A 120577-nucleotide genomic window follows, 5' to 3' on the forward strand; every position below is an offset into this window, starting at 1 on the left:
AAAGTTAAAAAATTAACTGAGCCATGTACTTTAGGTAAGTAAGTCACACCTCAATAAAAAACAAAACAAAACAAAAAAAGAAATATGCTATAATGAATGAATGGACAAAACAGTGGCATGAGAGATAATAATGGGGGTGGGATGGCACACCTTAGCCAGGGTGGTCAGGGAGGGCCCTGCTGAAGAGCTGACATCCAAGGTCAAACCTCAAGCATGAGAAGGACCCAGTCATGGTTGGATCCCAAGGAAGAGAATCAAAAGCAGAGGGAACAGCAGGTGCAAAGGCCCTGAGGAAGGAAAGAACCTGACATATTGGAGGAAAGGGAGAAGGTCACTGTCGTTGGGGGCATTGTGAAATTACAGTGGTGGAAGGCAGCCAGACCATGAGGAGCTTGCAGGCCTTGGAGCAGAGTCTGGATTTTAGTCTAAGACTAGTGGGGATCTACGGGACAGTTTTAAGCACTGGTGTGATGGGAGTTCATTTATGTTTTTAAAACATTCTTCTGACTGCTAGGTGGAGGACTGTCTATATTGAGGGCCGAGATGGAAGTAGGAATTGCACTGTGGGGGAGGCTGAGGACAAAAGAGCTCTAACTGCAGCCCTTAAATTCCCCAGCCGTGTGTGTAATTATAGCTCAGAGTGACATATGCTATGTGGAACAGAGGTCACACAAGATCTTGTGAGCGTCCAAAAGAAGCAAGTGAAAGCCTCATGGGCCAGAGTGGAACCTGACACCGGTGGCATCTGACACCAGTGCAACTGGCAAAGGTGAAGAACTGGGAGGCCTGATGTGAGCTTAAGGGGCTCTGGGTGATTCCGTCTGGCTGAGTGGAGCAGATGGAGAGATGTGAGGCTGAGGAGAGAGACAGAGGCCATGCCACGTGGGGTCTCAATGCCCGGCTGAGGGGCCTGAGCTGTGTCCCGAGGGCTCTAGGAGCCACAGGAGGGCCGCGTGCAGGAGAGGGGCAGGGGCAGCTTGGGATGGACAAAGACCCTCTGGGACATGACTGCAGGAAAGCGGGGTAGACTGGAAGCCTGGAGGCTGGGGAGGAGAGGCTGGGGAAGAGGATGAGGCCTCGGGGCGGGGCAGGGCTGTGGGGAGGAAGGGGTCCGTGGGCGTCAGGACTCCCAGCGGGGTCGCTCACCCTTCCACTCCAGGTTGCCTCGGCCCCTCTCCAGATGCCCCAGCAGCCGGTGGGGGCAGGAGTAGAGCAGGAAGGTCTTCTCCTTGTTGACTGCCTCGGGCTGCTGCGTCCACTTGATACCGATGGTCTGGGACTCAGGCCAGTCCCCATCCCAGGTGCCCATCTTGGGGTCAAATATCATGAACTCCTCGCCATTCAGGGCAAACTTGGCCACAGGCACCGAGACATTGTCAGGGCCCAACTCGCAGCCCAACAGGCCCTGCAGGGTGTAGGGACCTGGGATGCCCAAACACAGATGAGCAGGGCCCAGGAGCAGGGGCCTTGGTCCCCTCCTCCCTCAGACCCAGGATCCAGGCCCCCAGCCCCTCCTCCCTCAAACCCGGGATCCAGGCCCCAGCACCATCCATCCTCAGACTCAGGAGTTCCAGTCTCACCTCCTTCCCCTAAAACTTGGAGAGCTTCGAGGAAGAGCTTCTCCTTGTTCCTCAGGTCTGTGGTCTCTTTCTCCCAATACCAGGACACCTGGCTTTCCCAGACCCAAGCGCCGTAGGGCTCAGCCTCAGCCCGCAGGTTATTGTAGCTCAGGTACTGCTGTGGACCCAGCCAGCCCGATACCCAGAAGGCAGGAGTCCCCGAGGCAGGGGCGGACACGGCGGTGAAGTGGTACAGGAGGGAGCGATGGCTCTCTGCCGGAGACACAGGTGAAGAGAGCAGATGGGCCGGGGTACCTAGATGGGAGCAGGACAGACACCCCGAGAGAGAAAAGACCCCACCGCAGATAGAGGGGCCGGAACCTGAGAGGGGGGCCAGACCCAGAGAGAGGGACAGAGACCCCGTAAGAAGGGGACAGGTGTTTCCCAGACACACCGCCAGAGGGAGGAGATCGTGAGAAACGAAGTGAAATGAGGCAAAGAAGGAAGTGCCCGGCTCGAGTGGGACCTCGGATTTCGCTTCCTTTGCTCTTTTCCCGGCGGGCGGCACCTCCCTCGTCCGCGGCAGCCCCGGCGCCCCCCGGAGCCCCCTCACCTGCACTCAACGTCCCAGGCAGGAGGACGAGCAGCAGACCGAGCCCCCAGGGCTGAGGCCGGCGGACCCGCATCCTGAATGGGAGACCTGGGGCGGGAGGGGGCGCGTGACTCCTCCGGACCCCCGCCCCGCCCTCCCTCCCTGCCCCAGCTCCCGCTCGGCTCCCCTCGGCCACCCCGCGCGCCTGCGACTGCGGGTGGAGGGGTTCGATCCCGGAGGATGACAACAAGGCCCTCCTCCTCGATGAACTTTCATCCCTTACTTGGCTCCGAGCTGGTTAATTAGTTACAGAGCCTGGATAGGCTGAGATTCCTTGCTCGGAGTTCGGCCCCGCCTCCTCCTCCTCCTCCCTCAGACCCGCGGGTCCCGGCCCCCCCCACCCTCCGCGCCCCTCCTCCCTCAAACCCCAAAGTCCAGATCCCCGGCTCCCTCCTCCCTGAGACTCTGGAGTCCGGGCGCCCGGCCCTCTCCACCCTCGGTCTTGGGCCCCAGCTCTGCTCACGGCAGCCACGATCCCTTCCCTCCTGCGGCCCCAGCTGGCTCCCGTGACTAGAGACCCCAGTTCCTCTCTCACATCCTGTCCGGAGATGGCTCCTCGACTCCAGGAATATCCAACCCCGCCCCCCAGCTGCAGGGCACACCCCGGGCCCTGGGCCCAGCCTGTCTGAGTGTTGGTCTCTGCCTCTCTCTAGAAACTTTTGTCTTTTTTTTTTTTTTTCCTCTCTGTTGCTCCCTTATTTCCTTATCTTGAGGGTGTCAGCCACCCAGCAAATTCATGACAAAGTTGGGAATCAACATTATCGGAGTCCCAAACTGGGAGGTCTGTGTGCGTCCCCTTCTTACGTCGTTGTCTGTCCCCACCACCCCCAACGCCCGTCACTAGCTCCTGCTGTGATAAAAGTCCTCCAGATACTTCCACACTTCCTCCTTCCAAACCCTCCCCCAAGGGCCCCTTAAAGTGCGCCTGCAGTTCTTTAGTATCTTCTGATATGACCTTAATAACGCACACACCCAGTATACTGTGTCAAGCTTCGGGGCACCCTCCAACCACCCACCGGCAGCCCACACTCCTGCTATAATGCTCCCATTCATTTGTTTTACTGTGGTAAAGTGCACAAAACAAAGGAGTTACTATTGGTTACATTTAGTGCATTCACAATGTTGTGCAACCATCACCACTATCTAGTTCCAGAACTTTTTCATCACCCCAAAGGGGACCCCAGAGACGTTGAGGGGCCCCTGCTCCCCTCAGCCCCTGGCAACCACGAATTTACTTTCTCTCTCTATGGATTTTGCCTATTCTGGACGTTTCAGATTAATGGAATCCTATAATATTGTGGCATTTTGTGTCTGGCTTCTTTCATTTAGCATACTGTTTTTGTTTGTTTGTTTGTTTTTGGTCACGCTGCATGGCTTGTGGAAGATCTCAGTGAAAGCACGGAGCCCTAACCACTGGACAGCCAGTGAATTCCCCAGCATATTGTTTTCAAGATTTATCCATATGGTAGCCTGTATCAGGACTTCGTTCCTTCTTATGGGTGGATAGTATTCTTTTTTTTTTTAATTTAATTTAATTTATTTTTTATACAGCAGGTTATTAGTTATCTATTTTATATATATTAGTGTATATATGTCAATCCCAATCTCCCAGTTCATCAGGTGGATAGTATTCTATTGTAGGGACTGACCACATTTCATTTATTCATTCATCAACTGATGGGCATTTAGGTTGTTTCCACTTTTTGGCTATTGTGAATAATGCTGCTGTGAACATTTGTGTACAAGTTTTTTGTTTTGTTTTGTTTTTGCATAGCTGTATTCAATTCTTTTGGGTATATACCCAGGAGTGGACTTGCTAGGTCATATGATGTATTAGTCAGGGTTTTCTGGAGGAACAGAATCAACAGGATATATATATATATATATATATATATATATATATATATATATATATATAGAAAGAGACTTGGTATAAGGAATTGGCGCACGTGATTGTGGAGACTTGGTAAGTTCAAAATCTGATGGGGATGGCCGGCAGGCTGGGGACTCTGGAAAGAGTTACATTTCAAGTCTAAAGGCAGGCATTCTGGAAAACCAAGAAGAGTTCATCTTGCAGATGAAATCCAAAGGCAGTCTGCTCTCAGAGTTCCCCTTTGCTTGGCGGGTGGGGGAGGTGAGTTTTCCACCTTCAACTGATTGGATGAGGCCCACCCACATTTTGAAGGGTGGTCGGCTTTACTCAGAGTCCGCTGATTTCTTTGTAAATCTCATCCCCAAACACCCTCACAGAAACATCCAGAGTAATGTTGGACCAAACATTCGGGCACTGTGGCCCAGCCAAGTTGACACATGTGTTTAACGATGACAGATGGTAAATCTATGTTCAACTAAGTGAGGGACCTCTGTTCATTTTCATTACTCTCCCTGGGTCCTGCTAGAATATCCACTAAGATCCATCCTGATGCCGCCCGGAAGGATCCCACTTTCATGTCCCATGAGTCCTAAAATACCTTGGGGAATTTGCCATGCCCAGCCGTCCCCTCTACGTCCCTTGGGATCCAGCTATGTCTCCGGAGCACCATTCCAGCCCCTGTGCTCTCATTTTAAAGGCCCTCAGGACCCTACTCTGATGTTCCTTGGACCCTGATAAAAAGTGGTCAGTGTCTGTGACAATGTCCCCCAGGACCCTGGTATACTTTTCCTTGAAGCTTAAAAACCATCACACTGGGGTCCCACTTATGTCCTACCTTAAGATGCCCCAGGGACTTCCCTGGCGGTCCAGTGGTCAAGACTCTGAGCTTCCAATGCAGGGGGCGCGGGTTTGATCCCTGTTCGGGTAACTAGTATCCCACATGCTGCGGGGCGTGGCCAAAAAAAAACCCAAAACCCAAAACAAACGAACAAAAAAAGATGCCCCAGAACTCATCTAAATGCTCTCTGAGCCCTAATGTGATGTTCCTCTAGCCCCACTCTGAGGCCTGTTGGCCCATTAATGGCCTCACGATCCCACAGCTATGCCAGCACGCTGCTCCACTGCCCATCACACCTGGCACAGCTCTGCTGTAATAACTAGTTGTTTTTGGTTTTGTTTTGTTTAGCTTTGTGATTTGATTTCTAACTTTTATTTTATGTATTTATTTATATTTATTTAGGCTGCACTGGGTCTTGGTTGAGGCAGGTGGGATCTAGTTCCCCGACCAGGGATCGAACCCTGGCCCCCTGCATTGGGAGCGCCGAGTCTTACCCACTGGACCACCAGGGAAGTCCCTAGCTTTTTATTTTATATTGAAGTATAGTTGATTAACAATGTTGTGGTAGTTTCAGGTGTACAGCAAAATGATTCAGTTATACATATACGTGTCTATTCTTTTTCAAATTCTTTTCCCATTTAGGTTGTTACATAATATTGAGCAGAGTTCCCTGTGTTATACAGTAGGTCCTTGTTGGTTATCCATTTTATTTATTTTTATTTATTTATTTATTTATTTATTTATTTATGGCTGCTTTGGTTCTTTGTTGCTGTACACAGGCTTTCTCTAGTTGTTTCGAGTGGGAGCTACTCTTACTTGTGGTGCGCGGGCTTCTCACTTCAGTGGCTTCTCTTGTTACGGAGCATGGGCTCTAGGTGCACGGGCTTCAGTAGTTGCGGCACATGGGCTTAGTTGCTCCGCGGCATGTGGGATCTTCCTGGACCAGGGATTGAACCCGTGTCTCCTGTATTGGCAGGCAGATTCTTAACCACTTCGCCACCAGGGAAGTCCCTGGTTATCCATTTTAAATAAAGCAGTGTGTACATTTCAATCCCACACTCCCTAACTGTCCCTTCCCCCCTGGTAACCTAAGTCTGTGAGTCTGTTTCTGTTTTGTAAATAAGTTCACTTGCATCATTTCTCTTTAGATTCTGCCTGTAAGAGATATCATACCATATTTCTCTTTCTCTGTCTCACTTACTTCACTCAGTATGACAATCTCTAGGTCCATCCATGTTGCTGCATTTGGCATTATTTCATTCTTTTTAATGGCTGTGTAATATTCCATTGTATATATGTACCACATCTTCTTTAACCATTCCTCTGTTGATGGACATAACTAGTTTTAACGCTGGTGTCCCTGGAGTTCTCCTGGACCATCACCAGAGGCCACTACCATGCCCCTGGGTCTCTGAAAATCTCAGGTTCCCACCCCCAAGCTCCTTGGGTCCCAGATAGTATCCTGAGACCCAGTGATGGAGTCTTCAGGAGGCTACACCAACATCCCACGGAGCTGGCCATGCCATCCCTGAATCCTGCTAAATCAGTCCTGAGCCCTCGCAGAACAACTACTGTGACCCACTCTGAAATTGCCACAAAGTGCCCTCAGCCCCAAGCTCACTCCCCGCTGCCGAGCCTGAGTGAATCCTTCAGGTTCTGTCGGAAAGCTAAGCGGGGCTCCCCAGGCCCACTCCTGGGTTCTCTCTATTACTGTCTCTCACCAGGCCCTGCCCTATCCAGAACCTCCCCATGAAAGATAGATAGACAGACAGACACAGAGAGATGGATAGATAGGTAGGTAGGTAAGTAGGTAGATAGATGATAGATAGAAAAATAGGCAGATAAGTTGGTAGGCAGGCAGTCAGGCAGACAGACAGACCGACGGACAGATGAATGATAGAAAAACAGAGACAGACGGACAAAACAGATGGACAAATAGGTAGGTAGGCAGGTAGACAGATAGACAGACAGATAGAAAAATAGAAACAGGGACTTCCCTGGTGGCACAGTGGTTAAGAATCCGCCTGCAGGGCTTCCCTGGTGGCGCAGTGGTTGAGAATCTGCCTGCTAATGTGGGGGACACAGGTTCGAGCCCTGGTCTGGGAAGATCTCACATGCTGCGGAGCGGCTAGGCCCGTGAGCCACAACTGCTGAGCCTGCGCGTCTGGAGCCTGTGCTCCGCAACAAGAGAGGCCGCGATGGTGAGAGGCCCACGCACCGCGATGAAGAGTGGCCCCCGCTTGCCACAACTAGCGAAAGCCCTCGCGCAGAAGCGAGGACCCAACACAGCCAGAAATAAATTAATTAATTAATTAATTAAAAAAAAAAAAAAGAATCCGCCTGCCAATGCAGGGGACATGGGTTCCGTCCCTGGTCTGGGAAGATCCCACATGCCGTGGAGCAACTAAGCCCGTGGGCCACAACTACTGAGCCCACGTGCCACAACTACTGAAGCCCGCACACATAGAGCCCGTGCTCCACAACAAGAGAAGCCACCACAATGAGAAGCTTGTGCACCTCAACGAAGAGTAGCCCCCCTCTCCGCAACTAGAGAAAGTCCACGCACAGCAACAAAGACCCAATGCAGCCAAAAAAAAGAAAAAGAAAAATAGAAACAATTAGACAGACTCTCTAGAACATTCTATAACATCCCTACCAGGCAAGAAACTTTCCGCATTTCCCAGGAACTTGCTGTCGTGGTCCCTCATACAGCTAGATTGCTGCTCCCTCATCCTGAGACCCCACTAAAAAAAGGACCCTCAGGGAATTCCCTGGTGGTCCAGTGGTTAGGACTCTGCGCTTTCACTGCCATGGGCCCGGGGTGGATCCCTGGTTGGGGAATCCCGCAAGCTGCCTGGTGCGACCTAAAAATAAAAAAATAGGGGCTTCCCTGGTGGCGCAGTGGTTAAGAATCTGTCTACTAATGCAAGGGACACGGGTTCGAGCCCTAGGCCGGGAAGATCCCACATGCCGCGGAACAACTAAGCCCGTTCACCACAGCTACTGAGCCTGTGCTCTAGAGCCCGTGAGCCACAACTACTGAAGCCCGCGTGCCACAACTACTGAAGCCCACGCGCCTATAGCCTGTGCTCCGCAACAAGAGAAGCCACCGCAATGAGAAGCCTGTGCACCATAACAAGGAGTAGCCCCTGCTCACCACAACTAGAGAAAGCCTGTGTGCAGCAATGAAGACCCAATGCAGCCAAAAATAAATAAATAAATAAATAAGTTTAAAAAATAAAATAAAATAGCACAGCTACGCCTGTGCCTTTAAAAAAAAAAAAATAGGACTTCCCTGGTGGCGCAGTGGTTAAGAATCTGCCTGCCGATGCAGGCGACACGGGTTCGAGCCCTGGTCCGGGAAGATCCTACATGCCGCGGAGCAACTAAGCCCGTGCGCCACAGCTACTGAGCCTGCGCTATAGAGCCCGCAAGCCACAATTACTGAGCCCGTGCTCTGCAACAAGAGAAGCCACCGCAGTGAGAGTAGCCCCCGCTCACCACAACTAGAGAAAGCCTGTGCGCAGCAACGAAGACCCAACGCAGCCAAAAGTAAATAAATAAATAAATAAAATTTAAAATAAAATAAAAAGTTAAAAATAGTTTAAAAGAAAAAAAAAGGGCCCTCAGGTCCTGCTACACGCTGTGTGTATCCCCTTTTGATACCCTGAGTCCTACTCTAATGGTTCACACAGCCCGCAGGATTCTCCTCTATTGCCTAGGACCCTAAAATAATGCCACCAGAGCCCTGATGACAAGCCCTTGGGTTCCTGCCACTATGCTCCCAGGACCCAAGTACATTGCCCCTCGGGGCCTTCCCAGTGGTCCTAGGTCCATCTATAATGCTCACATCCCTCTGCAGCTCCTGCTTTACCCATCCCTGGGTAGCTCCTCTAGGTGTCCTCAGTCCTACTACAATGTCCCATTGGTGTCACTTCAACACTTCTCAGGACCCCTAATCTACCCGTCCTGCCAAAAAGTCCTTTGGTTCCTGTTAACATGTCCCCAGGATCCTGCAGTACTCCCCCTGCGTGCTCAGAAGTTTCCCTGGATCCTGCTAAAATACGTCCAGTCTTCCCTCATGTGGCCTTGAGGGTCACCAAAATGAACTTGGGGTGTCCTCTCTAAGCCCTAGGGGCCCTGCCAGGACCCTATTAGAATGCCTCTAGCCTTACCATGAAGTGTGTTTTTTGGGGCCACGCTGCGCGGCACGCGAGATCTTAGTTCCCCGACCAGGGATTGAACCCATGCCCCCTGCAGTGGAAGCTTGGAGTCCTAACCACTGGACCGCCAGGGAATTCCCACCAGGAAGTCTTTAGGGTCCTGCTAAAACATACCAAGGGCCTGCTATTCTGTGTTCTATGGAGCTCTGGGAAAATTCCCACAGGCTTTTATCCATGCGCCCTGGGATCCTGCATCAGCGGCCGTCCACAATGGGTCTAGAATGCTGCATTAGTGTCCTATGGCTGCTGTAACCAATCACCACAGACTTAGTGGCTTAAAATAACACAAACATATTCTTACAGTTCTGGAGGTCAGACATCTAAAATGGGTCCACAAGACTATTCCTTCTGGAGGCTCCAGGGAAGAATCCATTTCTTTGCCTTTTCCAGCTGCTAGAGGCTGCCTGCATTCCTTGGCTTATGGCTCCTTCCTCTATTTTCAAAGCCAGCACCTTCTCTCCTCTCTGACTTCGGTGTTCCTCCTTACATCTCTCTGACTCTGATCCTCCGCCTCCCTCTTATAAGGACCCTTGTGATGACATTGGTCCCACCTGGATAATCCAAGATCATCTCCGCATCCTGAATTTAATCACATCTGCAAAGTCCCTTTTATTATACAAGGTCACATAATCACAGGTTTTGGAGGATTAGGGCACAGACATCTTTGAGGGATCATTATCCAGCCTACCACGGTCAACGTCATGGAAGGTGCCCTCCCGTGACCCTGCTGTAAAGTCCCCATTCTGATCTTCTCTCCCTCTTGTTAGAATGGCCTCAGGGTTTAGCCAAGAGGCCTCTCAGAGGTCGGCCTGAACATTCCCCATAATGTCCCTCTTTCCTGCTACAAAAGAAAAAGCCCTCAAGGTCCCTTAATACCCACTGGGAATCCCTGCTAAGTATCCTGGGGTCCTGCTATGTCTTCAGGGACCATTTATAGCATCTGTTGGCTGTCTCCTGTCTTATCCCCAGGGTCCTATGCTCTAATGATCCCTGCCTATGCCCCCCCCTTTTTCTTTTGGGGGGTGTGGCGCGCACCGTGCAGCTTGAAGGATCTTAGTTCCCTGACCAGGGGTTGAACCCGGGCCACGGCAGTGAAAGCGCCGAGTCCTAACCACTGGACCACCAGGGAAGTCCCTCTGCCTATGCCCTTTAGATCCCCTGGGGGCCTACTATCATGTCCTCAGGGGCCCATCACAAAGCAATAGAAAGCCCCAGCAGGACAATTACTAATGTGCAGGGCCCAATGCTAAATGAAAACGTGGGGCCCTTTGTTCCAACTTCAAAACGAACCAAGTGCGGGTCCCTTCGGAACAACTGCTTGGACAGCGTGGAGCGCTCACCCATGAAGCCGCCTTGGTCCCTGGGGACTGCCCCTGGCAGCTCCGAGCTTTCTCCCTGAATCACCACCTTAACATCCGCCCCTCCTCTCTGCACCTGCACTGTAGTGCCCCCTACTGACCCCAGGAAGCAATCACACCTGAGTTCAAAACCAAATCCTGCCTCTTCCAGGTGGGCCTCTCTGAGCCTCGTTTTCTTTATCTGTGAACTGGGATAATAATCATACCTACTTCGGTAGAGAAGCTTTAATGACTCAAAGGTTTGGCACAAGGCACATAGTAGAGCATAGTAATAACCTGTTCCCCATACTGCTCCCCCACCTCAGGATGCTGTTAATGTCCCCAGGGGTGCACTAGATGGTAGGCTCGCAGACACCAGGCCCTGGATCTGTCTTGCTCACTCTTGCATCTCCAGGGGCCAGCACAGGAAACATTAGCAGAATGAATGAAGCCAATAATGAATGACCCTGGGCTGGCTTAATGTGTCCCTAAAACTTTTCTAGAACGGCCTTGGTATCCTGTTAGAATGTTCTAGCAGAATCTATACTCACCCCTGAAACAATCCGTGGGTTTGGGAGCTGGGACTTCCTATAATGTGAGACCCCAGGGTTTTCCCATGATGGGCTCAGGGCAGTGTTAAAATATAGCAGGAGGGCTGCTCAAACATACGCACCTGCTCTGATCCCCTTTCCCTAGACTCCACTCACAGACCTCAGGGCCCGTTAAATGAATCCTGGTGCCCGCTGCACACATAATACCCACGCGCCGGCTCTCATATAACCTGGGTATCGCAACCACCAACAGAACCTGCTACAAGACCCTGAGGCCCCACTATAATCCATTATTACTACATCCTGCTGTAATACCGCAGGGGGCTGCAATGACGCTCGCCAGTCTGGCTACAGTAGAACATTCCTGCAGTCTGCTGTGACAGATGTGAGGCCATGATACATTATGATATAACCAATATCTGCCCTGTTTTCATGTAACAGGCCTGACACCCGCTGTCATCATAAGCCAGGACCCTGCTATGAAACTGTGCTTGGAGCTAATTTCCCTGCAAAATGGCCACTGGGGCCTCCTATAAGAGGCATGCGATAGAATATTCCAGAAGCATGCTAAAATAATCTCAAGATCCCATGACAAACCACTAGGATTTGCTATAGTAGACCCAGGGTTCCACAACCATTTAATACCTCTGGGGCCACCTGCCAAAGACTCTTGTCTTTGGGCCTGCCCAAGGGGACTCAGGGCCTGCTACACCAAAACATCACTGGGCTTTGTTCTAACAACAGGCTCAGGAATGCGACATAATCAGTTCCCTAAGAAGTATCACTTACTGGAACTAGTTCTACCGCCAACAACACAGGTGAGCATATTTCATCCTCCCAATGGGGCAGGAAGGCAAGATTTTACAGATTAGGAAACTGAAGCTCTGTGGTTCCTGGGGGGAGTCACGCCCAAGGTCCCAAGGTCACGCAGCTAATGACAGCAGGGCTAGAATCTGGAACAGAGCCTGCAGGCTTAATGCTTACATTTGGAGGTTTCTGAGCATGTTCACTGCTTCCGGTTACTCCATGCCTTGAGACCTAGTGTAAACAGATAGGTTAGGGGGTCCCCGGAGAAAAAGAACCAGGAATGGCTTTCTTGACATAAGAGAAGCCATTTTGGCTTAAGCCGTTTTGTGATCTAAGCCTGGCTGCAGTGCTTGCCCTTGAACAGGTCTCAGTAATCCTTGATCTTAAGGGAAGTTAGCGAACAAAGGGAAAAGGAAAAGCAGTCAAGAAACAATAGTTCAACAATAAAATAGAGTCCTAATTCCTCCTCAAGGGATGTACAGAACAATCTGATACAGTTTTTGAGCTCTTCAGGAACTAAGGCCCCCAGCCAGGTGAAGGACAGAAAAATGTTGACCCTCCTGACTTCAATCAACTAAAGCTTGGACTCTGGCGACCTTTGCCCCAATTCTGTGCTGAATTCTCTGCTCCAGCCCCCTCATGAATATGCATGTCCCCTTAGCTTAAAACTTCCCCAGTTTTGCTGTTGGGGAGACACTGCTTTGGGAAAGATCCCCGGTGTTCTCCTTACTTGCTGCAGGTAATAAATCCTTTGTTCTCCTGATGTTTGGCTTGGTTGTGTCTTTTGGCTCGACACCCACCCAGAGGTGAACCCAGTTTTCGGGTAACACTAGGGGTCAAGCCTGGCCTGTGAGAATGTGAGGATTTAACTTTAAATGGACTCACTCAGGGAATTCCCTGGCGGTCCAGTGGCTAGAACTCCGCGCTCTCACTGTCAAGGGCCTGGGTTTGATCCCTGGTCAAGGAATGGTGCAGCCAAAAATACACAAACAAATAAATAAATTCACTCAACTAAACATGTTTGGAGCACCTACAATTTGTTCCAGGCGCTGAGGCTGCAGAGATTCCGTGTCTTCTTGGGAGTTTGTATTCCAGGGGTCAACAGGTAAACAAATAAACGTGCAGTATCTTACAGGATTTGTACAACAAATATGCCATAAACGCGTTTTCCTGTCTATGTAAGACATTCAAGCAGGGAAGGGAGATTGGGAGGGTTGGAGGTTCTCCCAAGTGGAAAGAGGTCGGTGAGAATTAGAGATTAAGGGATGAGGGAGGGAGCCAGGTGGAAGCCTGGGGTTAGAGGTTCCGAGGGGCAGAGGGCACAGAGCCAGTGCAAAGGCTCAGAGGGAGCAAGTCAGGGGTGCAGGCAGTGAGGATGGGGGCAGGCAGGTAGGCAGAGGGGAAGCTCTGAGGCTGTGACCTGGGCCTAGGAGTCGAATCTCTAGCTGTCACAGGTCTCTAAGAAAGGCAGGTAAAGCGCTCTCCCACTCATCAGGCCAGAGTACTGGTTCAGCCCTGGGAGGCTTCTCCTGGGAGCTTGTGAGCTGACCCACGAGGAGGCCTGTCGGGTGTGCCCCCAGGCACACGGGCTGCACCCGACACTAGGTAGCCTGAGATGGGGTGCGGAGGAGACGCCCAGGAACCCACCGCGCAGGGAGGAAGCAGGGGAGCCGGGTTGTTGTTTTTGTAAACACAGCGGCCCCACCCCAAACGGAAACACCTGTGGGTGGGGGCTCCTTGAGTGGCCTCAGATCCCCCGCTGGGTCTCTGCTCCCGCCCCCCGGGTCCCAGTCCCCCTCCTCAGGGTCTCCATCCCTCCAGCACTGGGTGGGGCAGGCGTGCAGGCTGAACCTCAGGGCGGTGCCCCCCTCTGACCCGTCCCTGCCCCTTCCTGCCCTCTTTGACGCGGCCCCGCTTCCTCTGGCAGGAACCCCCGCCCTTGCCAGGCCTGGGTAAAAAGGAGCCCCTGGGCCGGTCCACAGGCCAAGTCCTGGGAGGCAGCAGCGGCGGCTCCTCTCTCCTCACGGCCCTGTCTCCCAACCCTTGTACCAGTGTGTGCCTCAGTCCCTGGTACAGGCATGGGGGGCAGGGACCTGGGGACCCCAGCAGCGCCAGGCCCCGAGGGGTGAAGGCAGCGGGGCGACTCCGGCACCTCCCTTCTGTCTGTGCCTCCGTCTCTGCCCGGCTGTGGCTCTGGTGAGGGTCTCTGCTTCAGATCCCCAAGTCCCTGGGTCCCTCTCTGTGGTGTTTCTCATTCCGTCCGCACCTGCCACCCACCCCACGCGTGCCTCTTTGTCTTGTTCTCCAGGCCCATCTGTCTCTGGAATCTGAGTCTGTCCCTGGGCTGTGGTCTCCGTCCCTGTTCGGTGTTCAGCTGAGGGCTCTGTCTCAAATCTCTCTCCTGATCTCTGTATCTGACACTCAAGTTCCCTCTTCCTTTCCCCATTTTTCTCTGCTTCTAACAGAAAGCCCTCCTGCCATTACCAACTGTTAAGCTCTCTCCATCTCCCAGGTTTTTTCCCTGACAGTCAAGGTCACCATGTCCGGCCCTGTCAGCAATCTCTTCCCCTTCATTTGCCTGGCTCTGTCCCCTTTCTCCTCATCTCCAATTTCTCTCCTCACCCAAGGCCACCCCACTTGGTCTGTCACAGATCAGTCCCACCTCTACGGACTTCCTATCCATTTCTGAGCAGCCTGCAGCCCCCCCGCACTGCTGGCTGTCCTTACTAAGCGACTTAACTTCAAGGCCAATTTCCTTACTTGCATTCTTAGGCAAAGAAAGTGTCCATCATCTGACACGTGGAGCTCAGCTACTCCTTGGGACCCCAGGCAGAGAACTTGCCCCCTCAGATGAGTTTGCTCATCTGCAAATGGGCATGGTGTCCACTTAGGAGGCGACGGTGCAGCATGCAGGGGGAAGGTGGGTGCCTTGCTTCCCTGCCCCACTCCTTCCGTCAGGGTACACAGTCCCAGGTTGAAGTCAAGGCCCTCATAGTTCCGAACCACGCAGCTGCGTACTCCTCAAGCCCACCCAACACATGCCGACCCCCAGCAAAGCCCAGAGGGCCACTACTTCTTCCTTACCCTCCCCTCGGAGGCCAGAAAGGGCCCAGAGTCTAGAGAACCCAGGAACCTCCACCCTCCCTCACTTCCTCCCCAGAGACTTGCAGGGGGAGCTCAACACCAAGTAGAAGGCATTGTGTACTCCGACACCAAAAGCTGACGAGGACCAAAAGACCAGAGAGGGGCAGCATCGTGGTACAGGTTGTCTTCACCCAGAGACGAGAGGGCAGGAGGCAGGATTTGGTCCCCATCCTTACGCCCCCAGAGGATGAAAAACAGCCCCCCCTTTCACATCAACCCCACTTAATTCCCAGGGACACCCCCTCCCTCTGATAAGGGCATGGATACGGAACCTGGCCCGTGACTGGGGAAATAACTTTTATTTTGTTTGGGGCAGTGGGCAGGGGTCTGGTCTCAGAACTTCTGGAACTGCTTCTTGGTGCCGGCAGCCTTGGTGACCTTGAGCACGTTGAAGCGCACCGTCTTGCTCAGGGGCCGGCACTCGCCCACTGTGACAATGTCACCAATCTGGACGTCCCTGTGGGGGTGAGCAGCGCCACATCAGAGGGACTCTGCCCCAAGCAGGCCCTAATGGCACCTTTCTCACTGTCTCCAGGCGGAGGCCTGTCACCTCTGGCTCCTCCAAACCCCAACCAAGCCGCTATTTCCAGGTCCATCTGCACTGCATGCCGCCCTGTCGTTATTTATTGAGCGCTAACTATGAAAGGCGCCAAGCTCAATACCATGCAGAGGATGCTCCGACCCTTCCAGGACAGAAGACCTCCAACTAGCATCTCCATTTTGCAGAGAACGGGAGGCTCCCAAAGATGGTGATACAGGGTCCCCTCACAAACCGTCCCCGCCCCCAACAGGTGACTACCTTCACCCGGCAGCCAGGGCGTCCTGTTAACGGCCAAGGCACGTCCCAAGTCACCCAGGCTCTTGTGCAGCCCACCCCCTCCTCTCTGCCTGGGAGGGCGGCTCACCGGGGCTACCTGGGGCCACCGTGCTCACCTGAAGCAGGGGGAAAGGTGCACAGACATGTTCTTGTGGCGCTTCTCGAAGCGGTTGTACTTTCGGATGTAGTGCAGGTAGTCTCGGCGGATGACAATGGTCCTCTGCATCTTCATTTTGGTCACCACACCTGCGGGAGGAGGGGCAGATCCCGGGTCAGGCCCCATAGGGAAGGGAGCCATGGGCAGCCCAGGGCATGCTGGGAATCAGGGGCCGCTGAGCAGGGTTCCCAAGAAGCCCTGCTCCTGGCATCAGCTGTGCCAACTGCTTTCTCAGCAGTGCCCGGGGTGGGCATCTGAAGACCATCGTGAAAATAACAAACATCATCTGCCAGTGCCCCCCATAACCAGGAGTCTGCCAACCCCTTCCTCACCCAGGACCCTGGGGTCTCAGTGTCCCCAGCCCCTCCTCCCTCAGACCCGGGAATTTGAACCCAAGCCCCCAGAGGTCCTCACTTACCAGACAGGATTCGCCCTCGGATGGAGACATTACCAGTAAAAGGGCATTTCTTGTCAATGTAGGTGCCCTCGATGGCCTGAAGGAATAAGGAGGATTAGCAAGCCCCGAATGGTAGTTCCTGAAAACAACAAGGGGTGTGGCCTCCCTGTAGACACAAAACTGCAACTCCCAGCAGCCCCAGTAACAGCCACTCAGATGTGGATAGGGCAACTCAGTTTGGGCACACGTGCAGGGAAACAGGGATCTCCTTCTTTCTTCTGAGGATCCCCATACCTCCTTCGGTGTCTTGAAGCCCAGACCAATGTTCTTGTAGTATCGCGGGAGCTTCTCCTTGCCAGTTTCTCCAAGCAGGACCCTCTTCTTATTTTGGAAGATAGTCGGTTGCTTTTGGTACGCACGCTCAGTCTACAGGGATGAGATGAAAGCTGGTAAGCTTGCAGCAGGCAGCAACCTGGTCTGGAAAGCTTCACAAACCCCCCAGATCCCATCCTCTGCAGTATTTAACTCCCCAAACGCTGCACTCACCCAAATTTACCTCTAACCCAGACTCAACTCTAAACCCGGGGTTACGTCGGTATTTACGGTCTAAAGCACCTTCCACCGCCTGCACAATTCACCCCTTAAAACCCAGATACAGAATCATCCCTCTAACACCCTGGACACCCTTCAGCAAGAATTATTCTCCAAGACACAAAGATACCCACCCAGGAGTCACTCCTTATTAGTTACATATGGCTCCAAAATTAAATACCAAAACGATGGGTTCCCTGGAGTAGCCCTTAGGACTCAGTTCTCACAGGATTAACCCTACAGCCTAAGGCCTCCAGAAAAACACTCTGTAAACCTTGGGTTTTAAAAAGATAACTCCTAAAAAGCTTGAGCCTTAATTACACCCTAAATGCGGAGCTCCTAAGATTTAGGAGGCGCCAATCGAGATTAACGCCAGGACACGCGCCCTCTGCCCGAATTTCCCTGGGAAATCGAGGACGCCCAGAATTAACCCCCAAACTGGGGCGCAGAGTCCCGCTCTCCAGGACACGCCCCTGAAGCCCGGGCCCCGCTAGGTCTGCGTCAGTCCCGAGCCCGAACCTGAATGTCAGCCATCTTCCCGGCCGCCTGAAAAAAGGAAAGCCGCGGCGGCGTCCGGGTTTCCTTATCGATTGCACAGAAACTAGAGAGGAAGTGACGAAAGAGGGGCAGGGTAACACGGTTTGAGGCGGAGCCTTGGCGAGACTCTGATTGACGGACTGCCCTACCCAAGTACGCGATTCGGAGACCGCACGGACGCTGCCATGACGTTCATGGCAGAGGGGCGGGAAGAGACAGACACTGTCTCGCGAGACTCTTAGGCCATCATTGCGCGCCAGCGCGCTAGGTCACGTTGGGAAAGAGTGGCCAGCCTTGTTATCGCGAGAGTTGTCGGGAGGCGGTCTTGTTTCTGCGGGGAGTGGGACCACGTGGGGTTTGGGGACAGCGTGGCTGTGTCCGCGCAGGGCTTAAACGGGTTGTGGCGGCGGCCATCTTTTTGCAGGACTGGAGACCGGAAAGTCTTAGGAGCATGCATGCTCTGCGGTGCCGCCATCTTTGTGAGGGGCGGGCACTACCCATGAGTTTGGTGCAGTTTAATGAAGGTTGTTTTCCTCTATGGGCCATTTCATCCCCAAAGGTTTCGTGAAAAAATAAAATTAAAAAAAAAAAAAAAAAAAAGGCGTTCTTCTTATTGTCTGTAACAGCGCTGTCCAATAGTAGTTTCCGCTGTGATGGAAATGTTCTGTATCTGCGCTGTCCAACACAGTGGCCACTGGCACTGGAAGTGGGGTGCCTGCGACTGAGGACCTGAATTTTTAACTTTTTTTCTTTTTTTTTTTTAGGTAAGAAGTGGATTTATTTAGAGAGAAACATACTCCACAGACAGAGTGTGGACCATCCCAGAAGGTGAGAAAGGCCCTAACTTTAATTTTATTCGATTTAAATATAAATAGCCACATGGGGCTAATATCTACTGCGTTGGTCAGTGCACGTCTATAACTGAATACTAATTTATTGTTTTATAAATTCTTGTAAAGCAAAATCTAACAGCAATTGCCATGTGCCTGGCATTGTGCTAACACTCTAAGTATGGTTCGGTTACTATTCCCATTTTGCAGATGGGGAAACTGAGGCATTAGTTGCTCCAGGTTTCACAGAAAATGAGAGGCAGAGGTGGGAATTGAACCTGGGCAGTCTTGCTCCAGCGTTCTTAATCACCAACCTTTAAAGAAGGAAGCTTTGAATCCTTTTTACAGTCACTTCACACTTAATGAGCACCTATTTGGTACCTGGCCCCCTTCTGGGCAGTGGTGGCAACAACCCGACCAACCCTGACAGCTGTCCACACTCTGACTTGCATCTTGTTGGGAGATTTCAAACTCCAGACCTTGGCACGGATAGGTGTCTTATGCCTCTTTCCTTAGTTAAGTCTTGGTCTAAAATTTACCAGTGCTCTAACTCCACAGAGTGTGGTTCTCTCTAAATAAATCCACTTCTTACCTATCACAATAAATAAATAAATAAATAAATAAAACCCATGGGGAATATACAGAATATTCAGTGATTTCATGTTAGGACAAGTGTGCAACCATCTGAAAAAAAAATAAAGTTGGGTCTCTACCACCTACTGTATGCCAAAGTAAATTTCTGATGTGTAAATGTAAAATTTAGGTGGGTTTGGGGAATGAAACCATAAATGTACTAGAAGAAAACATGAGTTTTGTTTTGTTTTGTTTTTTTCACTTACGAGTCTAGTAAAGAATTTTTTTTTTTTTTTTTTGGCTGCACCGTGCAGCTTGTGTCATCTTAGTTCCCATGGCAGTGGAAGCGCAGAGTCCTAACCACTGGACAACCAGGGAATTCCCTAGTAAAGACTTTCTTAAGCATTGCATTTAGAACATAAAATCTGTGCTCCCAACAAACTTCTACACAGGTCACAAAATATTATTCTTTTGATCTTTTTCCAATTTTTAAAAAAATTGAAGTATAGTTGATTTACAATGTTGTGTTAGCTTCAGGTGTATAGCAAAGTGATTCAGTTATACATATATATGTGTATATATTCTTTTTCAGATTCCTTTCCATTATGTTATTACAAGATATTGAGTATAGTTGCCTGTGCTATACTGTAGGACCTTGTCATTTACCTATTTTATGTAGTGTGAATATGTTAATTCCAAACTCCCCCTGCCCCGTCCCCTTTCATGCTTTCTTATTTATCCTTTGTTTCCTCTTCCCCACTAAAATGAGGGCAGGAATTTTCGTTGCCTTTGTTCTCCAGGGCTTCTGGTGACTGTCACATAGTAGGTGCTCAGTTTGTCCTTGTTGAATAACTGACCAAATGAATGGAGGAGAATTAGATACACCAAAATGTCCACTTACAGGCAGATGGGTAGATCCTGGCATAGCTTGATCATGGACCACTCTGCAAGCACGTAATAAACATGAGGTAAGTCAACCAATCTGGAAGTGAAAACACTGCCAGACATGTTTCATTTTTTAATCTTTAAATTTCCGATGACTTCTGAATAGGGATTTCATGCACATGGTACAGAATTCTAAAAGTACAAAGTAAGTTGTGAAAGATGAATCTTTCCCTCACTCTTCTCCCCGGACATGCGCACCCAGTTTCCCTCTGCAGAAGCAACTGCTGTCATCCTGTTATCATCTGCCAATGTGTCTTTCAAACTAGTCTACCCTCTGTTGAATTTGTATGTGGACAAAGCAAAGTGCAGAACAAGAGGCACAGCATGATCCATTTATTCAAATGTTTATGGACAATCTATAGGACGACTGCATTTTTTTACATATATATTTCTTTTTCATATTCTTTTCCATTATGGTTTATCACAGGATATTGAAAACAGTTCCCTGTGCTATACAGTAGGTCCTTGTTGTTTAATGCATTTTTTAAAGCTTATTACATGATATAGTTGGGGCTTATCTTTTTAGGTATTATAGACTACATTGTCCAATAACACAGCCATTAGTTACATGTGGTTATTTAAATTTAAATTGAGTAACATTTAAAATTCAATTTTTCACTCATTCTATTCATATTGCAAATGCTCAGTAATCACATGTGGCTAGTGGCTTGCATATCGAACAGCAAAGATTTAGTATATTTTTTATCAACATAAAAAAATGCTCTTATAGACAGAGAAGGCTGGTTGCATATATATGTATATATAATATATATGATGTCTTTTAAGTTGTAATAACTTCAGAAATATAAATGCTACAAACTTACAAAAAATCATTTGAAGTTTAATTATTTAAATTTCTTTTACACTTGATAGCTTTGTGAATTTTGAACGATACATTTTTAAAAATTTATTTTATGGGAGTATAGTTGATTTACAATGTTGTTAATTTCTGCTGTACAGCAAAGTGATTCAGTTATACATACATATACATTTTCATATTCTTTTCCATTATGGTTTATCACAGGATATTGAATATAGTTCCCTGTGCTACACAGTAGGACCTTGTTTTCCCAACCTATATATAATAGTTGGCATCTGCTAATCCCAAACTCCCAGTCTATCCCTCCCCCCAAGCCCCGCATGGCAACCACGTTTGTTCTCTGTGTCTGTGAGTCTGTTTCTGTTTCATAAGTTCATCTGTGTCATATTTTAGATTCCACATATAGGTGATGAATGATACATTGTTAATTATCATTGTTTCAGTCCCTCTGGGGTAGCATTGAGGAGGGACTTTTCATTTTAGAACCTGCTATGTCTTCCCCCCAGTGACCTTGTAGTAGCTTTATAATTTATTTTTTGAAGAAAAAGTAAGTTCTGGAGTATTTGAATGACTTAGAAAGGATTTATGATATTTAGTTAAAAAAAAAAAAAAAAAAAAAAAGCAGGACCTGGAGTTGCTGTCTACAATGTGTGCTAAATAAACTATGTACAAAAGTTACATATAAAAGTCTGCATAAAAGTTTCTAACTTAGAAAAAAGCCTGGAAGGAAATGCATGATATTGCCCTGGTGGTTTACATCTCCAGGTGGTGAGATTAGGTATGATTTCCTGTCTCGTGTCTCAAATGCTCAATATTTTGCAAATTGCTGAGCAGCTGGTGAGATTTTGATAAGGGGAGAGTAAAGAAAAGAAATACTGCTTCACTCTGAAGGGGTGAGGGCAAATCGGAGATGTTTAGGTCCTTAGCTTCTAGATATTTTTGATCACAACCCACAGAAGGAAATACATTTTGCATTGTGACCAAACACACACACCTCTCTCTCACCCTCCTCTGCCTTCTTCTGTTTTCTAATTTTTAAGTCTTTTAACTCTCTCCTTTCCTTTCTGTAATACACTGATTTTTTTCCTTTTCATTTCTATTCAATTTCGTTATCACCACTATTATTTAAAATATTTATTTATTTATTTGGGTCTGCCGGGTCTTAGTTGTGACATGCAGGATCTTTCTTTTTTTAGTTGCAGCATGCGCAATCTAGTTCCCTGACCAGGGATCGAACCTGGCCCCCTGCATTGGGAGCGTGTAGTCTTAACCGCTGGACCACCAGGGAAGCCCCTCAATTTCATTATCATTTTAAGGCTGCTTACAGCCCACCACATCGATTTTTTTGAACTGCAGTGTAAACAGCCTTGCTGCCCAATAATAAACTTCAGCCAACTCTAGTTGTTACCACTTGAGGGCGTATTTCCCTGTCTCTGCCAGATTTCAGACATTTACTAGCATTTCACAACAGAAATCCAAAAGCTAGGAGAACTGGAGACCCTCCCCCTCCCCAGTGAGCACAGAAATGTCTATTAAAACAAGACGTATCCCTGCACCCCACCCACAGACCAGGGTCTCCAAGGTTGCTATAGCCCAGGAGATGAGGCTGACCTGGAGGGTCCTTTGGTTGTGGGCAGTTGGGCAAGATGGAACTGGAGCTTTGGAAATGTTCATTCTGTTGGCCCAGAGGTTCTGATTCCCTGTACTTGTCCCACAGGAATGATTAAGGTTATGCCTGGAGATTTCGTCTGCATTCTCTCTGAGGAATGATGAGCATCTTCTCATGTTTATTTATTGGCATTTGTGTATCTTCTTTGGTGAAACGTGTTTTCAAGTTTCAAGTTTTATTTGGTTATCTCTCATTACTGAGTTTTGAAGAGTTTTTCTCTGTATTTGGCATTCAAGTCCTGCAAGAGATACGCAAATAACTTCTCCCAGTCTGACCTGTCTTCATCTTTTTAATGGTGGGTGTCTTTACAAGTGGCAAGTTTTACATTTTTAAGCCAAATATAAGGGATTGTGGTTTCCAGGGGATTATATTGTGCTTTTACATGCAGTCCTGTTAAACTTAAGACTTAAACTCTGGTTTTCAGTTGCTTCTGTTGGCAGCTCTGCTGGTAAGCGGGAGCCCCAGGAGGGGTAGGGAACCACCCACTTGCAAAATGATTCTTAGAGAAAATTTAAGCCACTGTGGTGTCTTAGACATTTTGGAGATTAAGCAAGAGAGAATGGCACAGTGTCCCAAGTTATGATCTGCCCCGTGAACCAACTAGCAAGTACTGCCCACCAGTCCCAAGGGCAGCACGAATCTAGCTTTCTGCCCAGTACAGATGTGTGTACCTGGGTCATACCTGACCCCTCTGCGTGTCATCCTGGCTGACACCGCTGACTGCACATAACCCTCCTCAGTAAGGTGGGGATGGGGGCCCACCTGGGTCAAGTATTGAGAGGTGACCAGGGGTGATTATCCAGGGCTGGGTACCCTAATGTTTACCCTTTCAGGGACTCACCCTGACAGATCTAACAAGCCTAGTTTTAATCTTACAAAGCACCAAGAGCTTTCAAATCCCACTTTCTCTAATGCCTAACCACCGTTTACAAAATGTTTTTTCTTGTCCATTTCTTCACGTTAAGCTTGGCCCAGCATGGCAGACTGGAAGAGACCACATGCCCCACAGTGAGGAACCGGTTTGGTTTTAGAGAATGGTGGCAACTCCATACTTTGCAGCTGAATTAGGGAAGACAACTTTATGCAAACTGGGCAACACCAGGCTCTACAGGTCGTAAATACCAATCCCACAGGCATCTCAAATTCCTTGGCATGTCAATCTCTACAAAGGTCAACTCCTCCACGAAAGGCAGTTTCTAATCCATCATCTGCAGAAAGAGCACAGCCAGTTTTATTCTTCAAAGCCTCCCATCAGCCGAGGGCCTTGCTCCCCTGGGCCTGCCTCTATGGCAGACACACACTGCAAAGACGCCAAATTTCTTTAAAAATAATTTATTAGTTTTGGATCACAAAATATAGGGAAGACACAAGGGCAATGCCTGTGACCCCTTGGGCCGTACTTCCCTTCCATAAACACCTTTTAGAACCCCAGACTCGTGCTGCCCAAGCATTCTCTCACATCCTAACAGCTGCAGAGTATAGTACCTGACCATGTGGGAAGCTTAGACTCCCTGTAGGCGACGTGAGTGGCCCTTCTACTTAGGTCTTCCAGCTCACTTTTGCCAGTATTGCAACAGCACGGGTTGTTCGAACTGTCCATGTCCTAAAACTCTCATGAATGAATAGGTCACAGGCAAATTCTGCCTGCACAGCCCTTACAACTGTCTACGCTTTTAAAAAGGCCTTTCTTAAAACAGCAGTGGCTAAGGCCCCTTTGCTATACCCAGTCTTCTAAGCCCCAGGCTGCCTGTGGCACCTGGACGGCAGCCCCTGGGGGTCCCCCACATCCTAGGGTGGCGATGGAGGAAGGGCAGGCCAGGCCAAGCATGAAGAAGAAACGGTCAATTTTATTTGGCTCAGACTAAGAATCCATGGGTCTTGAGGACCTCTGTGAATCGGTCGATTTTCTTCTCTATGTTCTTTTCGGCCTGCTTCCGTAGCCTCTGTGGGGTCAAGGTGACAGGTGGTGGTTAGTGGCTGCTCCCTAGGACTGCCCTTATCCCAGGGGGCCACCCACACCGGGCCTTAGGCAGAGCCTTCCGAGGGCATAACAAAGACCCAAGTCAAGAGTAATCAGCTCCCAGACCCTGCCCCAGAAAGCGTGGTGCCCCTCCAGCCTCAGCCCCGCCCTCACCATGAGCTGCTTCTTTTTCCGGTAGTGGATCTTGGCCTTCTCCTTTCTCTTCTCCTCCAGTGTAGCCGTTACTGCCTGGTACTTCCAGCCAACCTCATGAGCCAGGCGCCCTAGGTAGGCAAACTGGGGGGGAGAGGGAGAAACGAAGCTGTAAGGAAACGAGGCCAGGGTGACTAGGGGAAGGGCGCTGACATCCTGTCCTAGAGGGTCCCAGTCCAGCCGTACAACTTTGCAGCAAGCCTGCGCTCAAGAGACACAGCCACCCCTGGCAGGGCTCTCTGCTCCTCCTGGCATCAGCTGAGCCATTGGCATTATCGGCACTGCCCACAGTGGCATCCGCAGACCATCGTGAGAAAAAGCCATCATCTGCCAGTCTTAGGGCCCTAGGTGCGCCCCCCAGGAAGCCTGGGACCCCAAGGCATCGCTCAGCAGACCCTGGAACTCACCTTCCGTGTAGGCTTCAGACGCACAACTTTGAGGGCGGCAGGAACCACCATCCGCTTTTTCTGTTAGAGAAGGAGAGGGACTTAGAGACCTGGAGTGAGGGACAGACAGGGAAGAAGGCTGGCTGGGGCAGGCGTCTCAGCCAGTGCTGTTTTCACGAGGATCAAACAATGTAGGTAACTGCAGAACATCACGGACACCAGACACAAAGATGCCGCTGAGGGAGATGGGTCTTGCTCACCTTGTCATAGGGTGGCGGGATCCCATCAAACACCTTGAGGCGGTCCAGAGCGGCCTGGCCTCGCTTGGTCTTGTGGGGCAGCATGCCTGTGGGCAGAGGACAACAGGCCTGCTCAGTGGGGCATGTGAGGACCCCGCTGCCTCACCTGGGCGGGCAGGCGGGCGGCCTCAGATGGTAGTGCATGTGGAGTCATCTCACGGTTGGGAAACTCGAACACGAGTGGGAAAAGTCTTCATCACCGGCCACCCGCCCCATCAGCCCGTGGTCCTCAGGCCCAGCTCACCTCGCACTGTCCGCCAGAAGATGCGGCTGGGGGCTCGGAAGTGGTAGGGGCCACGGGAGGGGTTGGTGTTCATCCGCTTGCGGAGGAATGCCAGGTACTTCACTGGGAAGAGGGGAGAGTGTGTGAGGCCTCAAGAGTCCTCAGGCAGATGGTAACTCCTTCCAACGCAGCACACAACCTTACTTCCGAGGGCGTGTTCGGGAACTCAGACTAACACCTCCCACCACTGGTGGGACTGCTTAGGAGCCCGTGAAAGCGTGAGCCCTACAGAGGTCCACCCTCTCCAGCCCTCCTCCCAGGCCCTCACTCACACTTGTTTCTATAGAAATTGCCAGAAATGTTGATGCCCTCACAGCGCACAACCACCACCTTTCGACCTAGAGGGAATGGAAAATAAGACAATCAAGGAGGTCAAAAATTAGGAAGCAGGCCCAGTTACTGCTAAGGACCCAGAAAGGAGGCTCCTTCCGTCTCAAACTGGCCACAGTGCACAAGGAAGGCACGGAGTCTCCTGCCCCGTGTCACAGAGCAGCAATCGGCGAAGCTGGACTCATGCTTAAGTTCAATTTGTTAGTCTAACAGAGCCCAGAGCCCCCAGCCTGGGAGGGGAGGAGGTTGGCAGGTCTCAGAGCGGTGCATGGGGTTGATCTCATGGTCGTTAGACTCAAACGAAAGATGGTGATTTTTGCTCATCACTGACCTTGAGGCTCGTGTCTGGGGGAGCTATGGGCAGGGGGCAGACTTACCCAGAAGCACCTGCTTAGCCACGATGGCTGCCAGGCGGCCCAGGAGATGGCCTCGGCCATCGAGAACCAGGACCTGCTGGAAATAGGTTGAGAGGGCTCAGAGGCACCCACAGCTTTGACTCCCCACCTCAAACAATCATTCCTCCCTACTTGTTCATTTCACCTACCTCCCAGAGTACCTGTTAACCAAGTACAAGACCCAGAAACTAGAACCTAAGGCTCACTTTACAGACAAGGCCAAGAGAGCAAGTGACTGACTCAGAATTTCAGTAAGTGGAATAAGATACCAAAGGACTCCCCTCACATCTCAGCTGCTTGAAGGGCAAGAATCTTTATGCCCAGATTATGCTTGACAGTCAGCAAATGAGCTACAATCTGAATCCAGACTGGCAATACTGATCCTCCAGGCAGAAGAACCTGTGATCTGGATACAAGCTGCAGAATCTCGACAGAATCTGGTTCTGTCCTGGTCTCAGATACTTTTCTAGCATGAAGGTTCAGAGCGGATGAAGCTAGGAAGGGTAGTCTAAAGCCCTGGCTGGCTCTGGTATTGACTAGATTTGCATCCTCCGGCGAACTGCTCAAACGCCAATCCTCAACTTCTTGTCAAGTGTAAAAGTCCCAAGTTTACCAAGGGCTTGCTATACATGTTATGATTTTTGGAAGCCGGTGCAAAAGGCCACAAAATCTAAAACCAGACTTCCTGACAACATAACTTTGGTCAAAACCCTCCAAATCTCCAATATCTGTTTCAGGAACACTATGATAAATTAACTGAATTACACAAAATACAAGGCAAACGGTACCAAGCGCCGTAAATGCAGGGACACGGTTTCGGAGAACTCTACCACTTGCCTGGCCCCAAACGTGGTTTTCCTTCCTAAACCACAGACCCATCACAGGCACACCCCTTCCAGAGGCATCCTTTCCTTTATATCGAATAGGTTACACAAGAAGACTGGGCAAAGTCAGAATTAAGTTTCTGCTGCCGTCCTTGAGGGCCTCCAGGTCGTTAAGGACAAACGATATCCCAGGGCTGTGAACATTTCATCACAATCCTGTTTCCAGCACCAGCAGACCTTTAGACTTCCTCGACCCCCAAGAGGAAGGAAAATAACAATTCGTGCCTGCATGCCCTGTAGGCAGGAGCTCTCTCGACCCACTGCAAAAATTTCGCGCTAAAATACCCACAGCTGCAGGGAAACCCTGATGCGCACTCCCACGAGGCCGAAACAACCCGCGCCTTGGGCAGGGCGGAAATACCCTCCATTTTGGCCAATCCTCGGCTTCTCTTCGTCCCCTGGCCGCGCAGCTGCCTTCCGCGTGCTTCCCCACCGCTGAGGACACACTGGCCCAATTCGGCCAAGGCCCGGCCAAAATCAAGGTAAATCAGGCCTAGTTTTAAAATAACTTTTCTTGTGCTGGAAGCCCCGACCACTGCCCCCTGGGCGAAAAATGATGCCGCATTCTAGCCAGCCGAGAGCGTAAAAACCGTTTTATATTTCCGTTTTGGGTTCCTCTTACCCCGAAAGCTTTCTGTTTTGCTCAGTTGTCGACCTTAAGTTCCACAGTACACTTACGAGAGGAAAGAGGTCCAACCCCGGTCCGGTCTCGACCCCACCCGGCCCCACACCGCTCCGCCCCGCGCAGAGCCTGTACCTGTCCCTCCGCCATCTTCGGCAGCCGCCTGGGAAAGAAGGAACCTTAACCGCAGGGTTTCTTATCCCTTGAAACAGGGGCGGAGGAAGTGACGCAACACGGGCGCTTTCCGTCTTTTCATTGGCCAGAGTGCCTTGCGCGTGCGCAGAAAGGCCCACTGGAAGGCGGGTCATCTTTTGACTGTCCAATCAGTATCGTTTCTATCGAACCTAGGCGGCCATGGCTGTGCCGGGCGAGATCACGTGGGGTAGGAGGGGGCTCTGCGGGGGCGGGGCTGTTCAGCCTCTGTTGCCGTATTTAGGAGGGGCTGGTAATCCTCGCGCGAGTTGCTCGCTGTGTTTGCGGTGGGGCGGGGGCGAGAAGGCTGGAGGAGAAGCGCTCTTAACCCCTAAAGCGATATCACGTGTAGGCCCACAGCAGGCAACGAGGCTTGCCCTTTAGCGCTTCAGTCTAGGCTTAGAGATCTGGATTTCGGTGTCTGTCCGGCTTCCTTGTGATCTGGCTAAATCCCTGGCCGTGTATGGGCCTCAGTGTCCTCACCTGTCAAAAAGGTGGAGATAGTCTTCCCTATGAGATCTAACGTATGAAGGAATGACTTCTAGATGCCTGAGTGTTCCCCAAAGGAGCTTCTCACTTTCTGGACAAAGCCTTTGCTTTGGCGGTGCCCCTTGACTGGGATGCCCTCCCCTCCACCCCCACCTTCTAAAATCTGGCTTGAGTCCTTCTCTCTAGAGAGCCTCCCTGTTATCTCAGGCTGGCTCAGGTACATCCTCGGGGCTCCCACAGTGCCTATGCTACCTCCATTAGAGCGTGTGTCATCCTGTACTGGGGCTCTCTGGGGCCCCTGTCTTCTCACCCATGGACCAGGAACCCTGAGAGGGTGGGGCTGGTTCTCACTCACGTCTGGGTCCCAGCCTTGCCCTGCACTGGCCCTGGGGCCCAGGAGGCCTCAGAAAATAGGTATTGAATGAAACACTGCATTAACTGAAAAACCAAGACCCAAACCCAAACTGCCCCATCCACTCACCCTGTCCCATCCACAGACAGGCCTGGCCAGAGCTGGTAGAAAAGGATGATTTATATACAATTTCCTGGGGACAAGGGCTTTGTACAGAGGGGGGAGGGTGAGGCCGGGGCCGCTGCTGGGTGCTGGCGTTGCCTCCATCCTGGGGAGACAGTGACAGGAGCAATGTGGCCAAGGAAAGGACCAGTTTCTAGCTGACTTCCTCCAAGTTCCGACTCTGTGTCCTCGGGCAGGTGACTCCTCTCTCTGGGCCTCAGTGTCCTCCTCTGTAAAATGGGATGATAGATGACTCACTGGGCTGTTTGAGGCTCCGTGGACAGAGGAGAGGAAAGCACCAAGCTCAGGGCTTGGCACAGTCTCAATGCCAAAACCAACTCCATTCACCCTGAATGCTCACTATGTGTTTGGGCATCGCTGGCCGAGAGAAGTAACTCTCTGCAACCATGAGAGATCTGCGCTCTCCAGGACAGCTGTGATACCAGCCACATGTGAATACTGGGCACTGTAAATGTGGCCAGCAAAACTGAGAAACTGAGTTTTTCATTTTACCTAATTTAAACTTAAATAGTGTGGTTATTGGGAGAGTGGGAAAACAGGGTGTGAACAGGGACAAGGGTAGGAGGAAAACTTCTCAATGAAAATTGTATCTCGGGGACGTCCCTGGTGGCGCAGTGGTTAGAAGTCCGCCTACCAATGCAGGGGACACGGATTCAAGCCCTGATCCGGGAAGATCCCATATGCCGCAGAGCTATTAAGCTCGTGCACCACAAGTACTGAGCCTGCGCTCTAGAGCCTGTGCTCTGCAATGAGAAGTCCTCGCACCACAACAAAGAGTAGCCCCCGCTCACCACAACTAGAGAAAGCACGTGCATAGCAACGAAGACCCAATGCAGCCAAAAAAAAAAAAAAAAGTACTCCCCAAAACAAATGCTGACATGAAAGATCATTTAATTTAGAAATTGTTCCGTGATCCAGTTACTGGAAAACTTCTGTAGGTTTCAAAGAACTTGAGTATACGAATCTACTTATGCAGCTGTAAATTTCATGGAATCTAAATACTGATCAAATATTTCTGATAAAAATTTCGCATATGCATTGTGATGTGCTGTGAGTGTAGCATACACACTACATTCTGAAGACTTGGTATGAAAAAAAGAATGTAAAAATATCTCACTGATAATTTTTTAAAGTATTGATTACATGTTGAGATGACAACATTTTGGATACACAGGGTGAAATAAAATATATTCTTTTTTTTGGCCACGCCACTGGGCTTACGGGATCTTAGTTCCCCGACCAAGAATCAAACCCGTGACCCCTGCAGTGGAAGCACAGAGTCCTAACCACTGGACCACCAGGGGATTCCCTAAAATATATTCTTTATACTAACCTGCTTATTTTTACTTTAAAAAAAGATTCAGCTACTAGAAAATTTAAAATCACATGTGTGGCTTATATTCCATTTCATTGGACAGCATTGCTGAAAGGGTTTTTCGTGGTCACTTCCCTTAACCTCTCAACAACTCTATGGTAGAAGGATTATTATTAGAGTCTTTTGTACAGATAAGAAAACTGAGGCAGAAGAGTGAAAGGCACAGAAGCCGGAATCAGAAGGCCCAGAGTCAAATCTTGGCTCTGTCACTCATGAGCTGTGTGACTTTTGGCAAATGATTTACCTCTCTGGGCCTTGGTTTCCGCCTCTGTGAAATGGGGATAATAATGGCACCAGCTTCTCAATTAAGTGAGTTAATTTGTAGAAAGCTCCAGCACAAGACCTGAGACACTGAGGCACTCTACGTGTAAGCCATTGATGCCAGATGTTTCTTGTTAGATCCCTCTGAGCACATTGGGAACCTGGGCCCTCCACTCCTTCCTCCCTCGGGGAACCACCCACCTTCTGCCCCCAGACTGGTTCCCAAGTTTGCCTCTGGGGCTTCCTCTTCCTGCTGCCCTAGGTGAGAAGTCTCAGCTCCCTTACCTCGACTTTGAGGCCTAGATGTTGCTGTGTCATTTTCAATCCCCCACCCACCCACCCCAGGCTGGGCGAAGTTGCTAGAACACCCTGACCTTTTTCACACCAGGAGGGCTTTGCAGAGGCGGTCCCCTCTGCCTGCTCCAGGAGGCCGCTCTCTCCTGGCTTGCAGACTCCTGTATCCAAATACCTCCCCGGAGGTTGGGGTGGGTGGTGTCTTCATGTCCGCAGGTCCCCACTGAGCTCACTGTCTTTCCCAAATCTCCCTCCTCCCCCCAGGTTCCCCACTGGGCCAGACCCAGCGTCCTCTGCTTGCGCCACCTCCCCTTCCTCCTTCCTCCCACCCCCCACCAAGCCTGTCAGTCTCCAGCCCCATCCCTCCTGATGATCCCTGACCCCTGACTCTGCCCGTCCCCTCCTCTCCGTCCCCGTGGTCCGGCCCTGGCTCAGGCCTGGTCCTCTCTCCCTGGACCCTCGCCCAGCAGCCTCCACTTTGGCCTCCAGTCTGCTGTCTGTTCCAGTCTGTCCCCCTCCATGGCCCCAGAAGGGTCTTCTTGCATCCGGACTGACCCACACCTTCCCTGCTCAAGGCCCCCCTCCACACAGGCCACCCACACCAACACCAAATCCAGGGTCCTCAGCTTGATGAGGAGTCAGTGCTCCAGGCAGGGCACCTATGGCCCCCAAAGGATCAGCTGACTCCGGCCATGCCCTCTGCCCACCCCACTGGCTCACCCGCTCCCCAGGGTAAGGCATCCTCTGTCTCTTCCTTCGCCAGTGCAGGCACCAGGCAGCGGCCAGCAGCAGGAGGGCCACGGGCAGCAGCAGCAAGAGGAGCAGAAGAGGGGCCTGCAGGGCCGGCAGGGATGTGGCCCCCAAGGCCCCGGGACTCCTTGGGGGCAGCAGGGTGGAGGAGTCTGCCAGGAGAGAGGAGGCTGGGTGACTGAGAAGAAGGGCCAGGCCAGGGAAGGAAAAAAAAGGCCTGCCTGGTCCTGCTGTGTGACCTCGGGTGGGCTGCTCACTTCTCTGGGCCTCAGTCACCTCATCCATAAAATGGGGATAATTATTGTGTCGACTTCATAAGGTTGTCACAAAGATTAAACGCGTGAATATACCGAAAGTGCTTAGAACAGTGTCTAGCACGTAGTAAGGTTGAATTTTATTTATTTTTTAAAGCCACTAATAACTTTTTATTTCAAATATATCATTTTTCTTTTTTTTTCTTTTTGCCCGCACGGCATGTGGGATCTTAGTTCCCCGACCAGGGATCGAACCCAGGCCCCTGCCAGTGGAAGTGTGGAAGTCCTAACCAGTGGACCTCCAGGGAATTCCCTACATTTTATTTTAAAAAGGGACAAATGTGTGTCTAGTGCTTATGTATCGATTTGCTTATTTGTCTTCTTCCCCCAATAGTCTATGAGCTACATGAGGGTGACAGGAGCCTTATTGCCAGAACCTACTACTTAGTGCTGATGAAATAATAGTTTAATTTACATAAAGTAAATATCTGAGTGGATGAATGGACAGATAATAGAACAATGAAAGATACAATGTGTGAAGCTATGATGGCTCACAAGGCCCCACTTGATCTGGCCCCCTTTGTTCCTTCTGAACCCTCACCCCCCACCTTCTCCCCTTTGCTTACTTGGCCTCAGCCACTGGGGCCTCCTCATGATTCCTTAAACGGGTAGGCAGGTTTCTGCCTCAGGACCTTTGCACTGGCTGTTCCCTTGTCAACTTTCAGTGACTTTCCAGTCAACCACCTCAGCCCATGATTCCATCACCCTGTTTTAATTTGCCTGCATGGGGCTCGTTACACTCAGATATTTTCCTGATTAATTATATGTTTACATGTTTATTATCTGTCTCCTTTATTAGCAGGTCAGCCTCCCATGGACATGGACTTGATCTTGTTTTGTGCTGTGTCTCCAATGCCAGGCACCAGGGAGATGGTTAATAAAGGTTGGTTGAATGAATGATTAGTGATACATGTAAATACAAATGACGACGTTAAATATAAATGACTAGGACTTCTCTGGTGGCGCAGTGGTTAAGAATCCGCCTGCCAATGCAGGGGACATGGCTTCGATCCCTGGTCCGGGAAGATCCCACATGCCGCGGAGCAACTAAGCCCATGCACCACAACTACTGAGCCTGCGCTCTAGAGCCCGAGAGCCACAACTACTGAGCCCGCGCACCACGGCTACTGAAACCCACGCACCTAGAGCCTGTGCTCCGCAACAGGAGAAGCCACCGCAATGAGAAGCCCGCGCACCACAATGAAGAGTAGCCCCCGCTCGCCGCAACTAGAGAAAGCCTGCGCCAGCAACGAAGACCCCATGCAGCCAAAAATAAATAAACAAACAAACAAACAAATAATTTATATATCTATATATGACTAAACGATTGGAAATGCAGGAAGAAATTGAGAAGAATATAATTAGAGTGGGAGGTTTTCTTATGTCCCCCCACCCCCACCCCCCGCATGGCTTGCGGGATCTGACCAGGGATGGAACCTGTGCCCCCTGCAGTGGAAGCATGGAGTCCTAACCACTGGACCACCAGGCAAGTTCCTAGAGCGGGACGTTTTTAACCATCCCTCTCAGAACTTGACAGGTCTTGTAGACAAATATAACGAAGTCAGAAAGTCTCTGAAGAATACCAAGATAAGGTTGATAGAATATATACACACTGATTCAATCCTGATCATACCAAAAAAAACAAACAAAAAAAATCTATTATTTTCCTAAGACCTTGTTCAGTTACAAAACTGATTATATACTTGGCCATAAAGGAAAACTTAATAAATTGAACAAGTTAAGTTTTCACAGGGCGTGGTCTCTCGTCATATTCCAATAAAGTTATTTCACTTTGAAACTTTTTTTTTTTTTGGCCGCACCACGTGGCTTGCAGGATCTTAGTTCCCTGACCAGGGACTGAACCTGTGCCCTTGGCGGCAAAAGCTCAGAGTCCTAACCACGGGACCTCTAGGGAATTCCCCACTTTGAAACTTTAGGGCTGGTCCATCCAATATGGCGGCCACTTGCCTCATGTGGCGACTAAAGATGTGACCTGCGGCCAATCTGAACTGAGATGTGCTGTCCGTGTAAAATACACACCAATTCTTAAAGACTTAGTAGGGAAAAAAGGATGTGAAATACCTCATTAAGTAATTTTTAAAAATATTGATTATGTGTTGAAATGATATCTTGGGTTAAAATATATTGGGTTAAATAAAAAATATTGAGTTGGTAAAATTTGTGGTTTAGGGACTTCCCTGGCGGTCCAGCGGTTAGGACAGTGAGCTCTCACTGCCGAGGGCCCTGGTTCGATCCCTGATCAGGGAACTAAAATCCCACAAGTTGCGGGGCGTGGCCCCCCAAAAAACTTGTGATTTAAATATTATTTTAAAAATTATAAAATTATGAGAATTAAATTCAAGGGACTTCCCTGGTGGTCCAGTGGTTAAGACTCCGCTAAATAAATAAATAAATTCAATAACATCACAGAATTCCCGGGCGGTCCAGTGGTTAGGACTACACGCTTCCACTGCAGGTGGCACGGGTTTGATCTCTGGTTGGGGAACAAAGATCCTGCAAGCCATGCAGCACAGCCAAAAAAAAAAAATAATAATAATAATAAATTCAATAACATCGTTATAGAGAACAGATTACTGGTTGACAGGGGTTAGGATGGGAGTTTTAGGATGAGATCTAGTTGCACAAACTCACATGTGGTTACACAAAGCTACATGTGTGATAAAATTACATAGACACACATATATACACACACACACACTCTCTCTTTTAGGGGTTGAATGTGTCCCTCAAAATTCATATGATGAAATCCTAGCCCACAGTACCTCAGAATGTGCCCTTATTTGGAGATCAGGTCTGCAAAGAGGTGATCAAGTTAAAATGAGGTTGTTAATGGTGGGCCCTAATCCAATATGACTGGTATCCTTATAAGAAGGGGAAATCTAGACACAGAGATATGCATAGGGGGAGAGTGCCATGTGAACATGAAAATGGCCATCTATAAGCCAAGGAGAGAGACCTGAAACAGATCCTTCCCTCACAGCCCTCAGAAGAAGCTAGTCCTACTGACACCTCAATTTCCCAACTGTAAGAAGATAAACTTCTGCTGCTTCAATAACCTAGTTGGTGGTACTTTGTTACAGCAGCTGTAACAAACTAATACTCACACACATGCATGCATGCATATATAACTGGTAAACTCTGAATAAACTCTGTGGATTGTACCCATGTCAATTTCTTGGTTTTGACATAGTGCTATAATTAATGTTACCAAGCAAAAGGTACCACTGGGGAGGCTGGGTGAAGGGTGTGCAGGACCTCCCTGTACAGATCCTATGCCCCTTTCCTTTGAATCTGTAATTATCCCAACATAAAAAAGTTTAAAAAATAAATCCACCAATAACATGCTAAAAAATAACAAACATTAAGAATCCTGAAAAATAAATGAATTAACCTTTTTTCTTTTTAACTTTTTTTAAACACAGCTACAACAAAATTTACACTCAAACGTGTGACTCTATTTCTATGGTATAGAGCTACCTCAGAGAAACAGGCAGGGATGGTTATTCCCTTCTCAGAGATGGGTAAACTGAGGCCCAGAGGGGGATGACAGGCCCAAAGTCACACAGCCCAAAGGAGCACGGTGGGGTCTGGGGAGCCCTGAGTGGAAGGGGTGAGGGCCTAGTGAAGGTGGGAGAGGAGGGGGTGGGGCGGTGGGCTATGGGGCGCTGGGCACCTTTACCCGGCTGACACTGCAGCTCCAGGCACCTGGAGAAATTCCGGCGGGTGATCCAGGGCTTCAAGGCCACCAGCTGCTGGGAAGTGTCCTGCAGGAGGTGGGAGATGTTGGCCTGGACGAAGCGAAGACAGCTGGGGAGGGGCTGGGGGCAGGGGAGGGAGACGTCACCACGGCATCACCCCCAGCGTCACCTCAGGTCAAGGGCAAGGCCTGGATCTCACAGAGATTTTGGAGCCTTGCTCCCCCAGGTTGCTAGGGGGAAGCCTCCTTAGCAATGTCTAGCAATGCGGTCCAGTCAGACCTGGATCAGGAGGGAGTTTACATCCCCTCCTTCTCCGGGTTGCTAGGGGTGAGAACCCCTTAGCAACATCCTTCAACAGGGCCTGAGAAACAAACTTAGAATTGGTGCGTTGGGCTCAGACCCCTGGCCATCCTCCAGTACTTAGAGAATTGTCACTTCCCAGCACTGAGGGCCCCCAGCAGGACTGGACTTCCAGCTCCACCTCCCTCAGGCTGCTCAGGTCAAAGGAAATCTCCAGTAAGGCCTAGCAGACCTTTGCTTCCAATCCCTAGGAAAGCATCACGCTCCCCTCACTTGTTCCCCAAGTTCAGGGCTGACCTGGAAGGCACATGAGGTGACGAAGTGTATCTCGGTGTTGACAGCCTCCAGCAGTTTCCCCATCTGGGACCCAGCCACGGTCTTGAGCCGTCCCATCCAGCGCTGGGCCAGGACCAGACGCCAGAAAGCCCCACAGAGCTCGTCCTGGGGAGAGACCACCCAGGCTCTGGGTCCCGTGGGCGGAGGGGGCAGGGGGCTTAACTGGTGGGGCTGGGGGCCGGGACTCCAGGGTCCCGGGGGAGGAGGGGGCCGGGTCAGCACACTAGCCTGGCTCCCTGAGGGGTGGTGAATCTTGAATCTCTCCTTCCCACCTCCATCCCGGGCCCCTCCCATCTGTGACTCACGTCCTGCAGGTTGGAGGCAACAGTGACTGGGTAATCTTGAAGCAGGTAGTCAGACTGCGGGAGAAAACAGGGTCAGGCCTGGCTGCAGACAGGAGGAAAGAGAGCTATGGGGACCCGGTGGCGGGGGGACAGGGACCCAGAGAGTAGGTGGCAGGGACCCAGGGTGGGGAGATGGGGACCCAGAGAGAGGGGTACAGAGACCCAGGCGGGGCGGGTACCCAGAGATAGGGGGACAGAGACCCGGAGGGGGCGGGGACCCAGAGAGAGGGGGACGGGGACCCAGAGTGGGGAGACAGGGAGCCACAGAGACCTAGACAGGGGGAACTCAAACCCAGAGACAGAACCTCGGCCTCGGATTTGGAGCAGGGACGCTCACCAGCTTGCCGATGGTGCTGGTGAAGGTGGAGGAGATGGGGCTGTGGGGGAAGGAGCAGTCCGGGGTCCCGCGGAGGCCGGGGCTCAGCAGCAGCAAGAGCAGCAGGGAGGTCTGCGGGCGGCGCGGAGTGAGGGCCCCATTGGCTCCACACCCGCCCCCCTCCCTCGTCGAGGCTGCCCCCTCCAGCCCCCTTTTCTCTCTTCCCTCTTTCTCCTTTCCAGCTCTTCCACTTCTCGGCTCCTCCTCCTCTTGGCTCCTGTGTGCCCACCTCTGACCATCTTTCCTGTATCTCTTTCTGCCTCTGGTCGGGTGCTGACCAGGTTTCACCCTCCTCTGCCCCATCTGTTTCGCCCCCCATCTCCCTACCTCGACCCATCTCTCTCCACTTCTGCTCACTTCTGCCCAGGATTTTCTCATCTCTGTCCATCCCTCTGCCCCTCCATGCTCATCTCTCCTGTTTCTCCCTCAATCTGGGTCCCATCTTTCCCACTTGTACCCACCTCCCTGTTTCTTCCCCCGACCCTTACCCATCTCCCCCAACCCCTGTCCATCTCCCCCACCCCTGTCCATCTCCCCGCAACTCTGTCCATCTCCTCCCAACTCTGTCCATCTCCCCCACCCCGTCCATCTCCCCCCAACTCTGTCCATCTCCCCTCTCAGCTCTGCCCATCTGGACACCACTCTTCCTTTGCCCCACCTTAACCCCCAGGGATACGCACAGTTGGGCTCCAGGCTGGCGCCAGCACTATCATTTCGGCCCGGGGCCCCTCATGCCTGTGGCCGGATCTTGGAAGGGACAGAAGAGCGAGTCTCGGACCCCCGCACCCCAGCCCCTTCCTTGCCCGCCCCTCCCCCTCCCCGCCCCTCCGCCCCTCCCTCGGTCCTTTGATGTGGCTAAGTTTCCGCCTCCTACTCTATAGCGCTTCCTGCGTGAAGCACGGTTATGGTGAAAACTCCTCATCTCCCCTTCTAAGAACCCCGACGTCCGGTGCCCGCAACCCTCCCCAGGCCAGGGACCCAGGAACCCGACCCCCACGCCTCTCCGCTCAGCCCCAAGAGGGGGATCCCGGCCCCGCCCTTCGGGGACCAGGAGCCCGTTTCTCCTCACGCACCAGGCTTGCCCCAGCTGGGTGTGGAAGGGGCCACGCCGGGTGACAGCCGGAGATCGAAAGTGAAAGGAAATATTGGGGGGAGATAGTGAGCTGGGCGGGTGGGGATCGGGGTGGTGCAAGGGGCGCCACCTGGTGGTGACAGTGGCAGCTGACGCCCCAAAGGGCGCCTCAGTGGGACTCCCGCTCAAGCGGGCTGAGGTTGGGTTGTTCCCTGGGTGGGGGGGTGGGGGGACACAGTGAATGGAGAGCTGCGGTTCCAACGTGGATCTGTCTCTAGCTAGAGCTAATCACACAGGGCCAGGAGGAGGTCACCCCGAGCCCTTCATCTTTGCCTTGAAACCTCAGCCCCAGCCCCCAACCCTGGTCACCTTCCACATCGAGGTAAGTGACAGCTCCATCCTTCCAGGTGTTCAGGCCCAAAGGCATGGAGGGGACTTGTGACTCTGTTTGCCTCTCACTGTCCACTGACAGTCCAGTCCGTCAGCAAAGTTGTTGGCTGACCATCAAAATGTATCCAGAATCCGACCACCTCTCATCACCCCCACTGCCGCCACCATCACACGCCTGAATATCACTGTTCCCTACTCACCTCATCAGCTTCCCTGCCTCAGCCCTCACCTGCCACAGCCTGTTCTCCATATGCAGCCAGAGGGAGCCTGTGAAGACCTAAGTCCCCTCACGTCCCTCCTCTGCTCCAACGCCACCGCCCACCCCCGTACCTGCCACAAAAGTCCAAGTCCTCACTGTGGCCTAAACAGACCTGCAGGATCTGGCCCTGTCCCCTGTCTCCTCTCTCCTCCCTCCTCGCTCAAATCCAGCCAAGCTGGCCTAAGGCAGGCACGCTCCTGGCCCAGGGCCTTTGCACTGGCTGTTCTCAGCCTGGAATGCCCTTCCCCCAGATACCCACATGGCTCAACCTGATCTCATTCAGGTCTTTGCTCAAATACACAAGGCAAAGCCTTCCCCAACCGCCCTTTTTCAAGTTGCACCCCCCTCCCAGCACTCCCACTCATCCCTGCTTTGCTCTCTCCCTCGTCACTCATGACCTTCTGACACACCATTGCCGTTTACTTTTCTTCTTTATTGTCAGTTGTCCCTATGAGGACGTCAGCTCTGGGAGGACCACGGTGAGTATCCGCTTACCCTGCTGGATCTCCAGTACCAAGAACTGTGCGTGGCTCACGGCAAGTGCTCGATCAATATTTGTTAAATGAATGACCAAGTGGATCCTGGCCCTTCGGCATTGTTGTGGTATATCGGAGAATGCATCTGGTGTCCGGCTGTTTCCTGGGAGACAACCTCTAAGTCCTTGGAACTTCCAGGTAAATGATAGGCTTGTCTTTGTTATTCATGGATGGGGGCGCTCCCTGACCACACCTGAGTTTACACTAATGAGGGACTCAGGATGGGGCTGGTCAGGACCAGAAAAACCAGTCATGTGATTAGAGGGTTGGGGCTTGGAGGCACAGGAAGAAGCCTAACTTACCGACCTCTCAACTCCAACCTCGAGGGAAGGGGAGGGAGGCTAGAAATTGAGTTCAATTTCCGTCTCCAACTTCACATGGCTTTTTCCTCTTCTGTCTTCTCCTCTTTTGTCTCTTATAAGGGAACTTGTATTTAGATGTAGGGTCTACTTGGATAACCCAGGATATCTCGAGATCCTTGACTTAATTACATCTGCAAAGACTTTTTCCAAATAAGGTCACATTCATAGGTTCTGGGGTTAGGACATTATCTTTTGGGGGCTACCACTGAAACCACTAGTTCCCCCAAAGCTGTTTTTCTCATCTCTGGAAACAGCACGTGCAGAGGCCGCACTGGCTGTTTCCTCTGCCAGGGATGCTCTCCCCCCACCACTTTTCTAACCTAATTAGATCTTCATTGTCCTTCAAGACCCAATGCAATCACTAATCACCAGGGAAATGCAAATCAGAACCACAGTGAGGTATCACCTCACACACCTGTTAGGATGGCTATTATCAAAAGGACAGATAAGTGTTGGAGAGGGTGAGGAGGAATGTAAACTGGTACAGCCACTATGGAAAAAGGTGTGAAGATCCCTAACAAAATAACAAATAGAGGCAATTCCCTGGTGGTCCAGTGGTTAGGACTCCACACTTTCCCTGCCTTCAGTGCCGAGGGCGTGGGTTCAATCCCTGGTCTGGGAACTAAGAACCCGCAAGCCACGCAGCACGGCCAAAAACAAAAGAACGACAAAAAAAGTGTCCATCGGCTAATGGATAAAGAAGATGTGTGTATATACACACAATGGAATATTATTCGGCCACAAAAAGAAGGAAAACCTGCCATTAACCTGGAGGACATTATGCTAAGTGAAATTAGTCAAAGACTAATACTGTATGGTGTCACATACGGGGAATCTAAAAAAGTCAAATTAATAGACCCAGAGAGTAAAATGTTGGCTGCCAGCAGCTGGGAGGTCAGGGAAACAGAGAGTTGTTGGTCAGAAAAGACAAACTTTTAGTTATGGGTAAGTTCTGAGGATCTAATGCACGGCATGGTGACTCCATTTAACAAGACTGTATGGTATACTTGGAAGTGACTGAGAGTGGATTTTTTAATTAATTAATTAATTAATTAATTTTTGGCTGTGTTGGCTCTTCGTTGCTGCGTGAGGGCTTTCTCTAGCCGTGGCGAGTGAGAGTTACTCTTCGTTGCAGTGCGCGGGCTTCTCACTGCTGTGGCTTCTCTTGTTGCGGAGCACGGGCTCTAGAGCGCAGACTCAGTAGTTGTGGCTCACGGGCTTAGTTGCTCCGCGGCATGTGGGATCTTCCCGGACCAGGGCTCGAACCCGTGTCCCCTGCATTGGCGGGCGGAGTCTTAACCGCTGCGCCACCGGGAAAGTCCCGTGAGAGTGGATCTTCAGTATTCTCACCACGAATAAAAAAGGTAATTATGTGAGGTGACGGCTGTGTTAATTAACGTGATTGTGGTGATCATTTCACAGTGCATATGTATGTTAAATTATCATGTTGCACACCTTAAGAAGTCACATTGTAAAACTGAAATATATACAATTTTTAACTGTCAATCATACCCCAATAAGGCTGGGGAAAAAAAAAACTCAGTGAAGGGGCACCTGCCTTGGGAAGATTCCTGCCATCTCTCTCACCTTCACCTCATACACAGACACACACACACACTCAAGTTGGGAAAGGTGTCTTCTTCAGGTCCCCAGAGTGCCCTGAGCTTCTACCACTGCTATAGTACTGTACCTGTCACCTTAGGTTACATCAGTGTCTTTCAGCCAGAGCTGAGCCTACCTCTCCTCTGCTCACAGATCCTCTATGGCTCCCTAGTGCCCTTGGGACAAATTCCCAACCCCTGCTGACACCTTAATTTTAGCTCAGTGAGACCCATTTCAGACTTCTGACCTCCAGAGTTGTAAGATGATATGTTTGCATTGTTTTATTTAAGCCACTAACTTTGTGGTCATTGTCACAGCACTGACAAGAAATGAATATACCTCTCATCCACTGCATGAGCTCACAAGGCTAAGTTCTGTCTTGTTCATGGCCATTCCCAGCACCTACAACAGTGCCCCACTCACAGCAGGCACTCAACCGATTTTTGTTGACCAACTGGATGGCTGCCTTAACTAGGAGCTCCTGCCCCTAAGCCAGAGAAGATTGGACCAGAAGTGGACATCTACCCCAGTCTGGCCAGACTTCTTCTCCTGTGGATGTGGCACTAAGTGTCCTCTGTGGTCTGGGCTGGGGGTATAGAGACCTCCTGTAGTTGGCTTTGGCTGGTTAAAGCAACAGGACTAATAGGAAGGTCACTGAGGCAGCCCATGGAATCTGGGGGAAAGTTATGAAACCCCAGAGGAACTAGAGCCTTCCAGGGACTTTCCTCCAAGACGTTCCTATGTCTTTCCTGTCCAAACGTCCAGATCCTGGGAGAGGTTATCTATTCTGCCCAGCTTTAGTCAAATACTGACAGGAGGTTGTCTGCTCTCATTTGCCCCAGGACAAAATCAACCTCTAATTAACAGCATGTTTTGTGTAACCATCACAGAATCTACCCATTGAGGTTGGAACTATTAGCCCCAATTTATAGATGAGGAAACCGAGGCTTAGAGTGGTTAAGAAGCTTTCCTAACGTCACATGGCTAGAAGGATCTGGAATGAAGCAGACAGGCAGATACAAGACCCAAGAGATCACGTGACCCACTGAGCCGGGACCTGAATACAGCTCCTGCTTGCACTCGGGTTCTGAGGACCTGGGGTTCCCGGCTGTGTATCTCGCCCTATTTTCCATATCTCTGTAGCTTTCCAGAAAATTTCCTTTTATCCTAAGCTAGTGTGTGTGGGTTCCTTGCATCAAAAAGAATTCTCAAACAGTGGTATGCTGGAGTGGCTCGTGGGAACTGTTAAAAGTTCAGGAATTGTCAGCCGGTTGTTCAATCATCTGGAGCTTGAAATTGACACGGTAGGAGCACCATGGAATTGGCTAAAGTTACTTACCATGGATTTTATTTTATCCCAGAGAGCTACTGTATTTTATTTTCACCAGCACACCACAGATTCTGAGGCAATGCAGAGGCAGAGAAAACCAGGGAGCAGGAGCCATTGGATGGAAAAGACCAGAAGAGACAAGAGTCGCTGAGGCCCTGTCCAAAGTTTCTTAGAGTCCCTTGTATCTATTTCACAGACACTGTGTTGTCCTGGCGCCAGCCCATGGGGCTGCTGAGTCTCAGAACTGAAATGGCCTCAATAGCCCAGAAGTTGCTATTTCCTCCCTTCCTCCCCTCAGAAACACAGCCAAGATTGGTCAGAGTTTATTGGAACCATAATAAGAGGAAAATTCCAGATGTCTGGCATCGGTTGGGGTCCATCTGTCCTCTGTCCAAGATGGAGTGGGTGACACTTGGGCAATCAGTCCCCCATGGGCAGCCACAGGGCCTTGGTCCGTGCTGCCCGCAGCCCCAGCTCTGGGCCTGCCCCCTCGGCGTCCTGATCCCAGGCCCGCGGGCAGCCTCTGTTCACCCACACTGGCTTGAGGTTTCCTGCTGAGGCCCATTCCACAAACTGGGAGCCCTGGCGTGGGGAGATGGGTGGGGGGGTGGGGGGGTGGTCAGCATTTCCATTGGCTTGGTTGCTAAGCAGCTGCTTCCTTGGCAACAAGGACTATTATTGAGGAGGGGCCTAAAGGCTTGCCTAGGCTCTGTGGCTAGAATGTTCAGCTCCTAGAAAGCAAACCTTCCAGATGCTGAGGGAAACAAGGTTGACCTTTACGGCTATGGAACTTCTTCCCCTTTAACAGCCCACACTCAAAGGAATGGGGCCTGAAGTTATTGTTGACAAGGAGTTCCCATCTGTTACCATCAGGAGGTTTAAGAGGGTGGACTGCAGGCTTCTGACACTGTTGCTAGGGTGTGGTCCTTAGCAATGGGTTGTCCAATGAGATTAAGTCTTTGGGCTAGGCAGGATCTCAGGCCCTTGTTGCTAAGGAGATCCTCTTCCTTAGCAACCAGGGCTCTAAAGGGGCAGGATCTCAGAACGTGGTTGCCAAGGAGTTTCTCCCCCTTAGCAATGGGTGTTCTAAGGGGGTGCAGCCATGTCCCCAGAAAAGGAAGAGTTTGTTGGTGAAGTTTAAGACACTGGAGATGGCAAAACAAAAGGTACCTGGGCAGATCCGAAATACCACAGGGCCTGGATGTCCTGGTGCAAGGCCAAGCAGCGGGTCAGGTGGTCCCGGTCTCCTGTCACCACATTCACCAGGCCCCCTGGCAACAAGGTGGCCATATCCTAGGGGATGGGATAGTGGGTCATCCAGGGTTGGGAGGGAGTCAGAGACCCCCAGGGCTGTCGGGGAGGGTAAGGAATGAGCATCTGGGGAGTGGCCATGGGGGTCCTGGAAGGAATGGGACTGGGGTCATGACTGGTGAAGGCTCACAGTCTGGAGAGAACCATCACTGGGTCTATGAGGAGTGAAGGTTTTGTGCCAGGATGCAGGTTACCATGGTTACCAAGGGGGTGGGGTGAGAGCTGAGCTCCTGCAGGTCTTGGGGCATCTTTCATCCATCTGCTGCTCCACAGGCTGCTGGGAGCAGCAGCAGGCAGGCAGGCGACTGTACCTGGCAGACCTCCAAGGCAGGGATGGGACAGGCCCCGCTGGGCACCAAGACCACAGTGTTGCCGTGGGCCAGAGCAGGGGCCAGCAGAGACACGAAGGCAAGCAGGGGCCACTCTTCCGGGCACACAATAGCCAGCACGCCCAGAGGTTCCTGCAGCCGAAGCACGGGGCCTTTCAGCTCTGCTACCTGCAGGGACAGGCAGGAGGTCAAGGGCGGGGCAGGAGAGCCTGACTGCCCTCCTTTGGTCTCCTCTATCACCCGCCCTTTTTCTCCTCTCATCCCCAACTTTACTTCTCCGTAACAACTCCAATCATAATAATAAAACCAGGTGATATTTCAGAGCACAGACTCTGGAGCCAGACGCTGGGTTCACATCAGCTGTGTGACCTTGGGTGGGTTACTTAACCTCTCTGGGCCTCAGTTTCCCACCTTTAAAATGAGAATAATAGTGCTTACCTCAGAGATTTACTGTTAAGATAGAATGAGTTAATATGTGTAGAGGTCTCGAAATCTAGCCTATAGGTTTGTGTGTGTGTGTGTTTTTCTTTAAATTAATTATTTATTTTTGGCTGCACTGGGTCTTTGTTGTTCCGGGCGGGCCTTCTCTAGTTGCAGAGAGCGGGGGCTACTCTTCGTTGCGGTGCACGGGCTTCTCCCTGCGGTGGCTTCTCTTGTTGTGGAGCACGGGCTCTAGGCACGCGGGCTTCAGTAGCTGTGGCTCGCGGGCTCTAGAGCACAGGCTCAGTAGTTGTGGCACACGGGCTTAGTTGCTCCATGGCATGTGGGATCTTCCCAGACTAGGGCTCGAACCCGTGTCCCCTGCGTTGGCAGGCGGATTCTTAACCACTGCGCCACCAGGGAAGCCCTGTGTGTGTGTTTTAAAGCTTTATTGAATATAACTGACTATCACTAAACTGCACACACTTCAAAGTGTACAATTTGATAAGTTCTGATATATGGATACACCCGTGAAACCAATCACAACAATCAAGATAATGAACTTCACTCCCCCAAATTTCCTTGTGCCCCTTGGTAATCCTTCCCTCCCTGCCTCTACTTGAACCCTCTGTGCTCAGACAACCAGTGATCTGTTTTCTCTCTATAAATTAGTATTTTCTAGAATTTTCTAGACATAGAATCATATACAGTCTGTACTCTTTTATCTGGCTGCTTTCACTCAGCATAACCATTTTGAGATTCATCCATGATGTAACTTGTTCCCTCCTGATTGCTGAGTAGGAGTCCGATGTATGGGTGGGCCACATTTTGTTTATCTATTAACCTATCGAGGGACATTTGGATTGCTTTTTTGGCTACCATGAATAATGCTGCTATAAACATTTGTGCAGGGACTTCCCTGGTGGTCCAGTGGTTAAGACTCCATGCTCCCACTGCAGGGGGCGTGGGTTTGATCCCTGGTCAGGGAACTAAGATCCTGCATCCTGCAAGCTGCACAGCAAGGCCAAAAAACAAAACAAAACAAAACAAATTTGTGCGTAAGTCTTTGTATGGATATATGTGCTCATTTCTCTTGGGCTAAAACCTAGAAGTTAAATTTATTTAGATAAATACCTAGGACTCATGGTGGGTCATACGTTAAGAGTATATCTAGGGAGTTCCCTGGTGGCCTAGTGGTTGGATTCCGGGCTTTCACTGCTGTGGCCTGGGTTCAATCCCTGCTTGGGGAACTGAGATCCTTCAAGCCATGCAGTGCGGCCAAAAAAAAAAAAGAGTATATTTAACTTTTTAAGAAACTGCTGAACTGTTTTCCAAAGTGGTTGTCCCACTGATGGCCCCACCAGCAGGGTGCGAGAGTTCCAGTTCCTCCACATCCTCACCAACACTTGGTAAGGTCAGTCTTTTGAATTTCAGCCATTCAATAGGTGCCTAATGATATCTCATGATGATTTTTGTTGTTGGCTGCGCTGGGTCTTCGTTGCTGCGCGCGGGCTTTCTCTAGTTGCAGAGAGCGGGGGCTACTCTTCATTGTGGTGCGAGGGCTTCTCATTGCGGTGGCTTCTCTTGTTGCAGAGCATGGGCTCTAGGTGCGTGGGCTTCAGTAGTTGTGGTTTGCGGGCTCTAGAGTGTGGGCTCAGTAGTTGTGGCGCACGGGCTTAGTTGCTCCTCGGCATGTGGGATCTTCCTGGACCAGGGATCGAACCTGTGTCCCCTGCATTGGCAGACGGATTCTTAACCACTGCGCCACTAGGGAAGTCCCTCATGGTGGTTTCGCTTGCATTTCTCCAATGACTAATGATGCGGAGCATTCTTCCATGTGCTTATTGGCCATCCATAAGCAAACATTTTCTGAGCCCTTGGCTACACGTCAGACATTAAATGCTCGGCTCACTTAGTTTTCATAACAACTCTTCAAGGTCGGTACCACTGTATAAGTGTATAATTGTATATCATTTATGGAGGAAGCCCAGGTCAAATGACTAGCTATCTTTCCATTATCTTTCTATTATCTCTATCCCTGAGTGTGCCCATGCCATTGCTTGAGTCACTGAATCCTCACGCTTTCTTCACTGGACCCACCATACGTTTCAGACCAACCTAGTATCTATATTTAGCTGCATATTATATATATAAACAAAACAAAAATCACACCAAACAATACTCTGTGCAATGCACTCTATATTTTCTATCCTGTTCTCTTTTGTTAAAAAAAGAAACAAGAACAAAAACACCAAAGCAGGGCTATGACCCCACTAAATTGGTTTTATGGCTCAGTAATGGGTCACTAACAACAAGTTGAAACACTACTCTATGAGGTGGGCTGGATACCCATTATACAGAGGACGAAAGCAAGATGTAGAGAGGTGAGGCCACTTGGGCCTGGACCCCTAGTCTGGCTCATTCTGGAGCCCCTCTGACGCCACTCCAGACTGCCTGCCCTGTCTGCCGGCCCACAGACCCCTCTCACCTGCAGGGTGCAGCCTGGGGCCTGGACGCGGGCCCCCCATGCCCGAAGCCGCCTCACGCTCAGCTCCACCTCTGCCTTGGCGACCTTGAGCTCCACTCCATGCCTCTCCAGCCTCGAGACCAGGGTGGACTCTCGGCGTTGCAGTGCGGCCGCCAGGGCCCACAGTAGGGCTGCTCGGGCCCCTGGCGACTTGCCCACCCAGCTGTGGGTGGACAGGGCACATTGGGGGTTGGTTTCCTCATCCTGGCTCTTTCCAGGTGCCCCACCTCTGTCCACAGCTCCTACCCTGGGGGTCCAGGCCCCGTAGCGCATCTGCCCGGGGAGGAGAGTGAGGGGCCAGACCCACATCCCGTCAGCCCTGGGAGCTCAGACTCCGTAGCCCACAGTCCTTGGGGTCCAGACCCCATGTCCCATCAGCATCAGCCCGGTCCTGGGGTTTCGGGCTCCCCTCTCCGACACCCCACGACCCCTGCGCTGTCTCACGTGACACCCCGCTTCCTTACCCAGGGGCAGCCTGGTGCGCAGCCTCCACGGCGCCTCGGATATCCTTGGCTCCGCCCTCAGCCACGTAGCCATGGAGATCGCCCTGCGAATCCCGGATGGGCCTAGAGCTCCGGGCCCCAGGAGCCTGGAAACGGCCTCCCACAAAGAGCCCATAGGGGGGTGCTGGGCTGGAGCAGGGTGAGGTGTGAGGGTGGGTGCTGGGGCAGGGACTGCTCAGACCCCATCCCCACCCCACTGGATGGACCACTCGAGCTCCCATGAGCCTCTGCGGGACCCCACATTCCTGGCCCCTGAGTCTCTGGGAGAGCACAGACCTTCCACACGCCAGGAATTCTGAGAGCTGTAGTCCCTAGAACAGCTCACCTAAGCCCTGTTTCAGGCCCAGCTGGTAGGGTGGAGGGAACAGCAAGGCCAAAGGTGTCATAGTTCAGATTCTCCGACAGGTAGGGCAGCCGGGTAGGGGTCCCTGAGGGCCGCAAATACTCGTACAGACCCTGAGAGAGGGACAGTGTCAAGAGGACGTGAGAAGGGCACAAGGTGGATGAAGGGGTGGTGATGGGCAGGGAGGGGTGCACTCACATCTGGCCCCCCGTGCCAGGAAGACCCACTCTCCTTGCAGCCACCTGTTGGCACTGCAGGGTCTCTGAGGCCATGGGCATTGATCCAGACCGTGCCCATCTGGAGCCTGTGGGGAGGAGGGGACATCAGAGAGAAATGCACAAACTTGAGGCGGGGAGGGGTAGTCAGAGAGGCGGGGAGAGACCCAGAGAGAGGGGAAGACATCGAGACTGAAGCTGGGGCCATCCCAGCAGGGCCCCCTGTGTGCCCAGTGGGTGTGAACTGACCCGTAGGCCAGCTCCAGGGCCTGCCCCAGTCTCTCGCTCCACACGCTGGCACTGCCTCCTCGGGGCGTCCAGTTGGCCATGGCCAGCGCCTCCTTAGCAGTGCGGAAAGGGGAGGCCACGACCAGAGGCCACGGCACCTGGAAGGGGTGACAAGGGAGCTCAGGCGGCCTGGCCAGCCCCTCCCTCCAACACCCCACCCACTAGGAGTCCAGCCTACAGCAGTCAGCAGCCCCCAGACCCAGTCCAAATGGTCACCCCGGGGGCCTGTGTTGTGCCGCCCATGTCCGGCTGAGGATGGGTGGATGGCCTAGGGTCTCTGAGACCCTGAGGGGCTTACCTCTGCCTGGGTACATGGAGAGGCTGGAGGAAGGTCAGAGACCAAGGATGGGGGAAAGAATGGGCTGTCTGGAGGCATACTGCCAGCCTGGAAGACCTAGGGAGACAGAGAAATAGATCTGCAAGTTCACTCCAGTCCTCTCCTCCCCAGGGATCCAGGAGTCTGGACCCCAGACCCCTCCTCCCTCAGACCCGGGAGTCAGACCCCAGCCCCTCCTTCCTCACACCCCGGAGTCCAGGCCCCCAGACCCATCCCTCCACAGACCCAGGAGTCAGATCTTGAGGTCCCTCCTCCCCCGGCACCCCAGAGTCTGCGCCCAGGCTCACCTGTGCACCCTGGCTCTGGGCCTCGCGCACATAGCGCTGGGCCAGGTCGCGTGCAGCAGCCCCCCGGGCCCCCATGTCCACGGCTCCGTCTAGCCCTCGGCCACCGCGAAGCCGCCCCATCCGCGCCTGGAGCCGCCTCATTGTCTCATCCCACACAGACTCCTGGATGAGGAGTCTGAGTCCCCCCTGTTAGGAAAGGGGGGGGGTTAGGGTGGGCAAACTTGGAGCCTACGTGGGTGGGTCACATCCCCACAGAGGGCCAGGCCTGGGGGACATATGTGTACAGACCAGAGGAGGGTCAGGGAGAAGTGGCCGAGGACCAGGAGACTCCCTGAGGCCCCAAACTTCAGGGAGGATGTGGAGTTACAGAAAGCTCGTGACGCAGAGTGAAGAGAGACGCTAGAAAACTAGGACATGGACACTCAGAAAAATGAAGAGTCCTAAAGAACAACAGACACAGAGCCCCCGAGCCTGGAAGCCCAGGAGAGCCGGGAACATGGAGATTCAGAAACTCGAGAGGATGAGGAGTCCTTCACATGCGACGGTCTACAGATAAGAGTTTGGAGACACAAAGAACTGAAAATTAAAACAAATGAAGGGACTTCTCTTGTGGTCCAGTGGTTAAAACTCCGCGCTCCCCATGCAGGGGGCCTGGGTTCCATCCCTGGTCAGGGATCTAGATCCCACATGCATGCCGCAACTAAGAGTTCACATGCCACAACTAAAAGATCCCGCATGCCACAACGAAGATCCCACACGCGGCAACGAAGATCCTGCATGCCGCAACTAAGACCCAGCGCAGCCAAATAAATTAATTTAAAAAATAAATAAATAAAATGAATGAAGCCATGGAGCCCCAGGGTCTGGAGACAGACATGCCCAGCCCCCAGGTCTCACCGGGCTGCGGTCAGACCAGGCTGCATCCACGACGCCCTCCACGGCCGAGTCCACATCCGCCGTCTCCATCAGTAGCAGCAGCGACTCAGCCCCCAGTGCCAGGCCCAGCTCGGGACCCTGGCCCGCGAGGGCCCGCCGTAGGGCACGGCCATCCTATGGGATCCACGCAGGGGTCAGCGGCGGGGAGGAGCATTCCAGCCCCCCAGCTGTGTCCAGACACCCTCCCACCCCTGAAGATACCTCGATGGCGCCACAGAAGGCCACCTTCTGGACTCCAGGCTGTGAGGCCAGGACAGGCCCCAGGGAGGCAGGGCCGCTGATCACATTGAGGATTCCTGGGAACTGGCCTAGCTCCCCCGCCAGCTGGGCCACAAGGAGGGGCGTCGGAGAGGCTGGTGGCACGAGGACCACCACAGTGCAGCCTGGGGAAGGCAGGCAGCTCAAGGACCCTGGAGTCCAGACCCCCAGCCCCCTTCTCCCTCAGACCCCGGAGTCCCAACCCCCAGCCAATCATTTACCCACAGCCAGGGCAGGGCAAATCCTCCACATCATCTCAAGGAAGCAGAATGTGGGTGGCAAGATGAGACCAATCACTCCTGCAAGAACAAATGAGACTGGCGCAGGCGCTGCTGGATGGTGAGGGAGGAGGGGGCTGGGGGCTGGGACTCCTGCTTCTCACCCAGGGGCTCCCAGCCTGCCAGCGCCTCCTCCTGGGTGTGTGCCTGGACTGCATGGTGCTGGAGCAGCTGCTGGGCCAGAGGGACATCCCTGTCTCGAACTTCTCGAATGGCCCGTCCAGTAACCAGGGACTCCAGGGTCCACAGCAGCCGCTGGTGCTTCTGGATCATCTTGGCCAGCCTGTGGAGCAAGCAGGTGGGATGGTCATTGTTTTCTTTTTTCCTTTTCCTTGGCCGCCCGCACAGCTTGAGGGATCTTAGTTCCCCGACCAGGGATCGAACCTGTGCCCCCTGCAGTGGAAGCGCAGAGTCCTAACCACTGGACCGCCAGGGAAGTCCTGGGATGGTCATTTCCCACTGCCCCTTGGCCTGATAGAGTCCTGGAACACGCCCTGTGTATACCTGAAGTACAATCCCCAGGAACCCCTGGGGCATCTTTGGTGGAGGGCACCAAAGATGTATGGGAAATGTAGTCTGGTAAACACTCAAAACCTCAGGGTGCTGTGTAAAGATCTTGGCCACCTGTAACCCCCAAACGTGCTAGGAAATGAAAACTTAGCCTTTAAGTTCAATTGTTCTTTGGGAAATGGAATCTTTGTCTCTAACTTCCCCAAGAATGTGCTGGAAAACAGTTTCAGGAGCTTCACCAGCCCCAGTGAGCTGTTGAGAAATGGCGCCCGGATGAGTCCCAAGGGTATGCTGGGAAACAGGCTTTGTCATTTCTAGTCCCAGCGAACAGTGAGAAATGGAAGTTTTAGCTGCTAAAGGCTCAAAGGCATGCTGGGAATATGAGTCTTAGCAGCCAGTGAATTCAGGGGGATATTGGGAAATATAGAGTCTTTGTTCTCAAATCCTTCTCCGTCTCCTGGGGTCCACACCTCAAGTGCATCACCTGGTCAGATGCTGGGCCCGAAAGGCTCCAGGTTGTGTGCTCCAGTTCTCCAACGAGGTCCTGGCAGCCTCCACGGCTCCCGCCACATCCTCCGTCTGTGCCTGGAGGCAACTGGCCAAGTTCTCTCCTGGGGAGATGAATGGGGGGAACCCAGTTGGGAGGTGGGGGGAACCCGTGTCAGAACTGGAGGGGGCTGACATTTCTGGAGCCCAGAAGCACCCCAAGGCGGTAAAGCTGGTCCCCCTACCCCACACAGGGTCTCAGTTTTACCATCTGACAAATGGGGATAAATCTATATAGGTCTTTGCTCTGACTGCCTCCCACAGGCAAGGAAGGGATTTTAGGAGACAGTGACTTCAAAAGTGTTCACAGGGACCTGGAACCATAATTAGGAGGACTGTTATCAAGAGGGGCCAGAAATCTCAGACTTCTTCTCCCATCAGCTGCTCCCTGCCCTCAGGGCCCTGAGCAGAGAGAATGGTATATTGTTGGTGGGTACACCTGGGGCCACAGACACCTCTTTCCCATGACTGGGGGACACCGCATACCTGTGATGGGATCCTGGCAAGGCACTGAACTCCTGTGTTCAGGCTTTAACCACCGTCCGTTAACATAGTGACCCAAGTGCCGGTCCTGGGTGTCCAGCCAGGCCTGGGGGAGGTGGAGAGAGTTCGGAAAGGGGTCTGAGAGGCAGCTGGGGGAGCTTGATCCCTACCCAGAGTCCTCTGGGAAAAGAATACCCACCCCCTTTGCCCCATCAGTTATTTTCCCGTGTAGGAGGAAAATACACATAAACATAAAAAATACATAACATGAAATTCACCATTTTAAAGTGTAAATTCAGGGCATTTTGTATCAATACATTCACAATGTTGTGCAACCATCTCCACTATCTACTTCCAGAACATTGGGAATTCCCCGGCGGTCCAGTGGTTAGGACTCCACGCTTCCACTGCTGGAGGCCCAGGTTCGATCCCTGGTCGCGGAACTAAGATCCCACGTGGCGAGCAGCGCAGCAAAAGAAAAAAATCCAGAACATTTCCATCACCCCAAAAGGAAACTCCATACCCATTAAGAGCTCACCCTCCCTTCTCCCCTGCCCCCAAGTCCTGGCAACCACTAATCTGCTCTCTGTCTCTATGGATTGGCCTATTCTGGACTTTTCATATATAAATGGAATCCCACAATATGTGACTTTCTGTGTCTAGCTTCTGTCACTCAGCTTGGTGTTTTCGAGATTCATCCGCACTGTAGCATGGATCAGAATTTCATTTCTCTTTATGGCTGTATGATATTCCATTGTCTGGAGAGACATTTTCTTTACCCATTCATCAGCTGATGGGCATTTAGGTTGTTTCTGCCTTCTGGCTATTGTGAATAGTGTTGCTGTGAATGTTCACGTACAAGTCTTTCTTTGAATACGTCTTTACTTCTTTTGGGCATATATCTCAGAGTGGAGCCGCTGGGTCATATAGCAATGCTCTTGAGTAATTCATGGAGGAACCACCAAACTGTTTTCCACAGCAGCTGCATCATTTTACATTCTCACCAGCAACGTATGAGGGATGTCCTATTGACTATTACATACGGAGAATGTGAACAAAGGATTAATAAAACTTGTTCTTCTCCGTGGAGAAATGACCTTCTTAAATAGAAATGACTTTCTATTTCCCTGGAAATCTGATACAATTCAGTTATATCTCTAGACAATATTGACCCCCGACTGGTCCACTGCACCTGGACCGGGAAAACTGGGAATATACCATAAATATCCAGTGGGAAGCCAGAACTCTGGGGCTTCCTGGAGTGCTCTGCATTCTTGTGATAGGCATGTTCCTTGCCAGGACCCTTGCAATGCCCATGAGACTGTATCACGTGGTATCAGGTTCTCTTTGGGAGGTGGGGCTTTTAAGCCAGGTGACTCCCATACCTTCCCACGTGTGATGGCATTCCCTCCCACCTCTGCTGTCATCACTCGGGAACGATGTGACCCCTACTGAAGACACAGGCCTGATGCTGCCTTGCCAGGTGCAGTTTACTTGGTTGTGAAGTGCCTAACTGAGCCCAAGGTAGGGAGTCCCTGGAGCCTGGGGCCACATGGCCTGGGTTTGAATCGTGGCTCTGAAACTTCCTTGTTGTGCAGTCTTAGCCTGGGTCTTAAAATACCCTGGTCTCAGCTAACCCATCTGGAAGATGGAGATAATCACAGTCTCTCCCTATTTCACAGGACAGTGATGAGAATTAAATGGATCCATATGTGTCATAGGCTCAGAACAGCACTTACTTAAGACTTCTTATTAATTTTATTGCATTTCATTCTGTCTGTTTCCTGTTTCTTTCTCTGTCTTCCCTAAATCCTTTCTAAATCCAAGACATCCTTTCCACTTTTTCCTTCTGCAAACTGGTTTTTGTTGTTGTTGTTTTTGGCCACTGGCTTGCGGGATCTTAGTTCCCCGATCAGGGATTGAACCCGGGCCCCCTGCAGTGAAAGCGAGGAGTCCTAACCACTGGACCGCCAGGGAATTCACCAGACTGTTTTCTCTTAGCATCCCCGATGCCTTAGTCTCCTGATTTTTCTCTTACCCTACCAACTGGGCCTCCTCATTTTTCTTTAAAGCAAAAAAAAATTTTTTTTTTTGGCTGTGCTGGGTCTTCACTGGGGCGTGTGGGCTTCTTCGCTGTGGGCTTCTCTCTAGTTGCGGCGCACGAGTGCAGTTGCCCTGCGGCATGTGGCATCCTAGTTCCCCGACCAGGGTTGAACTCGCGTCCCCTGCGTTGGCAGCCGGATTCTTAACCACTGGACCACCAGGGAAGTCCCCAAAATTTTTAAGTAAAGTAAAAATTCATAAGTTTCAAATTCAAAGATGCCCCCCCGACGGAAAGACATATTTTTGAAATAGTCGGGCATATATGAACATGGGCTGGGCACTAGATAATATTAAAGAATGACTGTTAATGTTAAAACGGCCTGGTGGTTGTTACAAAATGAGTCCTTACCTGTTAGAAATGAAGATTCAAATACTTATGGGAAAATAACATGACATCTGGGTTTTAAATCACTCCAGGAAAAAAAAGAGATACAACATTGGATGAAATGTTGATGATCGTTGACACTGAGTGATGGGTAAATGGGAGTTCATAATTTAAGTACTCTGTGTAACTTTGCAAAATTTCCCCCCCAAAGAAAAACAGAACCCAGAAAGAATGTTCCACAGGGTCCTGGCAGGCCACCCTGGTGTGAGAAGAGGGCCCTGGTGGAGACTAGGAACTCATGACTTGTCTAAAAAGACAGTTAGCTATTGGATCCAGATTATCTTTGTCAGGGAATGTGAGGCAAAGGTTGCCAAACTTTGGAATTTTATTTTCAAGAGAAGCTGGAATCCCGGATGTTTACATGAAATTAGTTGTCCACTAATTCACATTTTTAAAAATAAAGTTCAGGCCAAAGAAAACATGTTTGTTGGTTGAGTCTGGCCCACAGATTGTAAGACTGAGCTGGGGGGCGGGGTGGGGGGGATGGGGGGCATGGGCTCTGGAATCCCAGGGCTCAGGTTCAAATCTCATTTTCACATTTTTTAAGATGTGTTGACTGTTAGCAAATTACTTACCTCTTTAAGCTTCTGTCTGCTATCACTAAAGTAATGACAATAATCCCCTCTCACAGCTGTTTTGGGGATTAAATGAGATCATGCTGAACACAGAGGCTGGCACATAGAAAGCACCCAATAAATATAAGCTATTATCACATTATTGCTATTTCAGGATAGTCCATCTCTAACCAACCTCCAAGGGTGGGAATTCTCTATACTCCATCCCAGATCCTCTTATCTGAGTCTACACTATAGTTCTAGATAATCTCATCATTCCCACCATTCAATTATCTTTCTACTGTGAGGTCCCTGTCTCCAGACCTGAGGCTCAGGCACAGGTAGTATTTGACTCCTGCACATGGCCCAAGGCTTTCCCTCTCATCATCACCATGTGATAACCAAGCCCACAGTCTTTCCCAACCTTTCTGCCACCCTACTCCTCTTGGGTTCACCATGGGGGGTGGAGGGAGGACAGAGACAGCCAGACCCAGACCCGAGGCATTGTCCTTGCCCTCTCAATACCCCAAACCCTGTTACTCCTGCATCTCTGCCTCATCTCTTCTCCATCTCTACAGTCCGCACCAGGCTGTGGTCTCATCTTCTTCCACGTGGACCACTGTTCTAACCTCCTCTTTCCCTCCAGAGAAGCCCAAGCTTCTCACACCTAGGTGCTAGAGGGCCCTGTGAGATCAGGACGGCTCCATGGGGGAATTCTGAGGGGGCTGGGTAGCTATACAAAGTTCGAAGCACCGAAGTTATACACGGGAACCCCAAGATCGTTCTGGGGGACCCTGATGAATCACGGGAGTCTTAGGGAAGTTCTGAAGTACACGGAGGGATCACGGGAGCCCCACTGGGTTATTCTGCGGGGTTGAAGGTAATTACAGGAAGTTCTGATGTATTCTGGGATTCCGAGAGTTCCCGAGACTATAGGATCCCCACAAGTATTGACGTGACCCTGAGGACTCACGGGGGCTCCGCGGAGGTCTCCGGACGACCAAGGGAGCCCCCCCCAGGAATTCCGAGGAACCCCGGGAGCCATAGGATATTCTGAGGAATCACGGGAAGTCTACGCGGGTTCTGAGGGTCCTCGGAAGATCACGGGAGCCCCACAGGAATTCTGAGTCCCAGGGGATCACAGGAAGCTCTGAGGCGGCCCTGAAGAATCACAGAAGCCCCTCGGGGGATTCTGAAGAATAGGAGAATCACCACCGTGACTTTTGGACCGTGGAACACGACAGCCACTAGGGCAAGCGAGAACAGACGAAAGGGCTAACAGGCAGCAACCGTAAGGGCTCAAGGGAACGTCCTCCAGAGTGGATCCTAAGGAGTGGCGGGAATCACGGGAGCTGAGAGGGGCGGAACTGCTGAGCTGCCGCGGTGTATCACGGGAGTCCGCGCTCAAAACGGGGCCCGGAGGACTGGGAAGGGGGATGGGCAGCGCCGGCCGGGTAATCCTCACCAATGCGCATGCGTGGCTCTCCGGCACCGGTCCGTATTCCAGTGTGGTGAAGATCTCGCAGGCGCGGGATCCTGCGCGCGTCGCAGCCATCACGCTCCCAGGCCGCTTTCCACGGACTACGGGACTCTCTCCCCAAGGGTACCTCGAGGTCTGAAGGGCGGCACCGCCCCCTCCAGCCCAAAGGGCGAGGTACGGGAGATAGAGCGTAACCCCGCCTTAGGACCCGGTGACTCCGCTTATAGGTCTGCGCCGGGAGGTGTAGTTTGGAGCATGCGCATTCCTCAAAGCGGGGGGAGTGGGGAACGAAAATATGAATGCCTTAATAGGTACGAGGCCTCCAGATTTAGAAGAGTGGCCGTATTGGCGTCTTCCCACCACCCTGTTCATATTGGAGGCCGAAAGTGCAGCTTTTAGCCCGAAATATCTTTACTCGAGAATCTAATCTACCTCTGGGGACGAGGTGATTGTTCAGAGATCAGAAGGGAGTCCTTTAGGATGGACAATGAAGTTAAGGTTTTAAAAGTGTGCCAGCTTTGCCCAGTATCCTGGCCAGATGTGGCTGTAGGGAAGGAGCGGAAGTGTGGCTTTAATCCACACCGGAAGTGTGGCGTTTAGCGGCTGCCTGGATTTAGTTTTGATTGGTTGAGGTGAAGGGCGTGGCTTCAGACTTAGACTAGATTGTTCTGTGATTGGTACAGAATGCGGTTGCAGGATAGATGAACGAGCGTTGGGGTAGTCGGAAGTGTGGCCTACCCAAGTTCCTGGTTATGCAGAGACCAGAAGAGTGGCTCTCATTTAAACACTTGGCACAAAGGGCTTAGAGGGCATCTAGAGACATTGGCTCCTAAAAGATTTGATGAAGTATCTGACCTGAGTAAAACTGTAGTCTCAGGCCAGATTCTTAGATCTTCGTACAGAATTGTGGGTGTCGGGAGTCGGTTGAGGGCCCGGGAGCAGGCGTCAGAGTTCGCATCCAACCGAAGGTTGTTGCTGAGGACGCCTAGGTCTCTTCCCCAGGGCCATGGCCGACTTGAAGCTGCTGGTACCGGAGCTAAACGAGGCAGAGACGATGAGCGCTGAGACGGCGCGTTTCGAGGAGCTGCTGCTGCAGGTGCGGACTGAACGGACTCCTGGGTCCCTGAGGATTTGGGAGATTTTGTGTGTGTGTGTGTATGTGTATGTGTGTGTTGTGTGTGCGCGCGCGCACTCAGAAACGGGACTACAGTTCCCAGAATGTACTGGCGGGGGGCGGGGGGGTAAGCAACAGGGCCTACGGGAGTTGTAGTTGCTTAACTACTACTATTACTAGCTGTTCGCTAGTCTCTGGAAGAAATGGGAGTGGGATCAGGGTTGGCCTTCGGGTTCCTCAAAGTAGGAAGGGGACATAGTATGTCTCATGCCCTGCCTAGCTCATATACGTAAAAATTGCTCACTAAACATTTGAGGAACAAATGAGGGGGTTCTGACAGCACAAACGCCAAGCCTGGACGTTGTTTTCTTCCACACAGGCCTCCAAGGAGCTCCAGCAAGCCCAGACAAGCAGACCAGAATCTACACAGATACAACCTCAACCTGGTGAGAAAGACAGAAACCCAAAGAGAGAGGGATAGAGTCCCAGAGAGAGGTGGTCACAGACTGGGGGCAGGGGCATAGGGAAAGGAGAGAGGAAGGAGACACAGTAGTGGTATATAGAGGCCTTGGGTGATGGGAGTGAACGGAAACCCAGAGAGAGCAAGGAAGGGACTGAGATCCAAAGAGAGGAGGGGTAAGGGGGAGGGATAAATTGGAAGATTGGGATTGACATATACATACTAATATATATAAAATAATAACTAATAAGGACCTACTGTATAGCACAGGGAATTCTACTCAATACTCTGTAATGACCTATATGGGAAAAGAATCTAAAAAAGAGTTATACATATATATATGTATAACTGACTCACTTTGCTGTTCAGCAGAAAGTAACAACATTGTAAATCAAATATACTCCAATAAAAATTAAAAAAAAAAAAAGATGTGCGGTGACTAGGGGGACAGAGACTCAAACACAGAGAGTCAGAAATCCCAGGGGCAGGAAGGGGAACAGACCCAGAAAGTGGAGGACTAATACTCTAGGAGGGGGACAGATCAAAAGAAGGATGGACACTGAGACCCATGCAGAGACAGATGGTCAAGGACAAACCCATTCCCACCAGGTTTCTGCATAAAGACCAACTCATCTGAAGGGAAGGTTTTCATCAACATTTGTCACTCTCCCTCCATCCCTCCTCCCGCTGACTTGACCGAGGATGAGCTGCTTCAAATGCTGGAGGAGGACCAAGCCGGGTTTCGCATCCCCATGAGTCTGGGAGAGCCGCATGCCGAACTGGATGCAAGTCAGTGCCTTGAGAGGACCCAGGAGTCTAGCCCCCTCGGTCCTTTCTTCCCTAGAATCCAGGGCCCAGGACCCTCCTCCCTCAGGACCTAGAAACCTGGCACCCCTGTACTGATCCTTTTCCCCATGGCATATCCCTAGCCTCCTGGGCATCCAGAACTCTCACTGGACAGTCCTGGTTCTGCTCACCTGGCCAGGCTGGCACTTCTCCCTGCCCCACCCCAGAGCAAGGGAGGGCTGGGCAGGTGCTCATTAGCTGATCTCCTGGCTCTAGTCCTCGGCCAGCCCTAACTCATCCCTGATTTCTCCTCCACCCTCTCCCCTGTCTCTGTGTCTCTGCCTTGTCTCACCTCTGTCTCTGTTGAGTTTCTGTCTCTATATCCTTGTTTTTTTCAATTCACATATGTCCCCTGAAGCCTCCTGGGATGAAGCTTTGGCCAGTGCCCTGGGGAGTAGGGACTTATCAAAACCCAGAACCTGCCCTTGAGAAACTCTCAGGTTTGGGTGAGGATGAAGGAGGCAGATGTGATTTCAATGTGGTGTGACTCTGTGCTGTGCTCGGGGTGGGGTGGGGGGCCTCTTCACTCCCACTGAGGGATCAGGGAAGGCTTCCTGGAGGAGGAGATGTCGGATATAAGATTTCAAGGAACCAGAGCAGTTCATCAGGCCAAGACAGAGAAGAGGGTTCTAGGCAGAGAGAACAGAGGGGTCCAGAGGCCGGAGAGAAATGACTGAATTGAATTGATCAGTAATCAAGAGTGATTGGAAGAAATTTAAAGGGATGAGGTTGCTGGAGATGTGAACTCTCTCCAGGTGGGAGGGGCAGACCACACAGGGCCTCCAGTGCCAGGCTGAAGGACTCAGTCCTCCCCCTGCGGGTGTTGGGGAGCCTTGGGAGGACTATGAACTGGGGAGGGTCAGGGTCAGCTCTGGAACATGGTGGGGAAGGACCAGAGGGGAAGAGACTGGAGCTGGGAGACGAGGCTGGTATGAATCCAGACTGGCAAGTGCGTGTCTTGACTTCCTAATGTCTCTGGGTCTGTGGCTGCTGTTCTTGATTGTGTTTTCCTTGGCTGTGCCTGGGCCGTGGGGTTCCCACCGAAGGCTGGGGTCTCACCCCCTTTCTCTCCCGGCAGAAGGCCAGGGTTGTACCGCCTACGACGTAGCTGTCAACAGCGACTTCTACCGGAGGATGCAGGTTGGGGGCGGGGCTGCAGGGGAGGCCTGGGCCGGGGCCTCTCCCTCCATCCCCCAGCCCTCCCACATCTCTTCTCCCTCTTTCACTCCTAGAACAGCGATTTCTTGCGGGAGCTCGTGATCACCATTGCCAGGGAGGGCCTTGAGGACAAATACAGCCTGCCACTAAATCCAGGTGAGGGGCGGGGCCTGGGCCACGGGGAGGAGCCAAACCCGGAGGAGCTTGCGGGCGGCCCCTGGGAGAAGTGGGACTAGTGTGGTCAGGGATTATATTAGCCCCTGGGCTGTGGAGTTCAGGGAGAGGGCTGTGTGAGTCTTGGGAAGGGGGAGAGGGAGGAGACGGGGGAGTCCAGCTAAGGGGGATTCCAGATAAGCGGCAGGGTCTTGAGAGCCTCGAGGGGAGGGGCTAAGGCAGGCACGCTTCCTAAAGTCAAGCTTGGGGGTGTGGTCAGATCCCTGGTATCCTCGGCAGAGGGCGGAGCCTCTCCCATGAGGCTCTCGCAGTGCAAGACCCCCTTCCTCCTCTAGGGGAGGGAGCAAAGGACACCCTGAGCCATGTGACCTTTGATCCTGTGCTCCTTCCCCTCAGAGTGGCGTATATTGAAGAACAGACCTTTCCTGGGCTCTATCTCCCAGCAGAATATCCGCCCCCAGCAGCGTCCTCGGATCCAGGAGCTGGGGAACCTGTACATGCCCGACTCCCTGAGACCTGAGAAAGGGTGGGCATTCAGTGGGCTCCCTATCTCCTGTCTCCCCGACATTCTTTGGAATCTCTCCCACCATCCTGTAGGTGTCGGTGTCCTGGGGCTCTGGGAACCCAGAGGGAGGAGAAGCAGAACTCTCTCTGGGAAGGTGTCCTGAGGCTGCAGGGCTGGGAGGGAGAAAGAGAGGGAACAACCCTGGTAAAGCCCTGGCGGCTCTTCTGAGTTCTGGGTCTTGTTCCTCCCCAGCCCTGAGAAGCCTCACCTGAACCTTTGGCTGGAGGCCCCTGACCTCCTCTTGGCCGAAATTGACCTCCCCAAACTGGTGAGTGCACCCTCCACCAGAGCAGGAGAATGAGGTCTGGAAGGGTTGGGGTCTTGGAGGGGAAGTGATGTGGGCTTGTTATCAGACCTGTGTGAGCCTGGCTAGTGCTGCCCTCTGAGCAGGTTGCCTCCTCTGTCCCATGGGGGCCTCAGGCCCACTTCTGGTGCTGTCCTGAGGATGCCCAGCGCATCGTAAGTGCTCAGTCATAAACCTGTAATTACTGTGTCCCACCTTTTTCTTGGGAGATGAGACTCTTTAAATATGGTATCCCGATACACGAGAGTTCTCTCACTGGTCTGTGTTCCTACCGTCCTGTTGCCGAGAAGGGAAGGGTGGGCTGATTCCGCTGCATCCCCAGGAAGGCGCTCTGGGACTGTCGCTGGAGATCGGGGAGAATCGCCTGGTGATGGGGGGCCCCCAGCAGCTGTACCATCTGGATGCCTACATTCCCCTGCGAATCAACTGTGATGAGAGCAAGGCAGCCTTCCATCAGAAGAGAAAGGTACCTGGGGGGCTGGGGGTTGTGGGGAACCAGGGACACTCGGGGACCTGGACCCCTGGGTATGAGGGGGGAGGGGCTGGGGACCTGGACCCCTGGGTCTGAGGGAGGAGGGGCTGGGGGCCTGGACCCCTGGGTCTGAGGGAGGAGGGGCTGGGGGCCTGGACCCCTGGATCTGAGGGAGGAGGGGCTGGGGGCCTGGACTCTGGGTCTGAGGGGGGAGGGGCTGGGGGCTGGATCCCCAGGTCCTGAACCTCTTTCCTCTTCCTCTCTCTCCTCAGCAATTGATGGTGGCGATGCCCCTTCTGTCGGTGCCTTCTTGACTGGGTGTCTCCCTGTGCTTCTACATGGAGGGAAGAGGATGGTGGCTTCCCTAAAATTGAAATAAAAGATTTTTGCCTTTGTTCTGTGTCTGGCTAGGAGTAAGTGGGGAGTGGGAGGGAAGAGGGACATTGGACTGGAGTCCCATGGAGGTCACTCCCCCAGCTCAGGCCTCGTCCTCTCCCCCGGTCCTCTCCCTGGCCTCCTGGCCTCTAGTCTCTCCCCTTGTCAGTCTCTCTCAAGGCCCCAGAGCTGCCCTTGCCCCTCTCCTGTTCACAGCCCCTCTTTGGCTCCCCAGTGCCCCTAGGAGAAAGTCCAAGCCTCTCAGCTAGCACTCAATGTTCTGTGCTGTCTGGTCGCCTTCATGTTCCCTTTTTTTTTTTTTTTTTTTTCCCACTGCAGGGCACATGGGATCTTAGCTCCCGACCAGGGATCAAACCCATGTCCCCTGCAGTGGAAGTGTGGAGTACTAACCACTGGACCGCCAGGGAAGTCCCCCTTCATGTTCCCTTTTGGCCTCTTCCAGTCACTCAGGCTAGTCATACTGAGCAGTGTCCTGACCACACCAGTTTTTTACACCTTTTCTTAGTTTCTGCTATTCCCCTACTTAGTATCCTCTTCTCCAGTACACCTACCCAGGTCTACTCCAGTACCTCTGGTTGTTTGCCCTCACAGGGCACATCTCCTTACTCTACACCATGCCCTGCCCCGACCCTCCCAGTCATCCCTTTTAGTGAGCTTTTCCTGGGAAGCTTTTCAAACTTCAGGCTTTCTTTGATCTTCCCTGGCTGAGTTAGAATCCTCCTCTGGTGGTCCCCAATACCCAGTGATACTCTCATTAGAGCTATGTCCCCTATGGTGTGACAATGCCTGATGCCTAGTAGGAACTCAATAAATATTTGTTGAGTTCATGAATGATTGCCAACACACTCTTCTTCCATAGTGAATCCCAGGAGGATAGGTAAATGCAGGAGCCTCAGTGGTAGATGTTGAAAGAAGAGCGAGGAGGCCAGTGTGGCTGGAACTGAGTGAATTGGGTGGGGAAAGAGGGATTAGATGGTGAGAAGGTGAAAAAGTTTGGGGATGACATTGGGTAGGGTCCCTTGGGCCTCGGAAATAGCGAACTTGGGCGCCATGTCCACCAGAGGGCGCAACGCAACTTCAGCCCGTTGTCTCAGAGAACTACAACTCCCAGCGGCCCTCGGAGTAAGCGGCTCTTCAGAAGCAAATGGTGAAGTCCAGTGGCCGCTGGGACTTGTAGTTTGCATGGGAACCCTCCGTGGAGGAAGAAGAACTCATTCCCGGGTCCCGAAAGTGTGGGGCTGGGTCCTCTCTGCCTTCCTCGGTCTCCATGGTGATGGTTCCGGCGAAGGCCCGGGATTTGGCAGCTGCTGGGCCCCCTTCCCACTCCTTCCTCCTCACCATCTGCTCCACCTTCACACCTGGCCCGGAGCCGCGACCGCCGCCTCCGCACCCAGACCGGGGATTCTGTCACCACAGAGTGGCGCGTGTGGACGAATCCGCGGGCTACTCCTTCAGACTCTGGAGTCCGAGCCCCAGGCTCCCTCCTCCCTCTGACCCAGGAGTCTCAGCCCCCAGCCTCTCCTCCCTGGGAATCCGGGGTTTTCTCAAACATAGGCAAAATTGTGACACCCAGAGGCCCAGCGAGACAAAGCTAGAGGCTGCGGCGGGCAGCGGCTGCCGGGCCATCCCTTCCGTGGAGCCCGCCCGCCGCGCCGGCTGCTCCCTCCCACTCCCTCGCGGACCTGTGCCACATCATGAAAATTTAATCCCAAATGTATTTTTGGCCAGACCCAGGGAGGCAGTGAGGAAAGGAGCACCCTCCTGGGGCCTGGATCTGGCGTCGGAAAGAGGGGCTGGCGGCGAAAGGAGCGGGGCAGGACCTGCCAGCGGGCTGGAGACAGGTCGAGGTTCAACCCCAGGGGGGCGGGGCTGGAATTCAGGGGTGGGGTAAGAAATCAGGGGGCGGGGACAGATCCCGGGCGAGGCGGGGACAGATCCCAAAAGGTGGGGCAGAACTCAGGTGCGGGGAGAGGACTCAGTAGCTGGGGACAGAACTCACGGACGTATTCCTGGTGCCGATTCCAGGGGGTGTGGGCAAATATCAAAGCAGGGACAGATCCCAGGGGAGGGGACAGAACTCAGGGGTAAAGAAATATCCAAGGGGACACAACTCAAGGGCTGGGGAGAGAACTCAGGGTGGGGAGAGAACTCATAGGGCGGAGATAGATCCGAGGCTAGGGAGGGAATAATGACCAGCAACTGGGGGTGGAGGGAGTATAACTATAAGGGATGAACTCAGATGGGAAGGAAATCGGAAATGAAGGAACTGGAAGGCGGGATGCGCCTAGAGGGGAAATAGAACTGGAGGGACATGAAATTCAAAAGGGGAAAATGGAAACAGGTGGATGGGAGTCAAGGGCGAAGAAACTGGATGGGGAAGAACTAGAAGGGACAATGGGTGTATCGAAATGGGGGTTGGAATCTAGGGAGGGGGAAGGAATTCCCTGAATGAGAAAAGAACCCTCTGGGAAAGTTGGAACTGAGGATGTGGCGGCCTGGGGATGGAGGGCGCTGGGCAGGATGTGGAACTGGAGGGCACAGAAATTCGGAGGGATAGGGCTGGGAGGATGAAACGCAAAGGAAACTCAGAGGAAGATGAAACTGTAGGGGATGAAAATGTGGGGACGAAATTAGGGGGAACTGTGAATCGGGGGGAGCAAATCTCAGATGGGAAAGAACTCGGGAGGAGAGAAAATCTGGGGTAGAAGGAGCTGGTGGGGGATGGATGAGGGGGGAGTAGTTCCGGGAAGGGACAGAACTGGGGGCGATGCAACCCAGACACGTGAGTTCAGAACCCAGAGGCGTGGTCTTGGAGTGGAAGGGCGGGGCAAGAACCGGGATGGAGGGCTGCGAAAGGCGGGCGGGACTAGAATACAAGGGGCGGGGTCTAGCGTGGATGGGCGGGGCCTCTCCTTGCCCCATCCCACCCCCGACGCTGAGTCCAGTGACAGCCCCCAGACAGCCCGCACTCGCAGCCTCCTTCCCCCCGAGCGGAGCTGCGGGGCCGGCCGGGCCGGGGCGGACCCCGGGTACCCGGACGCGGCTGCCCGGGCCCGCGGGCGGGGGGATCGGCGGGGCGGGGGGGACCAGCAGCAGGGGCAGCCGCCATGGAGTTCCGCCAGGAGGAGTTTCGGAAGCTGGCGGGTCGTGCCCTCGGGAGGCTGCACCGGTGAGCGCGGTGGGGATCCTGGGCGGGGAAGAGGGCTAGGGTCCGAGGAGGACGCTCATTCCCACCTGGGCGCAGACGGACAGCTAGACAGGCGATACCCATGGGTGGGGGGACACCCATCTGTCCAGTTTTCTCCCTCGGTCTCCGACGGCGCCGCTCTCCCTGGTCTTGTCTCATCCATCATTTTTCTGCGCCCCACCCCATCCCAGGCTCTGTTCTTTTCTCTGGGATTATATATCCCCCTTGTTTGGGTCTCTGACTCCCTCCCCCGCTTCTGGGTCTCCGTTCTCCTATCTTCTCTCTGCCTCCTCTCTTTAGATCTCTGTTCCTTCTCTCTAGGTCTCTGTTTCCTTTTATCTCTGAGTCTCTGTCCCGCTCTCTGGCCATTGCTCTCACTAGTTCTCTACAACCCCTCTGTCTAGGTCTTTGTCGCTCTCTCTCTGAATCTCTGTCCCCCAACTCCCTGCCCTAGGGCCTCTGACCCTCTCCTTTGGGTCTCTGACCCTCTCTCTGGGTTTTTATTCCTCCACCCCGGGTCTCTCCATCTCTGTGTGTTTGCCAGTTTCCATCTCTCAGAGAGTTTAATCTGAAGCTAAATCGGATTGGGGCCCATTGGTCCTTGTCCTTGAGGAGAGTTAAGCTGGCAGGAAGAAGCCAGGGTATCCTGGGTCTCTGGTGGAGAAGGGAGTTGCCGGCCAAAAATTAGGCTCCTGGGGTAGGACAGACTTCCCAAAGGGTACAGGCTAGAGCTCAGAGGGACTTCCTTCCAGCCAAAGAGATGACCCCAGTGACCTGGGTGTCCCCAGAGCAGTCTGGACACCTCTCCCGAGTCTCTCACCCCCAACCCCAGCCCTGGCTCCAAGTCAGAGAAATTACTCAGCTGCGGAGAAGCCTAAAAATATCTGGCTACAGTGCGGGGAGGAGATGGCCTCATCAGCACTATGCCCCTGCCGCCATTCCCTCAGACCCTTGGGTCCCCTTGGCCCACAGCTCTGATCCCATCTTTGATTGACCAGCTCACTAGACCATGCAGGTCCTTCTCTAAGTCTAACACTAGCCCTGCTTGCTGCAGATCACCTACTAGCTCCAAAGTTACCCCACCCTTCAGTAACGTGAGAGATGGGAATAAAGCTGGACAGAAGGGAGGGGGCAGGAGGATGGCACAGTGATGGGAGGGGGGTGGGGAGATGAGATAACCTCACCCCTTCTTTTCCTAATCTTCCAGCCCCTCCCCACCCTTTTTCTCACCTCCTTTCACGAGTTTCTCAAAATACATCAGTGTGAAGTCAGGAGAGGGAGAGAGACGTGCTGGTGGAGGGGCTGGGAAGGGGGACGGCAGCAGGAGGGATGTGTTTCTCAGGCCCTCTCCCTCAGTCTCCGTTTCTCAGCTTCTCTGTGTTTGGGTTTCTCTCCATCTGTCTCTGCCTTACCGTCACCTCTCTGAGCTGCCTTCTGAGCCCCTAGAGACCCCAGAGTTCAGGGCTCCCACCAGGACAGTCACCAAGGAGTTTGAGCCCAGAAGAGCATCTGAATCCTGGGGTTCACTTTGATGGTTGGCGAGACAGGGGGAATGCCCTGTATTGGACACAACACCCTGATTCCTTTTAATCCTCTAGACAAAGCTGGGGAAACTGAAGCACAGTTGGAAAAGGGGGGGAAAACAATGGCTGAATAAATACGGCATCATTCGAACCCAGGTCAGTCTCCCTACCAAGTCTGGGATGGAGGCTGCAGACTTCCTCGAGATGAGTGATGCTGGAGTGGGTGGAAAACTCCCTCAGACCAGGAAACACACAGTAACCCAGATGACTTGGGGCAAGGACAAGGGGGGGAAGGGGAATACAGTAGAGACAGGAGCCAAAATACCTCCTTTCTGAGAGCCAGGCCTTGGGAGGGGTGATGCTGAGGGCCAGGAAGTGGTCAGGCCCCATTGCTACTCTTGTGTGTGACCTTGGACATGGTACTTCCACTTCCTGAGCCTCAGTTTCCTCAGTTGTACAATAGGAAGATAAGGGAGAACCAAAGGGATATAAGAGAACAGAGACCTGGGACGGGGGAGAGGGGAGTGGACCGAGAATCTGCAAGAAGCAGAGGCAGAGACCCAGAGAGGCAGGTTGAGACACCGTCTTCATTTTGGTTACCTGCCTCCTAAGTGCTGCTTTTCCTCACCACCAAGTCCCTAGACCTGAGTTCCAGGCATCCAGAGAGGAAAAAGGACCCTATCCAGGGTCTCCCCTCTCTGTTCTTGTCCTCTGTGAAGTATTGGGGGCACCTTCATCTCTGCATCCCTGGTTCTCTTCTTCTGAAATGATAATATCACCTTGAAGTTCCCTCTTTGTAACCTCACATTCTACTCTTGCCCCCATTTTATAGGTATGGAATACTGAGACTGCCTCCCTCGGTTTAGAAAGCCTTGATCTAAGATCTATGTCCTAGTATTAACAATGAATATCACATTTCAGGGGCTGCAATCATATCTTGAGTTTCAGGGTCAAATAGCATGTGAGAGCAACCTGGGTCAAATTCTAATCTCATTGGCTGGCCTGTTCTGGTGGAGGGCAGTCCCTACCACCCTGTGCTATTCATTCTGGGGGCTTCCATTCCCCTCTCTCTGGCTCTCTGCCCAGGGTCTCATTCCGCATCCCGCTAGGTTCTGTCAGCTCCCCCGTCCCTTTCTCCACCCACCGCCCATTTCTTAACCCCCTCCTCCACTTCCTTAAGTTCTAGGATGGGGAGGGCTGCTGTTCTCCTCTCTTCCACCCGCCTCCTCCCAGACCGTCTGGCTGTTCTTTCCTCCCCCGTCCCAGTCTCCCTCGCCTCCATCTGTTCTAGCCCCTTCCTGGGATCCAGCCCGATCCCCTGGCTGCCTACCCGCCTCGGAGCGGGGCCGCACCTCACAAATCATATCCCTAGTCTGTCTCTCCTCACGCTCCTAGTCTCTCCATGTTTCTCTCAGCGTTCTGGGTCTCTGCCTCTGTGTTCTCTCTCCTGGGTTTCTGTCTCTACCTGACTTTGGGTCCCTCTCTGGGTTTCTGTCCCTTTCCTTCTCAGGGTCTTTGTGCTGTCCCCCACCTTCTCTCAGGGTCTCTGCCCCTGTCTTATTCTCTTCTTGACTGGATGTCTGTCTCTCTCTGGATATCTGTCCCCTTCTCTCTGGGTCTCTCTCCTTCCTCTGTGTCTCTGACCCTCTTTCTCTCAGCCTCTGCACTCCTCACCCTGTCTCTGTAGCCCTCCTTTTGAATCTTTCCACACCCATCTCAGGGCACCTCTTTCTCCCTGCAGCCTCTCTCTGGATTTGAGGTGGCCCTCCAAGTACCCTATACATCATCACAGACTCAATCCTGGATCCAGAACAGGCGGGGGCGAGAGCCTCACTGGGGACTGAGCCAATCCCCCTACCAGGGCCATCTGTCCCTTGCCAGGACACCTCCCGCCACTCCTCCTCCCTACCCCCTAGGCTGACAGCCTGAACTCAAGTTTCTCCAGGGATATCCAGCTGGGCTGCTGGATTCCAGTGCCCTGGACGTCTCCGCACCCCCAATCCCTGGGAATGGGCTTCCAGTGGCTGAATGGAGTCAGCTGGATGTCAGGCCCACAACTGGTGCCTGGAAGCAGGGAAGGGCATGCCACAGGGGGCAGGGGAGGAGGGGGGACCGTATACATAGCAGACGTGGCTGAGAAGCATCTGTTCTTTTGACACCTTTGCTGAAGCATCTCCTTAGTGCCTTTTGCTTCCTCAAATAGGCTCATATCTGGAAGAGGGGGCTGGAGAGTGTCTCTGGACCTTGGCGGGGAGGGCTGGGGTCACAGGGTTTTGGATCGCAAAGGGTAGCCTGGGTCTAAAACAACTGAGTCAAGAGGTGACAGGGCTGGGGGAGAAGGGAACTGAGGAGTTCCCCACTCAAGTCTGAGGGAGGAAGGGCCTGGGGGTGCGAATTCCTCATCTGAGGGAGATGGAGACCGGGGTCCAGATTCCTGGATCCAGAGGGGGAGAAGGGAGTCAGGGGCTGGACCCCTGGGGAAAGAGGGAGTGCGGGCTTAGAATCCCGGGTCTTGAAAAGCAGATTTTGCCCTGGACTTTTGTGTCATGGGAGGAGGGGGCTGGGGACTGGACGTCTGAGTCTGACCCTTGCTGCCTCTCAGTCTTCTGGAGAAGCGGCAGGAAGGTGCAGAGACGCTGGAGCTGAGTGCTGATGGGCGCCCGGTGACGACGCAGACCCGGGACCAGCCGGTCGTGGATTGCACCTGCTTTGGTCTCCCTCGCCGCTACATTATCGCCATCATGAGCGGCCTGGGCTTCTGCATCAGCTTCGGCATCCGCTGCAACCTGGGCGTGGCCATTGTCTCCATGGTCAACAACAGCACGACCCACCGCGGGGGCCACGTGGTGGTGCAGGTAGCTCAGGGCGGATGCTACCTCAGGCTGCTGATAACACTGCCCACGCCCTCTGATGACGTCACACCCGCCCACACCACGCCCCTTCCACACCAAAGCCTGAGTAGCCCCTCCCATTTGTGCTGCCCCCTCAGCTCCATCTCATCTCGGGGCTCTTCCCTTCCTAAGCCCCGCCCCCATCTAAATGAAGCCCCGCCCCTATTTGTTTCAGGTCTCTGATTTCAAAATGCAGACTGCCCATCATTAGGTTCCCTATGTGTTGCCTCTGCTCCATTTTGGGCTTCCTAGCAACTTTGCTCCACCTGCGTCCCACACCTGTTCCAGTGTTGCATCTTAATCCCAGGTGCAACTCAGGTTCCACCGTGAATTTTGATTCTGGATTTTCTGAAGTTCCACCGTTGCTTAAATCCCTCCCCCATCTGCTCTGGTCGTTACCTAAAGCTCCGCCTCATTTCAGACTTTCTCCCTATTTTAATTTCGGTATAGGCCATGACCCCGCCTCAGAAAAAAATTCCTGATTTGGGCTGTGGCCTACCCGCCCCTTGTTCCCTTCCAATCAGGCCCGACCTTTTGGCTACTTCTTGTCCCTGCCTAGACCCCATCCTGGTCAATCAGCAAACGGTTTGTACATTGGTTAGAAGTGGAGAAAGAACCCCCACCCCCATATATGGGCCCCTAGACATTCAGAGAAGGGACCCTGAGACAGGGAAGCAGGCAGAGCTAGGCTTCTAGGCAGCAACAGGCCCCACTGCTAAGGTAGTGCGGTCTTAGCAACATGGAGGAACAGAGTTGGGGTAGGTGGCACGAGCTCTGATTGGCAGGTGTTTTGAAGGCGAGAGGGGATCCTTGTTGCTGATTGGATGAGGGACTGTCTGTGGGTGCTGATTGGTGGAGGAGCAGAACCTGGGGCAGAGATGCTGGTTTGATGTGACTTTTGGCCCACAGAAAGCTCAGTTCAGCTGGGATCCAGAGACTGTTGGCCTCATACACGGCTCCTTTTTCTGGGGCTACATTGTCACCCAGATTCCTGGAGGATTTATTTGCCAAAAATTCGCAGCCAACAGGTATGGGGTGGGGTCTCAAAGTGGGCGGCAGAGTGTGGGTGGAGTTAGAGGGTTTGGCCTTGCATTTGGGGGCTGACTCCGGGAAAATGGGAGGAGCCTGGGTTCTGGACCAGGGTCCTAGAGAAAGGCGGGGCTTGTGATTGTGGAAGGTGGGGGGTCACAGAGAAGGTGGGGCCTGGGGTTCTGGGGGCGCAGGGCCTCGCCTGCTGTGGGAGGAAAGGGCAGAATCCTAGGTATGGCGGGGTAGCTGGACTCTTTTCTCGGACCACGAACTCTTCCTATCAGGGTTTTTGGCTTTGCTATTGTGGCTACCTCCACTCTAAACATGTTGATCCCCTCGGCTGCCCGTGTCCACTATGGCTGTGTCATCTTCGTGAGGATCCTGCAGGGGTTGGTAGAGGTAAAGCTCCGCCCCCTATGACCCCCGCCGCCGTTCTAGCCTCGCCTCTTCTCGTTGACTTTGGCTTTCTCCTCCCTAGGGGGTCACGTACCCCGCCTGCCACGGGATCTGGAGCAAATGGGCCCCGCCCTTAGAGCGGAGTCGCCTGGCAACAACAGCCTTTTGCGGTGAGAGGAAGGGGCTGGGATCCAGCCTTGTGGGTCTGAGGATGTAGGGGGCTGGAGTATGGACTCTTAGGTCTGAGGAAGGAGGGGAATGAGGGCTTGGACTCCCGGGTCTGAGAGAGGAGGGGGCTGGTGACCCAGACTGAAGTATCCGAGGGAGGAGGGGCTGTGGCCTGTGCATCTGTGTCCCAGAAAGGTGGGGGCTGGGAATCCGCCTTATTGCATTTGAGGGAGAATGGGACTCTTCTCCATCCTGTATCATCCCCCATAGGTTCCTATGCTGGGGCAGTGGTCGCGATGCCTCTCGCCGGGGTCCTGGTGCAGTACTCAGGATGGAGCTCTGTGTTCTACGTCTACGGTGAGGGGCCCGGACGCCTGGGTCCGGGTGGCGCTGGGGCAGAGCGAGGCCGGTCGTCACCTCGCTTCCATCCCCCTCCTGACCCCCCCAGGCAGCTTCGGGATCTTCTGGTACCTGTTCTGGCTGCTCGTCTCCTACGAGTCCCCGGCGCTGCACCCTAGCATTTCCGAGGAGGAGCGCAAGTACATCGAGGACGCCATCGGCGAGAGCGCCAAACTCATGAACCCCGTCACGGTCCGGGCCCAAGCCTGCGGGGCGGGGGCGTGGTGGGGAGAGGAGAGATATCGAGGCAGGGACGCAGGAGAAAAATGGGCTTTGAACCCGCACTGCATGTAGATCTTGGTGGGTTTGCATAGACATTTAGAGGAGACTTGATGGGAACGCAAGGTGGATGGAGCTAGAACCTAGGAGGCGGTGTTAAAGCCCGGAGAGAACGGCATTAGCAGGTGCTGAGAGCAGGGCTTGGTGGCGAGGTGGGCGGAACCACTGATGGGCGTGGTTAAACCTGCAGAGGCGGATTAGAATGTGAGGTTTTGCTTAGACCTCGGGGTGGGTGAGGCTAGAATTAGGGGGCGTAATTGGATGGAAAGAGACTCTTGGGTCCATTTATGAGTCTCTGAAGGTCATCGTGGGCTCCGGACACCTGCCAACCTGAGGGCCACTGTAGAGTCGGGACCCCTGCATCCCTGAAGTGTTACTGTGAGGCTAGGATGCCAACGTTCCTATGGGGACGTGGTCAGGCTGGCGACCCTGCGTCCTTGGAGGTTTTAGTGAGATCGGGAAACCTGGGTCTCTGCGGACTATAGTGGGATCCCTGTAGGGACACGGAGAGCGCCCAGCCCCGCTCTCTGTCTTAGCCGTCCCTCCTCTCGCCCACCACAGAAGTTTAACACACCCTGGCGGCGCTTCTTCACGTCCATGCCAGTTTACGCCATTATCGTGGCCAACTTCTGCCGCAGTTGGACGTTCTACTTGCTTCTTATCTCCCAGCCCGCCTACTTCGAAGAAGTGTTCGGCTTTGAGATCAGCAAGGTTGGGCCCAGAAGGGAGGGTGCTGCGGGAGCGGCGGGGGTTGAGGGGGGAAGGAGAGGGACCTGGATCCCAAGGGGTTGGAACGGGGCACAGGGAGGAGCCAGTGGTACCTGAGCCGTGGAGACCCCGGGCACGTGGCCCCTGAGCCCCCTCCCTGTACGCCCGCTGGCGCAGGTGGGCCTGGTGTCAGCGCTGCCTCACCTGGTCATGACCATCATCGTGCCCATTGGAGGCCAGATCGCCGACTTCCTCAGGAGCCGCCGTATCATGTCCACCACCAACGTGCGCAAGTTGATGAACTGTGGGGGTGAGTGGGGCGGGGCCTGGATCTGGTCTGGGACAGCCTGGGAGGGGCAGAGCGCCGTGGGGCAGATCTAGGGGGCCGGACTCTGAGGAAGGGGCAGAGGTCAGAGGGCGTGCCCAGGGGCGCGTCCAAAAAGGCTGAGCCAGGGTGAGACCAGACTTGGTTGGAACAGAATGGCAGGTAGCAGCCTCAGGGGCCGAGGGGTAGAAGGGCAAGGCAGGTATTGCTGTCCAGGTGGAGCAAAGGCGAGACCACGTTGGGTCTGGAAGGACGGGGTCTATACGAGGCTGGCCAGAGTAGGATGGGAACTGGGTGATGAAGAGGGGGAACCTGGAGAGACAAAGGTCTGAGTGTAATGAATAGGGACAGAAAGGGAAGGTGCGAAGGTGCCTGGGTGGGGCCTGGACCCTGCGTCTTCAGGGCGTGGCCTAGTCAGTGGGTGGGGCCACGGAGTGCCAGGTCGGGGGCGGCGAGCCTGTGCGCGTGGCCAAGGGCCAGGCATTGGGGAGGTGAGGGCTTGGTTAGGGCGGGCGCGGACAGAATGGGGAACAAAGCCAGGGACAGGCGTGGAAGTGTCCAGACTGGGGCGAATAGGGGTCGGCTGCGGCGGGAACGGGTCTGGAGAGGCGTGGGGCGGCCTGCGCTCAGATAAGCGGCTCTCTGTAGGCTTTGGCATGGAAGCCACGCTGCTGCTGGTGGTCGGCTACTCGCACTCCAAGGGCGTGGCCATCTCCTTCCTTGTCCTCGCAGTGGGCTTCAGCGGCTTCGCCATCTCTGGTGAGAACCGCCGATCCGCCCCTGGGGGAACTCTGGTCACCTCTGTGGGGAAATTCCTGGCTCAGGAAGGGGACCTCCCAGCCTCGCAAAAGGTGGACTAAAAAGCCAGAACGGCGGGGAGGGGGGAGGTAGGGGTGGGGGAGGAGTCACTCGAGCGAGAATCGGCTGTGACGTCTCCTGGCTCGCCTTGCCAGGGTTCAACGTGAACCACCTGGACATCGCCCCGCGCTATGCCAGCATCCTCATGGGCATCTCCAACGGCGTGGGCACGTTGTCCGGCATGGTGTGCCCCATCATCGTGGGTGCCATGACTAAGCACAAGGTCCGTGCGCGGGCCCTGACCCACTTGCCCTCCAAATTTGTGTATATTACCCTCCTGACGTGCGCCACCCTCCCTGGGCTCCATCCCTGCCCTCTCTGGGTCTCTTTCAGCCTCTTTCTGGATCTCGGTCTCCCTTTCTCTGGGCCTCCCTGCCCCCGCCCCGCTCAGGTTCTCTCTCCACCTCCTGTTTCTCTGTCCTCTGACTTCACCTCCCCATTGTCCCCGCCCCAGACTCGGGAGGAGTGGCAGTATGTGTTCCTCATTGCCTCCCTGGTGCACTATGGAGGAGTTATCTTCTACGGGGTCTTCGCTTCCGGAGAGAAGCAGCCGTGGGCGGAGCCTGAGGAGATGAGCGAAGAGAAATGTGGCTTTGTTGGCCACGACCAGCTGGCTGGCAGTGACGAAAGCGAAATGGAGGATGAGGCTGAGCCCCCCGGGGCACCCCCTGCTCCCCCTCCCTCCTATGGAGCTACACACAGCACAGTTCAACCCCCAAGACCCCCACCCCCGGTCCGGGGCTACTGACCGTGTGCCTCCCGCTGGATGGCAGTTTCCAGGACCTCCATTCCACACATCTCTGGCCTGAGTGACACTGTCAAGGAACCCCAGTCCTCTCTGTCCTGCCTCAGGCCTAAGAAGCACTCTCCCTTGTTCCCAGTGCTGTCAAATCCTCTTCCCCTCCCAATTGCCTCTCAGGGGTAGTGAAGCTGCAGACTGGCAGTTTCAAGGATACCCAAATTCCCCTAAAGTTTCCCTTCTCCACTTTTTCTGCCTCAGTGGTTTCAAATCTCTCCTTTCAGGGCTTTATTTGAATGGACAGTTCAATCTCTTACTCTCTCTTGTGGTTTTGGGCACCTCCCCCTTTCCTTTAACCCCAGGGACTCTCAGGCTAAGCCCTGAGATTACTCAGCCCCCCCTCCCCTTTCAGAAAAATTCAAGGTCTTCCGTCTAGAAGTTTCAAATCTCTCCCAACTCTATTCTGCATTTTCCAAGTTGGTTTACCTAATCACCCATCCCTGCCATTCTAGGGATTGATTCTCACCAGCGTTTCTGAGGGGAAATGGCAGTTTCAAGCACCCCCCCACACACACCTCTTCACCCCTCCCTCCACCAGCATATTCTGCTGAAGCACCAAATTCCCCAAGACCTTCTCCCTAGCTTAGCACAATACCTAGGGAAACAACCAAAATGGCAGTTTTAACAATATGCCTCTCTTCACTCCCATGCACTTTTTCTGACACGGTTTTCAGGTCTAAATAGTGGCTGCTCAAGTCCATCAACTCAATGGTTTGAAGCCACCGGCATTGAACTTTCCCATGGTGGTTCAAGATGCTCCTCTTCCCCCCAATTCCTTGCACTTTATTCTTCTGGGTGGTTTCAAACCACCCTCATTTTCTCAGTGGCCATTTGTTGCCTCCCTCAGGGGCTAAATGACTCCAAATCTGGGATCCTTCCCCTCTCAGATTCCCCTATTTCGGCTTAGAATTTGGGGAACATATATAGGAGAAGTCACAGAATCCCAGGAAAGGGAATGGGGCTGGGGAAAAGGGGTGCTTTTCCCCGGGGCAGGGTTGTGTCTTTGTGTCTCTGTCTCTGTGATTGTAAACCCTGCCCTGCCCCTCTCCCAATAAAATGCTTTGGTGTACACACCCAGTCGTCATTGGCCTTGGGAGTCCCCAGCACGCTTCTCCCTGAGACCCAGGAGTCCAGGCCCCCAGCCTCCTCCCTCCTCACATCTGGGATCCTAGGACCCCAGCCACTCTCCTCCCCCAGGACTTAGGCCAGAGGAGTTGTCTAGCTGTGGGAACACGTGATTTATTCGTCCTTAGAGTATGTTCTCCGCTGACATCTAAAGCATCTCTGCGTGTTGGACCCTCTATCCGAGAGGACCCCTATGTAGCAAAGCGGGCCAGGAGGACAGGACCTCTGGGTCCTTCCTCTGTCTGGGGAAGGTGCAGGTCTTGAGGGGCTCACACGAAGTTGTTGGGGAGCGTGGAGGGGGAGAGAGGTTCCAGGTGCTGGGGGCGGCCCCCGCGGGGCGGCGGAGGCAGCTTGGGTGGCAGTGGGGGGGTGGGCGGTGGCTGCTTGGTAGCGATGTGTGAAGGGACCCAGGCGTTCGGCGCATAAAAGTAGAGGTTGTAGGGGTCCTTCGGGGCGTCCAAATGCATAACTGTGGGGACAAAGGAACGAGGTCATCCATAGGCTGACAGGGGGCCTGTCCCCTCTACTGAGCCGCTGGCCAATGAGGAGACAGGGAAGAGGATTCCGACCTTCCATTGGAGCGGGGTTTTCGAATTAAAGGGCCCCTGAATAGACGAGGGGGCGTGGCGTCCAAGCAGCAGGGGCGGGGCCTGCCGCGCTCCTGGAGGGGAAGGGGCGGGGCTTGTAGGGACCTGCAGCTCCGAGCGTGCGGCAACTCCCGGCTGGGCTGGGGGCGGAACTGGACATGTGTGTGTGAAATTTCAGAATACTGGGGGGCAGAACCTGACCCTGGAGGGTTCAGGGCTTCTACTGACCTTGGATGGGGACCTGTACTTTTAGGTAGGGCGCCCTGAAGTGTCAGGCGAAACCAGGTTAAGGAAACGTGCAGGCATTCAAGGAGCGGGACGCTACAGGGGTTGCTCACCCGGTTCATCTCCGTCGTTCGGGAGCCGGTGGTGTGCGAAGGGCCGGTGTCGAGCCGCCCGGCGGTAGAGACACCACAGGAGCAGGAAAATGCCAATAAGCAGCCCGGTCCCGGCGAGGAATAGGCACAGGGCCCCGCCTGTCTCGCCCCGGGGACGCCCCACCAGGGTCACGCCTGAAGGAAGGAGGCCCAGGAACAGCAATCTAAACTCCTAGCCTCCTCCACCCTCAGACCCAGGAATCCAGATCCCACCCTCCTCCTCCCTTGGATCCGGGAGCCCCGGCCCCCAGTGTCTCCTCCCTCAGACCCCGCAGTACCAGCCCTCAGCTTCCTCCCCGCTTCAGACTCCGAAGAGGGGCTTACAGCCTTCTCCTCCTTTCGACCCAGGAGTCCGGCTCCCAGGGCCCTCCTCCCTCAGACCCAGGAGTGCGGGTCCTAGTCCCTCACCGGTCTCCTTCACTCGCTCCACCACGATGATAGTGTTGACACTCTCACCTCGGCTGCGCCGCTGGGGGGCCCGCGGAGTGACAGGGGCGGGCTGATCGGGGGGCCCTGGAGGAGCAGGGGACCTCACAATCCGGGCTGAGGGAGGAAGGGCGTCGGGCCCTTTAGGGCTAGAGTTCTGGGGGACTTTCAGATCAACGGTCCCAGGAGATTCTGAAGTGGGCAATTTAAGGGCGTCGGGCTGGGTGGCTGCAAGGGTTTCTGATTTGGGATTCAGGGGCAGCTCATTTAGGGCAGTAACTTCTTCCTTGAAGGGTGCAGGCGTTTCTGGGGGAAGACTAGTGGAGATCTCAGGATCAGAGGCTGGGAGGGTCTCTGTTGCATCTTGGTAGGGGGTAGTGGGGAATTCTGTTTGGGGAATTTCAGTGGGGTTGGGATTGTGGCCTACATGAGATGCTGGGTGGGGGGTTTTGGTAGGGTCAGGATGGAGTGTCTGGAGGAATTCAGAATTTGGGGTCTCAGTGGTGTCAGGGTCATGGGTCTCTGGAGATTTGGGGTCAAAAGTCTTGGTGGGGTCAGGATTAGGGGTCTCAGGGGCTTCTGCATGTGAGATTTCAGTGGAGCTATGTTTGGAAATCTCTGGGGATTCTTGGTGTGGAGTTTGTGTAGGGGCAGGGTTTGGGGTTTCAGGAAATTCTGGGTGTGAAGTTTTGGACGAATTAGGTTTGGGGGTCTCAGGGGATTCTGTGTGTGGAATTTCAGTTGGGTCAGGTTTGGGGGTCTCAGAAGGTTCTGGATATGTCATTTTGGAGGGTTTAATTTGGAGGGTGTCCAGGGATTCTGATATTGAGGTGTTGAGTGAGTTAGGTTTGGGGGCCTCAGGAGACTCTGGGTGTGGGCTTTCTCGGAGGTCAGTGTTGGGGGTCTCAGTGAATTCAAGGGGGGAGGGCTCAGGGGAAACCGCATGAGGTGTCTTGCAGGGCTCAGGATAAGCGGTCCTGGGGGATTCTGGGTTACTCCCATTGAGAGTGGAATTTCCAGATGCAGGAGGGGAGGGCTGAGAGGGGTGGTCTATCCGCGAGAAGTCGGAACCCTCAGGCGGTGAGGCCGAAGGGGCAGCCTTGGAACCCAGCCAGGCGAAGAGAAAGACGAGAAGGAAGAGGATCGGGCTGAAGGATTTCATAGCTCTGGGATTTACCTGTAGCAGTGGGGGAGCGGGAAGGAAGGGGTTAAAGCCAGAAGTCGCCCGGGAGGCGACTCCGGAGGCCACGCCCACTGGTCTCCGGGTAGACCGCGTCTCCGCCCAGCTCTGGGCACCAGGTAAAGGAGAAGCCCCCTGCAACTCCCTGAAGGCTGTGAGGCGGTAGCCGCCGTAGCTAAGGGAGACTGAGGCACAGGGCTTCTTGGGAGTCGTAGTAAATTTCCTTATCTGTTTCCCTAAGGGGTCCCAGGAAAATTGGGAAAGAAAGACACCTTTCCAAGCCCCCAGACCTCCTTGACTTCGGCTTCGAAGGGTGTAGACCTCTGAGGGGCATGGGATTTCTTCCTCTCCAAGAGCCCTGGGGACACCTTGACTTAACAGTTGTTTACATTAGAGGAGGCTCAGAAGGAACGCCTGCGGGCTGGGGTCCTGAACGCCTGGATTTGAGGGAGGAGGGGGCCTAAATGCCTGTAACTGGGGGAGGAGGGAGACTCCTGGATCCTGGTCAAGAAGGCTGCTGGGGGTTCAGACTCCTGGCTCCCAGAGGGTGGAGGGCCCTAAATGTGGGTCTAAATTCCTAATTCTTTAGAAAAGAGAGGCTTGAAGGTTCAGATGCCTAGAATTTTGAGGGAGCAAAGCTTGGAGGGGGGCTGGATTACAGGGGAGAAAGGAAATGGGTGTCTGGAACTCTTGGGTCCTGAGTTAGAAGGAAATTGGGAACTCTGAGCCTTTGTCCTCCAGAGATAGGTGTATAAGGGTCTGGATTCCTCAGCCTTCAGGAGGAGAGAGCCGTGGGGCAGGACTCAGGTCTCTGTTTATTGAGGATGGAGCTGGGATCTCAAGGTCTCAGGGGCTGGTCTGGGGCAGAGATGCCTAGGTCTGTGGTCAGGTGGAGGTGGGGTGGGCATACACCCAAATGGGACAGGGTCACTTGGGGTTTGGGGTCTCTTACCTGCTCAGTGGGGTCCAAGATAACAACAGGTGAGCAGAGCTGAATGCAGAAATCAGTGAATGCTGCAGAATGGCTCTGGGCAGGGCGGCAGGAGGTAGGGTCTCAGGGGTGCATATGACGCACCTGACCCCCACCCTGGGGATCCTGGGAGCCTAGCGACAGGCTTGAACTTTTACAGGGACAGAGATGAGGGAATTGTCTCTGGAAAGGGGAAGGGAGTTAGGGACTGGATCATTTGGTGGAGGGATGTGGCCCAACCAAGCTCTCCTCCCTGTGAAGCCAGGGGTCCCAGCCCTCTGCCCTCTCCTACACCCAAACCCAAGAATCCAGGTCTCGGGTAGCCTCCCACTTCAAGAGCCAGGAGTCGGGACCCTCAGACCTCTCCCCTCAGATCCAGGAATCCAGTTTCCCAGAGCCAGGCTCTGTTCCCCTCCTCTCTGGGGAACTATGAGTCTAGGTTCCCATGTCCTGTCAATCAGAGATTCAGATTGCTACTGCCCTTTGGGACTTCCCAACCTTTGTCTACCATTCCATTGTGTAGACAGCACCCTCTTAAGAGCAAGTGTTAGGGGGATTGGGCCTTATCTTCACAACACCCCCAAGTTCCTCCCCGGGAAGGGCTTGGACACATCCTCAGGGAAGTCAGGGTCCTTGTCTGTCTCTTTCCCCTCTTTGCAGTGTCTCTAAGACTTTCCTGATTTCGCCTGTCACTATACCTGCCTTCACTGCCCCTCCCCCCGCACATACCCTTTGCTTTCTCTTACCAACCCCCTCCCCCACCCCCACCCCCCATTTCTCACTCTTTCTTTCTGGTTTTCTCACTGTCTGGATTCATCTCTGGACCTCTCTGTCCAGGCTGGCTGTCCTTCCATTTCCTGTCTTTCTGCGTGCTCTTTCCCTCATTCCTCCATCTCTAGCTGGCTCTCTTGGTCCCTTTCCCTCTCTTTTCTCTCTTCCTTCCTTTTCCCTTCTTTCTTCCTCTGTTGCTCCCTTTCTTCCTCTCTTTCCTTTTCTCTGTCATTCTGTCTTTGTCCTTCCCTGTCATGGTTACTTCATCTCTTTGTGTCTCTGCTTCTCCCCATCAGTCCCTCTTCTGTTGCTTCCCCCTGTCTCTCTTTCTCTCTCTGTGTCTCTGGCTTCTGCTCTGATGGTCCTTCCGCCGGTCTCTATTTTTATCCCTCTGACACACCCCCTGTGTCCACTTCTCTGTCTGTCTCTCCCCCTCCCAATTCTCTTCAGGTCCCAGCTCCTGGTCCCAATTAGTGGGTGGCCGCTAAGGCAGCGGCGGGGCCCCCACCCCCAGCTCCTCATTATCGCTGGCAGCTCCTAATGAGCCTGGGCGGGGGTTGACCTGGCGCCCCCAGCCCCCTGGTCTGCGTCACTGCCCGCTGCGGGGGTTGTGGAGGCGATATAAGGGGGCTGCCAGCCTCGCTGCCGGAACCCACTGCGCGGTAGGGGGCCCTGCAAACGGGCTGCAGGGGAGTGGGGGTGGATGGTGGGGCCGGGGTTCTGTTCTGGGCCAGGACGCGGGCCTCACTGAGCTCTCTCCTGTCTCTCCACAGGTGATGGAGACCCGCCAGGTACCCAGGAGCCCCCGGGCGCGACTGCTGCTGCTGCTGCTACTTGTGTCCTGGGGCCACCGCACCGCCTCAGGAGCCGCCCTGCCTCCCGCGGGGGTCTTCAGGTACGTAGGACATCCAGGTCTCCCAGGAAGGGTGGGGACTCAAGAGAGGTGGGAAGAGACCCAAAGAGAAAGAGGAACAGAGACTCAGAAAGGGGGAACAGAGACCCAGAGAGAGGACAGAGATGGGGGGTGGACAGGGAATCAGCAAGACAAAGAGATACACAAGGATCTGAGAAAGGCTTTGAGAGACTTGAAAGGAGCCGAAGCAGGAACGGGTTTGTTCCTTGAGCAACGTTTACTGGGTCTTGGTGTGTGCCAGGCGCGCGCCGGGCGCTGGGGCCGGACAGGTGCATCAGACTCGGTCTCTGTACTCAGGAGGCTCCGAACCTGGTGAACACAGAGACGGAGACCCATACAGAGAAAGAGAGAGACAGGGGACAGAGACTGAGCCACTCCACAGACGGTGCAGTAACAGGGCTTCGAGTTAGACCGCGGGGAGGACAGTTGGCGGGCGGCGGGCCCGGACACATGGAAACCGCCTCTTTCCATCTCCCGGCAGACTCCACACCCCCAGCCGGGCTTGGGCGGGTCCGGTCACCCCCCAGTCGCGGCGGAGCCTGGCGCTGGCGGACGACGCGGCCTTTCGGGAGCGCGCGCGGCTGCTGGCCGCCCTAGAGCGCCGCCACTGGCTGAACTCGTACATGCACAAGCTGCTGGTGCTGGACGCGCCCTGAGCGCCCCGCCCGCCCCACCTTAATAAAGACCCTGCTGTGCGTCGGGACTGCGCCTCCTTCATGTGCTTCGTGTGTGTGTGTGTAGTGGGAGGGTGTGTGTGTGTGTGTGTGTGCGTGCACGGGGGCGGGCCCTGCGTCCGCTACGCTGGCGTCTACCTCCAGTTCCCTCTCTCTTTTCTCATCTCCCACTCTACTCATCCTCTCTCTCTCTGCACTACCGCCCCAGCTCTGTCCTTTCCTCTCACTCTGTGCCTTTGTCCCTCTCCACTCGCATATCTGCTCCCACCCCACCCCCGACTCTGTCCCCTTCTCTTGTTCTTTGTAACCTCCCAGGTCTCTGTCCCCCTCTGAGTCACTGCCTCTTTCTCTGGCTCTCTGTTGCTCTCTGGGTATCTGTCCTTCTCTCTTGGAGTCTCTATACTTCTTTTTCACCCTCATGGCTTCCCGGCCTTCTGGAGAATCTCTGTCTCCTCTCTCGACTCTTCTTTCTGCCTAAAACTCTTCCTTCCATTCTTAGTCACTTTCTTTTCTCTCTGCCTGTCTCCTTCGTGTCTTTTTTTCCTTTCTTTCTTCTTTTAGGTCTCCGTCTCTCTCCCGGCTCTCATTTTCTCTGAATTTCTCTTTTTCCGCTCTCGCATCACTTCCCGACTTCTCTTTGGGCGCATTGGAAAGTTGGGGGGGGCGGCGGTGGGGGGACTCTGGAGATGCATCTGCCATTCAAAACCGGGTTCCCCTAAACCTACTTGTGTGGTATTGGGAAGGGCTTCTAACCTTCCAGTCTCATTTTCCTCACCTATTTTGAGGATTAAACCAGATACACCATTAGAAGACTTAAGTACGCCCTTCTGGAAGCCAAACACATTATTAGAAAAGGGTTTCCAGGAATTCCCTGGTGATCCAGTGGTTAGGACTCGGCGCGTTCACTGCTGGGGCGAGTTCAATCCCTGGTCAGGGAACTAAGATCCCGAAAGCCACGGGGCCGCAGCCCCCCAAAATAAAATAAAAAATAGAAAAGGGTTTCCGCCTCTCTTGCAGCAGCCTGCAGCAGTTTCTTCAGGGTTTTCTAACTGCGCGCCTCCCGGAAGACCATTGGGGCGCCTGGGCGGGGCGGGAGGAGAGGAGAAAGGAGAAAAGCTTTAGGCTCCTGGAGGAACGGGACGGAGGCGGGGAAACACCTGGCCCACCGGTGAAGGAAGTAAGGAAGCAGCCAATCAGAATCTGCCTCTCCCTCGCTCTCTCGCTCTCTCTCTCTCTCTCTCTCTCTCTGGAGGCTCGGCCAGCACTTCCGCCCCGCCCCTCAGTGGTGACCATAGCAACTCACTCCCTTAACTGGACTGCGAGGTTTCTGAACCTAGCTCCCGTGGCGCAGCTCGCACGGACTGCGCTCTGATTGGTCTAGAGAAGAGAGTGGAGCTGGGCGAGTCGACGTGAGGACAGGGGGCGGGGCTGGCGCTTGGTGATTGGCAAGCTCTCCCGTAATTTGCATTTCCGAGAGGCGGACCGCGCCCTAATTGGCCCTTAGGCTGTGGGGTGTGGCCTGTTTCCCTGTTATTCAGAAATACTGAACAATGAATAACTAACTGTATTTATTCCTTACAACTATGGGGAGTTGGCCAAATTTTACAAAGAAACATGGCTCTGAAAGTCAGGAATCATTTCCCCAAGTTGTCAGCGCTAGTGAAGGATAATTGGAACCCAAATCTGTGCAACTTCAGAAGTCTAGACCATTCCACTACTCTCATGGAGAAAAAGAATTAAAATGTTATGAGCAGTTACTATATGCTGGGCACTCTTCCACATACCATTGTATTGGCTCTTTCAGCCTCACATCAACCCTGTGAGAAGCCTCATCCTCTGTCTGCTGATGGGCCTGGTAACTCTGTCTTGGCCTGTGCTCTTCCTATACTTCCTCCCCACGTCTTTTTTTAAATTTTTTATTTAATTAATTAATTAGGCTGCGCAGGGTCTTATTTGCGGGAATCGTCGTTGCAGCATGCGGGATCTAGTTTCCTGACCAGGGATCGAAACTGGTTCCCCTGCGTTGGGAGCGGGGAGTCTTAACCACTGGACCACCAGGGAAGTCCCTCCTCCCAAATCTCTTGCCTAGCATTTGAGGCTTTTCACAAAATGGTGCCCAAACCCCTTCCCTTCTCACTCTACTCCCCTCTCCTCAGGAAATTTCAGCAATCCCCACACTTCAGTCACCATCACAGCTAATAACATCCAGACCCCCATTTCCAGACTGAAAGCCCAATGCTCAGGGCTCCAGCCACTTCTTGGAACCCAGAGACACTCACTCCTCCCCACATGAGCTCAGAGTGTCCCCCCCAAGCCCACCCCTTCTCATGGGTTCTCCATGTTGGGAATGGCTCCACTGTCCACCAGTCACTGGGTCAGATGCAGGTGCAGTCCTTGCCCCTTCCCTCTTCATCCTCCTTCATAGCCTGTCAGTCCTGGCTCTGTCCTTCCTGCTCTGCCTCTTTCTGCTCTGCCCTTTTTTCCATCCATGCACCCAGCCCAGCTCAGGCCTCATGCTCTCTCACCTGGACCATGGCCCCAGCCTTCTCCCCACCTCCTGCCTCCAGCCTCACTCCATTATTATTCACCCTCTATACAGGCTCAGAAGGTCTCTTTCCCACCCATAGTTGATTCTGCCCCTTCCCTGATCACAGCCCTTTCTTGGGCACTTGACAGTAGAGTTCAAGCTGGTGTTCAAAACCCTTAATGGGCTCTTGTCTACCTATCTTTTTTCTCACAACTCTAAAGCCTCAAATCCTTCCCTGGCTTTTTTTTTTTTTTTTTAAATCCAAGCAACATGGTGCTGCCTATGGCTTTCTACACACAGAGGTGCTTTCCAACCACCTGGTCTTCACACACTTTTTTCCCTCTGCCTGGAACACCCTCCCCCGCCCCTGTTTACTATAACCAACCTTACCCATCTTTCAAGACTAAATGCAGATGTTACCTATTTGGGAAGAAATCTCTAACCTCCCAGGCTGGGTTAGGTGCTTTTCCTGAGCTCTCACAGAGCCTGTAGCTACCTCTATCACTGTCCTGCCTTGCTCAAAGCTCTCCCAAGGAAGCCTCTGCAGTGCTGAAACTGTTCTATATCTTGACCTCGGATTTGGTTTCATGGATGTTTACATGTGCAATAATTTATCCAGCTGATACTTGAGATTTGTCCATTTATCATTGTATGTAAGTTATACCTCAATTACAAAGTAAATAGCCAAAAACAAGTAATTAAATGTCCCCCAAACTCCCATCAGCCTCAGGAGAAAAATCAATGCTCCTCAGCCTGGCATTGGAGGGTCTATTTTTCTGTCTTCTAAAGTCTAGCCATGGCAAATAGATGATCACTAAGTGTTTGCTGAATGAACAAATGGCACACCCTTTCCTGCTGGCCGTTGGTGACATCTATGTGTGTGCCTGGCCCACATCTTGTTCTCCCTCTTTCTGCCAGGAGAGATGCTTGCTCTCCGAGTTGCCCTTGCAGCTAGGGGTGGTCATGCCAAACAGTTCTGGCCGACGAGACAGAGTCTGCTGCTGGCTTTGGGAAGGCTATTGCTTTTCTTTATAAAAAGGAAGAGATGTGTCCCCTTCTCCCTGCAGATATGATGTATGAAGCTACAACACCTGCCATCTCCTGAGCACAGGGGAAGGGCCAAGAGAGTCACAGAGAATCACAGCACGCTGGTCCCGGTGCTATGGAGACTGAGCTGTGGGTCCTCAACTGCCCTCCTCCAGACTTGTTTTGTGAGGGAAATATAACCCCTAGTGCTTAATCCATTATTGGCTGTGTTTTGCTATTGTTAAGAAATGTAGTTGCCAATGTTAAAAAACCAAGAGACTTCACATAAAAACCCAATACAGGGCTGTGGACCCTGGAGCACTGTATCCGGGGTCCCGGCAGTGGGATAATCCCGAATCACAGTGGCACACCCACGGGATTAACAGTAAAAAGAGCCCCAGGTAAGTCACTGAACTAGACGCTGCTCGCTCTGAGGCGGCGGGAAGCGTGCCTCACACCGGGGGCGGCTGGAGGTAGCAGAGCTGGAGGTGGGGCCAGGCGGGGGGCGGGGACTGGCCCAGCAGCCGGACCGAGAGCAGCAGCAGCAGCAGCAGCAGCAGCAGGCCCAGGACCGGCGCCGGGATCAGCGGGTGCCGAGTGACTCTGTGGGGAGGCAGCACAGTGCTTGGGCGGCCCAGAGGAGCCCAGGGTATCCCGGCGGTGCCCTGATGTCTGACCATCACCCTCCCTCTGGAGGCGCCTTGGGGTGCACCTGAGCTGCTGGGGGTGCAGGAGGCGCAGGCAGAGGTGGCCCCAGACTGGCCTCCTGACTGGGACCAGCTCCTTCACCACCGGCACCAGGGCTTGCTGCAGCTCCGGCTCTGAGGGCCTGCTGGGGGGAAAGGAAGGCAGGGCGATAGTGCTGGACTTTTTCTCTGCCCCCAAGTCCGCCCCCAGGCCCTTGGGTCCCGCTACCTCTCGGGAGGGCTTCCCGGGATGTCTCCAGGGTGTGAGTCTCCCAGAGGGATGGGGAGATCCACCTGGAAGGACAAAGGAGACAAACTTGAGACACCGGGTCCTGGATGGGGAGCAGTGCCCGGTTCAGCCCACTGGACACAAGCGACCACATGGAAGGGGGTGGGACACAGTGGTTCAGTGCGTGAGCCTCCCGGAGACACACTGCTGCGTTGGGCTCCCAGCTCTGCCAGTTTCCTGCTATGTGTCCCTTGGCACGTCACCCCATCTCTCCAGGCCCCACTTTCTCCACGTGCTGGACGGGGATGATGACGGCACCCACCCCACAGGGCTGAAGTGGAGACTGAATGAGTGAATGTGGGCAAAAACCAAAAAATCAGGAGGCGGGCTCAGAACAGTGCCTGGCAGACAGTGAGCGCGCAATAACTGCGTGAGCTACTCAACATTATTATTTCCATCTTCCGTCTGATTCTGGAAGTATCCAGGCTCCCTGAGGGCAGAGACCCCATCTTCTTGAGGAGCCCAGCCCTGGGCTGGGCCTAGTCCACCGTGGATACTCTTTGGGTCCATCTTCCTGCCTTGCGCCAGGCCCAGCAGGCGCTTTAAGATTAAAGCCCCAAATATTCCTCCTGACTCACTTTCCTACCTCATCCCCCGTGTCTTTCTGAAAGGGCGTCCCCTCTGCAGATCTCAGGCTTTCCCACCCATGCCTTTGCTCTGTAGATGATGATATGGTAATAACAATACAATAATAAATAAAGAGTTCCAGGAACACCAACCCCAGCCACTATCTTCACCACTGTCACCTCCTGTGTGTCTGCTCTGTGCCAGGCACTTTACAACCTGATCCTTAACACTTACCCTCACCCTGAGAGCTGGGTAAAGATCGTTGTCACACTAGCCGCGAGGAAACTGAGGCGAGGGCCCAGTCTCCATGGAAGGGAGCGTGGTGTGGTGGGAAGGAAGTGGGCTTGGGGTCAGGCTGCTTAGAGAGACCATGTTGGACGGTGTGGACCCTGAAGGGTCCCAGGTGCCTGGAACGGAGGCTGGCACACCTTTGGGGCTCGCGGTTCTTATCTGAGGACTGCAGGCTTCTGACCTCGCCAAATTTCCTTCCCTTCCTTCCCTTGCCTAAGAATCAGGATTGTCACCTGCCACTTTGAGGAGCAAAGGAGCTGGTGTGGGTGGTACCAGGCAGGGCAGCTGTGACAGGGAGTTCTGGGGCTGGCCGGGGAGGGTCCGGCCCTTCCTGAGAGTGTGGGCGCTTGTGCGTGTGCATGTTTGCAACCCGGGGGTGTAGCCACGTCTGTGGTGTAGCAGCTGCAGCCCTGTACGTGTGCTTGGGGGGTCCCCTGGGAACATTCTGGCCGCCCACTGGCCTGCAGCCTCCCTCTACAGTACCGTCTGCTCTCATTAGCTGCAGCGAGGGCATTGTTATCTCTTGGCCAAACTATTTTTCTGTCTGCTTGGGGGTGTGGGCAGGGGCTGGGGAGGAGCTGTGACTACAGCAGCCTCATCTGAGGGCCTGCAGTGGATGGTGCTGGGGACTGCCTACCGTGACCCGGATCTCTGCTTCCTCTTCTTTCTCTCTTCTGGGCAACCTGGGGCGACAAGAAAGTTGCTGCAAGCATCTGTCTCCCCTGCCTGGTTCCCATTCGCCCGCTGTGTGGCAGAACCTTTAAAGGAGGGCTCTTAACATGGATGGGCACCCTGGAGAGACCTGGAGGATATCCTGGAGCCCCACAAGCAAACTGTTGCGAGTAGGTCTCAGCATCTGTATTTTTTCAGGGGAATTTTTCACCAAATTCTCCAGAGTATGTGACTCCTACAGGGTCGGGGGCCTCTCCACCTCATTGGCTTTCTCAGCTGCTACTTTCCCAGCTGATCCCCCAGCCGATCAGAGGCTTCTGGTTCTCTCGCACCCAAAACACCAGACACTCAGATCTCTCCGGGACCCCACTCCCTGGCCCAGCTTCCTGCCTGGTGGGTTGCGCCATTTTCAGTCAGTCTCAGTCTCACTGGGTCTTCTTTGAGAACTGGGACTCCAGCTCAGACTCCCCTGACTCCAGAACCCAACTGTGTGGGCCCTGCCCCCATCCCAAATCATTTCTCTTAAGTGTGCAAGCTCCAGCCTCTGCGCCTCCTACGGTCACAGCTGTCTGAGCCCCTGAAATGCCTCTCTGGGGGCTCAGGCCTCAAGCTGGCCAGCCCTGACGTCCCTTGGAGACCCAGAGGTCCACACCACCTGCCACCACCTTCGCTGGGGATCAGGGATCCAACCTTCCAGCCTTAGCTACCAGCTTCAGGCCCAACACCCTCAGGATACAGCTGTTTCCTCAACTCCCATCCAATCCAGGCTCGTGGGCCCCAGCCTCTGCCCCAGTCAGACAAACAGCTGTCTGATCCTCTGAGACTTCTATTCAGGGACCCCCCAGCCCCTCTCTCAAGGTCCAAGCTCTCACCCCTGGTCACGTCTAGGGGTCAGAGGATTCACCACTTCCCTCACTCCCAGCTTCCCAATCTGTGGATCATACTGCCCCTGCCCACCGCACCACCCCCCACCCTGGAAACTCGGAAGTCCAGCCCCTACGCCAGCCCTTGTCTCCGCTGCTGCTCAGCCCCCTCTTCCATTCCCTGGTGACGCAGGGGGAGGTCACAGCTCCAGGGCCCCCATCCTGCCCAATCTCAGCTTTCCCAGACAAGTCCAATTAGAGACCGTGGCAGGCAGCCTCATTAGTTGCCGCAGCCGGGAGCCTGCAAGAGGGGAGGGGGGAGAGAGAGGCACCACAGGAAGGCAGAGGCCCCATGCAGGAGGGTGGGCCCAGACATCTAGTGCTTTCTCTATCCTCGGAGGCTGCACATGAGCCTCGTAACAGTCGGTAACAATCACAGGGCAGGGGCTCACTCCACCCCATCTCAAAGTAACCGAGCTGGGATTTGAACACAAGTTGTCTGATTCCAGAGCCCCTGATGATCTCCCAACTGTCTGGCTGCTCTCCTGGGGCACAGTCGGGGTCTCATTCATCCCAGAGCTCCCTGGAGGCCTTGGGAGAGGTGTGTTCAGTGACAGTGACTTAGTGACTGAGCTGTCCCATCTGCCTGACAACTGTCTTCTTGTCTAAGGGCCTCCTATACGAATACCTCTCCTAAAGGACCCCAAGCAGGGCCTCCTCCAGAAGTATTTCCCCCCAGGTGGGGCTGGGTGCTGGATGTCCTCCTGGAACTATCAGGGTCTGAGGGCAGGGCTGGGTCTCACTCATCCTGGTCCACAGGCCCAGGGTGGCCTCAGCATGAATGAACGAGGGAATGAGTGATGCACTCCCTCAGGGCTCTCCCAGGCCTTATACTCTAGCCGTCTGACAGTTGGCATCACCTCGAGGCAGAGGGATGGCTCAGGGAGGACCAATCTTCTTACCACATTGATCGCTCCTTCCTTCCTGCATGAGCGTACGCAGGCTCTCCCTGGAAGTTTCTCTGTGGGAAAGAAAAGCTTAGGTCTCCCAGGCTGCAACACCTGCCAAGAATTCATCACCTGCTTCTAAGACCCGCCTTCCTCTTGGGTCCCCCTTGAGGATGGCTCTATCATCCCTCCAGGAGCAGAAGCCAGAAACAGGACAGTTGTTCCACCAAGCCCCTTTCTCCTTCAGGACCCAGGCGTTCAGGTCCCCCTGCACCTCTCACACTCCTACAAGCCTCTCACACTCATCTGGGACCCGAAGAGGTTCAGCGTTTCCCTTCCAACACCCTTCTCCTCCCAAGTTCCCAGTCTTGGGGACCCAGGTCCCCCTCCATTTTCTCTGGAGACATTCATCCTTGCCTGTGGTCTCAACCACCAACTCGACACTTTTCTAAATACATCCCTGAGCTCCAGCCTTGTGCACCCACTGCCCCCGAGAAGCACCCCCCTATCCCTCAGGGTGTTTACCTCAGAGGTTGCAAGCTAAGTTCAGTGTCTTTCTGTCTACTCCCTTCCCGGAATCCAGCGCCCTCAACCCCGCTGTCAGCGGGTCAGCAGCTCTGTCTCCCTGCCCCAATTCTCTCTGCCTGTCCCTTTTTCTCCATCCCAAGGCCCTGGTCTGGCTCAACCTTCACCCTCTACCTCTGGACCACTGCCCCAGCCTCCTCCCTGGCCTCCCAGGCTATCAGCCTCCAGTCAGTCCCCGTGTGGCCCCAGAGGGGTCTTTCTACATCCAGAGCTGACCTGCCCCTCCCTACCCTCAGCCTTCCTGTGGCTTGATGGAGAAAAGCACAACCTCTCAGCTTCATTGACACGGAATTCCTTTCATTATCCAGCCAGACCTCATCTCTCACTAGTCACCCCCAACTGCCCTCTGCTCCCCAAACATGTTATGGGGTTTCACGCTCCCACATCCTTGCATTTACTATTCCCACTGCCTGGAAGACTTCTCCTTTCTCACACCACTTAACTTCTCTCTTTCTTTCTTCAAAATAAACTCGTGTCAGTTTCCCTGTGATATCTCCTTCAGTCGCCTACCCGACATGGAAACTCTCTTCTCTAGGCTCCCACAGGGCCCGCCGCCACCTCTAGCACGTGGATCATCCTGCACTGGGATGGCCTGATTGCATGATCTCTACCAGGCCTTGGGCGCTAGAGGATCCAGGCCCTGAATGATTCTGCTCTGTGTCCCCAGGAGCCAGCGCAGGCAGCACCCGGAGGCCCGGGTCAGTCTTCCCCTCCAGGAGGCAACGGACCGCTCTCAGCAGAAGCTCGCTCTAACTTACACGTCCCCCGAGGAGCGCGGCTCTGCCCCCCACAAGCTGTGTGACCTCCCTCTGAGCCTCAGTTTCCCATGAGTAACAGGATGAGGGATGAGGGTGCCTAAACCTCGCAGAGGCAGTGGGAGAGGTCAGCGAGGAATCCAACAGGAGCGCTGGTGTCAAAGAGAAACAGAAGCTTCTCTCAACTCAGGGAAAAAGTGAACAGAGAAACGAGTTTGTCCTTTAAGGATGATGAACAGCTTTGAAGCAGTATAATTTTCAAGACAATACAGCGTTGTTTACAGAGCTGTTAGCAATATTTCCTTAAAAAAAAGGAATTCTTCTGGCACTAACAGCTTAAAATCTCACTTTTCAGCTGTGAACACTGAAGATGAGTTGTCTTCATTGTTTCAAACAACGTTTGAAATATTGTTCAGGTAATTACAGAAGTCATAAAACAATGGTTATTGTTGAATTCAAGATTACACAGCGGGCTTGTTAAGTTTTTCTTAAAGGTGACATATTCAAAAGGTAAATGCTTAATGTACCTTTATGGGTCAGGAAGAACAATTCACTTACTCCCTTCCCGCTGTAGCACCATATAAACTAAGGAGATTCCTGACAGTGTATTTGAAATAAGGACAACAACCACCACCATGCAGTTTGCGTGTTGCTTTGTCCACTTTTGTCTCCCACACCAGCAGGCCAGTCCCTAGAGGGCAGAGGTGGTGTCCTGTCTGGCCAGGGGCTCCTTGGCCAACACCCAGCAGGCCCTCAGTCAACATCTGTCTATGAGATGGGGAACAGTGAAGGCACATGGTGTCCCAGGCCCCTCTCCCGGCCCCTGGATCCGGTGGTCTCAGAGTCCCTCCTGTGCTCACCTGCCCCCCAGTTGGGGCTTCAGGTGGAAACTCAGCTTCCTCATTGGTCTCATTGATGACCTCCTCCCACTGCCACACGCCACACAAAGGGTTGGAGAGATCGGCGGCTGCCACTTCTTGTTTCTGGGCAAGAAGAAGTTGTTTCTGAGGCCAGGGAGAGTCAGATTAAGGCAGAAGACAGGTCAGGGGTGGGATGGAGATGGGCTGAGGCGTGAGGATGGGAGGTGGAAGGGAGGTAGTGTGAGGCTGGGCTGGGGAGTCGGTGGGGGCAGCACCCGGGAGGGGTTTGGTGCCCAGACCAAGGACTGGGTTAGGGATGAAGTTAAGGACTGAGATGGTCCTGGGGGAACCGGGGTGGGGCGAGAGGGCTGGGTCAGAGTTGCCGCTGGTGGTGGGTTAGGGTGTTCTGGGGGTGTCAGGCCCACCTGCCGAATGGCCTGGATCTCCACACCCAGCGACGGTGGTGGCAGCTTGGTCCAGTCCACTCTCCTCACCTGAGCCCCTTCGGGTAGCCTGTCCACACAGTCAGGACGGGGAAGGCTGCCTCCACGCCTGCCCACCACCTGTCCGTCAGCCTGTGCTGGGGTTGCTGCCCTGCCCACCTTGGGGCTGGAGGCCAGGGGTCCCTGTCCTGGGGCTCCCCTCCTGCCTCCTCCACCCCCGCCATTCCACTCACTCATCCAGCCCCTCATGGGTCTGACTCAGCTGCTCCTCCAGGTGTGAGATTTCCAGCCTCAGTTCCTGCAAAGGAAGGAGTGGGGGACCCCTGGGTCTCCGTTTTTCCCCACCCCCCATGCCTGGGCTCCTCTTCCAAGGTCAGTTCCACTCCTGTGACTTCTTTGGGCTCCTCCAGACACGTATTGCCAAGGGAGAAGGGGAAGAAACAGTGACAGAAACTTAGGAAGCCAAAGAGAGGCAAAGAGCAACAGGAACCCAGGAGGTAACCTATCAGTCAGGAAAATTAAGAAAAGGAAGGCAGAGATGGAAACACATGGAAAAACGAGAGACACAGAAACAGATTCACAGAGAGGCAAGAGACACACGGGGTGCAAGAGACTCTGAAGACAAGGGACAGAAAGAGGAGTTGCCTCAGGAGACAGAGGGACTAGACCCAGAGAGAGGCAGAGACAAGAATCTAAACAAGCCCGGCAGAGATACAGAAATAGGAGGAGGGGAGATGTGGTGAGAAGTCACCCACAGAGAATCAAAGTGGATGGGAGGGATTTCCCTGGTGGTACATTGGTTAAGAATCTGCCTTCCAATGCAGGGGACGTGGGTTCGATCCCTCGTTGGGGAACTAAGATCCCACCTGCCACGGGGCAACTAAGCCCGTGCGCCACAGCTACTGAGCCTGCGCACTCTGGAGCCCATGCACCACAACTAGAGAGAAGCCGGCGCGCCGCAACTAGAGAAGCCCGTGCACCGCAACAAAGAGCCCGCGTGCTGCAACTAAGACCCGACATAGCCAAATAAATAAATAAGTAAATATTAAAAAAAAAAAAGGAATGTGGATAGGAGATGGAGATACAGAGAGAGAGAGAGAGAAAGAGAGAAAGGAAGGAACAGAGGAAAAGTGAAAAGGCAGAGAGAGACAGAGAGGGAGAGAGACACACAGTCAAACAGTAGCGATGGGAGAAACAAGACGTGGAGACTTGGAAAAGATCAACAGAGACAGAAGGAGGCAGCAAATCCCAGAGATGGCAAAAGAGAAGTGGGGAGAGTGGGGCCAGGCCAGTGGGGGTTACCTGGGTTGTGGTTCTGTACTCCTCCAAGGTCTTGGCCAGACTCTCCGCGTGGCGAGTACGCTGGGAAAGCCCAAAGCTGACTGAGTCTGGGCCCAGCCCCCCGAAGACGCTGAGGCTGGGGGTTGGGGGGACAGCCAGGGTGGGCTTGGGGGAAGAGCTAGGGCCTGAGGGAGAGCACCAGTTTCCCGGGAACCACTCTGATCTCTCCTGGCTAATTATCCAAGGATTAGAGCCAAGCAGGACTTCCCTTTGCAGACTCGGGGCAGGAGACACACAGAAGGCAAATGTTTCCCCCCAGCCCCCTCACCTCGGAGAGGATGGCGTCTCGCTGGCAAATGAGGCGTTCACACTCGTAGAGCTGCCGCTGCCAAGGAAGTCGCCCGTCCATCTGTCTGGCCCGCCCACTCTCCCGAGCCCCTCTCCTCAACCTCCCTTCATGTCTTTGGACATCAGCTACACCAAGGGGGGTTTCAGCTGAGTTGCCCACTGCCCCTGGGAACCTGAAGGCTTGATTGAAGTCCCTGATCTCACCAGACCACAGGGGCTGAAACTGGTGATGTAAAAATGGCCTTGGGGTGGTAGGAAGTTGTCAAGGTGCTAGGGAGGGGTGGCACCTTCAAAGCATCTTTCTCCGTGGCCAGCTCCTCACTCCTCCTCTTCACTCCATCCCGCTCGGCCAGCAGCTTCCCGTTCTGAAAGAAGGGACCCTGGTCACATTCACTTCAGCAAACGGCCATGTTAATATTCATAGCTGACATCTGCTGAGCACTTGATGTGCATCGGGCCTCATGCTCAGCACTGTCTATCTTTTAGCCCATTTAATCCTTCCAACCATCCTATGGGATCTCAGCTTTGATTTGCAGATGAAAAATCAAAATAGAGCTGCAAAAATGGAGATAAGATAGGATGCATGGGGTGGCTGTGAGGATTAAATGAGCTAATAATTATTGCTAATAGTTACTGAGCACCTCGCCAGTGTTAGCTTATTTCTTATGCCCTATTTTAAAGATAAAGATGGGAATTCCCTGGCAGTCCATGGTGAAGACTCCACACTTTCACTGCTGAGGGCCTGGGTTCAATCCCTGGTTGGGGAACTAAGATCCCACAAGCTGCAGGGCACAGTCCCCCCCAAAAAAACAGTATGATGAACCCCCATTATCCATCACCCAATTTCAATAATTATATACATTCTCCCTGTTTATTTCTTCTATATTTTTCAAATATTTTGTTTGTTTTGTTTAACCAGAGTATTTTAAAGTAAACCCCAGGCATCATATTATTTCACCTGTAACTACTCCAGCATTTGTATTTCCTACTTGAGGACTTTTCCTGTAGTAAAACCACAATACAATGATCACTCGTAACAAAATTAATAATAATTCCTTAGTATCATCGCACACCCAGTGCTCTTTTTTGGTTTCGGTTTTCTCACAAATGTCTTTTCACGCTTAGTTTCTTTGAATGAGGATCCAAACAAGGTCCACCACGGCTTTTGGTTGAAATGTCCCATTTCTTTTCATCTGACAGTGATCCCCCACCTCCCCAGTCCTGGCACTTTTTCGGGTCCTTCATTTGTAGAAGAAACCAGGTCATTTGTCCTGTAGAATTGGTGCGTTTGGATTTGGTTTACTGTGTTCTTGTTCCCTGTGCAGGACGTTTACCATGCTCCCCCCACCCTCATTATTTCCTATAAACTGATGGGTAGATCCAGGGCCTTGTCCAGACTCCTGTTTAATTTTTGGAAGGAAGATTTCATGGATACTGCTATATGCATTTTACTGTGCCATTCAGGAAGAATGTAAAGTCTGGCTGTCCCAATTATTAATTTTTACACTGTCATCATGCCCAGTTTTACAGAAGAAATTAAGGATTGGCATGGCCAAGAAACTTGGCCAAGGTCACGTGGAGAGTAAGTGGACTCAAACCCAAATCTGATTCCAAATCCTGCACTTTTAACTCCCAGACTCCTCTGAGCCAGATGCAGCCCTGGATGAGAATGGGGAATGAGCTTCGGCCCTCATCTCAAGTTGCTCATCACTGGAGGTGGAGACCGACACAGAAGCAGAGGATAATACATGAGGTGGGCCTAGGGCCCTGGGCCTTGTGGGAGTCCAGGGTTTGCAAGGAGGCTGTACTGGATCTGAGTCCTCAAGGGTAAAGAGAGTTATCTGCGAAAACAAAGGGGCTGGGAGAGGGCAGCCCACGCCAGCCACAAAATGGGACTTGAGAACAAAACGGACCAAATTCCAGCCTAGAGCTTCCAGGCACCAAAAACCTAGCAAGTTGCGCTGAGCTTTGACATGAGGCAGTCACTGGGGAAAGCACTGGGGGCAGTCACTGGGGAGCACGGAGGCAGTCGACTTCCCTTGGCCACACCCCTCCCCCCGGCGCCCCTGGGGATACCAAGGCCAGCTCCCCCCTTCACTCCAGCCTGGCTCAGCTCCAGGTCCTCCATCAGCCGCCTTCTCCCCCTCTCAGGCTCAGCGGGCCTGGACTGCCAGGTGAAGGGCAGAGGAAGGACGGGCCAGGAATGCTGTGTCAACATCTGTCCACCTGGTCGGGATTTACAGGCTGGATCCTGGGCCACTCGGCAGGGAACCTGGTTACTCAGCCGCTCCTGCCTTCTTCTGCAGTAACCTGAGCCCTGCTCTGTAGGTTCTTGTAGGAAAGCTGAGTGTCCCTTACTCCAGCATTATTCTACTGTAACTTGAGAACTTGATCTATAGATGGTCTGTAGGCAGCTGCTGAGAAGGGAAAGGTGGGGGAAGGGAACCAAGAATAGCTTGTTTATCGAGCGCCTAGGATGTCCCAGGCGCTGCTCAAGGCACTTGACCTGGTACAGGCCTTCTGGGCCAGGAGGAGGCAGAGACCGCAGGCTGCCATTCACCCTGCTTATTCCCTCTCCTGCTTTCCTTGGGGGTCCACTCTCCACGTGGGCAGGTGGGTCCCAGCTGCAGCTCTGGAGGTGAATCAAGATGGAAATCTCAGCAGATTCAGGACAGACACCCAGCTGATTAGCTAACCCAGCAGCCATTCTCACCCCCTCTCACTCGTTTGCCTCCCACTCCAGAGGCTGAGGAAGGTCAGATATTATTCCAGCCTCTCTTGTCACGTGATCCAGTGAGCTGTGAGAGGGGTCTGCTGGTGTGGGGGTGGAGCAGAGATGCTCCTGGAAAAATGTTTCCTTCTGATGAAGAGAGAGAGCCATGAGAGGAGCATTTGCCCCTCTTTGTCCTGCTTTGAGTGAGAACGCGAGGTCTGGAGCTGTTGCAGCCATCTGTGATCCTGAGGCCACAGACAGACAAACAAGTCAAAAAGCTGCCAAACCAGCCCAGAACCTTCAAAACCTCTTGTTAAGTTAATTAGTGTCCTTCAGATTGAAGCCACCATTTCTTCGGTGCTTTCTTCTTCAGAGCTGAAAGTATCCCAGACCTATCGGTGGCTGTGTTATCCATGCCAGGGAGTGGTTTGGCTATAATCATTTGATGTCACTTTAGCCAATGAGATATGAGAGGGAGGTCCTGTCATGGGGCTTCAGGGAAAGTTTCTCCTTGTTCTTAAAAAGAGATGTTTTGGGGGAGGGGGTGGGATGAATTGGGAGATTGGGATTGACATATATACACTAATGTGTATAAAATAGATAACTAGTGAGAACCTGCTGTATAGCACAGGGAACTCCGTGGCACTTTGCTGTACAGTAGAAACCAACACAACGTTGTAAAACAACTATACCCCAATAAAAGAGATGTTCTGGAAGAAACAGTCACATCCTGTCTGCACCCCATGCTTCACACCATGGCAGCCATCCTGCAGCGAGATTCCCATTGCCCCAACAGAGGGAATTTTCATGGAAGAGCCAGGGAATGATAGTGGAAAATTTTTTGGTTTACGTGTAAAAGCCATAATACAGACATAGGACAAAGAGATTTGGGAGGATCAAGTAGAATGAGTATTACTGCCTGGGCTGGGCAGAGATCCTCAGCGCTGGGGGAGGAGCTCAGGGAGAGTCAAAGAAGAGAACAACAGAGTGAAAATGGGCCCTGAGGCCAGTCCCAAGCCCCAGGTTAGACGGCTGGACAGGATGGACGCAGTTGAACCACAGAACCTCTGGAATGTCTGGGAATCTGAGAGAGGTGTTTCCCAGCTCAGTCTGTGAAGCAGCAAGGTGTGTGAAAAATAGAACAGAGATGGCTGTGTGAGGAGCTGAGGCACAGAAGGCCCAGTGAGGCCCCTATAGACACAAAGTCACAGGAAAGCAGCTAAACCTCCTCTGTGCCCCTAGAAGGGTGTGGAGGAACCCCAGTGGCATTTGTGGGTTGTGAGGTTCCGACGAGGGCTACCACCAGCAGATGCAGTGAGGACAGTACATCCAGAGACCAGAAGGCAACGTCAGCCCCCCAGTGGATGCCAGCGTGCAGTGGTGACTAAGGCTAAGGACCAGATGGGACAATGAACATCAGTCTTGTGACCAGCAGAGAGAACAGACATTGATTGAGGAGCACTGAGATGCTGCGTGGATCTCCAGCAACTTAGATGCCACCTTCTGTGGGGGCTTTATTTCCACCTAAAAGGAGTAGGTGGACCCAGAATTAACTAAGACGATGTTTTCTGTCTCAGAATGGGGCTTGAATCAGCCCTGAGGTTGGACTGGGCCTCTTCATGCTATGTGCTAGGCTCTGGGCTAAAAGTGGCCATTTAATCCCCACAACAATCCTAACAAACAGATATCCTTCTCTCCTGTTCTTAGATAATAAAACTATGGCTCAGAAAGGGCACGTCACATGCCTAAAGGTTGTCTGTTGTGTAAGTGGCAGAGATGGGATTTTTTGTTTTTTTTTTTTTGGCCGTGCTGTGCAGCATGCAGGATCTTAGTTCCCCAACCAGGGATCGAACCCGTGCCCCCTGCAGTGGAAGCTCGGAGTCCTAACCACTGGACCGCCAGGGAAGTCCCAGAGACGGGATTTGAATCAGGGCTGACTTTAAGGCCTGTGTTCTTTCCACCATAAAAAATATGAACAACACTAGCTATCTTTTTGTGAGCTCTTTCCATGTGTCCTGCCTTGTACCTAGCATCCTCTTGTTTAAATCTCACACAATCCAACCAGGGAGATTCCATTATTTTGCCCTTTCTCGCAGGTGAGGACACTGAGGCACAGAGAGGGGCAGACTGGCCCATGCTTACATAGGCAGCCTCAGCGTAACCAGGAGTCCGCCCCACGTCCCACCCTCTTACCGACTGTGGCAGTCCTCACATGCAGCCATGTGATCTTCAGGGACATGTACACATTATTGGGCTTCTGAGGTCTCCCTCACCAGACTGAAGGGTGTTTGTTGTAGGCGGCTGGGGGTGCTTGGGGCAGCAGTGGGTAGGGCAGGAAGGTCCTGTGGACTGGGGAAGGGGTGGGGTGGGCACTGGGCCGCAGCTCACCTCCTCCTGCAGACTCTCTATCTCAGCCGCCAGCTGCTGCTGCTCCTTTTCCTGACCGAACCCAGAGAGAGAACAAAGCCTTCTTTTCAGGCCTCCTTGCCCCCAAATTGCCCTTTTTCCACCCCTGGGCACGCAACTTGGGCCTGGGTCATTGAGGAGCAGGGCCGGGGGAATGCGTCTGGGGAGCCCTGATGACTGCTGCTGTCCCCTTTGTCATGAGAGGGATGCTAAGTAGAACCGGACCCAAAGTCTGGGGAGCAGGGCCTGGACTGAGGGAGGAAGCCCGGGTGACCTCTGCCCTTTCCCACTCCATAGTCAGTCTCTGTTGCTCAGACTCCAAGATAGTAGGAAGAAGAGTGCACCTTTGTGCCCCTTGCCAGAAACCCACCGTCTGCCGGGCTTGGGCCAGAAGGCCGCGATTCTGTTCCTCCAGGCTCTTGGCCAGAGTCTTCAGGTCCTCCAGTTCCTCATCCACGGCCTTGGCAAACTGCAGAGCCTGTTGGGTACTGAGTGGGGGCGGGGGCAGGTGGGCCACATGGGAGAGAGGAATGTAGAGATCACGGATGTAGATCCACTCAGAGCAACAGAGAAATCCCAGACAGATACCCAGAGAGAAAAGGAGGGAAAGAGACTGAGTGTGGGGGGACAGAGACCCAGTTTCTACCTAAAATACTAAGAAAGTGGGAGTGAGCCTGTGCCTGTGGGCAGGTGGGACACGGGGGTGTGCAGGAGGGTGGGTGGGGCCGGGCCCACCTGCGGAGCTGCTTGCGCAAAGCCAAAATCTCCTCCCCAAGGCGCAGGGAACCCTCCTCGGCTGTCTCCACACTGCGCTGCAGTTTGGCGTTCTCCCCGGCCAGCCGGCGGTTGCTGAGCTCCAAGTCCTCCAGGCTGCTCAGCAGGTCGGCTGTGGCGGACCTGGGGGTAGGGAAGGTCCAGGGTCACTGCCCACAGCCCTGGCCTCCTTTCCCCAGGTCGGGGTAGGTGTAGGTGGCGGGGAGATGCGGCTCTTCTAGGGAAAGAGAAATAGGAGACTGCCCCACTCTCCCTGAGCTATTAGCACAGCCTGTGTCCCTCACCCACTTCCCGAAGGACCCCAAGCCCTAGGCCAGGCCCTGGGCCCTAGGCAGGCTGGAGGGCATGGGCAGGGGGAGGGCAGGGAGGGGCTGAGGGTAGGTACAGCTCAGGTCTGGGGTCTTCGCCTCCGAAGCTCTCCAGGTTGGCTGGATCCTCAGCTTCCGAGCGTCCTGGAGGGAGACAGACAGAGGGTGGTGGGCTCTCAGGTGGCCTGAGATGATGGATTGCTCCAGGATTCCGGCCTTGGTCTTCCTTTGGCCTCCATCCTCAGATGCACTCTGGGTGATCCCATCTGCTCCTGGGGCTGCAATTATACCCACCATCCAGAAAGCCTCTTGCTCATGGGTACCTTGAGCTCAGGCTGGATCTCCCCATAGCCCCCAACTGCCCCACATTCATCATGCCCAACACTGGGCAGCACCTCAACTGCCCCAAACTTGTCTGTCCTCCCAGTTCTCCCACTCACCCACCCAGCCCCTGGGCTGTCCTGGCTCCCTCACTCCTCCTGCCTCAGGCCTCACCTTCTCCCCCTGGATCCTCACCACAGCCTCCTCCCCGGACTCCTGGCCTCTAGCCTCTCCTCCCCGGACTCCTGGTCTCCAGCCTCTCCTCCCCGGGAGCTGACCTGTCCCTTCCCTGCTCACAGCCCAGCTGGAGGAGGTTCAAGAGAATATCAAGAAAGCTATATTTTTTGACTTTTGTTTTTATAAGCCTGGAGAAATAGAACATGAACACTTTTTTATGGAGCACCTCCTATGTGTGAAGACTTTGGGGTAGAATGGTGAGCAAACCAGCCAACCAAACAGCAGGGCAGGTAATGAGTCAGATAATCAGATTTCTGCAGGGGAGGACTGCAGATCTGTGCTGAGGGAGCTGGACAGAAAGGGACCTTAGCCTGCAGCATCCCAGGCCTTCCCCACCAGGGCTTCCCTATCAGGTGTGAAGGATGAGGGAAGACACGGAAAGTTCAGGCTGAGAAATAGCCTGAGCTGAGGCCAGGCCGGAGCGGGGCAGTGCCGGCAACAAGACCAGAGGGACTGTGAATGCAGGGACTAGAGTACAGGGAGGGGCCAGCTTGATGATGGTGATGGAGATGATGATGAGAGGTGGGAGGGGCCTCTGTAACAGGGCTGGTGTCAGGAGGGGTTGGAAAGAACCCGTGAGGAAAAAAACAAACAAACAAACCCCAAAGCTCAGGGCAGCTGGGAGGCAGTCATGTCGTGGAGGCGCCTAGAAAGCCAAACTCGCAGCTCCAGTTTAGAGCAAAGGTCTCTGGAGTCCTGCCCCATCCCCTGCTCTGCCCCTGGGTGGGAAGTTCCCCACACTGTCTGACCCTGGGCCTGCCTGCTTCATTCTCTATATAACAATCTCACCAGATGGCAGTTGCTGGGAGGTCAAGGCTCCCTCAAAGGCGGTCTCCTCTTCCAGCTCTAATCCCCTGTATCAAAGGGATGAGGCTTAGAGCTCCCTGCAACAACCCGCCCAATCCTGACCAGCCACTGGCAGGGGGATTGCCTGTGGTGGGAGGAGGGGACAGGTCAGGTGAGAGTGAGCACTGTGGGGAGGAAGGTGAGGCCAGATGGCAAGCACCCGGGGCCAGATGGAAAAGCAGGAGGGGCAAGGACTGGGTTTGGAGGAGGGATGGGGACAGGCCTCTGTCAGCCCCTTAACATCGCCCTTCTCCTCCTTCCAGCCCATTTTATTTCTGCCCCCAGACTCCCTCTGCCTCCCCATCTCAGGCACTTTGTCCGCAGACCCCCCCCTCCCCCAACCCCATCTCTACTTTTCTCTCCTCCTCAGCTTCCTTCCAACCACAGCAGGTCCCTGTGCCCAACGGGTGCTGGCTGCAGTAAGCAGGTATGAGGTTAGATCTTAGGAAGGGTTTCCTGGGGGAGGGAGGAGGTGCGGCAACCCACCCATCCAGTTGACAGGCAGCAATCCAGTCCCGCATGATGACCAGGAAGGTGTCCAAGTCCACAGTGGCCTGAGGGCCCTCCCCATTGGGGTCCAGGCTGCAGGCCAGTGTTTGGAGGCGTGCATCCTGGGGGCCCCGTCCCGTCACAGCCTCCAGGTAGGCTAGTACATGGGTCACAGCCACAGTGCCTGGGGATAAAGCAGGCTGTGAGGGAGTCTGGGGCAGGTGAGGGGTGGGGGATGGGGACAGGCGATGGCTTTGAAGTGGGACCACTGGCTGGGCTGGTGGCACCCCTGCACCATGGCCCTTGGGCAAGGGGGCCCAGTCATCCCCACCTCAGAAGGTGGACCGAAGAGGACCAGCTGTGCCCCACCAGGCCCACAGTGGTTGCCCTTCCTCCCTCTCCCAGGCCCCAAAGCCCCACCCTCCTCTGTTAACGTTCCCCAAGTTTCCTCCCCTCACCGTCCTTGTCCTGAAAGGCCTACATCCCCTTATCCATTTCCTTCCTGAAGCTTCCCACAATCATCCACTTCACCCTAGCCCATCCCTCTCGCTATGGCTCCCCAGTTCCCAGCCCCCCATCTCCATCCCTTATAATTCCTTGATTCTCTGACCTGTCCTCTGGGGGTCACAAGCTTCAAACGTGGAGTTGAGTATTTGTTCCTCTAAGCTGAGCAGCGTCCCCGTCCCCAGGCTCCCCCCCTCTGGCTGGTCCCAGAGGTACACTGAGGAGACAAGAGGGCCAGCCCACCTATGAGGAGGGGGGATGATGAAGAGCAAAGAGGGGTGACCCCAGGTCCTGGCTCCTGCAGAGGGGAAGGAATTCATTTCAAGCTGCCTGGAGTTTGGGCTGGTGGGGAACCGCAGGAAGCTTTGGGTGGGGGCCGCAATGTGAGGGTCTTTGAGTCACCTCCCCCATCCCCCGACCTGGGAATGTGGGCCCCATCTTTCAGGCCAGGAAGTGCCCCTGCTGTTGAATCCTTTGTGTTCAGTCGGCTCAGGAGCCCAGATACTGAACAAATACTCTGAGTACAGCCTTTCCTCCTCTCTTCCCCTGCTTCCCAGGCTCGGCTCAGAGGGGGCTAAGGGTGGAGGAGGGCAAAGAAGAGAGGATTCTGGGAGAAGCCGAGGGTGAAGGTGGGCCCAGGAGCCAGGAACAATCCGATATCGCGCGGGCAGCCTGGATCGATCCCTCCCGGCAGCATCTCCGGTCTCCCAGCCCGCCTCGGGGCTGGGTCTCTCTCCTTCCCACATCCCTGAGGCTGGTGTCATCAGTGCCCACGGCCTGGGGCCTGAAACGAAGGGGGATGGGGCAATCCAGGCAGGGTGGGTGGTGGGGGAGCAGTTAGGAGCTCAGAGTCCAGCTTCATGACTGTGGGCAAGTCTTTTCTCCTTTTGGAGCCTCAGTTTCCCCACCGGTAAAATGGGTGGATAGAGTGATCTCCCCTCCCCAGGGCTGGGAGGGCTAGGTCTGTGTATTTGAAGAGCACCCCCTCTCCCCTGCCTCTGCACAATGTGAATATCCTGGGGTCTGTTTGTCCACTGCTGTATCCACTGTGCCCACACATAACAGGCACTCAACAAATGCTCCAAGATATAGAAGGAGCCTATATATTCTCTACCCCAGGACCCACTGGGCCAGCCCAGCCTCTTTCCCAGGGCTGGAAGTGACCTGCGAGGCTCCCTGCCCTGCCCCTGGACAGCTGGGTACAGCAGAGGGCCGAGCACAGGCTGCAAGGTCTGACAGACTCAGGGGGCAATCTGGGCAAGGGACTCAGGCTCTTGGAGCCTCAGTTTCTTCCTCCGGAAAATGGGTGGTGGGGGGTGGTTACTTCGCTCCTGGAGAAGAGATGAGATAAAATCTGGAAAGGCCCTGGCAGAGGGCCTGGCACATGGTGGAAGCTCAATAATAAAACTGAACATTTATTCAGCCTTTAATAGGAGCCAGGCCCCCTCTGAGCATCTTACACGAACCATGGTAGCTGCTATTATTAGCCCCACTTTAAAGATAAGGATACTTAGGCACAGACAAGTTAGAAACTTGCCCAAGGTCACATGTTCAACATATGAGTGCCCTTTCTCATCCCTCTGACTCTTCAAGGGTTCTTTGTAGTGAGCTAAAATTTGTGCCCTTGGGTTTGAACTCATGCTTCTAGGGAAGGGGAGCGGGAATGTATAGTTAGGGGAGACACCTCCTCTCACTGTGCCCCCATGTTATGAAGGAGGACCCTGAGGCCCAGTGAGGTCACCCAGGACTGGCTGGCTCCAGATGTCGTGAGATCTGAGGATCTGCATGTATCTACAGCGCAGATGTGACACTCTGCCTCCCGGGGCCCCTCAGGAAGATGTCACGCTGCTTCTCTCCTGTTTTCTTTCCTTCATTTCCTTCCTCAGTGTCTCTACCTCTGTCTCTGTCCTGTCCCTTTTCTAGTTTTTTCTCTCTGGCTCTTTCTCTCCATCCTCCTCCCCATCTCTCTGTCCCCTGAGTCCCGCCTGCCTGTCTCCATGTCCACCGCTCCCATTTTCTTCCCTGTCTCTGTGCTTCTTTCCCCACAACTCAGCGACTCTCCGTTCCCTGAGCCTTCTCTCTCCCTCCTCCACTGTCTCTCTCTTTTCCCCCCTCTGCCTTCCTCGGTCTCCATCCCTCCTGGGTGTGTTCCTCCCTTTCCTTCGGGAGCCTCCCAAAGCTGGCTCAGCCTTTGGCCACGGGTTCCTCGGTGGCCGCACGCCCTCTGCTGGTGCAGATGAAGTTTAGATGTTTAGATGTTGGTCCCTCGGTCAGCCTGCCCTAGCTTCCCGAACCCCGGTGTCTGCCTCCTACCTTCTTATCTGGAGAGCCTCCTGAGGCCAGAGTCCAGGCCTGCTAGGAGCCTCTAAGAAAGGGGTCTTGCCTCTCCTCTAGGGTGGGAGTCTCCCTCGGGCTCTCTCACTTAGTAGATGAGTTTCAGAAAGGGCAACTCAGCATCTTCCTCCCGAAGCCGCTTTCACACCCATTTGGTCTGCATCCATCCAATTATTCAAGGACTTAGCAATTGGGTTCCTATTACATGTCAGGCATTGCTCCAGTGCAGCGTGACCAACAGGGCAGCCGCTGGCCACAGTGGTTCTTGAGACCTGAACTGCAGTGAGTGTAAATTGAGATGCTCTATTAGTGTAAAGTACACACCAGATTTTGAAGACTTGGTATGAAAAAAAGAGAATGACTCCAACACATTTTTACATTGTTGTACGCTGAAAGGATACTGTTTTGGATATATGGGGTTAAATAAGATCTATTATTGCCATTCATTTTGTCTGTTTCTTTTTTTCTTTTTCTTTCAATATGGTTACTAACAAAATTTTAAATTACATATATGGCTCGCATGTTGACCAGCGCGGCTCTAGGGACTGGGAATACCAGAGTGAATAAAACTGAGGCTGCCTTGTGGAGCTCATGTTCTAGTGCGGGAGACAGAGTCTAAACAGACAGACAAATAGATGTCAGTGCTATGAAGAGAAGTAAAGCAGGAAAGGGGAGAGAGTGCGACAGGGCAGCTGCTTTACAGAAAGCAGAGATCTGAATGAAGTGAGGGTAGCCTGTGGGTCACTGGAGAGGGTGCTCCAGGCAGGGGCACAGCGCATGCAGAGGCTTCTACTCTCGCAGTCTGGCCTCCCCAGAGCAAATGAGATAAGGTGTCCAGGCAGGTGGGCACACAGCAGGCACTTGATCAAGGATCCCTCTCTGCCACCCACCCTGCCTTGAGATGGAGGCTCAGCCACCCCAGGCCACCTCTCCCAAGTCCCCGAGTCACAGCCTGGCGCCCCATTCACCCACTCCTCCCTCTTCATCCTCCCATGGGACAAACAGGGACCCAGTCACTTACTTTCGGCAGCGGGGCCGCCCGCCTGGCTCTCTGGCAGGTCCATGGGCCACCCCCGCTGCTCTGCAGCTGCTGGCGAAACTAACAGCTCCCCCCCATCTCTGGGAGGAACTGAAAAGGGACCAGCTTCTTCAAGAGATCCTGGAAGGACAAACAGGGGAATGGCCTCCTCAGACCAGCCACCCGCGGATGGAGACCTGCCCTGCCCCACCTGTGCCCCGGGCCGCTCTGGATTCTCAGAACCAGTTTGCCTACCCCTGCCTGGACCAGTGCAGCTCCCACTCAGACCTGTTTTATGGACTGGAGGTGTGAGCTGGGAAAATGGGGGGCCCAAGGAGTGGGCGGCGGAGATCAAAGGGGGTAGGGTCACTCGTTCCTGCCATCCCTCCTGCCCGCAGTTTGTCAAGTTCCCCAGCCCTGTCCCTCCCGCCCAGTGACTCTCCCCTGACCCCTCCTCTCCTTCCCTATGGCCCCAGGTCAGGCCTCAGCCTCTCCCCCTGGGCCCTTGACCCAGCCTCCGACCCAGCCTCCTGACTCCAGTCTCCCGCTCCAATCCATCCTCACAGGGCCCCAGAGCTGACCTGCCCCTCCCCTGCTCAATGTTTTTCCACAGCTCCCAAGCACCCCGTGGACAAAGCCTAGACCTTGGACTTGATATCGAAGGCCCTGCATGGCCTGATCCCACCTGTCTCCCCTACCCCAAATCCCACTTGCTGCTCCAGCAACTCTGAACTGTGTGCTGTTCCCCAAACTGAGCCAGTTCTTCCCACCTCTGGGTCTCTGCCTGGGACATCCTCTTCACTGGCCCTTCCTGTCTCAGCTCCCATGTCCCCTCCTCTGGAAAACGTTTCCGAAAGAGGGGCTGTCCCTGGGTTCCCACACCACCCTGGGCTCCTGACATTCTTGCCCTATCAGCTTGTACTTGGACCTGTTGGCTTCGCCTGTGAGTTTGATCCCCATCCCTCTCCTGCTCCCAGCCCTCCCATGGCTCCCTAGTGCCCCCAGGACTAAGTCCCAGCCCCTCAGGCTGGTGCCGCACACAGCGATCCCTGCAACTCCTGGCTTCTTCTTGTCCCTTTTCTCTCCACTGGCCGACCTCCAGGTCCCTCACGGCCCACAGGGACTCAGCATCTTCCCACGGTCCTCCCAGGCCCAGGCTCCCAGCTCCTCTGGGGGGCCCTCCTTGAGTCCCTAGAGCAGTTAGGGACTCCCTCCTTTGTGCCCTGACGATGCCCTGTCCTGCTTCCATCATTCCCAGGTTGACCGTACGACTTACTGTCCCAACTCCAGGACCCTTTCAAGAGTGAAAGGGGAGCTACGAAGAATGACAACAGACAATGGTGCCCACATAAGGCTGATCTGGGCACGCTGGGGCACACGGTCAACATACGGTCACCTGGGGCCTGTCTGTCCTCACCCCGCCCACTCTGCCCCCCCTTTCCTCACCAAGTACTCCCCACGCCCTGCTCTCCCTGGTGCCAGACGGGGTCCACAGCTGTGGAGTGTGCACTTCCTGGTGGCTTTAGAAGGTCCTAGAAAAAGGGGTCTTTGAAGAGAGACCCTTCCAGAGTGCGGACCAGGCTGGGGGGTGCAGAAGGGGGGTGACGGCTGTGGGCCCTGAGTGGGGAAGGGTCCCTGCGAGCGAGGGTGATGACAGGCCCTGGGAGCCTCTGACAGGGTTTGGGGGACACACTCCTGGTGAGGGACCAACAGAGGCTCTGGTGGACCGCAGGGGTCTTTGACGGGGAGATTCTAGCAGGAGGAGGACCCAAGCAGGCATTGTGGGGATTTCAAGGGGGCCTCTGACTGGATTTCAAGGAGGCCTCTGACTGGATTTCAAGGGGGTCTCTGACTGGATTTCAAGGGGGTCTCTGACTGGATTTCAAGGAGGCCTCTGACTGGATTTCAAGGGGGTCTCTGACTGGATTTCAAGGAGGCCTCTGACTGGATTTCAAGGGGGTCTCTGACTGGATTTCAAGGGGGTCTCTGACTGGATTTCAAGGGGGTCTCTGACTGGATTTCAAGGGGGTCTCTGACTGGATTTCAAGGGGGTCTCTGCCTGGATTTCAAGGGGTTCTTTGACTGGATTTCAAGGGGGTCTCTGACTGGATTTCAAGGGGGTCTCTGACTGGATTTCAAGGGGGGTCTCTGACTGGATTTCTGGGGGGTCTCTGAATTTCGGGGGAGGGCGTCTCTAACAGGATTTTGGAGGGGAATCTGACAGGATTTTTGGTGGGTTTGACAAGATTTCTGGGGACCTCTGGCAGGACTTGGGGGGAGGGTTCTGATAGGATTTGGAAGGAGCGAAACAGGGTTTGGGGGGGTGTCTCTGGCAGGCTCTGAGGGAGAAGTCTGACAGAATTTCTAGAAGATTCTGACAGGATTTCAGGGGTCATCTACTAGATTTCCTGGGGGTTTCCTTTCAGTATTTCTGAGGGGATCTGGTCAGGATTTCAAAAAGACTTTTAACAAGCCTTGGAAGGCCCTGATATTGGGGACTCTCCCCTAGGATTTGGGGGCTCTACCAGGATTTCAGGAGGGGCTCTGACTCGGCTGGTCCGGGGAACCTCGCCACGGCCAGGGCGCACCTGGGGCCACGTCGCAGTCTAGGGACACAGCTGAGGGCCACGAACGACAAACAAACGGCACCTCGGTCGTTGAAGAGACGCGCGTGCGCTGTCCCTGCCAGGAAAAGCAAAGGCGACTGGGTGGGACCGAGAGCGCGCGCGGCGTCTCAGAGCTCCTCCCCCGACGCAGGCGCACACGGGGGGCCAGGCGTGCGCTGGTCTAGTCGGTTACCTGTAAGGCCGCGCATGCGTAGGGCTGCCGGGGGCGCGCGCCCAGTCTCGTGAAGCGGCCGCCTGCGTATTGGCCGAGCGGGCCAAGGGTGAGGGGACTACAGCTGCCGGGAGAGGGCGGCGGAGGCTGCGTCCCCTGCGCTGGGATCTTCTCTGCGCCCTCAAGCTTCGGTGTAATGGGCCCAAGCAAGGGAGCGTTGGCCTGAGGGACCCCTGGGCCATCCCCCACTTCTTATCAGTCACCAAGCCGTCCCCTTTTTGCCCTCTGTTCCGTGCCAGGTTGCCGGTCACCGTACAATGATGCCCTGCCCTGTCCTGCCTCACCACTCCCGTGCCTTTTTGTGGCTTCAGTCACCATGTATTAATAGGTCCCCGAAGGATTCTTTTCCAAACCGTTTTATTCATTCCTTTTAGGAGAGAGTGGAGGAAAAATAGCCTCAGCTTTTCTGGCTAGAGCGAGGAAGAGAATTATATCCCAAATTGACTCCTAAGGAGGGGCATTAGGGGTAAAAGATGTCCCACACAGTCGGCCTCTTTGCTAGCCTAGACACAGAAAAGGAATCATTTTGCATTCTCCCGTTCATCCCATCATTATTCATTCAACTGTTACTTCCTCAGAGAGGCTTTCCTCTGACAAACTGCCTGTAATTCAGACCCCCATCTCTCTACTTACTCTTTTTTATTGGTCCTCGTGGCACGTCTCGCCACGTGACATATGCTATATTTGTGTACTGTCTTTGTCACCCCCCACTGGAATGTGAGCTCTGAGCAGTAGGAGGCTGTCTGGGGACCAGAACATGGCTGGCCCAGCGTGGGCGCTCAAAAAATTTTCGTTGAGTGAATGAATGAAGGGACAGAATCCGTGCCTGGTAACTACTGGGCAGTGTAGAGTGATGATAAGCCTGGAGTCAGACATTCTTGGGTTTGAATTTTGGCTCCATCACTTCCTACCTGTAACCTTGGCACAATGGCTTACCCTCTCTGAGCCTCAGTTTTCCTCCCAGAAATGGAGATAATAATTGCTTCTTAGGTTACCTTGAGGACTTAAGGTGGTAATCCTTGTTAATTGATAGTTATTATTTTGGCTATTAGGTGGCAGCTTGTTATAAGACCTGGGAAAGAACCTGTTTGACAGATGATGTGGTGAATGATTAACAGTGTGAGATAGGGAATCAGACAAACCTAGTGCCATTGCTCTGTGACTTTGGCAAGTGATTTCACCTCTCTGAACCTCAGCTTCTTCCCTAAAATGGGAACAAGTAATATCCACCCTATGGGGTCTTATGAGAGTTCAATAAGAATGTTTGCCTAGAGTTTTCTTAGCCCTGGCTGGTAAGTGTTGGACGTCATTAACTTTATTAGTATAATTTCATTCTTTCATTTTATTCCTTCAGTATTTCTTGTTTTTTTCCTTTTTTTGAGGAAAATAATTTTGTAAAACCTAAAATAATTAAAAAACCATTTTATAGTATAGTTATACATAAAGTGCTAAATCTTGTTATGCCTCAATTAAATTTTTATAGAGTGATACATTAATGAAACCATCCATATAAAAAAAGAGAGTATTGCCTGCAGCCCAGAAATCTTCACACCTCCTCTTAATCATTACCCTCTAAAGGTAACCGCCTTGAATTATGGCCTCTTTTGCTCAACGTTATATTTATAGAATTCATCATGTAGCAGTAGGTCATTTATTTCACTGCTGTGTAATATTCCATTGTATGAATACGCCACGACTGAATCATTTTACTCTCGATGGACATTGGGTTGTTTCTGCTTTTTGGCAATTATGTATACTGTTACTATGAATTATTTATCCAGATTTTCTTTAATTACTCTCAGTAATGTCAGAGATCTAGCAAATCTTTTGTTAGGTTTATTCCTAGGTATTTTGTTTTGCTAATGCAAATCATATTTTTAAAAATTGCATTAAAAATCTTTTTGTTCCTAATGTTTAGGAATATAATTGATTAAGGTATATTAATCTTATACACAGTGAAGGGTAGCAGAATATGCCACCCCAAAATATCCAACTATGGCATAAGGATCATTTTGAACTGAACACAGTTGAGAAGAAGCAGATACAAGAAAAGCTCTCTGCCCTTCCCTATTTGCCTAAAAGCTGGATATAAATTTGTTTTGTTTGTTTGTTTGTTTTTTGACTGCACCACGTGGCTTGCCGGGTCTTAGTTCCCTGATGAGGGATGGAACCCGTGTCCCCTGCAGTGGAAGCTCGGAGTCCTAACCACTGGACCGCCAGGGAATCCCCATGGATATAAATTTGTAAAGGTGTTCCCTCTCCCCTCTCTACCAGGAAGGACAAAAGTTAATAACCCTAGACCCTCGTCCACCCAGACACAGCACCAGCACTCTCCCCAAGGGTACTCCCTACCCTTGTTGCTAACAGCATAGATTACTTTTGCTTGTTCTCATACTCCGTATAAGTGGAACCATATAGTATATACTCTTTTGTGATCTGGTTCTTTAGCTCAATTTTTGTGAAATTCAGCTATATGGTTGCATATAGTTGTAGATCAGGAAATCTTTGCCTTTATTGGGAGTATTTAGTTCCAGTTACTTAAAAAAAAACTTCATTTTGAAAAACCTCAAATATATACAAAGTGAGCAGAACAAAGCCCCATGTATCCAACACCCAGCTTTAACAATGGTCAACATTCTGCCATTCTCTTATTTATACCTGTACCCTCATCCCAGTTTATATATATATATATTTTTAAAGTTAATTAATTAATTAATTTATTTATTTTTGGCTGTGTTGGGTCCTCGTTTCTGTGCGAGGGCTTTCTCTAGTTGCGCCAAGCAGGGGCCACTCTTCATCGTGGTGTGCAGGCCTCTCACTATCGTGGCCTCTCTTGTTGCGGAGCACAAGCTCCAGACGCGCAGGCTCAGTAGTTGTGGCTCACGGGCCCAGCTGCTCCGTGGCATGTGGGATCTTCCCAGGCAAGGGCTCAAACCTGTGTCCCCTGCATTAGCAGTCAGACTCTCAACCACTGTGCCACCAGGGAAGCCCCCACTTTATATTGTTATTTATTTTTTAAACATTTCTTATTTTCAGGTAAACTTTACATGTGTTAAAATGCACGAATCTTAACAGAACAATTCTGATAAAGTTCCATTTAGTTTTAATGTAATACTGATATTTTTCTTTAGATCTACCATTTTGCTATTTGTTTTATATTTCCCCCATCTAATCTGTTCTGTGTATTCTCTTCTTTTCTGGCTTTCTTTTATATTAGTCAAGTTTTTTGTTTTTTGTTTTTTTCTCTTGTGTTATGTTTTATTCTTCTTCTTCTGTTATGTTGATGGTTATGTTCTTTTATTCTTTTTTTGGTTGTTTTCCTAGAGACTACCATAGGCATCCTTGGCTTATTAGAGTTCTACTTTAAATTAGTACTTTTATCATTTCTTGGGCTATACGTGAGGACCTAACAACACTTTAATTCCATTTAGCTCCTCCTGCCTGTTGTCTTGCATTTTATTTATTTAATTAATTTATTTTGGCTGCACCGAGCAGCTTGTGGGATCTTAGTTCCCCGACAGGGGATTGAACCCGGGCCCTTGACAGTGAGAGCACCAAGTCCTAACTACAGGAATTCTCTGTCGTGCATTTTAATTCTACATATATTTTAAATTCCACAAGATATGATTGTTATTGTTTTAAGCAGTCAGTATTCATTTAGATTTGGCACATACTTACCTCACGGTTCTTTATTTCTCCCCTCATTACCCAACTTTCATCTGGAGGCATTTCCTCCTACCTGACAAGCTCTAGCATTTCTTTTTGTGCAGGACTGCTGCTGATAAATGTTTCATTTCAGTTTGTCTGAAAAAATGTCTTTATTGTCCCATTACTTTTTTTTTTTTTTTGTCTGCATTGGGTCCTAGTTGTGGCGCGCGGGCTCTCTCATTGAGGCGTGTGAACTCAGTAGTTGTGATGCGTGGGCTTAGCTGCCCTGGAGCTTGTGGGAACCTAGTTCCCCGACCAGGGATTGAACCCGTGTCCCCTGCATTGGAAGGCGGATTCTTTACCACTGGACCACCGGGAAAGTCCCTTTGCCATTCCTTTTGAAGGATGTTTTCACTGGGTATGATATTCTGGATTGACGATGGCTTTCTTTCAGCCTTTTGACTGTGTCATTGAATTGTTTTTTGACTTCCATTTTTTTTCCTATTTAAAAGTCAGCTGTCTGTCTTATTTCCTCTTCGAAGTAAAGTGTCCTTTTCCTTTGGCTGCTTTCAAGATTTGTTGTTGTTTTAGGTTTTCATAGGTTTTAATGTGATATGCCTAAGTGTGGTTTCTTTGTGTTTATTCCGCTTGGGGTTCCTAAAGCTTGAATCTGTGAGTTGATGTCTCATCAACTTTGTAAAATTCTTGGCTAGTGTCTCTTCAAATGTTGCTTAGTACTCTTTCTCTTTTCTCTCTACTTCTAGGACTTCAGTATATGTTTGATAGGCTTTTTCACCATGACCAGTATGTCTCATATGTCTTTTGTATATTTTCCATCCTTTTTCACTGATTCAGTCTGGCTATTTCTACTGACCTGTTTCCCACTGTGTCTAATCTGCTGTAAAACCCATCTACTGAATTTTTAATTTATTTATAAGTTCTAAAATTTACACTGGATTCCATCTCCTCCCCCTCCCCCTTTTTTAGGTTCCAGTTCTCTGATGAAATTCTCCATCTTTTCATCTATTTTTTTGAGTATATTAATCATAGTTACCTTAAGGTCTGTGTCTGATAATGCCAGTTTCTAGATCACCTATGGATGCATACTTCTATTGATCTACAGACGGGGAAACATCGATTTCCCCAGACGCCAGGTGTGGTTAAGGTTCTGGACTCCTCATGGACTGCTAGAGGGAGTAGACTTGTCAGAACATTCTACCTAATCAAAATAGGTAGATGCATCCTCTACAACCCAGCAATTCTTTTACTGGTTATAGCTCCCCAGATCCCTCCTGCCCTCCTTCTGGGCCACAGGGGGACATATATACTAATGTTTATTGTAGCATTATTTGTAATGGTAGGAAATCAGAGGCAGTTCAGTTGTGCATCACTGAGAGTGTGGAAAGGTTACATGTGGTGAAGATTGACCATGGCATTTATTCAGTGGATTGGATGGATATTGGATGTACCAGGGCAATATGGAGGAGTCTTAAAGATGGTGCTGAAAAAAAAAAGCCCCATAAGAATGACATGTGTAATACCACCTATGGAAATTACAAATACATGCATAAAAAGGAATGATCATATTTAGCAAGAATATGTACTGTTAGAAGCTGATGTGTGTCCTCCCAAAATTCATATGTTGAAGCCCTACCCACTGGTACCTCAGAATACAATCATATTTGGAGACAGATCTTCAAAGAGATTATTAAATTAAGATGAGGTCTCTAAGATGGGCCCTAATCCAGTATGACTGATGTCCTTACAAGAGGAGGAAATTTGGATGCAGACATGTGCGTGCATGAGAAAAGACCACGTGAAGACACAAAGAAAAGATGGCCATCTGTAAGTCAGGGAGAGAGGCCTCAGAAGACACCGAACTGGCCGACACCTTGATCTCAGACTTCTAGCTCCAGAACTGTGAGAAAATAAATTTCTGTTGTTTAAGTCACCCAGTCTGTGGTATTTTCTTATGGTGGTCCTAGCCCACTAATACACTTACCAAAAACACAAGAAATAGTTGTCAATGGTGGGAAAGTGAATGGGACTGGGGGTTGGGGAGAGAAGGTATGGAAAGGCCAGACAAGTTCTGATATTCTCCATGAGGACATATTGATGCTTATTTGGAATAATCAAAAACCTATTTTTTTTCAAAAGGAAGTTCTCTTTTATTTATGCCCACACATTGCTAGTTTCCTGAATGTGCTGAGTCTCTCTGTGGGGTGATCCAACCCTGAACCTGGGCTTCGAGGGAGAAAGTGCATGTTGTGTCTGCACCCCTACAAGACGCAGCACCATAAAGACCCTGATGTGCCTTCTCAATTTTTTTTTTTTGGCCACACAGCATGGCATGCAGGATCCTAGTTCCCCAATGAGGGATCAAACCTGCGCCCCCTGCAGTGGAAGGGTGGAGTCCTAACCACTGGACCGCCAGGGAAGTCCCTCAATGGTGGGTCTTGAGAGAGGGGTCTTGGAGGGAATAGGAGGTGCTCTGAGGATGGGGGATGGGGGCACAGTGGCAGGGCACCCAAGACAGGGTCTCTGAGCTTCCAGGTTTGGCTGAGGCAGCAGGCCTGGCTTGCAGAGTTAGAGTCTAAGGTGACGCTCATGGAGGGACAGAGGGACAAAGGAAGAGAGACACAGAGCAATTCGAGATGGAGTCAGCATGTAAATTGAGAGTCAGGGAATGAAAAGACAAAGATGAGAGAGTGGAGACAGGTGGATGTAACAGAGATGGGGCTGGAGACACAGACTTGGGGGCTGGAGGTGACAGGGTCTGGACAGAATAATGGCCCCCCCAAAGATGGCCCCCCTCTATTTCATGGAACCTGTTTAATATGTTGTCCAGGTAGGCTCAATCCAATCCCAGGAGCCCTTCGAGGCAGAGAACTCTCTCCTGCTGGAAGAGGAAGAGGAAAGCATAAGGGAGATGGGGCAGAAGGGAAATATAGAGAGCTTCCATGTGTGAGATTTGAAGTATGGGATCCACATGCAAAAACCGGAGAGAGACCTCTATGAACTAAGTGTGGGTGGCCCAGGTGACAGCCAGCAAGGAAGCAGGGACCTCAGTCCAATCCCAAGGGACTTGATTGTGCCAACAACCTGAATGATCTTCGAAGGAGAGTTGTCCCAGAGCCTCCAGGTAAGAACCCCGCTGGCTAACACCTTGATGTTGCCCTTGTGATACCTGCACAGAGGACCAGCCCAGCCATCCTGGATTTCTGACCTGTAGACCAGTGAGAGGATACATTTGTATCATTTTAAGTTGCTACATTTGCGGTCATTTTTTGCGGCAGTAACAGGAAACTAATGCAAGGGCAGAGTGGACGGACGGGACTGGAGTGAAAGAGCTGGGGGCCAGAGGGCAGACAGAGCTGGAGGTGACAGGGATGGGGACTGAGGATACTGATGGGGCTGGAGGTCACAGAGTTGCTCAGTCAGAAGACAGACAGCGTCTGAATCAGAAAACAACCCAGAGACGTTGGCAGGAACTAACAGCTCAGCCGGATGTCATGCTGAAGGTTAGGGTTGGGGGGACTTGCCATGGCTTGGCTGGCTGAGGCCTGGGGACAGATCTCCACAGGAGACAGTGCTGCTGGATGTAAGAAAAAGTTTAATTTCCATATGGTGGCTGGGGCGGGGTCTGGTGTGGGGGGGGTACATGCAGGTGTTCCCCGGTCCCCACCCCTATGACTGCTGGGAGGGCCTGAGGATATACAGGAAGTGGGTCTTGCGGGCAGGCAGCCTGGCATGAGAGGAGCTCTGGGTCCCCTCTTCGAGGACGTCCTCGCGGGTCCCCTCTCGGAGCCCATCCCGGATGGCCTGCAGGCGGTGCCGCTTCTCACTGAGCCAGTGGCTGCTCTCCTGGGCATCCTGGTGGGACCTCCGCCGTGGCAGCTTCATGATCCAGAAGGTCATTCGGGGGTGGGGTTCCGGGTGGAAGCTGTCCACGGCCTTTGGCACAGGCACCAGGGCCTCCTTCTCCTCTATCTTGGGTACCTGGTGAAGAGGGACAAGGAGACCCTCTGAAACTCCAAGTGACAGCCTCAAGATGCTCCCCTGGCATATTCAACCCACTTTGCCACCTATGGGATGCTTTGGGAATTAAAAGCTCACCCTGCAGTTTACAAAACACTCGGGTTTATAAGCGCTTTAGAATTAAAAATACTCTGAGATTTATAGACTCCTCTGGGTTTGAAAACACATTTGGGAGGTTTCAGAAGCACTTTAGGATTAAGCATTCCCTGAGATTTAGAAAGCAGTTTGAAAGGTACAAAGCACTTTGGGATTAAAGAATCATGACCACAGTTGCGACATGTGATCCTTGACTGAATCCTGGATCAAACATCAATCACGTCAGCTCTTGTGGACAGCTTTTGGTCCAGCAGGGACATTTCAATGTCTGTTCGGTCCTTGCTACTCAAAGTGAAGGCTGTGGACCAGCAGGGTCGGCCTCACTTGGGAGCTTGTTAGACATGCAAATGAGCGGGCCCCACCCCATCCAGACCTACTGAATCAGAGTCTACATTTCAGTACGTTGAGGTTTGGGAAGCCCCATAGGAGATGGTTACAGGTTGAATTGTGTCTCCCCCACTCTCCAATTCATATGTTGAGGTCCATTAGGACCCTAGTAGCTCAGAATGTAATCTCGTTTGGAAATAGGGTCACTATGTAGTTTTCATTAGTTAAGATGAGGTCATTAGAGTGGGCTCTAATCTAATATGACTGGTGTTCTTATGCAAAGGGGAAATTTGGACATAGAAATGCACATAGGGAGAACCCAATGCAAAGACGAAGGCAGAGATGGGGATGATGCATCTACGTGCCAAGCAAGGAACGCTAAAGAATTGTCAGCAAACCACCAGAAGCTAGGGAAGAGGCATGGAACAGATTCTCCCCAACAGCCCTCTGAAGGAACCAACCCTGCTGACACCTTGATCTTGGACATCTAGCCTCCAGAACCGTGAGACAACACATGTCTGTTGTTTAAGCCACCCAATCTGTGGGACTTTGTTACGGCAGCCCTAGGAAACTAATACAGAGAGAATAGTCTGATATCAATGTTAAATTTCTTGGGTGTAAAAATGGGACTGTGGTCACGCAGGTGAATGCATTATTCTTAGGAGATATCTGCTGAAGGATTTAGGGGTGAAGTGTCATGATGTCAATAATTTACTGTCATATGGTTCAAAAATAAAAAAGTAAAAAGAAAGTCAGTACGGTAAAATGTTAACAAGTGGTGAATCTAGGCCAGTGGTTTTCAACCCAAGTCTGGAGACATTTTTGGTTGTCACAACTGGAGGGGGTGTGGGTGCTACTTCCATCTAGTGGGTAGAGGCAGGGATGCTGCTGAACATCGTATAGGGCACGGGACAGCCCCCTACAACAAACAATTATCCAGCCCCAAATGCCAATGGTGCTGATGTTGAGAAACCCTGCTCTGTGGAAAAGTGGATACAGGTTTATGGTACTATTGTTTTTGCAACTTTTCTGTAGATTTGAAATCTTTAAAATAAAAAACTGGGAGTGTGTGTGGGAGAACCATGTGGGTTTGCCAAGCACTTGAGTGTTCTTACAACATTTTAGGATCAAAAAATAAGCACTTTGTGATTAGAATCACTCCTAGAGGTTTACGAAGGTGAGATACACAAAGCATTTGGGGTTCATAAAGTACTTAGGAATTATTAAAAAATCACATTTTGATGTTTACAAGGGAGAGATTTACCAAGCACTTCGGGATAGATTAAAAAATCCTTGGAGGTTTGCAGAGCACTTTGAGATCAAAACACACTTTGAGGTTTACGAGGGTGAATCTCACCAAACACTTGGAATGAAAAGCACTTTTTCTGGCTTACAAAACCCTCTGGGGTTTGAAGCAAGCAAGGATGTACTCTGAGGTTGTAAACCTCATTTCTGAGAGCTGGTTAGTCCCTTTTGACAGATGACAAAACTGAGGCCCAGAGAGAGGGTGTCCAGCACAGAGGGAGTGGGAGAGTCAATTCATCTTTTCCTCCTAAACTACAGAAAGTGTTTGGGTTTGGACACTTTGCTGGGGGCGTGTCCTAACCTTCCAGTCACCCTGCAAGCTCCCCTCTCCTGGCTCGATGGATGCCACCACCTTCTCAGAGATCAGCACCTCTCCTGTCTTGTTGTTGGTCACCTGTGAGGACCCGAAGGAGAGTAAGAAAAAACTTCTTTCCTCCTATGCCCTCCTCCCTGACAGATACTGCAGCATGAGGGATCTTAGGGAGACTCCAGGAGGGACTTCCTGGCATAGGCACCTTGTCAATCTGGAGGTGGCTGGAGAGAGTTTTGTTTCCCAGCCTGTGCTTCTGGTTCTCTTCTTGGTGGTAGTTCCTAGGGAGGCCCCGGAAGTCCATAGGAGCAGAGAAGACGCTGTCCATGACCCGCAGCAGGTCATCCTGGGGCTGGGGGAGGAATTGGTGAGCTGCTGGACCTCCGGACTCCCCAGGACATCTGTAGCCTTGGCAGGATCCCCTTCTCTCTCCATCCTCTGACCCTTAGGGCCTAACCAGGTCACCTCCTTTCCCCATCTGTCCCATTACTTTCCTATTTCTGTCTTCTGTCTCTCTGTCCCCATCCCTCTCTCCTCCTGTCTGTCTGTCTCTCTGCCTGTCTCCCTCCCTCTCTTCCTATCTCTCGGTCTCCCTGTTGCACGCTCTCTCTGTCCCTTGACTCCTCTTTCTGTCTATCTTTCTATCTGGCCGCGACCCGTCTCCCACTCTGTCTCCCTGAACCCCTTCCATCCCTCAGTCACCATCTGCCCCTGTCCCTCTTCTCGGTACCTCTTCTTTTCCCCAACACACGGCAGCGCTTACTTTCAGAAAAAGCCGGGTGAAGGCTTGGAGGAGACTCTGGAGACCTAGAAAACCCGAGGAGCTCTCCTGGGCGTCAGCATCGCGGATCGGGGCTGCAGTGGAGGGGGGCACCGAGGCAGAGGCGAGCAGCAGCAACAGGGCTAGCGGGTGCCACATTGCGGGGCGGGCCGGGAGGCTGTGGCAAGGGCAGGGGTCAGAGCCCCCCCGCCCCCCATAAAGGCTCCGTCCCCTAAGTGCCCACACCCCCACCCTAGACAACAACTCCTTCCTATCCTCGGCCCAGGAACTCCGCACACCCCGCCCATTCCCCCCGCCCCCTTATCTTCTGCTCCAACCCCCTCCATCGTGTCAGGCCCCTCCCCTCCCCTCAGGCCCGGCTCTTCTGGGCTCTGCCTCACACAACGGATCTCATTCCTCTCCTTCGCCCACATTCGTATCCAGATCTCATTCCTCCTCACCTTCTCCCACGCCCCGCCCCTTCTTCTGGGACCCGCCTTTATACTAGACCACAGCCCGGTCACCGGACTCTCAGACTCCGGCCGTCCACGGACTGTTAAATCCAAACAGTTCTGATCTCGAGCCCAGGCCGGATACCTGGAGCGTTGGATGAGCTCCGCGAGGCCTAGGCTCGTCTCTATTGTCTGACCACGCCCCCATCTGCTGACCTCACCTATGAGCCCAGCCCTCTATTGGACAGTCACGCCCTTAAGGGAAGGGCCACGCCCCTTGAGCCAGAGCCGGGCGTTGATTTCAAGTTCACACTCCCATAGTCAGACCACGCTCCTGTCGGTTGACCTCGGCCCTGGAGACCCAGTGTTGCCCCTGTTCTCTGATCGTGGCCATTGTGCTGGAGTCACTCTGCAATCTCAGGTGGCCCCTCCCCTGACTTAGAGCCACGCCCCCGCACCTAGGCCACGCCTCTGTGCCCCAGATCTTGCCCCTAGCGCCCTCAGTTCCATTTCTAGGCTCTCTCTGCTCATGAAATACCCGTGTCCGAGCAGTCCTTCTGATTATCCCACTGCTTAGTTTTGTATCTATCTCTGAGAGTTTCTCCGTGTCCTTTTGCGTCTTCTCCAGGTTTTGAAACGATTAATACGCTCAATAGAGTGCAGTGTAGGGACGCTGAACCCCGAGCCCTCTTCGGTTCCACTAAAAAGCTCCACCCTCTCAAGAAACCCTAAATCCAGTCCTATGTACCACCTTACAAGGAACCCGGAATCCGGGCTCCCTTTTTCCTCAGGACCCCAGAGTCTGGACTCCAGCCCCTCTTGTCTCTTGAGTTTGAACACTCAACTCCTCATCTTTAAGGGACCCTTCATCTTTAAGGGGTATAATTAAGGGACCCTCATCTTTTTCCTCAGGCACCGAGGCTCTCCCCGGGTCCTGGGACAGCTGCCACCTCTAGTCTACTAGTGCGTGTGGATGCGGGAGTCTCCACCTTGGTGAACATCCAATAAACTCCCAGTC

The 120577-nt window shown here is 52.9% G+C and overlaps 11 protein-coding genes, 1 long non-coding RNA gene and 5 other non-coding genes across 30 annotated transcripts in view; 4 read left to right on the plus strand and 13 right to left on the minus strand.

The window, feature by feature from the left end:
• Window positions 1-2778, minus strand: part of FCGRT (Fc gamma receptor and transporter) — a 6640-nt gene extending 3862 nt beyond the window's left edge. Inside the window, exons 1-4 of one of the 2 annotated variants that reach the window (XM_059903573.1) lie at window positions 2675-2778; window positions 2173-2259; window positions 1581-1874; window positions 1147-1422 (exon numbers count right to left, since the gene is read on the minus strand). In XM_059903573.1, the coding sequence (XP_059759556.1) occupies window positions 1147-1422; window positions 1581-1874; window positions 2173-2245 (643 nt within the window). In that variant the 5' untranslated portion in view covers window positions 2246-2259; window positions 2675-2778. Of the gene's footprint in view, window positions 1-1146; window positions 1423-1580; window positions 1875-2172; window positions 2439-2674 lie in introns of those variants that run through there. The other variant, XM_059903572.1, reaches the window with a different exon arrangement.
• A 12490-nt stretch (window positions 2779-15268) lies between these two features.
• RPS11 (ribosomal protein S11) lies at window positions 15269-17575 on the minus strand. Its single transcript, XM_059904040.1, has 5 exons — window positions 17466-17575; window positions 16650-16781; window positions 16377-16452; window positions 15918-16047; window positions 15269-15441 (listed from the first exon to the last, which is right to left on the minus strand). The coding sequence occupies exons 1-5, from the start codon at window positions 17478-17480 to the stop codon at window positions 15318-15320; spliced, it is 477 nt and encodes a 158-aa protein (XP_059760023.1). The 5' UTR covers window positions 17481-17575; the 3' UTR covers window positions 15269-15317.
• On the minus strand, window positions 16160-16249 carry LOC132354449 (small nucleolar RNA SNORD35). The gene has a single exon (XR_009499312.1). It is a non-coding gene; the product is annotated as a small nucleolar RNA SNORD35 (small nucleolar RNA).
• Window positions 17576-17914: 339 nt separating the features above from the next.
• On the plus strand, window positions 17915-22674 carry LOC132354327 (uncharacterized). The gene is made up of 4 exons (XR_009499236.1): window positions 17915-18007; window positions 18248-18311; window positions 19790-19854; window positions 22369-22674. It is a non-coding gene; the product is annotated as an uncharacterized LOC132354327 (long non-coding RNA).
• Window positions 22675-24147: 1473 nt separating this feature from the next.
• On the minus strand, window positions 24148-27906 carry RPL13A (ribosomal protein L13a). Of its 2 annotated transcripts, none has more exons than XM_059906187.1 (8): window positions 27828-27906; window positions 26169-26244; window positions 25734-25799; window positions 25423-25524; window positions 25140-25225; window positions 24901-24960; window positions 24455-24577; window positions 24148-24263 (listed from the first exon to the last, which is right to left on the minus strand). In XM_059906187.1, exons 1-8 carry the CDS (start codon window positions 27840-27842, stop codon window positions 24177-24179), a joined length of 615 nt encoding a protein of 204 aa, XP_059762170.1. In that variant the 5' UTR covers window positions 27843-27906; the 3' UTR covers window positions 24148-24176. The 2 variants fall into 2 exon arrangements, with proteins under 2 accessions (XP_059762170.1, XP_059762171.1); XM_059906188.1 differs by having other exon boundaries at window positions 26169-26241; window positions 27828-27897.
• Window positions 24739-24825, minus strand: LOC132354448 (small nucleolar RNA SNORD35). The gene has a single exon (XR_009499311.1). It is a non-coding gene; the product is annotated as a small nucleolar RNA SNORD35 (small nucleolar RNA).
• On the minus strand, window positions 25030-25100 carry LOC132354443 (small nucleolar RNA SNORD34). Its single transcript, XR_009499308.1, has one exon. It is a non-coding gene; the product is annotated as a small nucleolar RNA SNORD34 (small nucleolar RNA).
• Window positions 25301-25385, minus strand: LOC132354441 (small nucleolar RNA Z195/SNORD33/SNORD32 family). The gene has a single exon (XR_009499306.1). It is a non-coding gene; the product is annotated as a small nucleolar RNA Z195/SNORD33/SNORD32 family (small nucleolar RNA).
• On the minus strand, window positions 26042-26125 carry LOC132354442 (small nucleolar RNA Z195/SNORD33/SNORD32 family). The gene has a single exon (XR_009499307.1). It is a non-coding gene; the product is annotated as a small nucleolar RNA Z195/SNORD33/SNORD32 family (small nucleolar RNA).
• A 981-nt stretch (window positions 27907-28887) lies between the features above and the next one.
• On the minus strand, window positions 28888-39216 carry FLT3LG (fms related receptor tyrosine kinase 3 ligand). 8 transcript variants are annotated; one of them, XM_059906181.1, is made up of 8 exons: window positions 39194-39216; window positions 37658-37724; window positions 36939-37049; window positions 36563-36616; window positions 36219-36362; window positions 35597-35741; window positions 31559-31740; window positions 28888-29117 (listed from the first exon to the last, which is right to left on the minus strand). In XM_059906181.1, exons 2-8 carry the CDS (start codon window positions 37688-37690, stop codon window positions 28905-28907), a joined length of 882 nt encoding a protein of 293 aa, XP_059762164.1. In that variant the 5' UTR covers window positions 37691-37724; window positions 39194-39216; the 3' UTR covers window positions 28888-28904. The 8 variants fall into 8 exon arrangements, with proteins under 8 accessions (XP_059762164.1, XP_059762168.1, XP_059762167.1 ...); XM_059906185.1 differs by lacking the exon at window positions 39194-39216 and adding an exon at window positions 38051-38142 and having other exon boundaries at window positions 35603-35687; XM_059906184.1 differs by lacking the exon at window positions 39194-39216 and adding an exon at window positions 38051-38142 and having other exon boundaries at window positions 35597-35687.
• Window positions 39217-42835: 3619 nt separating this feature from the next.
• On the minus strand, window positions 42836-57135 carry ALDH16A1 (aldehyde dehydrogenase 16 family member A1). The gene is made up of 17 exons (XM_059904362.1): window positions 56607-57135; window positions 52103-52205; window positions 51555-51681; window positions 50665-50843; window positions 50504-50581; window positions 50226-50407; window positions 49986-50138; window positions 49089-49274; window positions 48763-48858; window positions 48426-48562; window positions 48160-48265; window positions 47944-48074; window positions 47580-47747; window positions 47077-47278; window positions 44151-44336; window positions 43699-43821; window positions 42836-43110 (listed from the first exon to the last, which is right to left on the minus strand). Exons 1-17 carry the CDS (start codon window positions 56694-56696, stop codon window positions 42949-42951), a joined length of 2409 nt encoding a protein of 802 aa, XP_059760345.1. The 5' UTR covers window positions 56697-57135; the 3' UTR covers window positions 42836-42948.
• On the plus strand, window positions 56605-62110 carry PIH1D1 (PIH1 domain containing 1). 3 transcript variants are annotated; one of them, XM_059904365.1, is made up of 10 exons: window positions 56605-56848; window positions 57624-57717; window positions 58115-58181; window positions 58805-58984; window positions 60120-60181; window positions 60274-60355; window positions 60770-60899; window positions 61131-61206; window positions 61565-61708; window positions 61987-62110. In XM_059904365.1, the coding sequence occupies exons 2-10, from the start codon at window positions 57628-57630 to the stop codon at window positions 62026-62028; spliced, it is 873 nt and encodes a 290-aa protein (XP_059760348.1). In that variant the 5' UTR covers window positions 56605-56848; window positions 57624-57627; the 3' UTR covers window positions 62029-62110. The 3 variants fall into 3 exon arrangements, with proteins under 3 accessions (XP_059760348.1, XP_059760347.1, XP_059760346.1); XM_059904364.1 differs by having other exon boundaries at window positions 56605-56795; window positions 57611-57717; XM_059904363.1 differs by having other exon boundaries at window positions 56605-56795.
• Window positions 62111-65173: 3063 nt separating this feature from the next.
• Window positions 65174-75738, plus strand: SLC17A7 (solute carrier family 17 member 7). The gene is made up of 12 exons (XM_059903967.1): window positions 65174-65279; window positions 69423-69675; window positions 70621-70739; window positions 71025-71139; window positions 71219-71306; window positions 71575-71661; window positions 71753-71895; window positions 72544-72693; window positions 72868-73000; window positions 73664-73774; window positions 73969-74096; window positions 74328-75738. The coding sequence occupies exons 1-12, from the start codon at window positions 65218-65220 to the stop codon at window positions 74619-74621; spliced, it is 1683 nt and encodes a 560-aa protein (XP_059759950.1). The 5' UTR covers window positions 65174-65217; the 3' UTR covers window positions 74622-75738.
• A 328-nt stretch (window positions 75739-76066) lies between these two features.
• On the minus strand, window positions 76067-78349 carry GFY (golgi associated olfactory signaling regulator). The gene is made up of 3 exons (XM_059904039.1): window positions 77170-78349; window positions 76723-76896; window positions 76067-76266 (listed from the first exon to the last, which is right to left on the minus strand). The coding sequence occupies exons 1-3, from the start codon at window positions 78347-78349 to the stop codon at window positions 76067-76069; spliced, it is 1554 nt and encodes a 517-aa protein (XP_059760022.1).
• Window positions 78350-80884: 2535 nt separating this feature from the next.
• PTH2 (parathyroid hormone 2) lies at window positions 80885-81677 on the plus strand. Its single transcript, XM_059905584.1, has 2 exons — window positions 80885-81003; window positions 81503-81677. Exons 1-2 carry the CDS (start codon window positions 80885-80887, stop codon window positions 81675-81677), a joined length of 294 nt encoding a protein of 97 aa, XP_059761567.1.
• A 4023-nt stretch (window positions 81678-85700) lies between these two features.
• On the minus strand, window positions 85701-108600 carry KASH5 (KASH domain containing 5). Its single transcript, XM_059904550.1, is given in 21 exon segments — window positions 85701-85851; window positions 85961-86080; window positions 86164-86228; window positions 87719-87764; window positions 89579-89637; window positions 91764-91886; window positions 92189-92315; window positions 92440-92504; window positions 93509-93568; window positions 93816-93872; window positions 94040-94065; window positions 94068-94200; window positions 98937-98987; window positions 99325-99442; window positions 99690-99851; window positions 100114-100180; window positions 101384-101448; window positions 101927-102113; window positions 102540-102650; window positions 105789-105926; window positions 108585-108600. Coding segments are annotated over 21 exon segments (1947 nt in total).
• Window positions 108601-115864: 7264 nt separating this feature from the next.
• On the minus strand, window positions 115865-119747 carry DKKL1 (dickkopf like acrosomal protein 1). Of its 3 annotated transcripts, none has more exons than XM_059904664.1 (5): window positions 119705-119747; window positions 119111-119285; window positions 118553-118699; window positions 118339-118431; window positions 115865-116270 (listed from the first exon to the last, which is right to left on the minus strand). In XM_059904664.1, exons 2-5 carry the CDS (start codon window positions 119264-119266, stop codon window positions 115959-115961), a joined length of 708 nt encoding a protein of 235 aa, XP_059760647.1. In that variant the 5' UTR covers window positions 119267-119285; window positions 119705-119747; the 3' UTR covers window positions 115865-115958. The 3 variants fall into 3 exon arrangements, with proteins under 3 accessions (XP_059760647.1, XP_059760646.1, XP_059760648.1); XM_059904663.1 differs by lacking the exon at window positions 119705-119747 and adding an exon at window positions 119569-119697; XM_059904665.1 differs by lacking the exons at window positions 118339-118431; window positions 119705-119747 and adding an exon at window positions 119569-119697.
• Window positions 119748-120577: the final 830 nt, after the last annotated feature.

This window comes from Balaenoptera ricei, chromosome 19 (genome assembly GCF_028023285.1).
Source record: "Balaenoptera ricei isolate mBalRic1 chromosome 19, mBalRic1.hap2, whole genome shotgun sequence".
Taxonomy (NCBI): Eukaryota; Metazoa; Chordata; class Mammalia; order Artiodactyla; family Balaenopteridae; genus Balaenoptera; species Balaenoptera ricei.

Coding starts and splice junctions, on each gene's coding strand:
- RPS11 (XM_059904040.1), bottom strand. Junction 16,048..16,376: donor CCGAGGGCGAATCCTGTCTG/GTAAGTGAGGAC, acceptor CTCCTCCCGCAG/GTGTGGTGACCAAAATGAAG. Junction 15,442..15,917: donor CACCTTTCCCCCTGCTTCAG/GTGAGCACGGTG, acceptor TCACCCCCACAG/GGACGTCCAGATTGGTGACA.
- RPL13A (XM_059906187.1), bottom strand. Junction 25,800..26,168: donor GGCTAAGCAGGTGCTTCTGG/GTAAGTCTGCCC, acceptor CATTCCCTCTAG/GTCGAAAGGTGGTGGTTGTG. Junction 24,264..24,454: donor GGAAAAAGAAGCAGCTCATG/GTGAGGGCGGGG, acceptor TTGACCCCACAG/AGGCTACGGAAGCAGGCCGA.
- FLT3LG (XM_059906181.1), bottom strand. CDS start 37,690: ATGATAGTGCTGGCGCCAGCCTGGAGCCCAACT. Junction 36,363..36,562: donor TTGCCTCCAACCTGCAGGAC/GTGAGTCACAGA, acceptor GTCTCTCCCCAG/GACGAGCTCTGTGGGGCTTT. Junction 31,741..35,596: donor GCAGTGTCAGCCGGGTAAAG/GTGCCCAGCGCC, acceptor CTCTCCTGGCAG/ACTCCTCCACCCTGCTGCCC.
- ALDH16A1 (XM_059904362.1), bottom strand. CDS start 56,696: ATGGCTGCGACGCGCGCAGGATCCCGCGCCTGCGAGATCTTCACCACA. Junction 52,206..56,606: donor AGAGCCACGCATGCGCATTG/GTGAGGATTACC, acceptor CACCTCCCCCAG/GCCTGGCTGGACACCCAGGA. Junction 48,859..49,088: donor CCCAGAGCCAGGGTGCACAG/GTGAGCCTGGGC, acceptor CTGTCTCCCTAG/GTCTTCCAGGCTGGCAGTAT.
- PIH1D1 (XM_059904365.1), top strand. CDS start 57,628: ATGGCCGACTTGAAGCTGCTGGTACCGGAGCTAAACGAGGCAGAGACG. Junction 60,900..61,130: donor TCCCTGAGACCTGAGAAAGG/GTGGGCATTCAG, acceptor GTTCCTCCCCAG/CCCTGAGAAGCCTCACCTGA. Junction 61,207..61,564: donor AAATTGACCTCCCCAAACTG/GTGAGTGCACCC, acceptor CTGCATCCCCAG/GAAGGCGCTCTGGGACTGTC.
- SLC17A7 (XM_059903967.1), top strand. CDS start 65,218: ATGGAGTTCCGCCAGGAGGAGTTTCGGAAGCTGGCGGGTCGTGCCCTC. Junction 65,280..69,422: donor GCCCTCGGGAGGCTGCACCG/GTGAGCGCGGTG, acceptor GCTGCCTCTCAG/TCTTCTGGAGAAGCGGCAGG. Junction 73,775..73,968: donor CAGCGGCTTCGCCATCTCTG/GTGAGAACCGCC, acceptor TCGCCTTGCCAG/GGTTCAACGTGAACCACCTG.
- GFY (XM_059904039.1), bottom strand. CDS start 78,349: ATGAAATCCTTCAGCCCGATCCTCTTCCTTCTCGTCTTTCTCTTCGCC. Junction 76,897..77,169: donor GGAGCGAGTGAAGGAGACCG/GTGAGGGACTAG, acceptor TCCTTCCTTCAG/GCGTGACCCTGGTGGGGCGT. Junction 76,267..76,722: donor GAACGACGGAGATGAACCGG/GTGAGCAACCCC, acceptor TTGTCCCCACAG/TTATGCATTTGGACGCCCCG.
- PTH2 (XM_059905584.1), top strand. CDS start 80,885: ATGGAGACCCGCCAGGTACCCAGGAGCCCCCGGGCGCGACTGCTGCTG. Junction 81,004..81,502: donor CCTCCCGCGGGGGTCTTCAG/GTACGTAGGACA, acceptor ATCTCCCGGCAG/ACTCCACACCCCCAGCCGGG.
- DKKL1 (XM_059904664.1), bottom strand. CDS start 119,266: ATGTGGCACCCGCTAGCCCTGTTGCTGCTGCTCGCCTCTGCCTCGGTG. Junction 118,700..119,110: donor TCACCCGGCTTTTTCTGAAA/GTAAGCGCTGCC, acceptor TTCCTCCCCCAG/CCCCAGGATGACCTGCTGCG. Junction 116,271..118,338: donor GCTTGCAGGGTGACTGGAAG/GTTAGGACACGC, acceptor CCTCTTCACCAG/GTACCCAAGATAGAGGAGAA.